This window comes from Leptodactylus fuscus, chromosome 2, assembly GCF_031893055.1.
Source record: "Leptodactylus fuscus isolate aLepFus1 chromosome 2, aLepFus1.hap2, whole genome shotgun sequence".
In the NCBI taxonomy this organism is placed as follows: Eukaryota; Metazoa; Chordata; class Amphibia; order Anura; family Leptodactylidae; genus Leptodactylus; species Leptodactylus fuscus.
In genome coordinates, this window is record NC_134266.1 from 83,107,285 (window position 1) to 83,251,463 (window position 144,179).

The 144,179-nt window shown below is 42.8% G+C and overlaps 1 protein-coding gene and 1 non-coding gene across 2 annotated transcripts; one reads left to right on the forward strand and one right to left on the reverse strand.

Moving 5' to 3' along the window:
• Positions 1-29,333: 29,333 nt before the first annotated feature.
• Positions 29,334-84,715, forward strand: LRIG2 (leucine rich repeats and immunoglobulin like domains 2). Its single transcript, XM_075264070.1, has 19 exons — positions 29,334-29,651; positions 44,383-44,454; positions 46,001-46,075; positions 46,446-46,580; positions 50,639-50,782; positions 51,934-52,077; positions 53,041-53,184; positions 54,415-54,558; positions 59,641-59,721; positions 61,245-61,316; positions 65,627-65,695; positions 66,035-66,198; positions 68,126-68,446; positions 69,793-70,074; positions 71,702-72,151; positions 74,962-75,111; positions 77,970-78,119; positions 80,002-80,250; positions 82,732-84,715. Exons 1-19 carry the CDS (start codon positions 29,476-29,478, stop codon positions 82,953-82,955), a joined length of 3,246 nt encoding a protein of 1,081 aa, XP_075120171.1. The 5' UTR covers positions 29,334-29,475; the 3' UTR covers positions 82,956-84,715.
• Positions 84,716-136,869: 52,154 nt separating this feature from the next.
• TRNAV-AAC (transfer RNA valine (anticodon AAC)) lies at positions 136,870-136,942 on the reverse strand. The gene has a single exon. It is a non-coding gene; the product is annotated as a tRNA-Val (tRNA).
• Between the last annotated feature and the right edge of the window lie 7,237 nt (positions 136,943-144,179).

Below are 144,179 nucleotides of genomic sequence, written 5' to 3' on the forward strand. Positions count from 1 at the left end.
TACAAGAGCTGTTGTGGTTGTCTTCTCCTTCCTATCCTAGCCTGTCCCTGCCTACCCAGAATCTAAGCCCTAGCTAGCTGGACGGAAACCTCCGTCCTCGGTGAATTGCAAGCTCAGAATGACGCGAACCTGGGCGGCGCTGTTCTTTTAAATTAGAGGTCACATGTTTTCGGCAGCCAATGGGTTTTGCCTACTTTTCTCAACGTCACCGGTGTCGTAGTTCCTGTCCCACCTACCCTGCGCTGTTATTGGAGCAAAAAAGGCGCCAGGGAAGGTGGGAGGGGAATCGAGTAATGGCGCACTTTACCACGCGGTGTTCGATTCGATTCGAACATGCCGAACAGCCTAATATCCGATCGAACATGAGTTCGATAGAACACTGTTCGCTCATCTCTACTGATGAGTCGTCATCATCATCAGCAGCCTTCCCTGTGCTTTATATGGCAATAACTTTAAAACGCTTTAAGTTACACGTGATTTTGAGATTGTTTTTTCATGACACATTGTACTTCATATAACTGGTAAACACTAATCAATATTTTATATTTATTTATAAGAAAAATAAGTTTGATGGAAATTTGGGAAAAAAATTGCAATTTTCAAAATTTGAAAAGCTCTGGCTTTCAAAAAGATAGTCATACCAACCAAATAAATTAATAAATATTATCTACCGGAGGATTATCTGACGGAGGTTATAAAGGCCTATATATTAAAAAAAAACATAAATCACACAATTTTTTTTTAAAACAGAACCCCTCAAATAATTCAAAACAGCATTTGGGATGTTTATTAACCCTTTAAGCATTTCACAGGAATTAAAACAATATGGAGGTGAAATTTAGACATTTAATTTTTTTTCACTAATATATTCATTTAGCACTAAAATTAACACATTCGCAAAGGGTTAAAGGAGAAAATGCAGCTCACAGTTTGTTGTGCAATTTCTCCTTAGCACAGAAATACCCCAAATGTGAGTGTAAACTGATGTTTGGGCAAACAGTAGTGCACAGAAGGGAAGAAGCAACACTGGGTGTTTTCAGTGCCATGTCTCATTTGCAAAGCTCCTAGAGTACCAATACAATGGAAACTCCCCAAAAGTTACCCAATTTTGGAAACTACACCCCTCACAGAACTCATCATTGGATACAGTGAGCATTTTGACCCTATAGCCATTCTACAGATTTTACTAACCTTGGGATGTGCAAGTTAAAAATTACTGAAACATTACTTTCACAAAGGGTTGAAGGAGAAAAAGCCCCCCCCCAGCTTGTTAAACAATTGCTCATGAATACGGCAATACCCCATATGTGTTCGTAATCCACTGTATGGGTAAATAGCAGGACTTGGAGTGGAAAAAGCGCTATTTGGGTTTTGGAGGGCAGATTTTGCTGGAATAATTTTCAGGTGCCATGTTGCATTTGCAGAGCCCCTAGAATATGAATACAGTGGAAACCCCTGAAAAGTTTCTCCATTTTGGAAACTACACCCCTCACAGAATATATCAAGGGGTATAGTAAGCATTTTGACCCTACAGCTGTTTTTAACAATAAAATGTCAATTTGGCCCCAAATTTTTCATTTTCACAAGAGGATAAAGGAGAAAAAGCTCCTAAAGTTTATTACACAATTTTTCCTGAACGCAGAAATGCCCAATGCATGGTCATTAACTGTTGCATGTGTACATGGCAGGGCTCAGAATGGAGAGTGCACTAATTGATTTTTGGAAGGCAGATTTTGCTGGAATAGTTTTCAGGTGCCATGTCCTATTTGCAGAGCCACTAAAGTACCAATACAATGGAAACCCCTCAAAAGTGATCCTATTTTGGAAACATATAGAATTTATCGAAGGGTATGGTGTGTGTTTTGACCCTACAGCTGTTTCACAGATTCTATTAGTTTAACTTTTTTCCAATAAACTGTCCAATTAGCACCATATTTTTAATTTTTACAAGAGATTGAAGAAGAAAAAGCACATTACAGTTTGTTGTTACACAATTTCTTCTGAACATAGAAATGCCCCATATGTGGTTGAAATCTGCTGTATGGGAACATGGTCGGGCTCAGAGTGGAAAGTGCTATACGACTTTTGGAGGTCATATTTTTCTGGAATAGTTTTCTGGTGCCATGTCGCATTTACAGAGCCCTTAAAGTACAAATACAATGGAAACCCCTCAAAAGTAGACACCACTGTAAAAACTATATTCCTCAAGGAATTTTTCAAGGGGTATTCTCACTTTGAGCCTAAGAGTGCTCACCAGAAATTAATATACAAAGTGAAAATTGACCTTTATTTTAAAAGAAATATGCAATTTTGGTGCCCAATACATTGTACCCACTTTGTGTCATCAGAGTCACAAAACTATTAAGTGGGCTATCCCAGGGACAAAAAAAGTTATATTTGTGGGTATAAACTGCTGCTTGGACACAAAGTAGAGCTCAGAAGAGAAGGAGAAGTGCACTTTTTAGCTTTTGGAATATAGATTTAGAGAGATTTTCTGGACGCCATGTTTTTTTTTGCAGCACCTTAGAGGTGCCAGTAAATTGGCATTCCCTAAGAAGTGACCACATTTTGTAAGGACAATTTTGACATGATGTCCAAAAAACAACTTAATCTGCAATCTAAAAGCACATAGCGCTCCTTCATATCTGCGACCTGCTGTTTGCCCAAGCGGCAGTTTATGCCCACATGTATGACACTGGTGTACCTAGGATAACTTACTTAATGTCATATGTAGGTATAAACGGCTGTTTGGGCACAGCCAGGCACAAAAGAGAATTAGCTCGACCATGGAAGAAATCGATACAGCTCTGTGTACCTCTCATGGCTTCTCCCCATGCGTCCGTCTCCAGGAAAATAGTTACAAGTTACTAACGAGATGGTACCACACACCGGAATGGTTACACATATGGAAGCTCTCGTCAACTGACAGATGTTGGAGATGTTTGTCAGGCCCTGGCTCCTACTTGCATTTGTGGTGGTCTTGCCCTATTGTATCTCCTTTCTGGAATGCCGTTCAAACGCAGATCAGAGCCATGAGCTACCCCTTCTTCACCTTGACTCCTGAAATGATTTTCCTACATAAACCCTCGCAGTCCTACAATCCCTCTAAAGACAAATTGATAACTCACCTTATTGCTGCTGCTAAGTCTCTCATCCCTCTTTTATGGATGCAAACTGTTTCTCCGTCTTTGTCACTCTGGAAGGAGAAAGTTCACCAAATCAACCGCTTTGAAGAACTGATTAGCTGGTCCTCCCGCACTCATGATACATACCTGAAAGTTTGGACCCCTTGGTTAGTTTACAAATTCTGACTCGGTCATCTTCCCCCACTTCTCTCTTTCTTTCTCTCTTTTCTGCTTGCCTAATCTACTCCTTTCTTAGCTCTTTTTCTTGTTTTCTTTCTCCCCGCTGTTTCTCCCCTCTACCTCTCCCTCCTTCTTGTCTCCTGTCCTACCCTAGATACCATACATATTTTGTGACTGTTATATCTTGCATTAGCCGACCCTGTTTATGCATTGTTATGGTTCAATATGTTGGATGTATGCTCTGTTTGACTTGCTGTTCCCAGTTTTCCTTTCTGTACCCCTTGTTCCCCTATATTTTGAAAATAAAATTTTGATTCAAAAAAAAAAAAAAAAAAAAAAAAAAAGAGAATTAGCTCTATTTTGTTTTTTTTTGGAGCACAGTTTGGTTTTGGGACGTCATGCCACTTTTGCAGAGCCCCTGAATTGCCAGTGGAATCAGCAGACTTGTGACCCCACTGTGGAAACTACATCCCTAAAGGGATTTATCAAGTGGGGTAGCAAGCATTTTTAAGCCTTTAGCATTGTATTCATTTAATTTCCAGAAATGAATGCGCAGCTGATAACGAGAAGTAAATTTTGCAATTTTTCCCGAGATATGCCATTTCAGTGCCTGGTATGTTGAACCTAGCATGTGTCAGCAGAGACACAAATTCCAAAGACTGGTAAGCAGGTATCCCGGACATTACAGCATTTGGAGCTTTCGTTTCTGATACAAGCCGGGCACAATAGATTATGCACTGAAATGACGTATTTCTGGAAAAAGTTCATTTTTTTCCTATCACTGTGTATTCATTTCTGGAAAATAAATTAATTCAACACTTAAGGGTTAAAAATGCTCACTGTACTCTGCAGTAATACCTTCAGGGGTATAGTTTCGAAAATGGGGTCACATGTCAGGAAATTCCACTTTATTGGCATTTTAGGTTTCTGCAACTGTGTCATGATGTCCAAAAACCAAACTGTCTAAATCTGTGCTCCAAAAACCAATATAGCGCTCTTTCACTTCTGTGCTCCGCCGTGCCCAAAGAGCAGTTTATACTAGATATGACATTAAGTACGTTATCCTGGGTACACCAGTGTCATACGTGTGGTATCAAATCAAATCAAACAGGCTTTATTGGCATGTCCAAATAGATATTTGGCATTGCCAAAGCTAGTAAAGTGGGGGGGGGGAGTTGGAGTCAGGAGGGGGGAGTGGTGGGTATGGGGGGTGGAGTGGGTGGTTTGGGGTATGACAGTCAGTGGAGTCTCATCTTCCTTTTAGTTGGTGACCACTATATGGGGAGGTGGGGTGGGTGGTTTGGTGTATAACAGTCCGTGGGGTCTCATCTTACTCTTGTTTGGTGGCAGCTGGACACGTATTGGGCAGCGATCTCCACAGTGGCCTCTTCTTCTCCCAGTAGGATGTAGAGTTTCCTCTTCTCGTCTGCAGATATGAAGTCTGGGATGTGGGCAGAGAGTCTTTGGAAGTAGACGGCCCTCACAGCTGAGTATTTGGTGCAGTGTAGCAGGAAGTGGGTCTCGTCTTCTAGGGCCCCCTGGTCACAGTGCTGGCACAGTCTGTTCTCCCGTGGCTTGTACGTCTGCCTGTGCCGCCCCATCTCCATGTTGTGGGCGCTCAGTGTATACCAGCTCAGGGTCTGTCTGTGTTTGGGGTGGCGTATTCTCTCCAGGTAGGTGGCCATGGTGTAGTCTCTTTGCAATGACTGGTACACAGTGAGTTTCTTGGAGTTATTTATTGCTCTTCTCCATTCATCAATGTATGGCTCTTTGTCTCTTTCAATTACTCCTTTTATTTGAGCCTTGTTCAGGGCATGTTGGGGGTTTTGGCTTGGCAGATGGCTGATGCTTGGTTGGGGGGTATCAGTTTTTCTCGGGGCTCTGTGGCTCAGCCAGGCTTGGTGGTGGTAAGAGCCAGGACTGCTGCCCTGTATATGAGTCCAGAATGATAGCGCCCTCTTCTGCATGGTGAGCCATAAGGGGAGTCTGCCTAGCTCTGCCCGGCATCCCATGTTAGAGGTGCTGCGGTGGACATGGAGGAGGTACTTGCAGAACTCCAGGTTGAAGGTCTCTGTTGGGCTGGAATCCCACTTTGACTAGTCTGGGTAGGTGGCTGGGCCCCAGACCTCGCTGCCATAGAGAAGGATCGGAGCGATGACTGCGGGTATAAACTGCAGTTTGAGCACACAGCAGGGCACAGTTGTGAAGGAGCACTATGTAACATTTGGAGCGCAAATTTAGATGTTTGGTATTTGGACGTCATGTCATCTCTGCAGAGCCTCTTAAGGTACCAGAAAAGTGGAATCCCATAAAGATTGACTCCATTTTGAAAACTGCACCCCTCAAAGAATTTACCAAGGGGTGTATTGAGCATTAGCATCCCAGGAGTGAATGCACAGCGGATGGTGAAGAGTGAATATGTGTGGAGTACATTGGGAACATCAAATTCCCTACTATATCCCCAATAGCTCCTGTAATCCATGGGGTCACTCTGGGGGTCACTTCTGGTGTCTTTTCCCTTGTACGCTCTAAATCTCTGGAGTCCCCTGATATACGCTCGCACAGCTTATACATTCCCTTCCTGCCGCAGCCAGTTGTGTTCTAATGATTTGGTGATTTGGAGGATTTTTGTCTTAATATTCCTTGATGCTGTATTTTTTTAAATTCTTTTGGTGATGTAGCCACATGAGATCTTGTTGTTTGCGGGATAAGATGTATTTTGTAATTACATCATTTTGGGTGCCTATAACTTATAGAATACATTTATTAACTCTTTCTAAGACTTTTACTTATATGCCATGCAGCGTACAGTACAAGTAACATGTGACCTTTATTCTCTGGGTCGGTAGTGTAGCGCCCCACAGAGTGGGTCACTACAAATGTCATCTTATGTGATCTATACTGTGTACTGTGAAGGTATAGTGAGATCCAGTCAACCTGTTAGCATACACAAAGTTCCACAGCCATTATCTCTTTAAGAAAAGGGGTGGAGCTACAGACTGGAAGAGGGTCTCTCTCTTTTTCAGTTCCAGTTCAGAGGGTGCAGGAGTGTGTAGGAGAGAGGAGCAGGTGTGTTGAGGTGCAGGGTATGCTGCAGCCTCATGGTGTGATAGCACAGGAGGCCGGAGACCTGCAGAGGTGAGATGAGACCTCACAGGCACGGAGCTGCAGTTATAGGACCATCAATTCCTAACTAGTGTGAGAAACACTAAGAACATTGAGAGACTCACTGGATCGAGGCCTAGTGATTGCGAGATTCCTGGAGGCTCAGTAACATACAGAGTTGGGGTGAGTGTCTGCATCCAGCATCCCAAAGAACTCGCGTTACCTGCTGTCCAGAAGGGGGATCTACCCAGTTGTAATTAACCTCTGAGCTCCTGGAACCCAGGACCAGAGGAAATCTATTAGAGAGTTTGAGCAGCAGTGGAAGGCTGAATCATACTGGTGGTAAAAGGGAAGACTGGCATCTCACTATACTGGAGCAAGGTGAATCCTCCTGTAACATCTGTTATCTCCTGCTGACTACAGAAGTAAACTGTAAGTGTTTGGTTAACCCCTGTCTGGACTGTATTCTTTCATCGATCCTCTGTTACTCCTCCTGGAAATCATCCCTTCCTCACCTATATCATCTGGGACCTGCCCTGGTTGGGGAGGGTATAACATCTGGCACTGCATCACCACCTATTCCCAGAGGCCCTATCTACAGTGCCCGGCTTCACCTCAAGCCGAAACCCCAACTGGCGTCACGACAAACTTTTATTTTTCGTTATTTTTCTTTAATCCATTTTTACTTAAAACTCCCCTTTTTCAAGGCGCTGCCGCCCCCGGTGTCGGGCCTGCTCGCACCGTGAATCCACATAGGCCAAGCCGGGGCGACTCACCTTTTTGGCGTCACGAACAGGATAGCGAAAGTGCGCAAAACTTTTATTTTTGTTGAAAAAGACTTGCATTTTTCAAAATTTGTCCTGCTTTCCAAAATAGCCACCAGCAGCAGTTGCATGATTCAAGTTACACTGAGCCGCAGGGTTGGTGTCTTTTTCTTGCAAGCCACACTGAGTGCAGAACATGTGACATGCCTGTGCAAGGAGCAGTGAAAGATACAGATTGCATCATCCTCAATTGCAGTCTACCCCTGACAACTGTAGGAGTCTCTGTAGCAGCCGGACCAGCATCCCCTGCAGTGATAAGTGATCCATCCATCCGTCCCTCCGGATCAACGCCTTACAGTATCAAGTCCGGTGAGTGTGGCCTTGCTGGGGTTAACAAGGGGGGGTGATGTATCAAGCAATTGGATCCTCATCTCCAGGCCCCTCTGATTCCCCCATAGACTCTAACCGTAGTCATAACCAAGTAACTATGGCACCTATATTACCGCTAACAATGCCGTACATTCCAGGTGCATCCTGGCTGCCCCAGTATACAGGCGAGTCCCATAGCCTCAGAGACTTTAAAGAAAAGCTGAGTAGCCTGTTTGACCTATACCCTATGACAGAGGAGCAAAAGGTTGGAATATTAATAAGTCAACTTGGTGGTGCAGCACAAAGGGAAGTTAAATCCTGGCCATTGAATGATAAAAGATCTGTAAAGGACATTTTTACCAAACTCAGGATCACCTTTGACACCCGCACCACATCAGAGATAAAGATGCGGTTTTTCAGCTGTAAGCAAAAACCGCAGGACACTGTGAGAGATTTTGCCCTTAATCTGCAAGAAGCCTTGTGGGTTATTAAACAAGTAGATCCAGATAGTATTCAGGATGAGGACAGGATGCTAAAAGAACAGTTTGTAGAAGGCCTATTGTCAGAATCCGGTAAGGTCCAACTGCGCATGATGGCCCTGCAGAATCCTGATATGAGCTTTATTGAATTCAAGGACAGATCCATCCGTACCCTGAGGGAACCTGTCTATCCATGCGGACAGACGGAGGAGCAACAAGTTGCTCTCCACAGGCAAACACCTGTGAGCCCTGCAAATGCTGCACCTTTTCCATCTACTGTACAGTGTGCACAGATCCAATCTGATGATGCTGCAGAGCTGCGGTTACAAATGACTGAGCTAACTAAACATGTAGCTGCATTAACCAAAACTGTTCAAGATCTCCAAGTTTCGTCTCCAGCAAAGATCCAGCTTGCTTCCAGCCCAGAGGATCTACCTTGGAGACGTTCAAGAAGAACATTGTTTCCTCAACAGCGACTGACGCGCAACGGCAGGAGGACCACTGACAAGTTTGACCCCTCTGGCCGACCCATCTGCAGACGGTGTGATAAGGTTGGTCATGTTGAGAGAGAGTGTCCTTTAAATGGGCAACTCCTGGAGTAGAGGACCAACCTTCAGGAGTAAGACGATTTGGTCCAACTAGCTGGAAAAGCAGGTATGTAGGTGGACGTCCTATAATTCCAGTTACAATTGATGGTGTCCCTTTCACAGCGCTACTGGACACTGGTTCACAGGTAACCACTATTCCTCAGACTTTGTTTCGCAGGTACTGGACTGATGCTGATATTACCCAGCATCCAAATGGGGACTTAGTACTAATTGCTAGTAATGGACAGCCCCTGTCCCAGGTGGGATATAAAGAGGTCACCCTGAGAGTAGGTGGCACGGATCTTAAATCCCAAGGTCTAATAATTGTTGATGTGGATGAAGGGGAATTTGCTAATGTGTTAACATTGGGGACTAATGTGTTGGAGAATTGTCTAGATGAGGTAATTGCCATCTTACAGGACGCATTGAGATCTACCCCCTACCAAGAAAGATATGCTCTGAATAAGGAGATTAAAGCCCTTGTCCAGCGTCAACAAGTGGAGTTAGCAGGTGGAGAGATTGGCAGTGTGAGGGTAAGTGACCCCAATTCCATCATGCTTCCCCCCAGGAGTGAAATCATTGTCTGGTGCAGAGCAGCAATAGGCATCAAAGGGCAAGACTACCAGGCCCTGATGGAACCTGTCTATTCTGACTGTAGACCCACTGTTATGATAGCTAGAGGGATAGTTAATGTGAAGAAGGGCAGAGTACCAGTGCGCATATTGAACTGTGGGGAGGAGGAGGCTTGCTTACCCAGGTATGCCACAGTAGCTAAACTGTTCACTGTCAGTAACAATGACATCCAGCCAACAGAGCCCTTGACTTCCTCTGATCAGACAGATGTTAATGATTCCCCAAAACAGTTAGAGGACTGGTGTCAAGCAATACACATTGGCACTGACAGCACTCCTCAATACCAAAGGAATGGGGTTGTGCGGTTAGCACAAGAGTATGCAAGGGTATTCAGTAAGACTCCCTTGGACTTTGGGCAGGTGAAGGTAATACAACATACCATCCCCACAGGAGACCATCCACCAATTAAAGAAAGGTATAGGCCCATTCCACCCGCACATTATCCGTGTACTAAGGACATGAAGAGTGCTGGGGTAATCAGGGAAAGCCATAGCCCCTGGGCAGCACCCTTAGTGTTAGTTCGCAAGAAAGATGGGACAATGCGCATGTGTGTGGATTATAGAAAAATTAATAATATCACGCACAAGGATGCTTACCCTTTGCCGCGCATAGAGGAGTCACTAGCAGCGCTCAGGACGGCTAAGTACTTTTCTACCCTGGACCTAACCAGCGGGTATTGGCAGGTTCCTGTAGCAGAGGCTGATAAGGAGAAGACTGCCTTTACGACTCCCATGGGTCTTTACGAATTTAATGTCATGCCCTTCGGCCTATGCAATGCGCCAGGAACCTTTCAAAGGCTGATGGAGTGCTGCCTAGGACACAAGAATTTTGAGACAGTCTTATTGTACCTAGACGATGTGATTGTTTATTCCGGAACATATGAGGATCACTTGCAACACCTGGCTGAAGTCTTTGAGGCCTTGTCCAACTTTGGCCTGAAGGTCAAGCCTTCCAAATGCCACCTCCTGAAACCAAAGGTACAGTACCTAGGACATGTGGTCAGTGCAGAAGGAGTTGCCCCAGACCCAGACAAGGTGACTGTGATCAAGGACTGGAAAGCCCCAACTACCATCAGAGAGATCCGCCAATTTCTAGGGTTAGTTGGCTACTACAGACGATTTATCAAGGACTTCACTACCCTAGCAGCCCCCTTGCAGGATCTCCTTGTCGGCCAATCCAACAAGTCTAAAGGCAAGAGCCCCCTAGTGGAGTGGAACCCCCAATCGGAAGACTCTTTCCAGAAGCTAAAGCAAGCCCTCACTGGAGAAGACATCCTAGCCTATCCTGACTACAGTCAGCCCTTCATACTGTACACAGATGCAAGCAACAATGGACTTGGAGCTGTCCTCTCTCAAGAACAGCAAGGCAAAGAGAAAGTCATTGCTTATGCAAGTAGGAAGCTTCGTCCTTCTGAGAGGAATCCAGTCAACTATAGCTCCTTCAAGTTGGAACTTCTAGCAATAGTATGGGCAGTGACAGAGAGGTTCAAGCATTACCTGGCTTCTTCAAGATTCACAATCTACACCGATAACAATCCCTTGACACACCTGGACACTGCTAAGCTTGGAGCTCTGGAGCAGAGATGGCTTGCCCGCCTATCCAATTTTGAATTTGTCATCAAGTACCGAGCTGGCAAGAAGAACCTGAATGCAGATGCCTTGTCCCGCATGCCCAACCCTCCTGATCCAGAGGAATCTGATGACTTAGAGGAGGTAGAAATGCCAGCCTTCTACAACAATCGAATGGTCCATAACTCTGGCTGTATGACTGGAAGAAGTCTAGCAACTCAAGAGATCTCCCTGAATCCATTACCTCATCATGGCTGGGCCGAAACACAAGAGAGTGATCCAGCTGTGCACCTTGTCAAAGAACTTCTTGGAGTAGAAAACACCTCTTTACCTGTGGATGCACCACCAGAAGCTCAACAGCTCTGGAAAGAGAGGAAGAAGCTCTTTGTTTTTGAAGGGAAGTTGGTTCGAAGAGCTATCAATCCAAGAACCCATGAACTACTTTGGCAGATCGTAGTACCCCAAAAGGACATACCTATGGTGTTAGGAGCTTATCACAACCAAGCAGGACACTTCGGGTGGAAAAAACTAGAAGTGGTGATCCGAGACCGTTTCTTCTGGACGGGTATGAGAAAATCCATTGAGCAGTGGTGCAGAGAATGTGGTACGTGCAATCTCAGGAGAAAAGACACTACTACTCAAAAGGCCCCCCTGCAACCTATCCAGACAAAGCAACCCTTGGAGATAGTGGCCTTAGACCACGTGCAGCTGACTCCCAGTAGATCGGGATACACCTATGCCCTTACCATTGTGGATCATTACTCCCGCTTCCTGGTCGTTGTTCCAGTTAAAGATCAGACTGCAAAAACAGCTGCAAAAGCATTCCAAGAGCATTTCTGTCGGCCCCATGGTTATCCTGACCAAGTCTTGACTGACAGAGGTCCAGCATTTGAAGCGGAGGTATTCAAAGAGTTCTGCTTCCTCTATGGATGTAAGAAGATCAGAACAACCCCATACCACCCTCAAGGGAACGGACTTTGTGAGAAAATGAATCACCTGGTCATCAGTTTGTTGCAGACCTTGCCTTTGGAAGAGAGAAACCAATGGCCTGAAAAATTGCCTGACTTAATTGAAATGTACAACCATGTCCCGACTAGCTCCACAGGGTATTCTCCAGCATACCTAATGCGTGCCAGACCAGGTAAACTTCCTATTGACTTGGAGATGGGAGTCCTAAATCCTGAGGAAGTGCCCAACTCACCTCATCTTGATTGGATTGCTGAAAGACAGTTGCAGTATACAAAGGTTCAGCAGTGTGTAGAGCAAAGCCTTGACCAAGCTAGGCAAAGACAAGAGAAAAGCTACAACCAACATGCCCCAGCTTCCCCTTTACCAGTTGGTGAGCAAGTATTGAAAAGAAAGAGAAGGCACCACAAACTAGATGATCAATGGGAATCTGAACCCTATACTGTCCAACCATCTAATAGCGATAACAGCAAAGTATGTAAGATTTCCAAAGATGGCGGAAAGACTTGTATAACTGTATCCAGAGACAATCTGAAACTATGTCCGTCTCAATTACGTGAGGAAGCAGGAAGCAAAGTGGAAGAAAATCCTCAACAATCAGGAAAATCTGAGACAGAAGTTCAGACCATACTTGGGCCGTTTCCTAGTTCTTGGCCGCAAATTGAAGGTGCTTTAGTAGTACCAGTAATGCTGTTCCCACAAACATCCTCTCAGGAGATAACGGATTCTCAAGAACAGCCAATCCCAGTTCCTGATGATGTACCAGCGCAAATTCCAGTAAGCCCGATTCCTAGTGAAAGTATGTCTACCGTTTCCCTGGTGACTCCAGTAAGTAGGAAAAGACTGCCAGGAATCCCATTTTTGCGTAGATCTCAGCGCAATACACAGGGACAACTCCCCATACGTTACAGGGACAATAAGTAGAGGCATACTAACCCAATATGTTTACAGATAGTTGTGTTGTATTTGTATATGTTCAATTCAGTTTATGCAACGTTAAAGGTTTAATTTAAGTGCTGGCTCCCTAACGGATTGCACTAATAGGTGAGTCAGAAATATGAACTGTGCATTAATACTTACTCTCCTGAGCATGGCATTACCAAGAGAGAATGGACTAAAGGAACTGTGCCAGTGTTTAACATGTTTAGTTTTTCAGGGTTCCTGCCACAATAACTTTCTTGTGGTACTGAAACTTTTAAAACTTCCATTTGCCTACCAACCTCTTCAAGTGCATGGAATGCAATTTATGCAGGTGCACCAACGCTCCCGGGGGTTGGGGGATGTTTCAAATATGGCGGCCTGTCGGATAGGAGCCATCAAAACAGCCTGTGCAGTGAAGAATTTTGAATGTTCCAAAATACTCCGCAGCTGCACTCGGAGTTAAGGAGGTGGACTAAGCGGTTTGGGGCTGTAATCCGCAAGGAAAGCAACCGTGAATGTTGCTGGGTTGTAAGGAATACACAACCAGAGACTGTTACAGAAATTGTGTTTCCTTGAACATTTTTGTGACAGTTTAAAATGGTCTTAAATAAGTTGCACTTTTCTCCTTAGGGAATTTACTTACATATGAAGTTTACACTTGTATGTAATGTTCTTCAAACACTATGGTGTTCATGTTACCGTCTACCAACCCTCTTCTTAGTTCATCGGAAGGGTAGCCCGAGACGTGCTACTTTTAACAAGGGGGGAATGTAGCGCCCCACAGAGTGGGTCACTACAAATGTCATCTTATGTGATCTGCACTGTGTACTGTGAAGGTATAGTGAGATCCAGTCAACCTGTTAGCATACACAAAGTTCCACAGCCATTATCTCTTTAAGAAAAGGGGTGGAGCTACAGACTGGAAGAGGGTCTCTCTCTTTTTCAGTTCCAGTTCAGAGGGTGCAGGAGTGTGCAAGAGAGAGGAGCAGGTGTGTTGAGGTGCAGGGTATGCTGCAGCCTCATGGTGTGATAGCACAGGAGGCCGGAGACCTGCAGAGGTGAGATGAGACCTCACAGGCACGGGGCTGCAGTTATAGGACCATCAATTCCTAACTAGTGTGAGAAACACTAAGAACATTGAGAGACTCACTGGATCGAGGCCTAGTGATTGCAAGATTCCTGGAGGCTCAGTAACATACAGAGTTGGGGTGAGTGTCTGCATCCAGCATCCCAAAGAACTCGCGTTACCTGCTGTCCAGAAGGGGGATCTACCCAGTTGTAATTAACCTCTGAGCTCCTGGAACCCAGGACCAGAGGAAATCTATTAGAGAGTTTGAGCAGCAGTGGAAGGCTGAATCATACTGGTGGTAAAAGGGAAGACTGGCATCTCACTATACTGGAGCAAGGTGAATCCTCCTGTAACATCTGTTATCTCCTGCTGACTACAGAAGTAAACTGTAAGTGTTTGGTTAACCCCTGTCTGGACTGTATTCTTTCATCGATCCTCTGTTACTCCTCCTGGAAATCATCCCTTCCTCACCTATATCATCTGGCCCTGGGACCTGCCCTGGTTGGGGAGGGTATAACATCTGGCACTGCATCACCACCTATTCCCAGAGGCCCTATCTACAGTGCCCGGCTTCACCTCAAGCCGAAACCCCAACTGGCGTCACGACAAACTTTTATTTTTCTTTATTTTTCTTTAATCCATTTTTGCTTAAAACTCCCCTTTTTCAAGGCGCTGCCGCCCCCGGTGTCGGGCCTGCTCGCACCGTGAATCTACATAGGCCGAGCCGGGGCGACTCAGTAGGATTATGGTGATACCTCATTTATATTTTTTTGTTACTAATTCTGCAGAACAAAAACCCATTTGGGGACATGAATCAATTATTTTTGCATCGTCTACATCTTCTGAGATATGCAACATTTTTATTTTTCTGTTTACAGAGTTGGTTGAGGGCTTGTGTTTTGAGGGACAACCTGTGCTTTTCCTTGGTACTGTTTTGGGGTATGTATGCATGTATGACTTTTTGATCGCTTTGTATAGTATTTTTTTGTTATGTAAAATGGGCAAAAATAATTATTTCCATTTTTTTCCCAATATTCACCATGCAGGTTAAATATTGTTTCAGCTTTATTGTACAAGTTGTTACGGATGCGCTAATACCAAATATGTATTGTTTTCATTAATTTTTTTGTTTTTTTATATAATTAATTTTATGTAGGAAAATGGCATTTTTGGGGCATTATAACAATATAATCTTTTTTTACACACTTTATTTTTTTTAACTTTTTTTTTTACATTGTTTTATGTCCTATAAGGACACTTGAACCAGTGATGCTCTGATCACTGGTTCAGTACTATAGACTGCATGTATTACAGTCTATATAGGAAGTCAACCTATGCAGACTTCCTCCATCGCAGGCAGGATAAACGAGGTACTTGGGGGCTACTAGCAACCTGGAGATACTGGCCAGACCCCAGGCTGCATTTTATAGATATTGGTACCCCCAATATCGCAACGGGGAGTGCCTCAGGGGTCATGTAGGAAGTCAGCCTATGCAGATGCATAAGCTGACTTCTTACATTGCAGGCAGGATCAACCAGGTATGTGAGAGCTTCATGCAGCCTAGGGCCACTGGCCAGACCCCATGCTGTAAATTATAGATGCCAGCACCCCCCAATCCCGCTGTGGGGGTTGCGGGGGTGGAGGGAGGTAACCTGGTGGAACCCTTTGGATGCAGCAGTCATGCTGGACTGCAGCATTCAAGGTATTAAACCCTCCGATTGTAGCTCAGCTACTACCGGGGGTTATGGAGAAGGGTGTTAGCTGTCAGTTACAGCTAACACCCACTCCCGATGCCACCCACTGCATTTAGAGTCACTGACAAACCCTTGAGATTCCGCAGTCACTATTGGCCACAGCATCTGCTTCTGAGCCCACTCAATCACCATCACGTACATGCACGTGGGGACGTGGTAACTAACCACACTCTCCCACGTACATGTAAATGCGTGAAGGGGTTAAAAGGTCATGTAAGAAACTAGCAAGCAGATTCTATCAGTGCTTGCTGTACAGCGGTAAAACTCATTTCTGTACCGAAGAGGGAACCTTTTTTCCTCTTAAATTAGTGGATGCCACTTTGTAATACTTATAGGCCTGGATATAAGAAAGCCATTAGAGATATTTCTCTAATATTTATCATTGATGTATTAAAAGTAAAGCTGTTTCATAAATAAAATAGCATTTTATAAATCAAGTTTTTTATGTCTCTAAGAAGTTTGGTGATTTTTTAATGAGAAGTTTTTCTTGTCAATATTTGTATTTAACCCCTTCCCAAAATCTACAATAATAGTACAGTGGCACTCAGAATGCAGAGAGCTGCAGAGAAGCTGCCTTTTCAGAGCCATGTGTGTAAGTAGAAGGTGAAACAGCAAAATCAAAAACTCTGATTAACAGGAAGGAATTCATGCAGTTTTAACTCTTTTTTTTTGATTTTGAGCCCCATATAGAGCTCACAATGTACATTTTTCCCTATCAGTATGTCTTTGGAATATGGGATGGAAATCCATGCAAACACGGGGAGAATATACAAATAAAGGGCATAAAGCTGTGTGCAAGGGCCACTAGGGGAAATAATACTGTGTGCAGGGGCCACTATGGGGCATAATACTGTGTTCAGGAGACACTAGGGGAAATAATACTGTGTGCAGGGGCCACTATGGGGCATAATACTGTGTGCAAGGGCCACTAGGGGAAATAATACTGTGTGCAGGGGCCACTAGGGGAAATAATACTGTGTGCAGGGGCCACTATGGGGCATAATACTGTGTGCAAGGGCCACTAGGGGAAATAATACTGTGTGCAGGGGCCACTATGGGTTATAATAGTGCGTGCAGGAATGCAGGGGGGTTGGTCGGTCGGGGTCTTCAGCGTCGGTCAGGGGGGGGGGGGCATGTCAAATGTTCTCCACAGGGCCCTTCCATTCCTAGACATGCCACTGGTCATGCTACATACAGTTCATGGTCATGTGATATACAGTTCATGCTCATATGATATACAGTTCACGGTCATGTGATTTACAGTTTATGGTCATGTAATATATAGTTTATGGACACATGATATACAGTTTATGGTCATCTGATGGAATCACAGGTGCACAATTCATTACTAATACCTGGAAAAAGGTTAGGAATTGATATACAAAGTACAGTGGAAAACTGCACAACTTTTCATTACCCAAACAATAACTTTGCTGAGACTGGACAATGCCTTTAAGTACTAGTATCTCATAAAATATTTATGATATTGTATTTCTTTAATTTTTACAAACGGTCTATAGAACAACACATTTATTGATTTCCATCATAACATTATCCAGAAATATACAATCAAAAAATCAGATAAAAATAAAAGAAAATGTTTATTATAAGCTGCAGTAAAGCAATAAAAACTAAAAGGGTGCTATGTGATAAGAAAAAAAGCTTCTGTTTTCCCAGAATCGGCATCACTCTTGTCTAACAGATGTGCCTGGTATTGCAGCTCCGCCCATGAGTCTGAATTACAATACCAGATGTGGCCTATAGCATTGGTGTTTTTAATTATTTTTTGTATCATAGTTAATATGCAAGTTAAGCTGCAGTCAATAAACTATTATTTTTAAAGTTCAGTAAGCCTTCAATCTTAAGAGGATAAGTCCACACAAAACCATTTACTCCCAACACGTTCTTTAAGAAGCAAAGTACTTTTTGGTTGGTAAAATAGAATCTAGAATCATGGATTATTCTCCTATGCTTGTCAGTGCAGTATATCCATATACCACATAGCTCTTATCTCTTCTCCCAAATGTATCACTAAAACCTGCTTATCGTTAGCTGCTGTGAATTGGAAATCTAAAATTAATGAGCTCCATATTCCTGACATGAGTCCCCATGGATTGCCGTCCATCTGGAGCTTACATTGCTTGTGTTCTTTTTTGCTTCCTCGTAAAACCAAAGCATGCTGCAGGATCAGTATGTATCTTGATAGCTTTGCTGTTGGTTCTGTCTTGGATTAGATGAGGATCCTCTCGCTTGTAAACAGAGTAATCTTTACCGTTTGACCTACTTTGAAAGCAATTTAATTCCAATGTGTGTTAAAGCAAATTTGTTTGCTGCTTTCTTTCAGAAAGATAGGATCAAGATTTTCAACTCTATTTCTATACGTTATATAGACCAGTGATTGTTCAATTGATAACTAGAATAACTTCTTGCCAAGAAACCTCTTATAAAGCTTGGAGTCCTTGTAACTTAAAGAAACAACTCAACTAAATGTTGGGGGTTTTTTTTGTCTTTTACATTCTGCAATTCTTTTCTGTATATTGCTCTCATACCCCCATAGTTCACCCTGTCCTCTGCTTTACTCAAACACCATTTGGTTATTAGATTTCTTTCTCTGTGTATTGCGATCACTTCTGATGGACATGACCAGCTAGAGATATTACCATCTTTGACTGCTGGGGGACAGAATTATTATCCTCTCTAAAACATATAAGAGACTATTAGTATACAGTCAAAACAACGTGGCAGGAATCTGTCTAATCATCAGCAGTAACTATAATGGTAGTTTGTATACCCTCATGTGAAAATCCTGCAATGGATAGTCTGGGAGGTTTCATCATACAGAAAGTTTTGGTGTGACTTTGGAAAAAAAACAGAAAGGCATGTCAACTCCAGCTGTTCACAATGAGGGTACATAAACCAATGGATGAGAAGAATTTTTAGATGATTTTTTAGATACTAAATAATATCCACTGAATTATTCAATGGGGTATAGCTACATAATAATAAAAATAAACAGTGAAAACAGTGAAGTGTTCTTCTCAGATAGAGGTTGGGTTGATCTTCCTCAGCCTGATTCACCTTGGTCAGGACTGCACCAGTCCATAGGTGCTGGCATCGGTTTGTACTACAAACCTACGGGCAAAATCTAGGGCTTGGAGAACAGGTAAACTGGCTAAGACGGTTTTTAATGCATCAAAGGACTCCTGACATTGAGCTGTCCCAGAAACAATTTGGGGAAGCTTCTCCTTGGTCAGTTTGGTTAAGGGTTTAGCAAGTATGCTGTAATTAGGCATAAACTTTCTGTAATAGCCAGCTGTACCTTAGAAACAACCTCATCTGCTTCTTAGTTTTTGAGGTGGCCCAGGTGGCAATGCTTCCACCTTTCCTAGTTCCAGTCTTAGCACTTCACTCTCCACACAGTTCCCTAGGTAATGCACTTTTGACTAAACTATCTGCCAAGTTCCTGGTTTAACCCCAAAAGACTGAAACAATTTTAGTTTTTGCGTTTTTTCCTCCCTTCCAAGAGATACAATTTTTTTTGGCTTATTGTTTGTACTTTATAATGTCACCATGCAATATCCTTTACAATGTACTGGGAAACTGGAAAAAAATTCTGAATGAGGTGGAATTGGAAAAATAAATAAACATTTACAGAACTGATGTAATGACAAGTCTGGGAGCCTTCAATAGCCTTCCAATGATGTTCCAGAAGGTGCCAATTGGCTAAAGATGGTGGCACCTAAGGTGCCTGCAGACTTTAGATGCTGCGGTTACATTTAACCATGGCATCTAAAGTATTAACAGTGGCAGGTGCTGTCTGTATTATACAGTTCAGATCCTGAGCCTTCTCCATACATCCCCATGCGACCAATGATGTAAAGGTACATCATTAGTTGTTAAGTAGAGATGAGCGAGTACTGTTCGGATCAGCCGATCCGAACAGCATGCTCGCATAGAAATGAATGGACGTCGCCGGCACGCGGGGGGTTAAGCGGCAAAACGGAAATACCAGGTGCATCCATTCATTTCTATGGAGCGGCTGATCCAAACAGTACTCGCTCATCTCTATTAAGGAGTTGATAGTTAAGCCTGCTTCTTTGAGCCTCTCCAACACTTGCAACAGGTGAACAGGGTGGTCTTAACAGGTTTTGCTAAAAATGGAAGATGCCGTCAAACTCCTCTAGTAGTTGCTTGACTAATCATCGGAAAGTGGCAGGGGCATTTTTTTTTTCATACCAAATGGCATAAGTAGGAACTCATAAAGCCCAAATGGCATTATAAAGGCAGATCTTTCCTGGGCTTTCCTGGTCATAGGGATTTGCCAGTATCCCCTGCTCAAATCCATAATGGTCAGGTATGATGCATTAGCTCACTGTTCTAGAAGCTCATCTGTCCTCAGCATCAGATTAACATCAATGTTTGCAACAGAATTAAATGTTTTCTTATAATTGGGTCAGAACCATATAGTTTTAGAACATGTATTACAGAGGAAGCCCATGTGCCCTGGGATTTTTGTTTTACTCCCAGATTGAACATCTTTTATATTTGCTCCTTTATAATGGATTTTACTTCTGTGCTAACCCTGTATGCAGCTTGCCTGATGGGGCCCATATCAATATGGTGAGTAGCGAAACAAGTCATCCCTGGCTTCCCTGTGAAAGTACCTGCAGAGGTCTGGAGCAACGCAACAAGCTTGGACTTCCAGCTGTTGGCTAGGTTAGGGTGAAATGGTATTGTTTCAAAGGACGCAATACTGTGGGCTTCAGCCACTAAGTCTGCTAGAGGCTCAGGTTCCCCCTCCTCAGGTGTACTGCAGACATCCTCAACACTTGTTTCAATGTCTCATTAAAACACTCACATAGCCTATTAGTCTGTGGGTGGTAGAGAGTGGTGACCAGGTGCTGCACATGTATATTTTTGTAGAGAATTTGCATCAGGTTAGACATCAACTGAGTCATGAGACATGAGAAAATATAGTCAGCAGGGCAACTGCAACCTTATCGGCACATGCAGAGGATGATGCTACTGCTTCTGGGTATCGAGTAGCACAGCCAACCACAGCAAGAATAAAATATTTTCCTGAACTGTTCGGCATTGCAAGTGGTCCTGTTACATGCACAGCCATTTGCTGGAATGGCTCATCAATTATGGGGGAGGAATTAAGGGGGCCTTATGGATGTTTCCAGCCTTCATGACTTTTGGACAAACCGTGCAGGATCATTTTCCAATATTTTGCAATAAAAGTCAGACACGCTTTAGTTTTATGCTCTACCAGATGTCCTGATAGAGGATTGTCATGAGTGACTTTCAGCATGTGTTCCCTGTACTGATAGGGAACGACTAGTCTCCTCTCACAATCCTAGGGTTGTTGAGTTTCAGTGGAAATAGTCTCTTGGTACTGCCTGCCCTTGTCTCAATATACCCTCCCTCCTTGGCAGAATCAACAGATTTGTCTGCAAGGCACCTCAGCTTCTCCAGGCTGGGATAGACGGGGATAGTGTCAGATACTCTCACTTCCCTTACTCGTCTCCCTGCTCCACAGTCCAGATACAGGTTTGCTCCAGTGTGTTAGAGGTCAGCCGTAACCCTGCTGACCCAGAGGTAAAGTAGGTGGAAAAGCACAATGGTCGACTAGCAGAGGGAAGGGTTTTCCCCACTGGCTTAACTCCTTTCCAGCTTGGTGACTACTGTAATGATGTCCCACCCTTGAATTCTGGCATTCTGCTGGCAGCGTAGGAGTCTGCAATCTGTGCAGCATGGTATGCTGTTGTATGTTCTCAGTCACACACAAACTGGTGAAAATCCAGAGGACAAACAGGTAGGAATCGGTCTTTGATCATACGTAGAGATGAGCGAACAGTGAAATATTCGATATTCGTTTTAAGTAGAGCCTCAATATTCGACTACTCCATCAAATATAGAATCCCATTATAGTCTATGGGGAAAAATGCTCATTTCAGGGGAAACCACTATTTGACTAAAGGAGAGTCACCAAGTCCACAAGGAGGAGCGTGTTTAGGAGGAGCGATGTGCAGTTAAAGCGCACGGACCCCATTATAGTCTATGGGGTCCGTGCGCTTTAACTGCACAGCGCTTGCAGTTGCGCTGATAAAAAGTAAGCTCCCTCATAACCGCAAGCTGCCAGCTCTCCCGACTAGCAAAGATGAGCAAATCAACGCTGGTTCTGCAGCAGGCTTATCCTTGCTAGTCGGGAGAGCTGGCAGCTTGCTGTTACGAGGGAGCTGACTTTTTTGTCATAGGAATGCATTGACCGAGGTTGAGGCCAGTGTACAGCATTCGGCCAATCAACGCTGGTTCTGCCGGAGGCTCTTCTGTGAGGAGGCAGAGTCTAAGATCGGACCACAATGGAGACTGCTGTGGTCCGATCTTAGACTCCGCCTCCTCACAGACGAGCCTTCGGCAGAACCAGCGTTGATTGGCCGAATGCTGTACACTGGTCAATCAACGCTGGTCAATTCATTCCTATGAGAAAAAGTCATCTCCCTCATAACAGCAAGCTGTCATCTCTCCCGACTAGCAAGGACCAGCCTGTTGCAGAACCATCGTTGATTTTCCGAATGCTATACACTGTATAGCATTTGGCCAATCAACCCTGGTTCTGAATCCAAATATTTACTGCGAATAGCTAGTAGTATTAGATCGAGTAGGAATATTTCGAATACCGTAGTATTCGATCAAATACCTACTCGATCAATTACTACTCGCTCATCTCTAATCATAAGATCCTCAAGGCCCTTGAAGTTGGTAACAGAAAGTCCTCTGAGCCATTGTCAGAAGGTAGACTGCAAGTTGCTGACAACATTCTGCATAGCTGTTTGTTTATATATCCTGGACAACCCCTTTAAGTATATAGTTTAATATTGGCACTTAATGCTCTATTAATAAAATTACCCTACTACTTGCCACTAATTTGTCATGTACAGGCCGTCCTAGCATGTGACAAAGGTGCGGCTATTAGCAGTCATCTCACTCAATCTTGTACTCACCCTTCACTCAGGCTGTAAATTGAGCATAAATCACACCCCAACAAAGTTCATGCACCCCAAATACACACTGCCACCACCATTGACTTGAAAGGCTCAGTGGAAACTGCACTAACATATATATATGTGTCTTTCCAATAGTCAGGCACAGTGTTCAAAGGTGTCAGCAGTGGTTCAACAACACATCTTCATTCTGTAAAGATGAATGCACTTTCTTTGCCTTGTAGAGCAGTGTTTCTGCTGACCTCTGAATTTAACTCAGGGTCACAACACCCCCTTCTCTCTGCATGCCTGACAAAAATGTTATCAAACATTAAAAATGAACATTTGGTCCTGCACAACAGGAAAAAGCATCTCACCTCTTCTCCCTCCCCTTTGTATACACACATACCACTAAGGTAGATTGTCTGATAACATAAACAAAACATTCATTAAAGATCTATTATAGATGAGCAAACAGCGTTCGATCGAGTACATGTTCGATCGGACATCACGCTGTTCGCAATGTTCAATTCGATACGAACACCGCGTTGAAAATGCACTTAAAGTTCGATTCCCCTGGGACAGTAACTATGACAGCGGAGGCATTGAACAAACTAGGAGAAAGCCATTGGCTGCCGAGGACATGTGACCTCAGATTCAAACGAACAGGCGGCATAATCTCCGATTCATTTGTGCTTGCACTTAGTTAGAGACAGATATCTGCTGAGGGCTAGATAGGTTTTAGATTCTGCTAGGCAGGAATAGCAAAGAAGAAGAACCACAACAGCTCTTTTAAGAGCTACACTAAAGGGAGAAGCTGAAACAAGCTTGGCACAGTGTCTACCCACAAATGCTAAAGTGGGATTCACAGCAATTAAGCCAGGCTGTATCTGCGCAACCCAGCTTTCCACGGTGGGGATTAAGCTAAGTGGGATACACTGAAATTGTATGCCTATATACCCTATATACGCTTAATCTAGGGTTCAACAGTGTGTTTCCCCCACCCCCTGAAACTAAGGGTTATATACTGAAATTCTCAGCCCATATACACTATATATGCTTCATCCAGGTTGTCACGGTGTATACCCCCAACAAAGCAGTGGGATATACATTCTAATTCTCAGGCTATATACGCTTCATCCAGGTTGTCATGGTGTGTACCCCCCAAAAAGCAGTGGGATATACATTCTAATTCTCAGGCTATATACGCTTCATCCAGGTTGTCACGGTCTGTACCCCCCAAAAAGCAGTGGGATATACATTCTAATTCTCAGGCTATATACGCTTCATCCAGGTTGTCATGGTGTGTACCCCCCAAAACGCAGTGGGATATACATTCTAATTCTCAGGCTATATACGCTTCATCCAGATTGTCACAGTGTGTACCCCCCAAAAAGCAGTGGGATATACATTTTAATTCTCAGGTTAGATACGCTTCATCCAGATTGTCACGGTGTGTACCCACAAAAAATCAATGGGATATGCATTCTAATTCTCAGGCTATAGACGCTTCATCCAGGTTGTCACGGTGTGTACCCCCAAAAAGCAGTGGGATATACATTCTAATTCTCAGGTTATAGACGCTTCATCCAGGTTGTCACGGTTGTCACGGTGTGTACCCACCAAACCATCAAAACCATCTAAAAATGCGCAAGGCTACCGGTAAGGGATGTGGACAAGGCCGTGGGTGAAGCCGGGGGCGTGGGAGTGCTGCTGGGGAGCAAGGTCGTGGTGAAGCCACAGCGCATTCCGTGCCTACTCCTCAGGGGCAGCAAGCATTGCGCTTCTCCACAGTCCTTGGCTTGCTGGCCACATTAAGTAGGGTGCAGGGCACAAACCTAAGTAGGCCCGAGCACCAGGAACATGTGTAACAATGGCTGGCGGATAATGCTTCCACCACATTATCCACCAGCCAGTCAGCCTCTACCTCAACTCCTCCTCCTACACAACATTCTGGTCAGCCTTCCTCCCAAAATGCTCGATCTTCCCAGCAGAGTAATCCCAACTTTCCCTGTTCCCAGGAGCTGTTCACTGTCCCTCTCCCTGTCTCTCCATTTCCCGATTCCACAGAGCTACCAGACGACTTTCTGTGTCCAGATGCCCAAGCATTGGAGTCTCCTCCATCTTCTGTTGATTTTGTGGTGGTTGACCAGCAACCCACCCTCAGTGACGATGACGAGACACAATTGCCATCAGAGCAGCCTGTTGCCATGTGCGGTGTGCAGGAGGAGGAGGTGAGAGAGGAATTGGCAAAGGAGGTGGTGGAGGATGCGGACACTAACCCGACCTGGACAAGGGGGATGTCAAGCGGGAAAAGCAGTGTTGATGTTGAGGGAGGTGCAGCACCAAAGAGGGTAGCTAGAGGCAGAGGCATGTCCAGAGGCAGAGGTTAGCTGCTTCGCCGAAGCCAGGCCACACCCAGAATTGCCCAAGATTTTCCCTATCATAGCCAGCCCAGAAAAACTCCCCCATCAAAGGCACGTTCCTCGATGGTGTGGAGATTTTTCAAGGAATGCGCGGAGGACAAATATTTTGCCACAATTTGCCACTCGAAACTGAGTAGGGGCACTGAAAAGAGCAACGTTTCGACCACTTCCTTGCGCTGTCATTTGGAATCCAAGCATTGGGCTCAGTGGGAGAGAGCAAACACAGTCCGGCGTTGCCGCCACTGCCTCTCCCACTGTTGCCAGTGCTGACGTTGCAGTCCAGAGCACCAGCCTGAACACCACAACATCTGGCTCCGCCACTTTGGGGACTTCTCCGTCTTCCTCCCCTGTTCCTGTCTCAGTTCCTTCTCCTGCAACATCATGCGCCTCCTTCAAGCAACCCACCATCTCTCAGACATTTCAGCGCAGGCAAAAATACAGCACTAAACAACCACATGCGCAAGCCTTGAACGCGCACATCTCCAAACTCCTGGCCCAGGAGATGTTGGCGTTCCAGCTTGTGCAAGTGCGGCACCTCGCTATGCCGTCCCTACTTCTCCCAGTGTACTGTCCCCACCTTACACCAGCACGTGTCACTCAACATCAGGTGGGCCCTAAGTTCCGCACTTTGCACAAAGGTCCACTTGACCACCGACGCGTGGACAAGTGCATGCGGACAGGGATGCTACATTTCACTGACGGCACACTGGGTGTTTGTAGTTGAGGCTGCGACTGGGTCACAAACTGGGTCGGCGTACTTCGTCACCCTGCCTATAATTCCTGGCAGGGGCTCTGAAACAACACCCTCCTCCTCCGCCGCCGTTAAATTGACTCCAGCTACAAGCTGGAAACGTTGCAGCACTGGCGTGGGTAGACGTCAGCAGGCCGTGCTGAAGCTGATCAGCTTGGGGGACAGACAGCACACTGCCTCCGAGGTGAGGGATGCCCTCCTCGATGAGACAGCAATATGGTTTGAGCCAGTGCACTTGGGCCCAGGCATGGTCGTGTCTGATAACGGCAGGAACCTGGTAGCAGCTCTGGAGCTTGCCAGCCTCCAACATTTTCCATGCCTGGCCCACGTCTTTAACCTAGTGGTGCAACGTTTTTTTAAACACATACCCAAATGTGCATGAGCTACTGGTGAAAGTGCGGCACTTGTGCGCCCACTGTCGCAAGTCTACAGTAGCCGCTGCTAGCCTCAAAAAACTCTAGCAACGCCTACATCTGCCCGAACACCAGCTGTTGTGCAACGTCCCCACATGCTGGAACTCAACATACCATATGTTGAACAGAGTGGTTGAGCAGCAGAGACCTTTGATGGAGTACCATCTCCAAAACCCTAGGGTGCCACAAAGTCAGATCCCTCAGTTTCTCAACCATGAGTTGCCATGGATGGGAGACCTATGTGAAATCCTACGGGTGTTTGAGGAGTCCACCAAGAGGTTCAGCTGTGACGATGCACTAGTGAGCGTAACAATCCTGCTCTTGTGTGTGATGCGAGAATGCCTCATTGCCATCAGGGATAACGCAGATGACACTGAGGAGTCAGGGATAGCAGCAGAACCGTCACAGCAGGAGAGTAGTTCCACACACCTGTCCGCTTCACAGCGTTTAATGACTGAGGAGGATGAAGAAGTGGCAGATGATATGATTGTGACACAGGAGGCTACCGGGGAAGTTCAATGCGTCCCATTCTTGCAATGCGGATGGGGCAAAAGGGAGGAGGAGGAGGAGGAAATGAGAGAGTGACCTTTCCGGTGGGAGCAGCGAAGTCATGCCAAGTAACACTCTGGCACACATGGCTGACTTCATGTTGGGGTGCTTTTCAAGTGACAAGCGCGTAGTCAAAATAATGGAGAGCAACCAATACTGGATATTTGCAATCCTTGACCCCCGGTATAAAAATAACATCTCGTCTTTTATTCCGGTAGAGGGGAAGGCCAATCACATTAATGACTGCCACAAGCAAAAGCGACTAGAGGCTGTTATCTTTGCAAAAGGAGGATCTACTAAATATTAATGTCACTTTTCTGTTGAGGTGCCCATACTTTTGCATCGGTCAAATTTTGGTTTAATGCATATTGCACATTTTCTGTTAGTACAATAAACCTCATTTCAATCCTGAAATATTACTGTGTCCATCAGTTATTAGATATATCAAACAGAAATGGCTGTTGCAAACACCAAAATATTTAGAACAAAAAATTATTAAGATTAATTAGGGGTGCCCAAACTTTTTCATAGGACTGTACTTACCTTCATTCTCCTGGGAATGAGGCATCACTTCTGTCTTCTCTGCCTGCACAATAGAGCCTATTGCGCAATCACCGGCAGACAAAGAGAAGAAGCCTTAATCCCACGCATGTGAAATAGAACTCTGTTGGCTCTATTGTGCAGGCGCTGCAGAGGTCCACAAAAGGAGGGGTCGGCAGGACAGAAGACAGAACACAGGAAAGTATGATGGGATGGGGTGGGCTGAGGTAGATAGGTAGGGCTAAGGCTGGTCTTACACGACCGTAGTTTAAGTCCGCAAATGGTCCGCAATTGAGGGTTTTCAATTGCGGACCATGTGCGGACACATTATAGTCAATGCGGCCTCGTACACCACCGGATATTTTATCCGTGGTGTACCGGGCCGCAACCGAGGTCCGCACTTTTTGGAACATGTCCGCAATGGCCGCAATTCACGGCACTGCACGGACTCGCCCATAGAACTCTATGGGCGAGTGCGGAAGCTCACGGACATCTGCGAAGTGTAAGTTGATGATCAGCAACTAGTGTTGCTGATCAGCAACTTGCGGACCGCAAATGCATTATGGTCGTGTAAGACCAGCCTAATAGTCCGTGTAGGGGTTTGAGAAAAGGAGGAGGAGGGAGAGCTAAGAGAGGTCATGTAAACAAATGCTGAAGATATCAGGAGCTCCCAGGGAAACTTAGAAGTCACTCAAAACACTGATAAAAATTTTGGTGCACTTACTAACCCATTAATAGCACCAAAACACTTTTTTTTTCCGGAGAATCCCTTTAATGAGGATCTTTCATGTCCTCGTCGATGTGCAGTATTAGGCTGGGTTCACACAAGGTTTTTTGGGCTGAATTTTGTTGCGGAATCTGACAAAAAAAAAAAAAAACGCATCCTGTTGAAATGAATGGCAAATGGTCATTTCCTTTTTCCTCGAGCGGAGTGGGCCAAAGTATTGAATGAATGGACTCTGTGTACACACTGCCTATGCTCTACTGCCTGGAAAGGCATGAAGGCCACTCTTAAGCCGGAGTTCAGACGGTTGTTTTTGGGCCAGATTTTGACGCTGAATCCGATTGAAATAATGGGAGCTGGCCATTTTCTTTTTCCGTGAGTGGGAACAAATCTGATATGCCCGACAAAAGGCAACATGTCCTTTGTTCAGGCAGATTCCGCAGATGATTCAGCTGCACACATCTGCCTTGCGACACCTCTCTCCCTACTAGGTCCATTCATTTTGGCCTAATCCAGAGCAGAATGTGTATTGTATGCACTGCAACAGCATCCATTCGCAGCTAGATGTTTTTGGACCACAATCTGATGTGGCCTCAAATTCCGGTCCAAAAAAACTCACGTGTGAACTTACCCTCATGCACACCGCTAGAAAGACAACAGTGCACTGCAAGGCTAGCCTTGGGGCGTGTCATCATCACTGGGCAGTAAGCAACACCCAATCCCCACCCTCCTCCCCAACAGTATACTTTCATAGACTTGTATTATTGGGAGGGCGTGGGGGATGACGCTAAGGTGTAATTCCCACCCTTCTGACAGTGGAGCGACATCAGTACTGAAATTAATGGCACCATCGGGCCACATATCGGGGAAGCAAACTAGACGTGCACAGTTGGCTCTGTTCAATGCAAAATGGCAGAGCCGACTGAACTCGCTAACTGAATTGACGGCCGAGCAGAGACTCGGCGGGTGCTGACGCTGAGGAGAGGCGTCAACAAGGGAAGAGGCGACACTGCGTCTTCAGAAGAGCGTCTTTACTGAGTACAGGGGACAACCCCTCTGCTTTCTGAAGACTCATTTGAATAAGAAAAGCGAAAATTCTTCAAAACAGTGGCATGGAGCAGAAAAATAAAGCTAGATGAAGAATAGGCGTTCTACAGGTTATTCCCAAGTGTGTTAGTGAAAAATGGGTTTCCCAATGATAGAATCCCTAGATGGAGATAAATAAAATGGGGGATGTATACTACATGCGAATATAGAATCCAGTTTGTATAAAAGTACAGTTCTGCTAAATCCATAACTGCGCTCAGGCGCACATCCTATCGGACAACTAGATGCTTGCCCTTAACTAAAATGGCGCCCGAATCTTCTGTAACGTCGGTGACGTAAGCACGTCCAGAACGGCGTGACGGAAGGATCCCCGTCTGTGAAGCTGCAGGCGGTATTACTGGTAGACTGGGCGAAGCGTCGAATACTGGGCCCCAGCGAACCGTATACAGTTCCCGGTTCTTATCTGGGCTGACTGCGCGGTTGTGAGAGCTCCGGCTGAGGAGCCGGAAGTGGAGAAGATGCCGCGTCCTTTGTGGCTCAGCCCGGGGATTCTCCTGCTGCTGGCGGTGGCGGCCGCGGCCTCAGACGCTTCTTGCCCGGCTCCTTGTGTGTGTGAAGGGAGAATGCTGGATTGCAGCCGGAGAAGACTGGGCAGACTCCCCGCAGCGCCGCTACCTGAGGGCATCACCAGCCTGTGAGTATTGTGCTGCTGCTGTATACATGGGGCAGCTCAGCCAGGGGGATGTAAACACAGGGCTGCTGGCCGGGCAGCTATATACTGGGATATGTGCTGGGCCTGGTGTGGTATACGGGTATATGGAGATGTGTCCAGCCAAGAGATCTCCATTACTATTGCTGCAGGATCATGTAAACAATGGCTGGACGTGTAGACTGCTCTGAGGTATCTGTATAGAGCGCTGTCACTATCACTATTGATGTGCAGGATGTGACATCTCTGTGGTGACATATATATGTAATATTGTATGTACATTACTCCTGGTGCACACGTTATATACTTATCCATAGACAGAGGGCCAGAGAGTGTCTTTATGTCGTGTGTCAGGCTGGTTTCCATTATATACCTTGTATACGGAGGCCCTCCTATAGTGTACTGGGTTCTCTGTGTTATTGTGTTCTGTCTGGATATACAGAGGCCTATATTAAAGGCATTCCTCAGGAGATCCTACTGGTGTAACCTTGTAATGCTCATTGTAAGTCTGCTGGTTCCCATTTATGTTACAAGACAATGTCAGAATCTTTTTGCTGAACTCTGTTATGCTGATACTCCTGGGACTGTATCAATATATTGGGGGGGGGGTGTCCTCTGTGACTAACATCCAATCAAGGCTGTCAGTGGGAGACACCCCCGCCCCCTACTGGCCACACCCAGATGTCATTGTAGGTTAGGCTGCATGTGTCGTGCATCGGTCACTGAGATGCTGCTAACAAAGTTATAGGTAAAAAATATGCAAATCTAGTCTCCTGGATGGAATTAGGAGAACAGAGTGCACTCTGTACACCACCCTATAGAGGGCAGCATCCTTAACATCATGAACGACTCAGTTATAAAGTCTTTTAATCATAATGTGGATTTAATTTAATACTGATTTAGCAATTAAATCCACATTATGATTAAAAGACTTTATAACTGAGTCGTTCATGATGTTAAGGATGCTGCCCTCTATAGGGTGGTGTACAGAGTGCACTCTGTTCTCCTAATTCCATCCAGGAGACTAGATTTGCATATTTTTTACCCATAATCCCTAGCGGAGCAGGAATGACTTGTAAGTCTCCGTACTGCCTATGTAGGCGAACACTCTCCCTAATGTGGATGAGTGCCCCCATAACAAAGTTATAGTGTAACTAGGGCTGCATTCACATTTGCGCCAGAGTCTTGAAATGACCACCTGAAATTGTTGGATGAAAAAGTTCTGCGCGCACATCTGTCAGACTCCATAAGAGTCAGTGGGGTCCGGTGGGCTCTGTGTGTAACCTCTATTACAGTGAGCTTGGCCAACGCTAGTGTGAACCTAGCCTTACCTGAGATTTGACTGTAACAAGAAGAAAAAAAAAAGGGTTATAGATGTGACTTTCATTGAATCAAGATCCAGCCGTGTTGGATTATTTTTTTTCTCGCACTCATGTCACACTTGCATGATGTCACAGGTTATATTATTTACACTATAGAAAATCATTTTACATAGCCCTGGCTGTATTCAGACTTTCCCAGGAGGAACAGCACATTAAAGATGCCCCAAAGTAAGTTCGTACCGTATATACTCGAGTATAAGCCGAGGCCCCTAATTTTAACACAAAAAACTGGGAAAACTTATTGACTCGAGAATATTTGTGGTTTCCTATACATAAAGCATGATCGCTGTAACATGTAAAGCTGTTGGCTTTGTAAAGTGAATAAGCAACAGCTCAGATCTCTCCTGTGCTGATATTTTACTGCACCCACCGTGTGTATCTGGAGTCCAGTGAATTGTCAGTGCTGGGGACAAGTCTTTTTATTAGTAAATAACGTGTCCCAGTCTCTGCATATAAAATACTCCTGGTGGAGTTAATGTAAGCATGCAGGTATGTAATGTATTATAGGTCGCTAGTATAGAGCGCTTCCCAGGAATCTGCACGCTGTAGGTCTACAGACGATTTAGAGACCGGCCTGGTATTAAGTGTTCATCCAGTAAATTGTCAGCCTGTTAGTAATTCACACCAGAGGAAGCAAAGCCGAGGCCTGTGTCAGTATTCTGGAGACTATTCTGTATCATGGTTGTCTGTATACTGTTTTTATTCTTTTTACATGACCCCTGCCACCAAGGGATGTTTTTGTCTTTTCTTGCATAGTGTGACGTTTGGATGTCATTATCTGCTAGTCAGGGCTATATATATTGTGTGTGTGTGTCTAGTTGTTTGGCCCAAAATTATATAAAGGATATTAGGTAATATTGTGATTTCTCAGTCTCAATCTATTTCTCCCCTCTTGTCTGCAAAGCTTTCTTTTTGAAGCACCACATTTTTGTTGTGATTTATATAACAAAGTATATGGGTGCCGTAAAAGAACTCTGTTGCCAGGACAGCCCACTTGTCACTTGGTGCATTTAGTCTTATCAGTAACTTATGTGTGGCTGTTTATTGCTAACAACAGTCCTAATGGGTGTCCAAAGGGATGACGGCTCTCAGTAGGCGCCAAGGGCATTTGTCCCTTCAGTATGTCTGATCACTGTGTGTCTTCTTTTTTTATGGCATATTCCCTATCTCTATGTCTGAGTTGCATGAATGTAGAGCTGCTGTGTTACTGTCACAAAGCCATGGCTATATCTCTTCCTTGGAAGTAGAGCTGTATCAGTGTTGTCTGTCGTAGATGTCAAAGTGGGATTGGGTTCATCGGTGAGTTATTTATGCAGCTGTTATTGCTAACCAGTAATTTTTTTATAATTTTTTTTTCGTTTTTTTTTAAGACATTTATTCTTGGAAAAGTGCTAGCTATACACGATTGGGGGAGTTATTAAAGGCTTTACGCTACTTTTATTGTAAATGCACGCTATCTGTTTGCCTGATACAAATGGAGGAGGGAATGGTGGGTGAAGTGATTTTGGCCTTATGCTGTAGAAAAATCTCAGATTATGGCACATGCCATATTTTTGCTAAAATGTGCAATTTTTCACAACTTAACCCTTCTCAAAAATGTCGAGAAACAAGAATCTGGAGTCAGAGATGGTAGAGAGTGGTATACCCAAAGCAATTGCAAGCGTTGTGCAGTAAAAGCACACTGACCCCATAGACTATAATGGAGTCTGTATGCTTACCGCGCGTTGCCCGCACGAATCATGTGGACAGGAAAGTGGATTGTGAACTACTTTCCTGTCTGTGTGTTCTGAGCGGAGATCTGGACTCCCCCGGACGGAATAGCAATGCAGATGTGAACGAGCGGTAATACCTAATTTAAGCTTAACTTCACAAAGGCCACATCTTTTGAAGGTGTGGGCAGATTTATAAAAAAAATAAATGCCAAATTATTAAGGCAGTCACTTGAGTGTAATTTTGCACTCGGATGTATTGTCTTTTAAAGCGGCTGTCCAGGGAGTTATAAAGCTCACCAGTGTATTCGCTAAAGTACACCCTGCTCCCCTGGAGACCTATTCATTACTTTTTAGGAGGGCTGCGGGGTTGGCTGGAACTCTGGTATCTCAGTAGAATGGAGTAGGTCATGTGACTCAAAGTCGGAGGGGCTCCAGAGCAAATAGGAACCAGAGTTCTGGTCTGCCCCGTAGCTCTCTGCAAAAGTAAGGAATGCAGCTCTATTGGACTGGGGTAGACATAAGCAATAAATCTGAAACGGTCACTAACCTTTCAGACAACATTCATAGAGCATGTGATTCTGGACCAACGTGTTCTGCACTTTAATAGAGAGATTGACTAGAATAACCCCTCTAAAGTTCCTACCATTAGATGTCTATCTTTTGGCTAATTTGCAGTTGTCTCTTTTGTTACTAAGGAAATATGCCCCCAGATACATTAGATGAGAGAGATAGAAAGACAGTGAGGTGAGGGCGGAAGGTTTTCTATCTTCTCACAGTAAATGCAAAGGAGAGTACCAGAGTCTCTTCACAGCTTGAGGGTCCATTCACACGGAGGAAAATGGTGAGGAGTTTGGTGTGGAATTTCAGCGCTGAAAAAAAGCCTCCCATTGACTTCACTGGGTTCCATTTTCTGCGAAAAGCTTTACAGATTGTGAATAGGTCGCTTTTTTTCCTGTGCCATGAATACATGGTAGATGCTACAATGTATTGTTTACCTGCATGTATCTGCGCTATGTTTGCAGTTTAGTGTTCTTGGATCTTATATTAAGCTCACTTGGGCTTTTTATATCTTTGTTTGCTCTTGTACAGTTACTCCTGGCATGTAAACAAGCCAAACTAGTTATAATGGAGAGGGAGGTGGACTGCTTCTTATTGTACACACTTTTTTTTTTTTTTTGGTAGTTGAAGGCATATTTTTTAGGTGCTTCTATAGCGGTTAGTGTAAAAACATAAAAGATACTTGGATACACTTTTACTTTTAGTGTATTTTTAAACTTGTACTAATATGTGAACCTGAACTAATGATGGACATACAATAAAACATGTATTATTTTCCTAGATCTGTTTAGTCTAGCAGTATATTCAGTTTGACTTAGTGTCTGACTATCGGCCTTGCTCCTTCTCTACACTTCTGGAGACGCCTAGAAATCTTTCAAGTTTTCTTACACGAATCCTCAAAGTTGTCATAATGAATGAATGTTTCTTTATTTGCACAAGCCAGCTATTATTCCTCAGATTGTTTGTCTCAGTAAAGATCAATTCATTCTGAACAGGGTTTGCCTATTATTTATCCTTCAGAAAATCTTCATTTTTTTTCCTATTTTTTTTTCTCTTTGTAGGAGGCCTGCTGGCATTGTGCCATTGACTTTATTTTATAGTAGCTCATAAATGTATGGTATAATCAGATGATTGCATCTTAATTGGTGAAGGAAGAAATCTCAGAAGAAAGCTTTCTCTTACTTAGCTTTTATAGCAATCTGTTTTTATTGAGTTTTCAGAAACCGTGTGTAGAATAATAATGGTGCACATTACTAGAGACACGGAAGCGCTACTATACCAATGTACTCTGTGGTCTCTCGTGGTCCCATTGAAATAAATAGAGCAGGACAGGGGAAAAGACTCATCCATTTTTGTGATCATTAGTTAAGTAGGGATCGGTTGCTAAGATAGGAAATCCCTTTATTTGGAGTTTTAATTTGTGTTTACTTCGTGCAGGTTTTATCCTATATACAGTAGGGCTTATGGATGGATTTCTTGGGTGTCTGTTTAGTTAATTGAATTATAAAGAATGATGATTTATCTTGGGGAATGGCTAATGTCAGTATTGGAGTTGTTAGCATCAAAACGATCAGAAGGTGCATAATGTTGGATAAATTCCATTCCATAAGCTGTCTATGTCACCTAACCCCCCCCCCCCCCTTCCCGAGTAGTATTTTGGAGTACAGTCAGCTGACACCAGGGTCATACTAGTGTCAGCTCCGTTGTTTGCATCTGTCAACAAGAGAGTTGTACCACTAGAACAGCAGTAATACATGGAGCCCGCAGACACCATTGACTATAATGGGGCCTGTTGGGTAGCCGCCATTTTGAAACTGAAATTGACGATGAAAAATATCGTCCGTGCAGGACTTTTTTTCTCTGCTGATTTTCAGCGTTTTTTGCTGCAACCCAAGACTTAAGAGGCCAATCTTACACACATTCCGAACCACTTCTCAAAAGTGGAGAGAGTAATGCAAAATGCTGCAAATGATCTAAATCTCTGATCGGTGAGGGGAGGGGCGCTTCAAGAGCCTTACTGTAGACAACACTATGTAACAAGTGGTTGCTGCAGTCCCGGGATAGTGGATGGGCGCGCTTGGTACTGCAGCTTACGCTGGGTTCACACCAGCGTTCGATCTCCGTTCTCAGGTTTCCGTCTTCTGCATGCAGAAATCCGGCTGTGTGCGCCAGTGAGCATTTTATGTTCTCCGTGGCGAAACCGTTTCTTTTTTTTTTTTAAACCGGACACAGAGGTTATCTATTTTACAACCCCATTTTACTAGAGGTGTCCCCTGAAGATCAGCCGAAGGCAGATGTGATCCAGTGATGGGACCCATAGCCAGTTTTCAGTTTCCCTAGCAGCACCAAAGGGATTAGGAAGCAGTGAATGGTGCCAATGTTAAGTCAAAAGGAATTTTAGCTCAAATAATAAACCTTCCCCAGTGTGCTGGAAGGCCTGTGTGTAAGCATTTGTAGGTTGAAGTTGCTTTACTTTTATGGATATGCTTGAGCAATATGTAAATGTAGTGTGAAATGTAACCTTTCTGCACCCTGGCCACTTTGTTCTTATCCCTTCTTGCTGTATCAGATTCTCACTGGTCCTTGTGATACCCTCTAGCGTTCAGCTCATCTGGCCGGCCCTTGTATTAAGCTTGAGCTGTCTGTAAGAAGCGAATAGTGAAGCCCGATATCTCAGACCAGGTTTAGAGAGAGAAACACATTATCTTGGAGACAAAAAACCCAGTGAGGACTGTAAATCCTTCTAGATCAGTCCATTTCCATTTGGTTGTAGTTAGACGAGTGGTACTGCCAAAGGCCAGATTGTACTAGATCAGGGCCCGACATTGCTAAGCTCTGCTAAGTCAGGACAAATAATGTGGAGTTGCCTAGAATTAGAAGCAGATGTTCCCCTGCCTGTTTTTAGTGCAGTATTTAACACTGTATGGGGTATGTCTGCCTATAATACCCAACGCACGTATGTGCTGTTTATATTATTTCATAGGTTTTATAATGTAGTGATACGTACAGTATATGCAAATTTTTATATGGCGGTTTTCCAGTATGAAAAGTTCTTGAGTAGCAAAGCTACATAAAAATGAGTGGCCTTAAAGAGGACCTTTCACCATATCTGGGCACATGCAGTGTTATATACTGACAGAAAGCTGACAGTGCGCTGAATTCAGCGCACTGTCGGCTTTCCCGATCCGTGCCCGGTGTAAAGCGCTATCGGTCCCGGTACCGTAGCGCTTTACAGTCAGAAGGGCGTTTCTGACCATTAGCCAGGAACGTCCTTCTGCCTCGCGGCGCCAATCGCGCTGTGCTGTGGAGCCGGGCGGAACGCCCCCTCCCTCTCCTGATAATGCTCGTCTACGGACAAGCTGTGTGAGCAGAGGGAGGGGGGAGTTCCTCCCGGCTCCACGGCACAGCGCGATTGGCGCCGCGAGGCAGAAGGACGTTCCTGGCTAATGGTCAGAAACGCCCTTCTGACCATAGAAGAGCTACGGTACCGGGCCGTAAGCTCTTCACACCGGGCACAGATCGGGAAAGCCGACAGTGCGCTGAATTCAGCGCACTGTCAGCTTTCTGGCAGTATATAACACTGCCTGTGCCCAAAAGTGGTGAAAGGTCCTCTTTAAGTAACAGACATCATGCTGGTCTTTGTAGGAGTTTATTTAAGTGATGTTAAAGTGACAACACTTTTGTTGACAGGCTGTGTCGATTTTCTAAGATCAGCTCTGTTTTAGTGAGTACTAAGTAATAGGTGGCCAAACGTTTTTTCTTTGTAAAGCATGTTTTGGATACAAGGTCTTCATTTCTCTAATTTCGGGCGTGTTGGTTGATTTGCTAGGTCAGCGCCAGAGAGTGTTTAGTTATTGAGTTGTAGTAAGTATGTGTTATGTATGTATGTATGTGGATAGTTGTAATCCTCCTATCCTATCCTTCCTATCCTCCTACATCCTAACCTTCCTATCCTACTTCCTTCTTATCCTATCCTATCCTACTTCCTATCCCATCCTTCCTTCCTATCCTATCCTCCTACATATAATAATAATATAATATATAATAATGTTAGTGAAAGTTTGGATGTTTGTTACCCAATCGCGCAAAAATGGCTGAACGGATTTGGATGAAATTTGGCACATAGGTAGATGTGTGGCTTATTTTGGTCCTCCTAGTTAGGAAGCGTTTTTTTAGACCTTGCCGTGCTTTTTGGAGCGTTTTTTTGTAAAGCTTTTGTAAACTCCCGTAACGTGAATGGGCTGCAAAAAATGCGCGTTTTTCTCCTCCCATTCACTTCTATTGCTTTCTTCAGGCGGAAAACGCCTGAAGAAAGGTCATGTTGCTTCTTTTTTCTACTGCTTTTTTCTGCTAGCAGAAAAAAAAAAGCTAGTGGTCTACATAGACCACTATTGTAATGAGGCGGATTTTGAGGCGAAATCTGCTGTCAAAATCCGCCCCTTTGCCCCTGTGTGAACTAGCCCTTAGAAGCCTTTTGCGTGGGCACTGCTCTAGTCATACTGGTTGTGGAAGGGGGATAGAAGTAGCACTCCAGAGGTTTTTGGTCAGGAAAATTCCTGAGGTGTTTTTTTGAAGCGTTTTCCACCTGAAAAAATCAAGTCAATGGGAAGCAGAAAATCCGCCTGGCGTTTTTCCGCCTCCCATTGACTTGCATTGATTTTTTTCAGGTGGAAAACGCCAGAAGAATGGACATGTTACTGCTTTTTCCGCTAGTGGAAAATCTGCTAGTGGTTTTTTTCTGCTAGCCGGGAGGGGGGGGGGGGGGGGGGAGCAGGCTACATAGGACTGTAGGGTGAGGCAGTTTCCTGATCAAAAAACTCTGTGTGAGCTCAGCCTTAGGCCTCTTTCACAAGGGGCACAGGACCGCACATTTTGGTTCCGATTCTGATGCAAGAAGCCGCGTCAGAATAGGACCAAAATGCGAGTGTCGCGGCTTCTGTCATTTGCGGCTTACCCCTCCGGAGTAGGCTCAAATGAATAGGCCTAGTCTGGAGGGTGCTGTTGTGAGATGGATGCTGGGGCTGACTCAGCCGCGGAATCCTGCTGAAGAAAGGGCAGCTCGTTTTTTTTTTTCCGTGAGCTGGAACATACCGTTCATGGAAAAAAGGAAGCTAGTGGTCTACATAGACCTCCATTGTGAGGGGGTGGATTCAGCGTCAGAATCTGCCCCCTCTTGCCTCGTGTGAACGAGCCCTCACTATTGCGATAGGTGCGGTCCCGCCGCTGGGGCCATGTCTGTCGGACAGTTATGGCAGTCAGAAATGTGAGTACATTGACCAGTTCCACGTATTCAGTTAAAAACAACATTGCCCTCTTCAAAAAAAAGTATTAGGCAAACCCTTGAAATGCCGTTACATAGTTCAGGTTTTATTGTGAGGTTAACCATTTCTGCACTGGTATCCTTTATTCTTAACTAGCGCCCCAGGTTACTGCTTGGTGCAGAGAGTTACTTGAGGTGACAATTCTTTAATGTCTGGATTATTGAAACTAATTGTTCTGTTCCTTGCAGCAAATTGCTTGGAATTTTAGTCAATTCTTTGAACATATTTGTCCTCCCTTCCCCCAAGCGCTGAGATGAGCCCAGGCTATGTTAATAGGTTGCCACTTCACCAGTCAGACTTGTGTTGCTATAGGGTTCAAAGGCAAATGGACTCGTGCTGGAATTGCCTATTTGCTTCCTGCCCAGAACGCCTCGGAGACTGCTGAGTATTTTAATTATGGACACATACACCCTTCACAGACATCTGCTTTTAGTTAATCCATAATAAGAGGTTTTTCAGGTATCTGGGCCTGCAGAAGGTTAGGAGCGGCCAGAGTCTGCCAGAAGCTTTGCATTGTTCTTTCTGTCCAGGGTAAATTCACTCTATCATTGCCACACAATTAGTTATTGTTAACCCCATCATGGCGCTTACGTGTCGGCATAGAGCTGCTTTTGCTTCGGTTTGCAGTAGTGAGACCTGTGGCTTAGTAGGGCCCAGGGTCCTGCAATGAATGTTTTATTTGTTCCACGTGAAAAGTAGCTGGTAATTGAAAATATCATGAAAGGAGCAGCCTGGTACATTGCCTCTGGCTCTGCTGTGATATCACGTATCCTGGCTTTTTGATCATAAAGAAGACTTTTCCAGAACTCTTACCATTGCCTTGTCTCAAGTGACTTTCAGATCACGTAGCAGCCATAAGAAACCTGAAGGTCTTGTTTTCTGCTATGGCAATTGCACAGAATGAGATGATGGGTAGTTTGTTTTGAAACAGGAAATGTATTTTGTTACCTCGATTTTTGTAAAGTTTTTAGGCTAAGTTCACATGGACTGAAAAGCTAAAAGAAAGACGGGTGCAGATGGAGCTTATTCTGCGTGTAGTCATAGCGTAAATAAGTTACCGACTCTGACTTTACATTAAAATGAGATATTTTAAATGACAGTTGTATTATATAGTTATTGATATTGCAGAATTCATTAGATGGACATCATATTGTATATTTACTCTCTGAGGGAGTCTTAACGCGCCGCTCAATTTGTCCCAAATACACGTGTAAAAATACACGTGTAAAATTTAGTAAGCCATTGAGTTCAATGGTTTTTTTTTGTTTTTTTTTCGTATAACGCGCGTAATTTTGTGTTATGCGGAAAAAACCCCCATTGAACTCAATGGCTTATTAGATTTTACACGTGTATTTTTACACGTGCATTTGGGACAAATTGAGCGGCGCGTTATTCCATGTGAAGGCTCCCTTAGGAACCCAGTCCAAGGCCAAACCAAAGACTCTTGTGTAAAGGAACTACAATGGCACTCCAAAAGTGTTGGGGCCTGGGCAGGATCCTACACATATAGTCCCATTTTATTGCAGTCCAAACCACAGACTCTCTACATCCTGACTACATGGCCAGTAGTCAGTTAGAAGTAGTAAAGAGCCAGTCATTAAATTCCTAGAACAAATTATGTGTCTAATTAATTATACAATATGATATATCATTAATTAGAGATGAGCGAGTATTATTCGAAACGGCCGTTTAGAATAGAACGCACCCATAGGAATGAATGGAAGCGGCCGGCACATAGAAGGTTAAGCGGCCGGCCGCTGGCAAAGTCTGCGTGCCCTCCGCTTCCATTAATTCCTATGAGTGTGTGCTATTCGAAACTGGAGTTTGGAATAGTACTCACTCATCTCTAATCATTATATATAATTTTATGTCGAAGCAGGAGTCAATAAGGGTATGATCGCACAGTTTTTTTTAATGGAATCTACCTCAGAAAACCCTTTTTTTTTTTTCTTTTTTTTTTTTTCCCCCAGATTAAAAAAAATAAAATAAGTACAGCATGTTGTGATTTGATCTGTTGGGTCAAAAGATTGGATTGTAAACCATATTATGAATCGGGCTAGATTTTGTTGGGATTTTGGCCAAACGTTCCCACAATAGATAGATAGGCTGCAGAGCTGATGCTTAGTGTAATAACTTCTAGAATGATTATTAATGTGACCAAGCCTACACAAATAACACATTATTCCCTCAGATTGCACAATAAGTGATATTGGCCGTTACTGTATCTCCCATTCTATTATATGTCGGGCTCATGCAGACGTGACATTCTATCGACAGAAACTGGAGAGACCCCAAAGATGATGAACATGAAAAAAGGATAGAAAATGTAGTTTTGCCTAAATAAGACCTAAAAATGAAAAGATGATTAGTCTTTGATATTAATAAACCTTTTATATGTGGGGGGTAAACAAAAGGAAAAGAAAGTTGGGCTAGTCTATGATATAAGAAGTACATTTTACAATGACATTCCATAAGGTGACATTTTGCACTGGACATGTCCTAGACCACACTTGTACATAAGATCTCATTGCTGGAACACCATAGCAGAAGACCAGGGACAATTGGATCTAGGACTGGTAACTATGGCTTTTTCTGTTAATCTTGACGTCTGAAGCCGCACTTTACGGAAACACAGCGTTTTTGTTGCAAATTTTGCTGCAGTTTTTTGCGCCAAAGTCAGTAGTGGCTTCAAAAGGAATGGTAAATATAAAGGAAGCTCCTTGATGTTTCCCTTCTGATATGATATATCAGAATATAATATAAATATATAAATAAATATAATCTAAATCTACTCCTGAATTTACTCAAAAAAAAGGAGCCAAATCTGTTTTTCTGCTTGGTGGGGCCTTAGCCCTAAACTTACTTCCTGGTTTTGTGGTGATGTCACTGCACTGGTGGCCGAAACAAACAATCCTGGTGTTGCTATGGCATCTGGAAAGGATCAAGCTCACTACTCCAGCTCCTGCTCTCTATGGGATTGTCACAACCAGTCATGATGAGCGTTCCTTTCTGCGTCCCTGGTATTCTGTTTGTCATGCCACCAGTTGCTCCCATGCCCGCTACTTCTTTCTACCTTAGTATAGTGATTGTATCAGTCACTGAACTGGATGTAGAGAAAGGTGATCCAGGTATGGGAGCGATTGCACATCATGGTCAAGCGCGAAAGGAGAATGGTCCGGCCACCAGTTATATAGTAGAATGGCGGAGACAAGACAACCCTAAGACAATGCAAGTTTTCGAAAGACGTGTTGGACGGCTTGCCGGCAGTCACTTTTAAAACCCATTCATTTGAATGGGTTTTTAAAGCAAAATGCCGGTGTCCGTTTGCCGTTTTTCCGCGGGGAAACAGTTTTTTTTTTTTTTTGCAGACACAAAGTCGGACATGCGGGACTTTGTGTCCATCCAAACAACCGCTTGCAGTGCCAAATGTTGGCCTGTTTTTGGTGGCCTCGTTTTTAAAGTAGATAACGGTAGAAAACCCTTACACTAGAGTTTCTTCTGTTTCAAAAAATGATGCAGATTAAAGTTTGACCACAAGTTCTGTTTTTCATTTGCTTTTAACCATTTTGTCCATGATAGAAGTTGGAGCCATGTTTGATGTGAGTTATTTGTGTTTGCTTCATAACAGATGGCGCTGCAGTTCTCAGTGCTTTGATGTTGCATCTTCTCTCAATATGGATCAACAGTGTTAAATCCCTGTTCTTCAAACTGCATTTTAAAATTTTTGTTGTGAAATATTTCTTGGATGTAGGTCATGGGTGTGGAGGTGCGCCAAATATGCTGGTCATGTTTGTTCACGAAAAAAACAATTGTCAGTTCCTGATTGCAGTGGAGTACATAGGGGGCCTTTACAATTCTAAACACACCCGTTACATGCAGCTTTGTAGTGAATGAGATATTCACAATCCTTTTGACCAATGTGGCAAAAAACTATTGGCTTTCAGTATGTGCTTAAAGGGGCTCTATGAGCAAAATCATGCTGCTAGAGCCCCACATATGCGTGAATAGCCTTTAAAAAGGCTATTCAGGCACCGTAAATGTTATATTAAACTACCCCCCGTTTTAAAATAATACCCTAAAAAAGAATGTGCTCTACTTACCGAACGTGCACGCTGGGCGGGCATTCAGGGTGTGTCTTCATCTTCATCCCCGCCTCTTCTTCCTCCGATGTCCTCTGGCGCTCGCGAACGGACTTTGAAAAAAAAAAAAATGACCTGGGCGCATGCGCAGTAGCTTGCGGCTTCTACTACGGCTACTGCGCATGCGCCCAGGTCATTTTTTTTTTTTTTTTTATCAAAGTCCGTTCGCAAGCGCCGGAGGAGGAAGAAGAGGCGTGGATGAAGATGAAGACACACCCAGCGTGCACGTTCGGTAAGTAGAGCACATTCTTTTTTATGGTGTTATTTTAAAAGGGGGGGGGGGGGTAGTTTAATATAACATTTACGGTGCCTGAATAGCCTTTTTAAAGGCTATTCACGCATATGTGGGCTCTAGCAGCATGATTTTGCTGATAGAGCCCCTTTAAAGGGGTTTTCCGGGTAATATTTAATTTTTTTTTTTATGTTTTATAACAGCATGACAAATGCCAACCTTTGGCATATATAAGTGAAAAGTCAAAGGGGTTTTTCAGCTCTGGAAAAATAAAGTGAATAGGAGCATATTAACATAAGCAAAATGTACGTACCTCTCCACGATCCTCACAACTTTGGTCCACAAAATACCAACAGAGCCTGCTGATAAGTTTTATACCACAAATCTGCAGCAAAATCCACTATGAAAATCAGCAGCAGAAAGTGAGATAAAAATCTATACTCCAGATCAGTTTTTTTTTCTGAAAACCTTTTTAGGATGTAGATTTGTTAAAATTTTATACATCCATATAACACTATAATATAGTGCCCGTTTCCACTTGCAACTCGGCAGGGAAGATGTGCATATACCCTAAAGATGACTTTCTGTCACAGGTTTGACCCTTTATTAAGGCCTGTATTGTGCATAGAATGGCACCTTGGTTGCATTGTGGAGTGAATGACAATTCATGTTATGATGGGTTTAATATTTCATCAGGAGAAACTCTCAGCTGGGAATCGGGGGATATCACATAGATGTAGGGCTGGTTTCATGACATCATCCCTGCCGTTCTGCTTGGTGAAATATTAATGACGTCCCTTCGATTACAGCATATCAATAGGGAATGATGCGAAGGAGGATCAATCCGCTGCTCTCGGCACAATTAGCAGTGGCATTTCATTCTCCTTGCCATATAAACAAACCACATTTGCATTAGTGATGTGTGAAAGCAGGAAATGGCAGGAAGAGGGTGTTTTATTAGGTGAGTGAGAGGAAGAAGAAATCCCTGGTCACAAATGTGACTCGCATACACTGCTGCATAGAGAGTAAATGTACTGTCCATTTCCTACTGTCTTATAAGTAGTTCACCCCAACATCCCCCCCCCAAAAAAAAAAAAAAAAAAAAAAATTGTGAACATTTTTTTTTTTTTTTAGTAATGATGTAATGGTTGGAATTAACCTTAGATTTAAGTTGGGGTCTTCTGTTAGGTGAAGTTTACGCATGAGGTAACATGGCTCATGGTGACTTACATCCTACATTCAGATATAGAACCTGGTGAAAATAACATATACACATAGCTTATTATGAAGTCGTCTGAAAAGGCAGGGAGATGTGAAATCTTTTTATGTGCTACAAGTGACTGATATGCACCTTTTTGTTTTGTCTTTTTAGGGAGATCAGCCACAACTGGTTGACTTTGTCCAACAGCAGCCTGGTGCCTGAATTGTACTCTCTGCAGGAAGTGTAAGTTCAATATCCATTTATTTTTCAGCAGTACAGGTCTGGGGAAAAGTGTAACACAAGAATGTGTTCTGACAATCCAGAAAAACAGTCACTGAGGCTCTGTTTAAACTAGTGATATTGCTTCTGTATATAACAGAGCTGTGGCACTTATGTCAAGCGGACCCGAAGAACGGAATCCCAAACGCTAGTGTGAACCTTGCGTAACCTATGTGGACTAAAATAATATATGTGCAGTATTTGTAAGCTTTATACCTGCAATTTTGTTTGGACTGAACAAATTTGATCCAGAACTTCTGTTATACCCTGGCTTCTTCAGGGGTCTTTGTTACACTAATCATAGGCCCCTGTGGTTCCTGACATCATTCAGGAGACATTAAAGAGGACTTTTCATGTCCTTGGGCACATGCGGTTTTATACACTGCTAGAAAACCGACAGGGTGCTGAATTCAGCTTTCCCATTATGTGTCCCGGGGCTGGAGATGTCTGTGCTGTTATAACGGCAACAAGCTCAGCCCATTGTCAGAAGGGCGTTTCTGACAGTCTAGCTGAGGAAAGCCCCTCCTAACAGTACTCGTCCATAGCACTGTACTGTCATAGGGAACAGACAAAATGAATTGATAGAAGGATCCGCTCTACCAGGAATATTTCTTTAAAAAATAACTTTTAATCCATAATGATTAAAAAACACTCCATAGACAGGAACAAAAGTGCAAAAGTAGGAAAAAAGTGATTAAAACCGCATAGGTTTCATTGTGTCATAGGGAACCTTCCTTACCACCCAGTGATGACACTAAGCTGTGAGGAATGCCCTCCCCCCTGACTAGCCCATAGACTAGTACTGGGGGGGGGGAGGCCTTACCTGAGGACTAAGAACCACACCAGAGCCCAGGAGATGTGCATAACACTGTTTTTTTGTTTTTTTGGGGTGGGGGGTGGGGTTGTATGTTTCGTCAGCAAATACCAATGCTGTTATTTTTTGGGGGGTTTGGGGGTCCTAGACTACAATCCATTTTGCAATATGGGTGTGGCCTAAAATTACCATCATTTGTTATCTAGGTAAAAGGCCATAATCACCCAGCCCTTCATGTGAATATAAGAAACTTTGTACTATGTTTTTTAAGGATTTAGTTTCCTTCTACAATTCCCTTTTTTACATTTTAGTTTATGGAGAGGGGAGAGGGAGAAGAAGGAAGCTTGAAAACATCCACAATCACGCATTGTATGCTGCCATACACTGTACTATTATTTAATGCTACTGCAGAATTCTAAGTTGCCAATGCACATAATCGGGCAATAAACAAACTTCTTCTTCCTGTCCATAGAGTTGTGTGTGTAACCCGCGTACAGATAAGATTCTATGGAAACAAACAGGCTGAAGGAAAAACGTGGAAAAGGAGACAGATTTGTTTGAGAGATTTTCTTATTCACCTGTACTATTCATTTATGCATAGTAGATTTATAATTGGAGGTACACTTTACTGTAGAGCCTGTTTGGTACGTGTTTGCTTTTTTCGTCAAACAAATTAATATTATTGGTTTACTTTAGGAAAATGAACTACAATGAGTTAACAGCAATTCCTCACCTTGGCGAACCAACAGCTAACATCACACTTCTCTCATTGTAAGTATAACCCCTTTTTTATGCTTATACATTATAGGATTTCTAAATAGTTGAATATCTGCAGAATGCCCTCAGATCCACAACAGAGAAATCATATTCCCTTATACTTTCATTTGTTGGAGATTTTTGGTGCAGAACTTGGTGAGAAAGCCATAGCTTCAATACTCGCCCTTATGAAGCAGTCGGCTTTCTTTGTAAGATATTTTAAGTGATGGAAGAAATTTCCAGAATAGTATACAAACGGCTTGTTATAGCATGCTGTCTGTCTCTTTCTCAGTAGGTCAGTAGCTTTGTAGGAACTCATGTAAGAATGTTTGTATAATTGACTTATATTGACTTAAGTTTATGTTGTGTTTTTTTTTTCCACCAGAGTACATAATAAAATAACTGAATTGAATGGAGATTTGCTGCAGCAGTATCTTTCACTGGAAACCTTAGATTTAAGCTCCAATCTGCTTACTGAAATAAAAAGCACATTCTTCCCAAGGATTCCTCTAAAGCATTTGTAAGTGTGTTGTTTTTACATTTTTTTTTTTCTTTTATGTTCTGTTTGTCCATACTTGGGATATAGTTCTAACTAAGATTGGGCTGTACAAGCAAGAAACATGTATGCAATATTTTGAAGAAAATTTTTTCTAAGGTGACCCGTCCGTTCTGAGGGCGAAGTATAATGGAGGGATAGAAGCTGAGCTTGTTTTCAGTAGAATGAAACCCTCTGCTTTATAGCCCCATTGTATCTGAGACTGATCAGTGAGTAAACCCATGGCGGAAAGCAAAGAGGGTTCGCTGTATTGGTGTCTACGCAGGAAGGTATCGATTGGTAGAATTAGCAGGACTCTGACTGTCTCTCCTAGGAGTCCTGTCAGTCTTTTTATTTTTACTCCATATCACTTAAACCTATATAACTGTGAGCTCAGGTTCTCCCCATCTGTGATATCCTGCACTAAGGGCAGCAGAAATCGTTTAACAGGTTTGCATTACTACATGACCCAGTTTATCCAGTCTATTTCATTAACTTGGTAAATAAAAGGAAATTTACACCACAGACAGATGGCACACTGGTTAAACAGGATGTGTCATCAGAAATGATCGATTTGTTTTAATTAAGTTTTAAAACAAGTCAAACATTTTAAGACAATGGGGGCATAGTTATGAAAACTTAGTTTCCAAAGTAACCAATTGCAGCCCAACTTTTATTTCATATATTATTTCGTATAGTTTTATTTCATATGAGAGAAAAGCTGAGCTGCGTTTGGTTGCAATGGGTAGCTAAGACAGTTTCTCTTTAAAGAGGACCTTTCATGGGTTTGGAGCAGGCAGTTCTATATACTGCTTTCCCGATCTGTGCCCCGGGTAAAGAGCTATCGGTCCCGGTACCGTAGCTCTTTACAGTCAGAAGGGCGTTCCTGACGGTCTGTCAGTAACGTCCTTCTCCACAGCAGCGCCTATCGCGCTGTACAGTGTGAGCGGGGAGGAATGCCCCCTCCCCTCCTGATAATACTCGTCTATGGGCGAGCACTGTGAGCAGAGGGAGGGGGTGTTCCTCCCCGCTCACACTGTACAGCGCCATAGGCGCTGCTGTGGAGAAGGACGTTCCTGACAGACTGTCAGGAACGCCCTTCTAACTGTAAAGAGCTACGGAACCGGGACCGATAGCTCTTTAACCGGGGCACAGATCGGGAAAGCCGACAATGCTCTGAATTCCGCGCACTGTCTGCTTTCCAGCAGTATATAGAACAGCCTGTGCCCAAATCCATGAAAGGTCCTCTTTAAGTAGGACCCTTCATGTTCTCCTGCACATGCGGTTTTATACACTGCTAGAAAGCTGACAGTGCGCTGAATTCAGAGCACTGTTGTCTTTCCCATTATGTGCCCCTGGCTGGAGAGAACCGTTAGTTTTAGCACTGATCTCTGCCCACTGTCAGAAGGGCATTGACAGTCTAGCTGGGCTGTGAGGAGCAATCGTCCATAGACTTGTACTGGCATTCCTCAACGTCACTCCTGTGCGGGAAGGAATGTCCCCTCTGATCATACAGGGCTTATGGACAAGTACCGTCAGGAACGCCCTTCTGACGTTGGGCAGAGATTGATGCCGAAACTAACGGCACCGATATCTCCAGCCCTGGGGCACATAATGGCAAAGCCAACAGTGCGCTGAATTCAGCGCACTATCTGCTTTCTAGCGGTATATAAAATCACATGTGCATGAGGATATGAAAGGTCCTCTTTAAGACCAATTTTATATATCTGTGCCAAAATTAATTTTCCAGGTCAATATCTATATTTTAATAATATCCTAAAATCCACCAGTTTTAATTCTGTCCATTTAGCCTAATAGGCTGGCTCTTGTTCTGTAGGGGATTAACTTTATTCACTGACAGGCTACACATCTCAGTATGAGGCAGAAAGCCTAATATTACAGCATCCCCTTACTTCCCCTGCTGACGACATATGAATGGATATACTGAAAATATAGGTAAAAGAGCTTGAATGATTTTTCCAACAAGGAAATACAAGCGATGCTTAGTGGTGTGCTGACAGAGGGAAGGGAAAGGAAAAGCAAATAGAAGTTTGTTTTTATATGAAAAAACAAGACCTAGTGATCATCTCAGCTTGTTCTACCAGTGCAGTAAAGTAGATGCTTGAGCAGAAATAGAAAATAATCTCTTTCAAATCTCGGCATGGGTTAAATATTTTGTCTGAAGAATAGATTTTGAAGAACACTAAACGCACAAACCTGACCATCATTGCCAGGTCTGTATACCTATAGCTGTTATTCTAGGCCTTGCTGCTAACTGTAGTACTAAAGGCCTGCAGAAAGCTTTAGTGTGCTATGTGTGATCATCCAGCCACAAAACTGTCAGCACATAAATCTGGGCTGGGGCCTCATCCAGGTTGTGATTCCTCCTGTGAGCAGGACGGAAGGAAGACCAGAGGAAAGATTTCCATCTCGCAGCATCAGTAAACTACAAGTTACTTAGAACTCGGTGCCCAGCTGGTTTCCGTAAAGTTTTGCTTATGATGTGTATGTGCGTTTAACAAAAAAAGGAAAGAGTTGAGCAAACTTGGTTTCTTCTTTTCCCTAGAGTAGCCATTCCAATGTAATAGGTGCTTGTTTATCCCACCTCGTGGCAAGGCGACATATATAAACATTTTGGAAAGTTCATGTGTCTCTTCAGAAGGGTCATCATTTTAGTTTTTGATAATAGAGGAACACATGTTCCTCATCTCCCTTATTGCCATGCTCAATTTACTAAAGAAGATTGACATGATGATTCTTTTCCTATAGAAGACATAACAAGGATGTCACACCCTTAGAAAGTATGGGCCTACTCTAAGTGAAGACCTTCATGATAGTCTCTTTACTTCTAATCTCCCTTTTCTCCTAAACAAAGCCTTTCTGTGTCAGTGAAGCACGAGGGGAGTCTCTCTGTAGTATGTGTCTGACCTCATCTGTCAACTAGTTGAGGTCCTGGCAGTGTTTTATTGCTTGTTAAATATGACAAGCAATGTCTTAAAAAAAAAAAAGATTGTTGTCTTTTGATATATGTAAAATATATCAAAATATATCAAAAGACAATAATGTTGGTGGTTGCAGTAAATAAGCTCGGCCTCTTCTTCTTCCTCCGCATCAGCCGTGACAAAGAAAGATGCTGGCTAAAGGGGGGTTCACATCTTCGCCCCGGTCTCCGCTTTCAGTTTCCATCTTCTGCCGACAGGAGGCGTAAACCCGGCAGACCGTGTCCGCCCGTTTTATGGTCTCTGCAGCAAAACCTTTTTTTTTTTTTTAACCGGGTTTTTTTGGTCAGGATTTTGAGGCCGTATCCGCCTCAAAGTCTTGACCAAAAAGACGACTCCCATCGAAATCAATGGGGGCCGGTCAGTTCTTTTTTCCAGGAGCCGTGTGTTTCCGACTCCTGGAAAAAGAAGTGACATGCTCATTCTTTCAGGCGGATTTTCCTCGCGACATTTACCTGAAGACAATCCCTCCCGACTAGGCCCTGCATCCAGTCGCAGCTACCCGTATTTTGGTCCAGAACCTGAGGCGGCCTCCGCCTCTAGTTCCGGACCAAAAAACCCCGTTTGAACTTACCCATAAACGCTCACGGGCGGACACTTTGCAAACCCATTCAAATTAATCGCTTTGAAAAAATGACTGCCGGTTTCCGTCTCCTGTCCAGTTTCTTTGGCAGAAGACGGAAACTGAAAGCGAAAACTGGGGCGCAGGTGTGAACCCACCCTTAGCTGTTGTGCTAAACCGTACAGCCAGACCCTTTCAATACATCATAAGTCAATGTGAGAACTAAGCTGGTAGTATGGGAAGACATTCTGGCACAAAGTATACCATCTAGTGCAGTCTTTATCCTTGACAACTCCTGTAAAGATGTATTCCTAACTTGGATATTTATGCCATATCCTAGAGAATCGTGAGCACAACTACCTGATTGGTGGGGCAGAATAAATGAAGAGGGTGATGTAAATGTTTAAGGTGCAAATACTCTAGTAATGTTATTGAGTCCTTTTCTAGACCAGCTTTAAACGTTCACTTTTTCTCTTTTCTAGGAATCTGAGCAACAATAGAGTTACAACTCTGGAAGTTGGTTCATTTGATAACTTAGCTGGATCATTAACTGTATTGAAGCTGAACAGGAACAAGATCAGTGTGATTCAGCCGAAAAGTCTGAAACTGCCAATACTGCAACACCTGTAAGTGCACAGGCTTCAGCTGTTTTATGTTTGGAGGGCTTTGGCTCACCTCCCATAGTGATCAGTCATTTGGGAGACTGTCAGGCCTAATGAACAGTGGTAGGACATACAGTTCTTGCATAGGAAGAAAAGCCCTGGCCTGCAGCTCTCTGTGCTAATGACTTCATATTTTACATTGATATCAACTTATTGCAAATCATTTACAGCATGTAAGTGTGTGCAACTGCACCAGGGTAGTGTAAACAGGCAAAAGCAACCCACTGAAGAGGCAAAGGCAGTCTGTTATGGCCTGTGCTTTATTCCCTGCTACCTTATAAGTATTTATATAATGCAGTAATGCTTTCTGTATTAAAGTCCTGAACTCCTGTTATTTGGTTACCAGGAAGATACAAGAGTTTTTGGATTTAAGGAGCTGTCTACAAATTATTGCAAAGTTGCCAAAAGTCTCTTATGACCCTTTAAGGGCTAGTTCACACGTGGGCAAAGGGGAGGTTTTTGACAGCGGAATTCGCTTCAAAAACCTCTCCTTTAACATGGTGGTCTATGTAGACCACTAGCTTTTTTTTTCCTCCTAGCGTTTTCTGCCTGAAGAAGCGACATGACCTTTCTTCAGGCGGAAAACGCCTGAAGAATTGCATAGAAGTGAATGGGAGGCGAAAACCGCGCGGTAAAAAACCGCGCGTTTTTTTGCACACAAAACCGCGCGTTTTTTTGCAAAAAAACTCGCGGTTTTCGCCTGCAGTTTCTATAGCACATATAGGAAAAAAAAAACCTAGCGAAAACCGCTAGCGAAAACCACGTCAAAAACCTCGTCAAAAACCGCGTGGAATGCAAAAAACAGCGTCAAAAAAACTCCTCGAGGTTTTTTACCTCGCACAAATAAGCTAGGCGGTTTTCACGTGTGAACTGACCCTAAAAAAAAAAAAAAAAAAAAAAAATGTTAGGAAAGTAAAAATTATTTAAAAATGACCATGGATCTGAAGTGGTTAATCTATAGGTAGTATTTGTGGCTAGCTTGGGGTATTGGGGTATAGTGTGTCCTGTATTTACCTGGCTGTTATTATAGTTGGTTGGGGGGTGTCATAGTTTGCATGATATGATTTCCAGTTAATGCTTTGTCATGTGTTCTCCCCCTTATTTTAACTTGACAGTGAACTGAGACGTAATCGAATTCAAATTGTAGAGAGTCTGACTTTTCAAGGACTGGACTCTCTTAAATCGCTAAAAATGCAAAGAAATGGAATCAGCAGACTAATGGATGGTGCTTTTTTTGGGTTGGACAATATGGAACAGCTGTAAGTCATTCGTTTTCCTTAGATTTTAGCATGCAATAGCAAATGGAGAAATTTTTTCTAAGCTAAATCGTTGACCCTGGCCTACATAATTCTAAACACAAAATAAATGTGTTTTTTTTTTTTTTTTTGTCTGTTGTATAAGTGCTAGTTCACATGGGGCAAAATGGTCAGGATTTTGACGCAGAATCTGCGTCAAAATCCTGCTAAAAAAAAACACCTCCCATTGAAATCAATGGGAGCTGGTCATTTCCTTTTTCTCCGAGCAGTTTCTTCCCGCTCGCGGAAAAAAGAAGCGAGCCGCCGTTTCTTCAGGCGGATTCCGCGGTTGATTTAGCCGCGGCGTCCGCCTCACGACACCACCCTCTGGACTAGGCCTAATCCGGAGCTTAAAGCCACAATGGAATGTGTTCACACAGAACCCCGTATGAACCAGCCTTAAGCGGACACAATAATGAATTTTACAGTTTCTGATAAAATATTTAATTAAAGCTCAGCCAGCATCACCGGAAAATGAGAGAATGTGCCTGGGGCGGTCAGATGACCGTAAATATACATTTTTGATAAAATAGCTAGAAGTTAGATGGGGAAGGGTGTTTAATGTTAGTGTCTTTTTATCCTGGACAATCCCTTTAACTTCTATGGAACTGACACAAATCCAAGGCATGTGAAGACAGAGCATGCATACCAGCACTCTGGGATACTTTTAAGACCCTTATTCTCCTCATCCCAGTGATCAGACCTATCCATACAAGGCTGGTTGGCCTATAACTCTATTATATTAATTGATGCATTGTTCGCTAATATACTTTTATCTCGCTATTCTACATTGTTCATAGTAGAATTGGGATCAGAATTCCAGTTGACCTTTTGCTACATCAGCAGATTGAATGCAGTAAATATGGTTATCTACAACCTATTCTGTCCTTTGTTTAACATTAACTGTTCTGATTTTCTCCCATACAGTGAGTTAGAATACAATAATGTCACAGACATTAACAAAGGCTGGCTGTATGGACTGCGATCCCTACAGCAGCTTTACATGAGTCAAAATGCAGTCAACAGGATCAGCCCAGATGCGTGGGAGTTCTGCCAGAATCTCTTGGATCTGTAAGTGTTCAAGTGCATTCCTCTCTATATGTGTTATTTGTGAGCTATTATGCAAGATTCGTACTAGCTCTGGTATTTTTCTTTACTGCATCTGGGTACCATCCATGCTTACCCATAAGAAAAGCTTAGATTTTTATTATTCCACTGGGTAATTGTTGGGAATTGACCTCTCCATATCATGTGGTCAAGCATTTATTTTAAAGGGGTGGTTCCATCCCTCTTTGTATGGAGATTTGATATGGAGAAGTGAAATATAAGGGGATGATTATAGCCATTGCAACGTTTTTTTTTTTGTTGCAGATTTTCTGCAGTTTATTGAGCCAAGTCAGCAGTGGCTTGAAATGCAGTGAGAAATATAAATATAATATAATACTTCTCCTTTCTGTTAAATATACTCCTGACTGGGGGCAACACAGTGGCTCTGTTCTCTCCGTGCTTGCGTGGATTTCCTCCCATTTTACAAAGACATATTGATAGGCCAAAAAACACACACACTCCTGACTGGCTAAAAAATAAATACAGCAAAATCTGCAACAAAAAAACGTGTGGGGCCTTAAACTTAAAGATATATTTATATACCTATATCATGTCTCTCTATATATACACACTCATTGATTTAAAAAAAAAAAAAAAAAAATTCCTAGATTTATTGCCATTTTAGTATTTATGGGACCAATTGGGATGCCAGCTTTGGCAACCAATGAGTGCATACGATCTACAGGCCCAGCTATGGGAAAATGTGTATGATAAACCTGCAACCTGTATTCCCAGCCGTATCTCATCTTTTATCTAGGCTAGAGGCAACACAGGGTATAAAGGCCTCCTTTTATTATAGAGATAGATAGATAGATAGATAGATAGATAGATAGATAGATAGATAGATAGATATGAGAAAGAGATAAGATTTCTACATATAGTTCTAGCATCATAATATGATGCACATGAGTACACAATTTTCCTTTTTTTCTGCAGTGTTCTGCTTTTTAATCTTATTTTCTTCTAATATTAAGGGACATATTCCAATCATAACACTTTTGGGGATTAGGAAATTGCATTTTGTGTAAAGTGTCTACAAATGGAGACTTCCTTTTAAATAGGAAATGTATGTGTGTAAATACCCTGTATTGCTGTTTACTGTTGTAAAGGGCCAAATCAGAAATGTGCCAGTATTATTTCAGCTTGTTCCTGCTATCTCATGGTTTGTCTCTTTTTCCCTTCTCCTTTCCCCAGAGACTTGTCATACAATCAGCTGAACCGTTTGGATGAGTTTGCATTTGTTGGACTTGGCTCGCTGGAAAAATTAAACCTAGGGGATAACAGAATAAATCATATTGCTGAAGGTGTATTTAAGGGACTTGCAAACCTTGTGACATTGTAAGTGGAATTTTTTTTTGCCCATTGCATTAGCTACAGTTAAGAATGTATTTACTGTTATGAGTCAAGAGGTTTTCTAGAGTAGAATATTAGTAAATTATTAGGCGGTAGGGTTCTATTAATGTTCTTATCTTTGTGCACTATTTTCCGTTTTCAGTTTTAGACTATAATAATTTTACCTTTACTATATTAAACCTATCTTCCCCAATATTGTTTCCCATACTCTTCACTACTGTAGGCAACAGAACTGGCCCCCATTCTTCAGTATCGTTTACACCTCTTCTAATCCTTCCCAGGAGTCACAGCTTCCTGTATTGTGCATTGGCACCTAGTGATGAAGGACTGGTAGCAAAACCCAGTCTTAAGGGCTTTTCTACTAATTCAATTTCTGTCCAGGCCTGCGTTTTAAAAGCATCATCTTAAAAAGTAACGAAAGCAAATTACTGTATGTAGATGCATAACCTTCAAGGAAAACTGAGGGTTAGCGTTGGCAATAAACTGATGTAGCTTTGCCACGGATAATCACTATTTTTCATACATACTCAATTACTTTATGAATTTGTCAGATTTCATATCCTGTTACCTGTCTTTGTGTGTACCTGTCTTCAGTGTCATAGAATACAAGGCCCTTTCAAAAGTAATGCCACAGTCTCAAGCTTACAGTGCATTGCAATAAATATATATGCACACAAAGGTAGACTTAGACTGAGTTCACATCTGTGTTGGAGACTCCATTTGGAGTTTCTTTCACTCTGTTCATTGGAAATAGCTGAAAGAAAAAAAAATGGACCTATCAACTCATTTGTGAATGATCTTTGATTACATCATTATTTTATGTCCTCTTTATACAATGCAGAGGGTCAGTAACTTGTCTCATTCCAACTGTTATAGAACCACAACTTCCAGCATACATGTGTCCTTTGGCAGTTCTTGGAACTCAAAATTGAGAAGAGTAGGAGGTGAAATACCTCTAGTTGTTGACCCCTGATATAACTCCCCCCCCCCCCCCCCCAATAATGATAGGGCTGTCCATCCGCAGGATTTTCCTTTTAAAGCAGGTGTCACTGTCCCTCAGACCATTGGAAGGTCGAAAAATAGTTTAAATAAAACTATGAACAAATTCCTCCCCACACAGTATTAAATGCTCCTCAGAAGCACTCCCTCCCTACATGGTATTAAATGCTCCACAGCAGCCCCTCCCCACACAGTATTAAATGCTACACGGTAGCCCTCCTTCCCAACACTGTATTAAATGCTCTAAAGTAGCCCCCCCCTCCCTACACAGTATTAAATGCTCCACAGTAGCCCTCCTCCCCACACAGTATTAAATACTCCACAGTGCACTTCCCCACAATATTAAATGCTCCACAGTAGCCCCACTCCCCCACACAATATTAAATGCTCCACAGTAGCCCCACTCCCCCACACAATATTAAATGCTCCACAATAGCCCCCCCCCCACACACATAAACACACACAATTATACTTACCTAAAGTCCCATGAAGAGCCGCTTGGCGTCATCCTCCTTCAGACTTCAGGTGCTGATGACTTGCCTCATTGTGCTGGTGTAGTGTAGGCAGTGTTTGCCTGGACTGTGGCCTACACTTACAGCTGAAAGAAGGGATTGCTCACTAATGGGGAATCCTACTTTGAGGACCCCTGCTTTAAAATATAGCAGTAAATGGTCTTTATTCACTACCCAGAGCCAAAACCCTTTCATGACAGCCTATGCAGCAAGCCTGGTTCTGCCTGGTTCTTGGTCATGCCAAGAAACCAAACAATTTGTTATAAGACTACCTATGGTTTATTTATTCATATTCTATTTGCTCAGCCTGTGGTGGTTATCTTCCCAATACTTCACCCCCCTACATCCCCCTCTTTCCACTTTAGCTGAGAAAGATGGCTGAATGCATTCATATTCTGTTAACCTTTGTGCAACCTCTCTAATGCAATAATTAAATCCAGTCTCGGAGAGTTAGAGCCTCATGAAAGGGAACAAGAATACATTAATTAGGACCTTTTTTTGGCGCAAGAAGGGCGTAACGACAAATGACAGGCAGACTATGCAGTTCAGGGTCAGCCGTTGTTCACAAGCAGGAGGGCCATGGTGAATAATGAGGCTCCGATCACTGATGAGTAACCAAGCATGAAGCAAGGAACCTTCATACAAGGAAGTGGATGTTATCTATCCCCTACACACAGCATCTAGTATAGCACTCCAAAGGCTGAGAAAAATAACTACTTTGTTAAAATATATCCATTTAATACTGAAACTTGCTTAATGTGATGGGATCCTCTCCCAACTTGTGCCATCCTGTATTCTCTATTCTATTATCCAACTCCGAAAGGTGAAGAGGCACAAAACCTTCAGAAAAATAAAAAACTTGCAACCACTGGAAGTCTTCAGGGTTTACTGTGTACTTCTGAAACAAAAAAAATGTTTATAGAAATCCTGAAGAGACCTCATGGGTTACATTCAGGGTCTTTTTTTGGCTGTAAAATAGCTGAAGAGGTAGGACTTTTATCTCCACCAGATCCAGTTCTTTGCATCCTTCAATAGGGGCCATTCCATTTATTCTATTGCAGATGGATTTTTTTTTTCTCGAACCCCCCCACCTTTCCTGAGCAATCGTCACTGTTTCAGCACAATAGATTAGGCTGTCAAACGGCTGATAAACTGTGACCGCCCACCTGACACTGTAATTAGCATGATTGTTCAGGAACAGTGGAGGACAGAGAAAGAAAATCCAGTTATGTCAAAATGTTTGGAGGGGAACCCATTGAAGGATGAACAGAGTTGGGAAAGGGTCTTCTTCATTACTCTGTTCTGTAGCAGATTAAACTGCGGGGGGAGGAGGTCTCCTGTTGTAGCCAGTTGTCTTACAATCAGGCACAGGATACTGAGGAGGAGGGAAGGAGATGGCTTAAGCAGGTTTCCCCATCTCCCTGTTTTGGGGGTGTGTGATCTTAATAAATATTAACTTTAGGGTCTATCGTTTCTATTGGGAAATACTTTGTCACCACCACCTAAAATCCCCTTGTTTGCCATCGGTCTGCAAGCTGCAGGTTTTTTTTTAGTGCTGGTAATTTATATGTAGGCAGCCCTATTATCTTTATGGCAGTCTTAAGTAGTATGTCAGCATGTGGCCCTAAAGAGTGTTTCCACCTAAAAGCATCAAATTTTCTGTTTTAGTGTTTATGCTTCGGTTGGCTTGTCTACATTTTACAGTAGGTTGGTAAAACAGAACCCATTGACCCTACTTAAAGGGAACATGATGCCATAGGCATGCAGGAAGAACTAAATAGATATATAAATAGCCTTTAAGGTTGGTGCTAGCCACTGGGTTTAACAAAAAAACCAAAACCTTCACCAAAGACCAAATGGAAATAAGTGAAGAAGCAGCACTCCAAATAAACAATCCAGCTGAGTATTTTTGCCCATGAAGGCAGTGAGGGGTGTTGGGACACAGGGACCCTCCCGCTATGGGATGTGTGTTTAAGGTAATATGGATTGATGTGGTGCTATGTCAGGCTGGTTTGTGATGAGGTCATTAATTAATCATGTACTTTATATATATTTTATGTTATGTACTTTATTTTCTCTCTGCACTTTACACTTGTGTATGAATTGCAGTCAAGTTGGCTTGCATAATTTATTAGTACTTCACATGACACATGGATTTTCTCACTTTTATTACTTAATATAATTGCACTTTCATTGTTGCTCTATTTATATGTGGATGTTGTTGGCACTCATTGCTTGAAAATGCCTTAATGGAGATGGTGAAATGTCGCTGTGAACTATGGGAGGGGGATAGAGAGAGGGAATCCAACTGTGCTAGAATCTGTTGAGCAGCACCTATTGAATGACGCAGAGAGTTGGATGTGGTGAAATGTCACCTTTATAATAATCTATTTGTCCTGTTGTAGGTGAAGTTAAGGGGGAGGGCAGCTCCCTTTGTGGCCAGTTGTCTTACAGTCAGGCACAGGATACTGAGGGGTGGAGGACATGGTTGAACTCCTGACGCACGCACACACACACATATATAATTTTAACAGTGAGAGAGAGAATATCAAAAATAAAATCCAGAAAATCACATTATATAAATTTTATACATTTTATTTGCGTTTTGCATAGAGAAAAAAAGTATTTGATCCCTCTGGCAAACAAGACTTAATACTTGGTGGCAAAACCCTTTTTGGCAAGCACTGCAGTCAGACATTATTATTATTATTATTATTATTATTATTATTATTATTATTATTATTATTATTATTATTATTATTATTATTATTATTATTTATTTATTTTTTTAAATGAAAGGTTGATGATGTTTGTGCACATGTCAGGAGGAATTTTGGTCCGCTCCTCATGGTAACCTGGAGCTTCAGCTCCCTCCATGAGTTTTCTATGGGATTAAAGTCCAGAGACTGTCTAGGCCACTCCATGACCTTAATGTGCTGCTTTTTGAGCCACTCCTTTGTTGTCTTGGCTGTATGTTTTGGGTCATTGTCCTGCTGGAAGACCCAGCCACGACCCACTTTTAATGTCCTGGTTTAGGGAAGGGTGCTTTACACTCAGGATTTTATGGTACGTGGCTCCATCCAATCTCCCATTGATGCATTGGTGAAATAGTCCTGCACCCTTAGCAAAGAAATACCCTCAAAACATAATGTTTCCACCTCCATGCTTGACAGTGGGGACGGTGTTCTTTGGGTCATAGGCAGCATTTCTCTTCCTCCAAACACGGCGAGTTGAGTTAATGTCAAAGAGCTCAATTTTTGTCTCATCTGACCACAGCACCTTCTCCAAATCACTCTCAGAATCATCCACATTGGTCAGATGAGACAAAAATTGAGCTCATGTTTTTTCACTTTCCCCAGTAATACATTTTAAGAGTGTATAAAATAGTGTATAAAGCTGTTCTATTTTATTCAGAAGAATCCTAGGGAAAAACTGAGTGCTATGAAATATCTCACAATGCCAGTGTGACTAAAGCCGTAGATGATTTTATTTGGTGTATATACTTAAAAAATTTGCGAGCCTTTGCTGGTATTGATTAAATATCTGCTCAATATAGGGACCTGCGGAACAATGAAATCTCCTGGGCTATAGAAGATTCCACTGAAGCGTTTGCTGGTCTTTCCAAGCTACATGTACTGTAAGTAGCAAATACCCCATGAGGCAGTTATATTTGTTATGTCAGTCGTAATCCTGTACTACACTGAAGTAAAAAAAAAAAGTAAAATGTACTAAATTTATTAAGAGGTGTATCTTGTGCTTGTCCACTTGCCAGAAAAACAAATCTATGCCTGTTATGTGCATGTATGCATAATTTACCACAATATCTGGGGTAAATTCTGTTAAATTATTTGGGCCAAACACTTGATAAATTGCTTCAAAAGTCTTTTTGCAGAGAGCACCTGATGCTGGGTTCACACTAGCGTTTGGCACTCCGTATTAGGTTTCTGTCTTCTGCCAGCAGAAGACGGAAACCTGTCTTGCCAAGTCCGGCCGTAAGTGCTGGTGAGCGTTTGAGCTCTCCGCGGGGAAATCGTTTTTTTTTTAAACCGGACACAGAGTACTGCATGTCCAACTCTGTGTCCGGTTAAAAAATAAACTGTTTTGCCACGGAGAGCATAAAACACTCACCGGCACTCACAGCCGGACACTTTTCAAACCCATTCAAATTAATGGGTTTGAAAAATGACTGCAGGTTTCCGTCTCCTGCCATGTTTTTTGCAGGAAACGGAAACCTGCGGAACGGAGTCCTGGGTGCAGATGTGAATGAACCCTTAAGGTGAACATTATGAGGCATTCAGGAATTATAGAACACTGGCAGGATGCTGGGGAAGATGATAGAAAAAATAAAAATCTTACTCTTCTGTCCCCCGACGCTGCTTGGAACTGCAGTGGAAGTCCTCACCACACGTGACCTCAGTGGTCACAGGAAAAGTCCTTTCCTATGACCGCTGACACCACCGATTGGCCTCAGCAGTCAAGTGCGGTGAGAACTTCCGTCAGAACAAGCCCCCGAGTCTTGAACGAACAGCATCAAGAAAAGGTAAATGTAGGTTTTTTTTTTTCCCTTCACTTTCCCCGGTCTCTTGCCAGAGATCTGTAAATCCTGCACAACCCCTTTAATGAGACTGACCGAGTGTGTCTGTCTGTCTACCTACAGCTTTCGTAGGGACACAGCCGACTTTGCTTTTAGCATTAGATAACTGGTCAATCCCGTGAAACCTGTCTGCTCGTCTACTTAAACTTAATGCACATGGCCGGTTTGAGTGAGTTAAATTTGTTTAATGACTGACGGTTCTTTTCCTACTTCCCATTGGGGCCTCCTATTCTCCATACCAAAGGGATGAACACGTGGGAAGTGCTATTTCTCTATATTATGCCCTCGCCTACATGCAACCTTTTGGATGCAGCCTGCATACTAAGGTGGTGGATAAATGAGTGCCTTCAGTTTTATCTTGTTTTTACATATTAAATGTAGACTAGTATCTTGTTAAGAATCTCGCCGTTCTCCCAGTGCAACTTCATTACGAAACATAAATTGGAATATTAAATGAGGACTTCACTAATTTGATGGCTTAAGTACTGTAAGTTCCTTTGGTCAATGCATTATAGAGTAGTACATTTAGAAGAGAAACTAATTTCACTTTTTCACTCTGTCTGCAGTGTTTTGCAAGGAAACAAGATTAAATCCATCACAAAAAAAGCATTTACTGGCCTGGATATGCTGCACCACCTGTAAGTATGTTTAGTAGCCTAGTGTCTAACCGAAAAAAAGGAAAAAAAATCTATGTTGTTACCACCCTATGAAGAAGTTAGGCTCGGGCTTGCTTCACATCTGTGTTGGGCTAGGTTCACATATGCCATTTTTTTGTGTGCAAATATGACCTAGTTTGTAAGTCCCTGCACTGGGCCTCCAATGCAGATGTGAACATAGCCTAAAATCTCCTTTTATTTTTCTACATACAGGCTTGTTATGGGTTGTATACTTGGTCATAGGTCTATACCAGTTTTGTCTTTATTGTTAATGAACGTTTTTGCCTTAATCTGCGCCATCAGAACACGTATCAGACTTGCTTCCACAATATTTCCAGGCATCCCAGTACTGTTTCAGTCAGATTTTAGTCTTATTAGCTGGGTAACAAAAAGAATGATTTCTAGTGTGTGTCATATTGTGTTATCATACCATGATTTGGAAGTAACTTGTAGGTGGTTATTATGTTTGGCAGCTTAAGCGGAGTTCTCCTAGGATTTGTATTAGGGCAACATTTTTCTTTATAACTCTTAATGGAAAGCAGATGGAAATGATAAAAATTTCCCATTTTATTTGGCAAGAAATGGAGCACCAGTGCTATTATCTTGTGTATTAGACCTCGGCATGTTCAACGATGCAATAAATCAAGGAGTGCTCATACTAGTGGAAGATACTATAAATTAATGTGAAACACTATGAAATACACCAGGGTCACCTTCATCAAAAGCTTTTCACTGAACTTGTCCACATCATTTGGATGAGAACATACAGAGCAAGAGCTCATATAAATTCCATGTAGATCTCACCTTGAGTAAAGGCCAAATCCCACTGTTGTCGAGGTAAAATTGGACCGGTTTATAAGAGAACTAAGCAGCACCTCTTTAAATGCTTAGGCTACTCAATGGGGGAAATTTCTCAGGCCTTCTTACTTACTAGTGTAAAAAAAGGCCTGAAATAGAGTTTAGTGCAGGCGCACAGTCCTGTGAGAGATGCCCCAGATTTATGCTGAAGTGTGTCATATATATGGGCAGGTGCACATCCTCCAGTGATACAGGAATTATCGTGGCCAACATGCTGTTGAATCACCTCCAGTGTCATAAAAAAAAAAAAAAATACATGTAAGCATATACCTACATGGAAGCACATTCCTCTAATTAGAGGAATGTACTTCCATTTCCTCTTATAAGCCCTCTCCTTATTGCTAAACTATAAAAATAGGAAAAACCGCTCCACCTAGTAATAATGAAAGGTTGCACGGACACTTACTCCAGACTGCAGTGGAGTTACTAAGGTGCAACAATGTGAAAATGTATCCAGCAAACCAAAAATTAAAATATAACTTCATTTATAAAAAATGAAAAGACACTCTTACATTGTGCGTCCAGGATACAAGAGCATAGTCCAAAGCTTACGCGTTTTGGAACTCCTTTTGTTGTCCCTTACTCAATGTAAGAGTGTCTTTTTATTTTTTATAAGTTTACTGCTCAATCCTGTGTTCACTATCTGTGAAGGAATGGGAGAGGAGTAAAGGTATGTTCACGTGGCGAACACCAAATTCTACGTGTGATCTTTCCGCACCGCTAGCTGCGACGGGATGCCGATGCAGTGCACTGGCATCCCGTCGCAGCATTCCGCTCCTGATTAGGCCCAAATGAATGGGCCTAATCAGGAGGGAGTTTCACGCCGCGGCTGTCTCAGCCATGGAATCTGTAGGAAGAAGGGGCATCTCGCTTCTTTTTCCTGCTAGTGGAAACAAAAAACACTAGCGGAAAAAAAAAAGCGAGCAGCTCCCTTTGAAGTCAATGGGAGCCTTTTTGCAGGCGGATTCCATGTCAAAATCCGCCTGCAAAAAACTCTGTGGGAACTAGCCCTGAGGGAGATGCAGAAAGAAACATGCACCCTGGAGCAGATCACAGTAAGATTTTCACTTCTATATTGCTCAGTACTGCTAAAATTGGATGAAAACTATTGCTGTGTGCATGAGGCCTAACTGGTATCTCACTCAGCTCCTCTCCCTTCTAACATAACCTGATTTGGTCTATGATTTCTAGTCCATCTTTACTGATGACATGGCTGAGAAAAGGCTGATAGAGATTCATTTTCCTCTGTGATATTACGCATTTTCTTATATTCACCTGAACTATTACTTAGAAAGAAGGTGAAGCTACAGGCTGAGACCCCGTATTGCGGAAACGCAGCTCTTTTTTGTTGCAGATTTTGCTGCTTTTTTTTTGTTTTGTTTTTTTTGTGCTAAGGTGAATGGAAGGGGGAATGTACGTGTGCGTCTCTCCATTCACTCGTATAGGCGTTTTAGAAAATGGCAAATAAATATATTGGATTTCCAAGAATAGTCAGACATAAGTAAATGGATGGAGCTCTGCACCTATATGAGGCAGGGGTCCTGGCTCTTGATCCTAGAGGTGGGACCTGCATCTTTAACGCTGTAGATAGTTCATAAATGTCTGAGATTTGCAAAATTTTACATAATAGACCCCCTTTAATGGGGTCGGTTTAGTTCCACAGCCAGCCTGACGATTCCCCTACAGTGGACACTGCAAGGAGAAATGTAATCAGATAAATGGCCCATCCACGTGATAATACAGGAAAAGCCTGAATCTGGCTAATAGAGAGGGGAACAAGACAGCTCCTTTTTTGCACCTTTTTTTGCTTTGTGTAAAAAGTAGATTACCGTATTTTTCGGACTATAAGACGCACCGGACCATAAGACGCACTAAGGTTTTAGAGGAGGAAAATAGGGGAAAAAAAAAAATTTAAGGAAAAAAAATTGGTGAAATATTTAATAACCTAATAATATAATATTTCACCAATGTAAATAGAACCGGGGGCTTTCGGACACAGGGATACCAAATGTGTATGTGTTTCACAGTAATGTTTTTGTTTTATATGTATTCTAGGGATATGGGGGTGATTTGAACATATCTATCTATCTATCTATCTATCTATCTATCTATCCGTCTGTCTGTCTGGGTCTGTCTTTCTGTCTATCTATATCTAATCTATCTCATCCATGGATGGAAAGAGACACCCTGCAGTGAAGCTATGCAAGAAGAGAAAAAGGGGCGGGCCAGACGGGTGAAGGAGGTGTGGTTTTCTAAGCAAACTTGAAAACACACCTCTTTCACCTGTCTGGCTCGTCCCTCCTTCACTGCCTCTCACATCTTGCTCCGGCAATGAAGCCACACAGGCAGGGAAGTAGGGGCGGGCCAGACGGGTGAAGGAGGCGTGGTTTCAAGCTTGCCGAGAAAACCACGCCTCCTCCTCCCGTTTGGCCCGCCCCTCCTTCCCTGTCTGTGTGGCTTCATTGCCAGAGCCAGATCTGAGAGGCAGTGAAGGAGGGGCGGGCCAGACGGGAGAAGGAGGCGTGGTTTTCTCGGCAAGCTTGAAACCACGCTTCCTTCACCTGTCTGGCCCGCCCTTACTTCCCTGCCTCTCATATCTCGCTCCTGCAAAGACGCGACACAGACAGGGAAGGAGGGGCAGAGCAGGCAGGCACCGTGCTATTCTCCTTTTGATTCACACAGACGCTGCACACGCTGCATTCGGACTATAAGACGCACACACATTTTCCTCCCATATTGGGAGGAAAAAAAGTGCGTCTTATAGTCCGAAAAATACGGTAAGTTAAACAGTTTGTCCAGGCCAAAATTCTATGTTTTAAATAGGCCAGGTGAGATGGAAAAAAAAAAAAAAAATCCATATTCTCCTTTCCCTGGCGGTCCGGTCCTGCCTTTTCATTATTGTATTCCAAAGGAAGTCCCCGCCACACTGGATTGCTGAGGTCAGTTGGTGGCCTCAGCAAAGGATACGTGACATTCTGGGGTCACTTCCTGATGTCGCTGACTGGCCAATCAACAGCTTCAGCAGAAGGGATCTGACATGTCACAGTTGGCGAGGAGTTTCACTTTCAGAAGACACCGGAGCAGAAGAAGGATCAGACCGCAGTGGGGGGACACTGGTGCACAAGGGTAATGGTGACTGTGCTGGTTGTTTTTTTTTTGTTTTGTTTTGGTTTTTTTTACACCCCCCTGGCCTATTATAAAAATATTCCTTTGTCCAGACACACTTATTAAGAAGCATATAGTAGCTATTGCTATGAATCCTTAGCTTGGTAGCAGAGGTCACCTTTCCATTTGCTCCTGAAGTGATGCCATATCCGACAGTAATATTCTCTTATGCTTTTCTGTACGAAAGATACATAATTAATGGCACCATCTCGACTTAATAAACCCAGATATGGATTTTCTATTTGACATTTGCTCATTTCTCTTCACAGTGACTTGAGCAATAATGGGGTTATGTCTTTGCAAGATGACGCCTTTGCTCATATTAAACTCCAGGAGTTGTAAGTATTACAGGTCATATTACTTGATATGTTTTTTTTTTTTTTTTTTTTTTTTTTTGTGCTTTGCTTTTATCATTTGCATGCACTACATATCCTCCAATATTAGGTATTACATTTCCTGTTTAAAGCTGCGTATAACCATCTGCTTCAGGGAATCTTTTGTCCTGTTGTGTTTTCTGAACATTTCGGCCCAGGCTTTACAAGCTTGAGTTTACTTAAAGCAATTTGGTGTGTTTTTTTTCTTTTTGATGGTTGTCTTGTTGTACACAAGATGACAGTGACAAAATAACCTGTCATATTTTACCCTGTCTGGTAACCTACTGTGTAAATCTTTTACAGAATTCTAAACACAAGCAATCTCCTGTGTGACTGTCAGCTAAAGTGGTTTCCCCCGTGGCTAGTTGACAACAGTTTGCAGAATTCGGTAAACGTGAGCTGTGCACATCCTGATTGGCTGGCCGGGCGTTCTCTGCTCAGCGTGGATTCTGCAGATTTTATCTGTGGTTTGTATCTAACTTCTATCATTGCTGAATTTCTATGGACTAAGGGATATCTTTACCATGTCAGTTTACATTTGTTGGATCAACTTTAGACATTTTCCAGCAACGGTGAAGTTTGTCTCTGTATCATTGTATTTACATGCACCTGTTAAACACAATCTTTGGGGTAGTGAAAGATTTCAGCATTGAGCAGTAGTTTTGTACAGAGCTTTAAAATTGATTTTTCGTATAGAGTGAATTTTACACACAGCTGTCTGAGGATAGTAATAGTAAATAGTATATATAGTAGACTTAAGCTAGGTTCACATCTGCGTTCGGTTTTCCATTCGGAGGTCTCCTTGGGGAACTCCCAAACGGATCCTAATCCGCATAAAAAAAGCCGTTGTCTTAAGAAACTGCGGATCCCATAAACTATAATGGGGTCTATGTGGTTTCCGCGTGAAAATTGCAGAGAGAAAAGTACTGCTTGCGGAGAGGGGAACGGAATCCCCGAACACAGATGTGAACCAAGCCTTACATTGATCTGGCAGTGCTTTTCCAACAATATTAGAAAAAGAAAATATAATCATTGTCTTATGATAGTAGTGTTTTTATTGCTTTAATATTTATCCCTGTTTGCATTAATTTCAGTAATTCGTTAAAGAGATTATCCCAGCTCAAGGATTCTATCTATACTGGTAGCTTATGCAAATTGAAGATTTTTCCTAAATCTATTGCTTTAGAAAATCTGCTTTGATCTCTTGCTAAGTCACCTTATTCCTCCCAGTGTTTACACAGCGTTGCTATAACCACGGACGTATAGGACAAGTGACATCACTTACTCACTGCTCTTGTCAGCAGAACAATCATTCAGCTAATTTCAGTTTGCTGATAAAGCCCAGTCTGTTATCTCTCTATGTAAACACACAGATAACATTGAGGCCACTCTGTACAAGCATCTGCATATTATCTGACCTGCATAATTGTTCTCTGGTGTGTTCAGCAAGAAGGAGGAGAAGAGAAATACAGGAAATGAGATGCAGACACTGCAGGCAAAGCTTATAAAGCTTATTAAGATTCTGTTATTGTTCTTTCTTGTCGCGACAAACCAGCAGACAGGATTTGTTTTTTGCAGTCTTGTATTTTGATACATTATAGACTGTTCTGGACTCTCCAATAGGAAAAACTTCAGACATTCTGTGGCCCCGCTTTCTGCCCTCTCAAACACTGCTCTTAAAGGGGATTGTTGCATCACAAGGATCCTATCTATACTGCTAGTTTATGTGGATTTAAGACTTTTCCTAAATACATTGCTTTATCAAAACTGCTTTGTTTGGCAGCTATCTTAATTTATTCACTTTGTTGTTTACACTGCGTTTCCATGACCATGGCCTGGTGATGAGCTTATCTCCCTTGTCCAGAAGTGACCTAGCTACCTGCTCTCAGGGGGGGAGGCTGAGTCTGTATTTCTGAGCTGTTTATGTCTCTGCCACAGACAAGTAACGGAGCTCCTGCTCTCAGATAGGGGAGGGGGGAGGTGAGTGCTCTGGCATTTCTGAGCTATTTATCTTTGGCTCTTCCTCTTATCAGTTGGTTTAATTGAATTTGGCTGATAAGGGCTGAGCTAGGGAGTCCACTACCTCTGTATGTAAACACAGACATAAACAGAGTTTATTGCAATCAAATCCAGCTCTGCTACATCAGTTTACTGACTGCAAACATACTGCTATGAAACAGAGCAAGTGAAACCCCGCCCACCAATGTCCTGAGAAAACCAGGAAGTGAAGAGAGCAGACAGCATGCAGGTTTCTGAACAAGCCAGTTGGTAATACCCCTTTAAGCTGACATCATGACAACCAGCATCCCTGAGCCAGAGTATCCTCTGTATGTTAAAGCTGTTTTTCTGTATGAAGTACTGTAATTTAATTTATTTATTTATTTTTTTATTTAGATAATTATCCAAAGCCACAAATTAAAGTGCACCCAGAAACAACAGTGGCACTTAGAGGAATGAATGTAACTCTCACGTGTGCGGCAGTCAGTAGCAGTGACACTCCCATGTCTACAGCGTGGCGAAAAGACAGTGAAATATTGTATGACGCAAAGGTGGAAACCTTTGCCAGATACCAGAAACATGGGGCTGAGCTAGTGGAGTATACAACTGTTCTACATCTCTTCAATGTGAATTTTACAGATGAAGGAAAATACCAGTGTGTCATCACCAACCACTTTGGCTCCAATTATTCCAGTAAAGCAAAACTTACAGTTAATGGTAAGTGCTGTGTTTTATTTATTGTTAGAGATGAGCAAGTACTATTCGAAACTCCCGTTTCGAATAGCACGTACCCATAGGAATGAATGGATGCAGGGAGTCAAGCGGGCGGTCGCCGGCAAAGTTTGTGTGCCGGCCGCTTCCATTCATTCCTATGGGTGGGTGCTATTCACTCATCTCTATTTATTGTACAAAAAACTAGGAAGGAATACACATTGCAATGAACAATATATATGTGGGATACTCCTGAACATGAACATTATTTTTAAGGAGTTTGTTCTGGAATTGGCTGAAAATGTTGAACCTTTAGGGCTCGTTCACACAAGAGGTTTTTTGGCAGTGGATTTTGAAGCGGAATCTGCCTCAAAATCTGCTGCCAAAAATGGTTCCCATTGACTTCAATGGGAGCCGCTCACTTCTTTTTTTTTTTCCGCTAGCTAGTAGCGGAAAAAAGAAGCGATATGCCCCTTCATTCTGCGGCGCAAGACTCCCTTCCGATTAGTCCCATTCATTCGGGCCTAATCCGGAGCGGAATGCTGTGACGGGACATCGGTGCACTGCATCAGCATTCCGCCAAGGCTTGCTGCGCGGTATGTTCACATGTGGAATCCATTTTCCGCCATGTGAACATACCCTTAGGTTTAAATTTCTATTTTATTTTTTTTATTTTTTATTATTTTCCTCCTCTAAAACCAAGCTGCATCTTATTAGATGCATTATAATTAAAGTGAAACATAAAGTGTAAAAATACAGTGTAACCACTTCTGTAGATTTGGAGAACATCGGCTTTAATGTCTTTTCCGAATGAGACGTTTGGCACTGAGGCATCAATTCTGCTTAGGGAGTACTGTTCTTACTGTTTTGGCAGGATGGGTGATATCGTATCAGTGGGAGGTTCTACTCCCACTGCAAGGAATGGTGCAGGCAGGAGGTGGTAGAGGTGTAAGCGGCAAGATTATTGCTCCTGGGCATCGAACCTACACCTGTGCACCAACAAACTCAATTGCATAAGGCTTCAAAGTAGTTTCTCTCCAAATCTACAACAGTGAAATACATAAGTTATATGATTCATCACTATAAAGTGCACTGTAAACCTCTCAAGCCATTAAGTTGCAACCAAATTCACTCCATAGTAATCATATGATGGTGATTATGAAACCAAGCTACTGTTGCCAAAGTCTGGCCAACAACCTAGCTAATGCCTGAAATTTAGTTATCAGATATGCTGAGTAATAGCCTTCTGCTGGTGCACATAGTGTTAGAGTTCGCTTAGAATGAAAGCATATAGTTACTACTCTTCTCTTCATTCACTCTAATGCGGCATTCGTTTTATGTTCTTTATGCAGAAATGCCCTCATTTCTTAAAACTCCAATGGACTTGACAATCCGCACTGGCGCCATGGCACGGTTAGAGTGTGCAGCAGAAGGTCACCCACTACCACAAATTGCATGGCAGAAAGATGGTGGAACAGATTTTCCTGCAGCTCGCGAGCGCCGCATGCATGTCATGCCAGAAGATGAGGTCCTCTTCATTGTCAATGTCAAAATTGAAGATATGGGACTTTATAGCTGTACAGCACAAAATGCTGCTGGCAGTATATCTACCAATGTCACCCTGACCGTATTAGGTAAAACCTCTTTTATTCTGTATTACTAATAGACAGGGCTCAGTCATTTTGGTTTCAATAATTGACATATTACCTGACAATAGAATACAATGAATATCTACCATTTTTGTAACTAATGTTTTAATGTTTTTGTGATGTATCTTATCAAAGAGAAGTTTTTTCTCCATTCATCAGGCATCCCCTTTTTCAGACAAACTATTCAAATTACTTTTCCAGCCCGTTCAGTGAAAACGGGCTAGCAGTGATGTTACTGTCACGTACAGTATGGTTATTTCTGCTTGGGTCAGTGGCGCTGATCTTTAAGCAGGCAGCAACAGGAAAGTGTTTTCATCCTCCTGTAAGTCCCTGCTACCTGCACACAGTAATGAACTCCGTCTCTATCACAGGTTATTGGAGTGTGGCATGGAGGTCAGTGTCACACTGCCAGGTATAGTGGTGTTGGATGTGGCAGGTGTTGTTTGTGTCCTGGAAATTAGCGGTTTATTACCCCTCATTGCTGCTATCATCATTGATGGAACTATAGCATTCTGAAGGACATTAGAATTAGTGTATTGTGTCATCAATGTCTGATTCGGACTTTAAAAAACAGTTTACAGATATGAAAAAAACCTAAAATATATAAAACCGTCCTTAAAACCCCCCAAAAAACCTAAAATACATACACACATGCACACACACCAAAAAAAAAATAAAATTTTTTTTATATATATATATATATATATATATATATATATATATATATATATAATATATACACAAAAATATTCATACACTATATGTTTTTTGTAGCTGATCATCATCTGGTGTTGAACCAACATCTACTCTTGGGCAACCCTTTTAAACTCTGATTTAATGGCCCCAAGTAAAATTCCTTTTACCTTGTTTAGCCAAAAGCCGCATAATATTGACATTAAGATTGAAAATATTACTTCAATAATGTGAGGTTGTGATTTCAGTTATTTAGATTTAATTCAGTCTGCCAGCTACAATTCACAGTGTATGTAAATGAAAAAATTAAATCCATGGCAATAATTTATGCCTGATGCATTTATTGCAAAATTATGGTATTTTTATTGTGAACTGAATGGTTGTTTTAGGGGATATTCACATAATGGAATTTGCCACAAAGTTGTGGCAGATTTCACCCCCCGAATCTTGGCCAGATTCCTCCTGGAATACGTCTCCCATTGTTTTCAATGGAAGGCAGAGATTACGGCATGGCGCGGAAAAAAGAAGCGTCCTGCTGTGGATTCTGTGACTGATCCAGCCGTGGCCTCAGACTTGCCACTGGTTATGCCCAGATGAATGGGCCTAATGGGCAGTGGAAAGCCTCGATCCAGTACCCTGCATCAGCATCCGGTCACGGTCAATGGCTGGCGGAAAGTGAAGAGAAAGTATTCTTCTATTTCTGCCATGTGAACATAGCCTTAAGTGTAGCTTCTGTAGTATTTTTTTATGACCATAAGGGTTGGTTCACAGTAGTGTTGGATTCAGTCTCCCATTCCGCTAAAAACAAGTGGAGAGAAAAGTCCTGCATGTGAACCCAAACAACGGAAAACCATACGCTAGTGTGAACCAAGTGCAAAGCTGCAAATTTCTGATGTGTGTTTTCTGTTCTTTCTTTCAGAAACTCCCTCTTTTATAAGACCCCTGGAAGACAGAACAGTTACTCGTGGGGAAACTGCTGTATTACAGTGTATAGCAGGAGGAAGCCCAGCTCCTCGCCTGAACTGGACCAAGGATGATGGGCCGCTGATGGTGACGGAGCGGCACTTTTTTGCTGCTGCAAACCAGCTTCTCATCATTGTTGATACAGGCCCGGAGGATGCAGGCAAATACACATGCAGCATGTCTAACACTCTTGGAACAGAGCGGGGTCACATCAACCTATATGTCTTGACTTCACCTAACTGTGATTCATCCCAAACCATCATTGGCTATGAAGAAGATGGGTGGACTACCGTTGGCATTGTCATAATTGTGGTTGTCTGCTGTGTGGTGGGGACATCACTGGTTTGGGTGATTGTGATATACCATATGAGAAGAAAAAACGAGGATTACAGCATAACTAATACTGGTAAGTGTTCACTGGTATCATGTCTACATTCTGTCTACTGATTCCTGGAAGTACAATTTGAATAGAGAGTGCAGTCCTGTCTGTAGGCAGATGTATAGATTTATGGGAACGGATCTGGTGTAAGGAGTCCAGTGGGCGGTCCTACTCATGACACCCTTACAGCAGACACTGTCTTTATAATGTACATTCATAAAGGGAGTGACTAAGTCTTTTCCCACAATACTATACATCAAACTGATCATCTCCTCCTCCTCAGTAACATGCCTGTAGATTAGACTGTATATTCTTTGGGACAGGTTCCCTTTAAAAAAATAATGGAAATGGAAAAGGACAAAACAACAAGTTTGACCTTCGTCTCTCAGGCTGCTGTTCCCCTATAAATTATGCAAAAAAAAAAAAAAGAAAGCAAAGCAAATGGTGATGAATTGAATTGAACAGATAACCGCAAAGCATTCTGCCAGCAAGACTTGGGAATACTCAAAAACATTATCTTGAAAAGCAAAATCCAGATATTCACAATTTTTCATGTTCTGTCTAGTACGTTCGGTTGATAGCTGCAGCCATGCACAAGCAATCTCCCCGGGGCCGGTCTCCTAGGTCGTGGGGTTGGAATGGGTACACAGGTTTTATTGTTTGCTAAAAATAGATATTGCTGAATTATTCTATCCATAAACAGATGTTTCAAGCTTCACATCTAAAAGCTATCACAATAGAAAGTCTTTTCAGCTAACTACTTGATGAAGAGAATTTTACTAGACCTCTTCATAAACTTTTAATTTTGGAGCCTGTTACATCTTTTTAGCATAGTTTTAAGCATGTTTTTCTTGGGCAATATTGCTATTTTTCTATGTTCTCGTGGCAGCCGGTTTTTTTTGTGAAGGCAACAAGTAGAATCTGAGGCGAAGCTGGAGACTTTGGGTTGAGAGAGTGCAAAGGAAGTTTAAAGAGATCCTATCATTGGATACCCTTTTTTCCTGACAAACACGTAGGAATAGCCTTAAGAAAAGCTATTCTTCTCCTTCCTTTTCATGTCTTCTCCGCGCCGCCATTCGGTAGAAATACGGGCCTTTTTTGGTATGCAAATGAGCTCTCTCACAGCATTGGGGCTGTCCAGCTCCCCCCTCCCCCCCATCTTCTTCTGGAATGCCCTTTCCCTGTATCGTCTTCCGTCCTGGGTTTCTATCTTCTAGGCCTCAGGCATAGCCGAATGCGCATACCCGGGCCACAAGAAAATGGATAATTACACCAGCTTACTGTGTAAGTGGCCATTTTCTTGTGGCCCGGGCATGTGCAGTCGACTCTGCCCAAGACCTAGAAGATAGAAACCCAGGACGGAAGACGACACAGGGAGAGGGCATTCCAGAAGAAGATTGAGGAGGCTCTGGAGAGTTCTCTCGAAACATTGGGGACGCCATAGTGCTGTTTGAGCACTGAGGACCGCCCTCAATGCTGCGAGAGAACTAATTTGCATACAGAAGAAAACACGGATTTCTGCCGAACGTTGGCACGGAGAAGACTTCTAAATGTAGGAGACGAATAGCCTTTCTTAAGGCTATTCCTATGTCTTAGTCAGAAAAATGGGTATCCAATGATAGGATCCCTTTAAAGGGAACCTGTCCTTAGGTTTGAGTCCCTAAACCAACAGATGTTCTTATGTTGCTGTGGTTTATTGCCCCAAATATTGTGGTCCCAGCCGTACACCAGGACACAATTGTGCACATAGCCTAAAAAGACAAGAACCACTTAGGTATAGTACAGGAGCCACAAGAGCAAAACACAAACAAAAAAAAAGTTTACTACAGATTTTTTTTTTTAGTTTTTACCAACAACTTAAAAGGGGTTTTCTGGCTCCAAAATGATTTTCTAGACTGATAACCTATCTTGTGAATCGATCATTAGTATTAAAAAATCGTGTTGAGGCTGGAAAGCCCCTTCTAAGCCTGGTGCCAAATCCTAATAATGCTATGACCTCCCTGATGCCACTGGAGTACAATAGTATTGGCAGAAGCTAAGGAGCTACGTGTAGAAGGCTTTACAGAAGCCACATGTTGCGGAGCGTTGTTTTTTTTTTTTTTTTTTTATATTAAATGTACATTGTGAGCCCCGTATAGAGATCACAATGTACATTTTTTTCCTATCTGTATGTCTTTGGACAGTAGAATGGGAGGAAATCCACACAAACACGGGGAGAACATACAAACTCCTCACAGATGTTGTTCCTGGCGAGATTCGAACCCAGAACTCAAGCGCTGCAAGGCTGCAGTGCAAAACCGCTGAGTCACCGTGTTGCCCCTGCAGAGCGTTTGATTTAACAATTTATGCATGTTTTTGCGTTTTGGGTTGACATCCTGGAGCCCTCACAGATAGATCTGTAAACAATAGGAAGCCCGATGTCCAATTTCAGTAGGGTCACCATCAGAAGTTTATGGGTGTTCCTCAGCTCCCCCATTATGGCAGCTGTTAGGGGTGGGGAGCATCAGGCACTATGGATTTCAACATATTTAATCCTTTATTTCCACTGGAGATAACTTGCTCCTAGCGGAGATTGTCAACAGCTTATTCCTTTTTCCCAGCACTGAAAACACATGCACGCTTACCCAAGTATACATGTGTATGAGGGAGTTGGTAAGGAAAGCTGCTCAAACATATAAAGTGTTTGGGTGTTTGAAGAGGAATAATGCATGTGTTTATCTGCCATAGGTTATTATATACACAGTCATACATATATGTGTATCTAGCGGTTCATATAAATGTAATCTAGCCAGGATTATAGGGTGTTTGCTTTTTAACACTGTCTATGGTCTCTGCAGAGGACATGAATCTACCTGCTGACATCCCCAGCTACCTGTCTTCCCAAGGAACGCTGTCCGAGCCCCCAGAAGGATATAGTAACTCCGAGGCCGGCAGCCACCAGCAGCTCATGCCTCCTGCCAGTGGCTGTGTTCATAAGGGGACAGATGGTAAGTACTTGACATCCAGAAAACTGCTCGTATAACGTTGCGAAACTAAATGTGTTTGCTTTGGTTTGTCAGGCTAAATGTATGTGAAGCATGATTTCTGGTGCAGACCTTTTGCATTGATTTGGGATTGGGAAACTGCTGTTACTATTTATGCAGGAAAAATATGGAAATTTGAGTAGGTGAAAAGCAATTAATCTAACTTCTCCTTAATACTGAGACTTCAGCATCCTCCTGTGTCCTCCTTAAGATAAGGTCACACAGGTCAGTTGCAGGATGTCCACAAAAATATATGGTTTTCTCCATTGCTTTCAGCTGTGACTCCAGAGAAGTTTACCCGGGCTTTTGAAAACTGCAGCTGTAGATCCAGCAATTGAAATGTGGCGAGTTCTAAGGCCTCGTTCACACGGGGCTAGTAACCACATATTTTGGTCCTGATTTTGATGCGGGAAGCCTCGTTAGAATATGACCAAAATGTGCCTGCTCCGACAGTTGCGGCTTCCCACTCCGGAGTAGGCCCAAATGAATGGGCCTAGTCCGGAGGGAGGTGTCGCGAGGCGGACGCCAGGGCTGAATCAGCCGCAGAATCCACCTGAAAAAGGGCGGCTCGCTTCTTTTTTCCATGAGCCGGAACATACCGCTCACATAAAAAAGGAAGCTAGCGATCTGCATAGACCTCTATTGTGAGGGGGCGGATTGGATTCGGCATCAAAATCCACCCCCTCTTGCCCCTTGTGAACAAGCCCTAAACCTGTAGTTACTGTACTGTAGTTTAGCCTTCTGTGTTTCCACCCAGGGCTGTGGAGTTGGAGTTGTCCTGGAGTTAGAGAAAGGTATAAAATAGATATATAGTTTGTTGCAGTTACTTTCATAGGATTTCAGTCACCGGCATCTTTGTGCAGTAGAGGGTATTTGCTACTTTTGTTTTACAATGACACTCAAAGGAGGTACAAGGAGTAGGTGTTGGATTCAGTGGTTTGACCTACCTATTCCTCAGCCATGATTCTGTTGCAGTTAAGCCCCTTCAAACTCTTCCCGTGTGTCTCCTCCAGTTTTCTGGGATTTGGAAAAAGGGCATTTTTCCCCAACTCCCCCCATCCCCACTCGCAGAGACTGCATCAGTCTTATTCATGGGTTATGTATAATGTTACAAATGTATCTCATGAATATAATTGTAACTGAGCTACAGTACCCCAATACAGTCCACAAAGAATTTATTTTCTGCATCCAGGATAAGCTGATTAACTCTTTACTGATGACTGGTCCATGTGTGACTATGATGGCTGTATTAGACGACCATGGCAGCCAGCCATTTATGGAGGAGTCTGAGTTGGTTTGTCCCCTGCATAATGAAAAAGAGAAGGCAGACGGTAAAGCCCTAGCATGGGATGATACTTTTACTCAGGTCCTTGAAATGTGTATGGATAGTTTTACTCTATCTACCAAGATATACACTCACCGGCCACTTTATTAGGTACACCATGCTAGTAACGGGTTGGACCCCCTTTTGCCTTCAGAACTGCCTCAATTCTTCGTGGCATAGATTCAACAGGGTGCTGGAAGCATTCCTCAGAGATTTTGGTCCATATTGACATGATGGCATCACACAGTTGCCGCAGATTTGTTGGCTGCACATCCATGATGCGAATCTCCCATTCCACCACATCCCAAAGATGCTCTATTGGATTGAGATCTGGTGACTGTGGAGGCCATTGGAGTACAGTGAACTCATTGTCATGTTCAAGAAACCAGTCTGAGATGATTCCAGCTTTATGACATGGCACATTATCCTGCTGAAAGTAGCCATCAGATGTTGGGTACATTGTGGTCATAAAGGGATGGACATGGTCAGCAACAATACTCAGGTAGGCTTTGGCGTTGCAACGATGCTCAATTGGTACCAAGGGGCCCAAAGAGTGCCAAGAGAATATTCCCCACACCATGACACCACCACCACCAGCCTGAACCGTTGATACAAGGCAGGATGGATCCATGCTTTCATGTTGTTGACGCCAAATTCTGACCCTACCATCCGAATGTCGCAGCAGAAATCGAGACTCATCAGACCAGGCAACGTTTTTCCAATCTTCAATTGTCCAATTTCGATGAGCTTGTGCAAATTGTAGCCTCAGTTTCCTGTTCTTAGCTGAAAGGAGTGGCACCCGGTGTGGTCTTCTGCTGCTGTAGCCCATCTGCCTCAAAGTTCGACGTACTGTGCGTTCAGAGATGCTCTTCTGGCTACCTTGGTTGTAACGGGTGGCTATTTGAGTCACTGTTGTCTTTCTATCAGCTCAAACCAGTCTGGCCATTCTCCTCTGACCTCTGGCATCAACAACGCATTTCCGCCCACAGAACTGCCGCTCACTGGATGTTTTTTCTTTTTCGGACCATTCTCTGTAAACCCTAGAGATGGTTGTGCGTGAAAATCCCAGTAGATCAGCAGTTTCTGAAATACTCAGACCAGCCCTTCTGGCACCAACAACCATGCCACATTCAAAGGCACTCAAATCATCTTTCTTCCCCATACTGATGCTCGGTTTGAACTGCAGGAGATTGTCTTGACCATGTCTACATGCCTAAATGCACTGAGTTGCCGCCATGTGATTGGCTGATTAGAAATTAAGTGTTAACGAGCAGTTGGACAGGTGTACCTAATAAAGTGGCCGGTGAGTGTATGTTCTTTATACACATCTGGAAAAGATTTTATTTATGCAGAGCAAATCTTAACAACATAATGCATGTGTCTGATTTTTGTAAAATGTCTTTCCAGTGTAATAAATAGGTCAGATATCATTTTATTTACTAACTTGTATGTTCTATTGTCTTAAAGTTGCACTAATATAAATATATTTTTACTTAAGGATTATATGTGGACACTGGTAGCGAGGCAGATACAGAAATCCTAAACTCCCAATATGCCCCTAATCTCCAGAATGGTAGAATCCAGCAGTTATATAGCCGCAGTAATGGAGGGCATCCAGTAGATAGAAGGGACAGTCTTCCCGTTCCAGGTAAGAAAAGTGATATTCAAAATATTTTTTTAGTAATCTATCTAATATCCTCTTAGAATTGCTGATATTTTAAGGCATTTTCTTGGGAACCACATTTATCACCTAAATGTCTGATCATCTGTCCTGTGCAAGCACGAACACTACGTTCACTTCTGTGGGACTGACAGAGCATTGTACTTGCTTGTCGTCTTCACGTCCACAGAAACGTATGGAGTGGTGGTCACAAGTCTGTTTCTGTTGTATTCACACAGGCAATAATAAAGAGTTTCAGCGCTCTTATAAATTGTGCAAAAAAATAGAAAAAAATCAGGGCACTCACCAGCCAGTAGTAAAATTCACCAAACTTTAATAATCTTCCATAAAAATAGGCCCCTGGGGAAGCCTGATGAAGTGCATTTAGCACGAAACGGTCGTCGCTTCATTTCTTCTACATTCCATCTACCCTACCCCCGTCTGTAAATGCTGTTCAAGTGCCTATTTTTATGGAAGATTATTAAAGTTTGGTGAATTTTACTACTGGCTGGTGAGTGCCCTGATTTTTTTCTATTTTTTTGCACTATATTGGACTATTTGTTTAACAGTGAGCACCACCTGAATGCCAGATCATCTAGTTTGAGATCCAGTGATTTGGTGTATGTTCACACTCACAGAACGGTGCCGCTGCTTTTGAACTTTTTTGCATTTTATTGCTCTTATAAATTGCTTTAAACACTTCAAATATTTATTTCATCCACATATATGTGAGATATTATGAAATACTTACCTCTGCTCCATACTTCCTGCTCATGCCTCTTTCTACACTCCTCATCCAATGACTGAAAGTCCAATTGTGGGACTGAAACCTTTCATAATATGATTATATATGAAATAAATATTTGTTTAAAGCAATTTATATGAGTGCTGGAACACTTTATTCTTATCTATACCCATGTGAGATCCATTTCTGTGCACTGTTATCCTTCTAAGACCAAGTGACATATCATTAATACTTAATCATTATTTACACAGGTAGCCTGGGAATCCCTATTGTGGTGACTGTTGACTATTCCAGCAATTGGACTCTTAGGGCTCGTTCACACAGGGCAAGAGGGAGCAGATTTTGACGCGGAATCAGCCTCTAAATCTGCCCCTCACAATAGAGTTCTGTAGACTGCTATCATTCATTTTTTCTGCTAGCGCTGTTCTTTGGCTAGCGGAAAAATAGAAGTGACAAGACCTTTCTTCAGGCGGATTCCGCCTCAGGAAATCAATACAAGTCATTCAGAGGCGGAAAAACCGCTAGCTTTTTTTTGGCGTGGTTTTTGGCAAATATAAGTGAGGCGATTTTGAGCGTGTTCAATAGAAAGGGTAACCATAAAGGGAGCAAATGTACTGCTAAATCCACTCGACCTTTGCTCAAAAAACACAGCCAGTCTACAACAAGAAAGCACAGCTTTTTGCCCACGTTTGGCCTCAATCTAGAGATGTTTTATTCAACTAGCTGTTTTAATGGTATATAGTTGTCTTTTGTCCTTTGAAGTTGGTTTCTGGCGTCTACTATCCAATGTGGGGATATATTGTACATAATGATGTCACGATGATTTTTCATTACTATGTATAAAATGGTTCCACTGTCATGTGATGAGACGTCATTATAGACAAAGTCATAGCCTCAGACAGTTAGTCATGTGGACACAAAAAGGCAGACAGCAGGTAGATAAAGCAGAAATTCACAGGTATGTGTATAAGCTGAGCTTTCATGTCCAGCAAAAATTGAAAACTTGACTTTGCCCTGAAATCTGTATGTGTGATATTGCTAGCAGTCTTGTTCAGCTGTATCTGCTGTATAATCCAGGAGTCTATTTCTTGACAAGGCCGTGATAAGAGTTTTTTGATGTTTCAGGTGCCGGTCAGCTTATGATCTGTTCGGATTGTTATGATAATGCCAATATCTACTCGAGGACTAGAGAGTTCTGTCCCTATACATACATTACAGAGGAGGACCCAGTGGACCACACGTTGTCCAACTTCATAGGCCCGATTCCAAAGGATCCATTTCCACATCATTCACATGACATGACCACATCTGCTGCTGATATGTCTGCATTCCTCACTGGCTACGACAGAAAGGACTGTGCAAAACCCAGCTGTGGTAAGCAACGCTATTCACATCTGGCCTTGTAAATATCATCATTTCATTTTTTCGGAGCATATCCTATTACTATATCCTTCTATTTTATATTAATATGAAGGCTATAGCTATGTATCCTGAATTGCTCTGTGTCTCAAAAGGACCATTACTCCTAAAGTACACGCAGATGAAAATGAGGAGGTTTCTTAGATAAAATAAATCATTCTTGTCAACATGGTATGATTAAATGCTGTTGCAGATTGGCTTGGATTGGACAAATCTTAAAAAAAAACAAAAAGAAAAAAAAAACTTGTCCTGTCATTTACACCCACTTCATGTGGTCATATGAGTTGTGGTAAAAGGATGCAGGTGGTTATGTACCCTCAACCATGTAGACAGCGAATAACTTTAAATGTCCATAATAAACCTTGAAAGAAAACCTCCATATTGCCTCCTGTACATAAAGGGACGCATGGAAAGCGTACTCAGCTGTGCTACAGTGCTGCCTAAGCATCTGGCCATTTAGATTATAGGGGTGTTCTTATGTCAGTGTGTGAGCAGCTTCTGTGTTACCAAGGGCTGAATGAATGTTGCTGAAATGTGCCGAAGTTCGATCAACCTGATCCCGCGTCTCGGCTCTGCTACATCGCTGCATATGCGTAGGATACCCAGCTGTATGTACATGTTTGCATGTGGAGAGCCTACAGAGGTGTGTTACAGCGCTGCGTATTCTCTGCTACATCGGGCAATTGTGATTTACAGGGGTTGGGTTATGTGACTGAGCAGCTTCTGTGTTACAAAGGACTGAACGGATGTTGCTGAAATGTGCCATAGTTCTCTCCCTCCCCCATCAGAGGCAGGGCAACACATTCCCTGTCGTACTCACTGAAACTCTACACCCGATATACTCCTCTTGCCCGCACACATCCTGCATGTTCTGTAGTCTCCTGATCTTCCATGGGACTCCATTTTCTTTCAGCTTTCATACTGTCCAGCTTCATCCTACATAGCTCCACCCACAAAATAGTGTATAGCTCCGCCCACTGTCTAGCATGATCCTATCCTAGAAAGGCTGAAGAACCTGTGATGATGTGTGAACCTAAATTCCTTCACTGTGGTCGTGTAATGACATCATTTACCGGGATGAAAAGTAGCCTATGTTTTAATCGAGGTACCTATCTATGTATGTGGCAAATTTCATGCAAATTCGTACAGCTGATTTTAAGTGATTGAGGAACAAACATCCAAACTCACAAACATCCAAACCCACAGGATATTATTTTTTACCTGCTAATTGTAGAATTTTATTCTATTTTTCATTAATGAGTATGGGGCTGCCATCTAATCTGAGCTTCTCTTCAGCTCCATGAACAGCAGTCTCATGGCCATAGGCAGCAATAGCCTCATTGAGATGTATGGGAGGGGAATAGATAAGCTTTGACTTCATCTGTTGTCAGTAGTGGAGGCAATGATGGGGGTTAGGTGGTGGCATCTACAGAGGTGATCTGTATCTGTCTCATCTGCAATGAGGTGACTGCCCCAAAGACAACTTCTATAGAGCTGACAAGTGTCATTCTATGTAGCTTAGTGGCCAGAGTGACATATATAGGATTTAGTACTTTATTTCCTTTTTTAATATAGTGACTTTAAAAAAAAAAATAAAAAAAAAAACAACAACTTTGGATTCTGAAAAAAATTACATAATATCATTTACATAAAAACTTGGATAAAAATGAGATTTCTGGTGATGCATACCATTTAGAGGTTATCGCATCTCAACAAACCCTGGTCCAGCAATCACAGGGTCATCATGGGTCCTGCTTCTGGCAATCTATTGCTACCAGCTCTGTGTTTTCCCTACATCAGCTTTGGGTGTAAGGGCTCGTTCACATCTGTGCCCGGGGTCTCCGCTTTCAGGTTTCTGTTTCCTGCCCGAAACTGGGCAGGAGATGGAAACCTGACGGAATTTTTCAAAGCCATTCAAATGAATGAAAAGTGTCCGGCTGGTGAGCATTTTGTGCTGTGTGCAGCGAAACCGTTTTTTTCTAACCGGACACAAAAGTCAGACATGCAGGACTTTATGACCGGTTTAAAAAACACGGGAGAGCTGAAAACGCTCACCAGAAGATGGAAACCTCAGAACGGAGACCGGACGCTGGTGTGAACCCAGTGTAACAGTCTAACAGCGCAAGAGACACTTTTTCAGGTTAGCTACCTTGGTTGTTGATAATCCATGCATGTGAATAGGGTTTTCAACATTCATGTGCAATAAAAAAAAAATGTCCACATAATAAAGCCAAGCGTAAGCCCCATGAAATAACAAGAGGGCTGATCTGTGTGGGGCTCTGGAGCACTTCCAACTGCACATCCCTGGAAGGAGCCAATGTTCAGCCTAAATATGTGTCTGATTTTAATAACCACCTTGAAATGTGTGAACCATTGCCACTTCTGATCTGTGCTTGTATCCACCGCTTTACTAAGGTCATGTGTTTGTGCTTTCAGATTCATTTCCTGGTCCTTCTTGGAGTATAAAGAAAGATGACAACCTCCCAGCAATGCATCCTCACTTCTGCCACCATCCTGGATCAAGCCTACTCCGAAATGAAACGGCCTCTTCAGCCAAGGCAGAAGAGCACCCTGTTCCCAGACCTTTCACACGGTCATGTGACCAGGACTACGACTTGGGCAGGACTCTTAATATTGGTGATTACAAGGAGACAACTTAATGAGACCAAAGGAGTCTGCAAGTCAGCTGACTTTGAATTGACTACCTCAGAATTGAATCAATGGCCAAAAAGTGCTACAATGGGTTTGTTTACAAACACCTGACATGGACCAATGCAGAAATCCTCTGCGTCAGACTGCAGTGTGATCTACGCTATGTAGCTTGGACCGGTCCTTATTTGAGCACTTCTACGACTTTCAGCAGAATGTGTTGACTGACATAAACTTCAGAGGAAGAGGATGGTTATGTGGCATCCACCCAACCTCTGTTTTCCAAATTCTGCTGTTAGTATTGCAGGTGGATACATTTATGATGTTTGCAAATGTTTTGTGACTGCGCATAGATGCAAGCATGTACCTGTACACCATTACCGAATAGTCAGACTATACATACGGTACCGTTCCAAATATGTATATGTACTGTGAGAATCATAAATGCCTTAGAAAGATACATCTGTGAATGTAAAGCAGAAAGTAAGTGAATAGTCCCCTACAGCTAATACAGATGTGTCCTTCCTGACCTTTTCTATAGTTCGGTTCAAGACGATCACCCTTTTTCTTAAATATTGTGATGAGATTTCTATCCTGTATGTGTCCGTGTTGGCAACCAGTGGTTGGATCGTGTATTGCAGCCTTTTGATAGTTTTGCCAGAATGTCGCAATCTTGTATTGTCTTGGTTTCATGAAATCTTAAAATACTTAATAAGGCAATGGTGGACACATCTGTATTCAGAGCACCAATGGAAACTCGTTGGACAGTCCAAAGCAGCCAGTCGCCCATCGCTTTTATTTTCTAATTCCTATCAATTGTGAAACTGACAGAATAGTTGCATGCAGCGCCCCCTATGTAGAGAATGGAATCAGTGCATTACTCTGTAGCTATGTGACCAGGGATTGCATTTCTCACCAGTACTGCTGCTGCTAAACATGGCCAGTCAGGGGAATAATACCGTCTTTTCGTTGGCAAGAAAGCATACATACTGACATTTCACTACCTTAAGGAATACGTGACCATCCAAGAATACAAGCTTTAGTACTGTGCCCCTGCAGAGCAAATATACATTATTAATGTGTCAAAGTAGAGGATTTCTTTGTAAAGGAATGTACCATATTTTATTTTTTTCCTCAGCCAGTTTCTTTCACTCCTGGTCGGCGATGCCAAGCTTGTTGTTTCTCCAAGTCGTATTTTTAATGTTTGTCACTATGATACTAGGATACATATCAATGTCGCTGGTTTTTATTGATTCTGTATATGATATGCCATCTTTTCTCTAATATTTAGGAACTTTTCCACTCACTTCATTGTACAGAATTCTAGTCACCCTGTCCTCCTGCTAGTCATGTTTATTAAGAGGACAGGGTGACTAGGCCGTAGCTGCTTCCGCCCCTGTGACTACTTACAATAATTTGCATAGGAATTTTTAGGCTTTCTAACATTTCTAATTTCACATTATTGTAACAGAAAGGTTAGAGGGCACCAATGGAAATGTCATTACTTCATCCTGCATATAATGGGGCGGTTTATGGTGGGAAAACTAGCCAACAGGTTCACTTTAGTATACTCTAAATGGGGGACAATTTTTCCATGTGGATTTCTTACCTTGCCAATGATTTACATCTATATTAGTAAGCCAAATCAAGGAATAGGTTGAAAACTAAGAACAGGTGGACATCTTCCCATCATATCTTATATGTGTAGTCTCCGCTCTTAGAGTTTATATGTTTGTTTTTATAGATAATGATGCAAAATTCTGGTGTGTGAATAAGGGGGCATTCACACGGAGTAACACCGGGCGTGTATCACAGCCATACACGCCGGCGTTACGGCAGACTGCCGAACACTTCCCATTCACTTCAATGGGAGTGCTCGTAAACGCCGCTGTTACGAGCTCTCCCATTGAAGTAAATGGGAAGTGTTCGGCAGTCTGCCGTAACGCCAGCGTGTACGGCTGTGATACATGCCCGGCGTTACTCCGTGTGAATGCCCCCTAAGACGAATTGTAAATTTTCCTTATTCGTTCTGGTGTCACATGGGTGCAGTCATATGTTTACAGAGGAAATGGCCTTTATAAGCTTCTTTAGTTGTGCATGGGGATCCTCTTTCGGTTCTATACCAGTTAATGGAATGTCCTTGCTGACATTTACTCCATTTATTTAATGCACTTTGTATAATTGCACAAGCAGTCTACTTTCTTGTCTGTGCTGCTTTACCATAGATCCCTGTAATTCTACAAAATTTGCTACCAATCACCAAGCAAGTCTGTTAGGTCTAATGAAATATATATATATATAGTGTGTGTGTATATATATATATATATATATATATATATATATATATATATATATATATAGCCTAGCTGTCCACAATAAGGCATACTGTATGCCGCTCCCTACTTTCCGTATGCTTGATGTACCCCACATATTTCTGTATTTTTATGCATGTTTATGTTCTGTACTTGCACAACACCTTTATTCTGTATAGTTTTAACTAGATGTTTATAATGATTCTGCCATTCATGGTTTACGTGGTTAATGTATATTTGTATCTCATATACACTGCGAGATCCTTATGTAACCTATCCTTTCATTTATGGGACTGTTTGCCGATATTCATTAGTTACATTTGCACCTTTTAAGTTAAAGTGAAAAGGACACACTACCAACTAAGGCGTTATACCGTATAGGGGTTCTGTTATCTTGGTTACAGACTACAAACAGACAGACCCCGTGTGTAGGCAATGTTTTACCTTCGTCTGCTTTACATTGTACTTACTGTCTATCTTATAGCAAGGACTTGGGTCAATTGGAAGGTTTGGTAACACTACTCCGTTATCTGGCTGCATACACACTGTACTTTACCTGTGGAAACACATAACTGCATAGGAGCTGTATACACACAACAGCAGCATTTCTTTATAAGAACAAGTCTATTTTACAAAGTTGTTCTTTTCTCTAATTTACAGCATTTAATGGTGGTAAAATTGCAACTGGCCTTTACTATTCATGTACCATGCACACGCCTGTAGTGTACAGACTAGAGATGAGCGAGTACTGTTCGGATCAGCCGATCCGAACAGCACGCTCGCATAGAAATTAATGGACGTAGCCGGCACGCGGGGGGTTAAGACGCCGGCCGCCGTCAAAGCGGAAGTACCAGGTGCATCCATTCATTTCTATGGAGCGTGCTGTTCGGATCAGGTGATCCGAACAGTACTCGCTCATCTCTAGTACAGACTCTATGAACTCATACACACGGCCGGACAGATCAGTCATCAGAATGTAGATATCATCATCAAAATATGCAGCCTATTCCTGTCTGTATACAAGTGTTTTTTTTCAGATTCATGAATGTGGGTAACCTACTGATGCAATGTGGACCTGTTTTATTGTTTTGCAGATTATGGGTCCCCTTTTTGCAGACAGTAGAAACCGCTATGGTCATGTGCATGTAGCTTATCATGGTCTCTATCTTGGTACTTTATACCTTTAGCAATTTAGATGAGGTCACAGGTGAAGTTGATCCAAAGTTTTTTTTTTTGTTTTTTTTTCCATAAAAGCCAAGTTCCAGACACAGAGTTTTAATGTCTATTGGGTTTAAATGTATTATAGGAATCTTGTCAGTTTGAACATGATGTACAAATTGCAGACAAATGAAGCAGGAGGAGCTGGGAGGATTAATATATTGTTTTATTGGGGAAATAAAAGTATAGCTACCATCTGCGAGGAGTTTGTATGTTCTCCCCGTGTTTGCGTGGATTTCCATCCCATATTCCAAAAAAGACATACTGATAGGGGGAAAAAATGTACATTGTGAGCTCTGTGTGGGGCTCACAATCTACATTAAATAAAAATAAAAAAAAAAGTGTAACTTTATTGAAATCTCAGTTCATTCTAGGCTAAGGGGGCATTCACACAATGTAATGCGGTGCTGATTCTGGCACAATAACTCGTGTAAGAATCAGCGCTGCAAAACAGAATCTCATTGACTTCAATGGGTTCCGTTTAGCGCGCGTAACACATCGAAGTCACTGGGATTCTGTTTTGCAGCGCTGATTCTTACGTGAGTTATCGGGCCACAATCAGCGCCGTGTTACATCATGTCAATGCCCCCTTAGGAGTCCAGTGGGCATGCTCATTCATGGTTTGCTATGTAGGAATCTTTGTATATATATATTTCCCCTATCCACCTAGCTCATTCTGTTCTTTACCCTTTTGCAGTAAGGCACTAGTTTCAGAAATATCTCCGTGTTTATTTCAACGCTACAGTGATTTTTTTTCTTCTTAGTGCACTAAAGTTCCACTCCTTGTTGAATAACTTCAAAGATGACAACCAAAGATTATAAGCTTCAGTGCTTATTGTTACATATGTAAATATAGTTGCGATAAGATATTTTTGTACACATTGCACATACCCGTTTGTCGGATCATTGTATTTTTTTTTAATTTTTTATTATTTTAATATGCCAAAACACTTCTATTATTATGTTAATGGGGCAGAGCGTTAACCTACTATGAAATGCCATTTTCTGAAAGCATCCTCAATGCAGATCTGTGTGGGTGAACTGTAGATAGAAATTTATTCCAATCTTACTGCCTCAACACTAAGCTTTGAAACAGCCCTTTAATGGTTAATCTCCCATGAAATGAATACACATAAATTGTTTAGAGATGGCAAAGGACAAAGGCTCTTTTATGGCCTCAGCAGAATGTAGGGAATGGTGATGAATAGCAGAGATGAGTTTGTAGCCACTTGCCCTGATGCCTTTTATATTGTACCTTTCTTTGGATGAGGTGGCTGAGGTAATATGTGCTGCTACAATGAATTTCGATGGCTTCTGGCAGAAGTGGAACTATTTTATGACTAGCTCAGTGTGTTGCGTGATATCTGCAAATGTAAGCTATGACCTTCAAAATGAGCAGTTTTCTAGGCATCTACCATAAAACTGTAGCCTGCTTTCAAGATGGAATTTAATATATGCTATACTTGCAAAAAGTTGGACTGTAACGTCTACCAAAAATACAGTGAATAGCAAAAGGTGAGCGCTTGGAAGCTTTTGAGTAGTACAGTCATTGTCATCTCTCTACACTCCATGTGCCTGATATTCTTCCTATGCATTAGATTCTGCCTACTGTCTTTAGTGCTTTATAACCAGATTCTAGTAGCATACGTGACAATCTGATAACATTGTAATGTCCTTTTATAATGTGACAATCTGTTCTAGGTTTCGATTGCTATTATGCTTTATCAAAAAATGTTGGTAATGTATGTCTTATTTTGGATATAATAAATACATTGTAAAAACATTGGATTCTTTGCAACATTGTAACTCTTGGCAAAAACATAAGTTTTTAGTTTAAATGGAGTCTATCCCATCCCCAAACAATATTCAACTGCCACCACCATGTTACAGTCATAAACACAATACCTTTGTTATGGAGGTCACTTTTGTAGACTTGGAGAAAAAAAATAAACTGTGAAGACATGCATTTGAGACAGTTGGTGCACTGGGGGCGGTCCTTCAGCCTTGGGGGCGGTCCTTCAGCCCTGGGAGCTGCTGAAGTATGGGTGATGTCATGGCAGTGGGATGATCAGCGATCACTGCAGGGATGGGAGGAGTCTCAGTTGAAGAGCAGTGCTCCAGGGAGCTAATGGCCCACCCCCAAGTGTACCAAGTTTTTTTTTGGTTTTTTTTTAAACAATGTTTTATTGAATTTTTAAAATAACAATGAACATATATATCGTTGAAAACAAGTGTGGCATTACAGACACAGATAAAACATTCAAAAGTTCTTGTAAATAACTGCAGATTTAGCAATGAAGACATAACGTGAAATGGAACGTGGGGATGGGAAGGGAACCAAGTTGTTTTTTTGATGTAACATGGTGCTCTGTAACACAGTAACATTGAATATGTTTGGAGGAAATGGTAGACTTGCTCTAAAGCACATCTAAGCTTTCAGACAACTCCGATTTTCTGCCAGCATGAATAAATATTGTAATTTTTTTTATGTAACTTTTTAATGTATTTAGGCTCCTCTCCATCAAATTCTTTATCCTGCTTGTCACTTGGAGTGTGTATGGGCAGACACATTTATAATGTATGTATGGGGAGGGGGTTTGTCGCTCATCTTTCATATGACATCAAGATGGCAGTTCTACCTGTGTTATATCCATAGACCTTGCCAGTCGGGATTGGGATATTTTTATGTAGATGCCTTTGCTCCCAATCCTATTATTTAATGTGACATATGCTGCCAGAAACTCCATAGTTGTTAGAATGTTTTGGGTATGCTTTAAAGTCACACCTATGTACCACATAGTATGGTTTAATACATTTTACTTGTCATCATTCTGAACATCCTTCATTATCATTTACTAACTAATCCATAGCAAAAACCAAAGCTGGCCACAAGCAACTTAGCAGGTAAATGCTAGCGTATGTAGCTTGTATCAGCACCTGTCACTCATGGCCAAACCTGACCTGGCAGAGGAGAGTGGGGGATGTCTAGAAGGCCATCATGCAGAGAAGTAAAACTTGTAAGGAAAAGTTGCATTACATGTGTATGGCCAAATAGACACCCCTACTCTCCTCTGCCAAATCATAGTATGCCATGACTAGCTGAGAGGTGTTGGTGTGAGCCACATGAGTAGCTTTTCCTTGCTAGCTTGCTTGTGCCCACCTCTGGTTTTTACTATGGACAGGTCAGTGACTATGTCTAAGTTGCTGCACTAGACACAGCACATGGGCAGGTACAGCATGGTCTTTCAAAGAATGTAAACATGTTTTTCTAATCCTTTAACCGCTTGATACATTGTATACACTCCTAGCCCAAAATGTTTTAAACTGTAGTATATTTTGATGTTTGATATGTAATAAACATAATGAAGTGAAAAAAAAAAAAGTTAAACCTCTTTGTATATTTATGTACTAGAATCTCAAATGTTTTGTGCTAGGTGTGTAGATGCATCTCACCATATTTAGTTAGGTCATTGCCTCCATTTTACATCACTGACCTTCCCTTTTACATCACTGACCTTCCCTTTTACATCACTGACCTTCCCTTTTACATCACTGACCTTCCCTTTTACATCAGACCTTCCCTTTTACATCACTGACCTTCTCTTTTACATCACTGACCTTCCCTTTTACATCACTGACCTTCCCTTTTACATCACTGACCTTCCCTTTTACATCACTGACCTTCCCTTTTACATCACTGACCTTCCCTTTTACATCACTGACCTTCCCTTTTACATCACTGACCTTCCCTTTTACATCACTGACCTTTCCTTTTAAAAAAAAAAATTTTGTGATCTGAGACACATGGCATAGATACTGTAACATCTACAGATGGTTGTCGTGCATAGCCACCATAATAACCAGTCTGTCTCAGGATACTTGGGTCTTCAGCACAGGAAAACATTAGTTTCTGAAGGTGAAGGATTGGTAGAATGGAAAGCATTGTTCTCTATCATATAAATCCGATTTTGTAAAGGTACACTATGTTTAGGTGCAGAATTCTTGAAACATTTTAACCATTTCAGTTGATATATTTGGTATGGGCTGTCTGTAAAGGCTGAGTCTTCTCTATGAACACTTCCATTCCCATGTTTGGGATATTGATCCCCATTTGCTGCTTCTCTATAGGCTTGTGGCACAGATCATCAGTCATGCATGTCGTTTTTAACAGTGATGGGGTTAACAGGAGAAAACTATATTCTTGTAACTCAATGATTGGAAGCTAATGTTCTGGTACTGTTATATATTCACACAATATAATCTGTTCGAAAACATCTTGTGCGTGTCTAGTTTTCTTTGAATAATTTAAGACCCTGTACTGAAGCCTTTGGGTGGTGGTAGCAAAATCTCTTTTAATGCCAAGTGCATTCAGTGTACGAGTACATGGAGATAGAATAACACATAAATTTTACATTGCACTTGGCAAAAGTAGCTCATTATCTCTTGAAAACTCTCCTCCTAGTATTCTGTTGGGAGATGTGACCGTTTCTCTCCTTATCTGGCAGAGATGCCATGCTGGTGTTTTTGTCCACACTTGGGCCTAATGGGAAACCGGTATTCATTGTATAGCACTACATTTTAAAGAATGATAGAAACCACAAAATGTATATTGAAGAGATACTATAAACTAGAGCTGCCATGATACCAGAATTTGGACTGTCATATTGATGGTTCATGTAGTATCACAACTCTCCATATATAATACTATGTGATGTACCATACACAGTCCATTTACATTGTGACCACCTGTCAAAATCCAGAATAACCACCTTTAGCAGACAGATCGCTGCGAGACGTGCAGGAAGAGAGGGGATGTTGTGATGATCACTGGGATGTTGAGCCATGCCAACTCCAGTGCCGTGTCTGATCTGTGTCCCAGTACCGTAGATCTTTACAGTCAGAAGGGCATTTCCTGACAGTCAGTCAGGTACGTCCTTCTTCAATGCAGCGCCTATTACGCTGTACATTGTGAGCAGGGTGGAACGCCCCCTCCCCTCCTGATAATACTCGTCTATGGACGAGCACTGTGAGCAGAGGGAGGGGGCGTTCCTCCTCGCTCACACTGTACAGCACGATAGGCGCTGCTTTGAAGAAGGACGTACCTGACTGACTGTCAGGAACGCCCTTCTGACTGTAAAGATCTACAGTACCGGGACCAAAAGCTCTTTATCCAGGACACAGATTGGGAAAGCCGAATTCAGTGCACCTTCGGTTTTCCAGCAGTATATAGAACTGCCTGTGCCCCGCACCATGAAAGGTCCTCTTTAATCCTAATTTACTATAGGTAAGTTCCATTCACATGGCTGTGGTCAATCCATAAAATACACCTGCACATCATGAATGGAACAGTTTTGTGACTAGGTCCTGAGTCTTTGTATAAATACCTGCTTGGGACTGTCAATAATTGTATGTGGAGCACACGTCCCGCACTCTTAATGGTGGTCTTCACACGCTGCCTGTGCCCCTAGCGACATTCCCTACCCTCCTATAATTTATAGCAAGTCCCTCCTCAAGCACTAGTAGCAATGGAGAAAGGAAGTTGGAACGTTCCTCCTTTAATGTAGCCTATGCTGCTCTAATAGCAAATGGCGGTTCAATAGAGAACATGGTGGGCGCTGGGCATCATGTGCTGTGCCGGAGCTGGAGGTTCAGTACAGTTGAAATTGTAAGAGCTGTAGCAGGTCCCACCACCTATAGTAAACAGGACAGCAGACAGTATAATCCATGACAATAGTACTGAGATGCCTGCACCTGATTTTTAAATTCTTCAGAAATTCCTATATCTGTACCTTTCTAATTTTTTGTCTATTCAGACTTATTTTACTTTCACCTAGAGTTATACATCGGATGTATTCCCCAACGCATACGTATGATGAAAGGCGTAACAGCCCAGCATATAGCAAAAGGAAACTCATTTGCTCATGCTGGGTGCCTGGTGTCCTATGAATATATCCATACATAGAATGCAGTAAGAAAATGAGACCTGGACAGAACCTAAAAAAATTTGAAATTGGAAAAAAAAAAATAGCAAAAGTTATCTATAACCTGTCGGCGAAAAAAACACCATCTACATCATGTTAGAATAGTTCTTGATGGCAAGCTCTTCTACATTCCTGAGTGCGCCACATACTTAACTGGAGATAGATAATAAGTAGGGTTGAGCGATCGTGTTCGGAAAAAATCGGATTCCGATCGGCGATCGAGAAAATTTCGCGATCGGAATTCCGAACACGATCTTTTTAGGTGGGATCGAGATCGGTAGTATTTCCCACAATGCTTTGCTTAGCCTTCACACTGAGTATATAGTGTATACTCAGTGTGAAGGCTCGGCTGCGGTTCCATAGGAATGAATGGAAGCAGCCGGCACACAGCCTTTATCCCCCTGCGCGCCGGCTGCCTCCATTCATTCTAATGTGAGGCTAAACTAACATGACCTCTCTAGTAGCTACTTACCTCCAGAGATGGCAGCTTCGTTGTTCTTCTTCGCCTCGCTGCAGCTCCACGCTGCTCTTCTTGCCTCACTGCCCCGCCTCTCAGGTTAGTGTTTAAAGAGCTAGGAAGGCAGGGCTTGTGGCTTAGGAGAGTGTGGGCGTCATACTGTGACGTCTCCCCTCCCAGTACCCGCCCACACTCTCCTAATCCACCCACACTCTCCTAACCTGGCAGGGAGGGGGCAGCGAGGCGAGAAGAGCAGCGTGGAGCGGCAGCGAGGTGAAGAAGAAGAAGGAGAAGCAGCGGAGCAGCCATCTCTGGAGGTAAGTGGACACCAGGGGGGACTAAGTAGCCAGAGGATTAAAAAAAAATCCTCTGGCTACTTAGTGATTCACTACACAGCGTGGATTCTAACAATTAAAGCGTTCAATTGTTAGATTCCATGTTGTATAGTGAATAGGATTGCTTTTAAAATCTGATCTCCGATTAATAAAAAAATCCCATTGACTTGCATTGGGATCGAGATCGGGTTCGAATGAAAAATGATCGGAAATCGGATTTTAAAATTGATCCTGAAAAGTCAAGATCGTCTCAACCCTAATAATATTACCAAAAAGCCATCTTTTTCCTCTGAAATGTCTCCTCTCTTGTCCTTGGCAGTGTCTGGTATTGCAGTTCAGTTAAAAAGTAGAATTTCCAGAACATCTTCCTACTGCTATTGGAGAGCACATTTGCCATACGTGCAAGGAATACTTATGGCGACTATGTCCGACATATTCATAGATTGTTACAACTAAGCACAGGTATACATTATGAAATATAACGCGTTTCATGTATCACCAAGGCAAGGTTCATATACAATATGAACAAAACCTTAACAAGGTTTTGAAGAGAAGTGATTCAAATTTGTATGCTTTTCTGTATCCCATTGCTGAAATGAATGGTAACAGTAATTTTTCAAGTATTTATCACCTGTTGATGGGGGGGGGGGGCGGAGGTTGGGGTTTGGGGTGCAATAGGTGCTGGGAAGGGGGAGGGTGGCGTTTTGGTTGTCTGTCTGCCCCTTCCCTGAGCTTGAAGACTGGCTTTCCCTCTAGGGTATCTGCAGTGCTCTTATTCTGTCGGGAAGGGGTTAATAGGAGCACTGCAGATACCCTATATTCAGCCAGACTGAATTCCGGGTGTGTGGGGGCGGGGGGAACAGTCCGCAAGCTCAAGGAAGGGGCAGACAGACAACCAAAACTCCCCTTCCCCAGCACCCATCCATCTACTGGACCCAACTCCGGCCATTTTAATTTTTGAAATTTTCCAGTAGCTGCTGCATTCTCCCCCCCCCCCCCCCTCGGCTTATACTCGAGTCAATAAGTTTTCCCAGTTATTTGTGGTAGAATTAGGGGGGGTCGGCTTATACTCGAGTATATATGGTAATTTATATGAGTGTGGCTGAGCAACAAACATCCCATAACCTGAGGACAGCTGTGGCACTGTGTTTGGTAAAAAGTCCTTTAGACCTGTGTTTCTGACCAGAAAGACTCCTGTTGTTTGCCTGCAATATGTCGCTAGGAATAATTCAACAGTTTCTAGTACATCCTTGTTACACACTAGAGCAAGAAGTAAATGCCACATTTTTAGCCTTCAATATAACTGATACTCTGACCCAGAGGAAATAAAATGAAATTTAATGTGCACTAGACTTGCTATCCTGGAATTAAAATGAACACTTGTATAAAGAAGCTTCGCTGCGACGGCTTTGAAAGAAACGGCGGCCACAGTTTGGAACACTGAATATTTAATATTCTCATTTACCCAGTAGTATTTAAATATTTAAATTACAGGCTTGCGCGAGCGAGATGAATTATCTTTGTTTCCCTTGGAGAAATACAGAAACAGATGCATCCTTACAATTGCCTTATACATTCGTCCTGTTTTCCAATCCCCCATTGTCCTACTAATTCTTAACTAATCTTCCTATGGTTAAGTGAGCAGTGCCAGTGTACAAGAGCTGTTCTTTTATTCCTTTTATATAAGTAGGACAGCGTGCATTCTGAAGTTTGCTAAATGGCTTTGATTATATGTCGTATATTATAATCAAGGCTGCAACATCAACTAAAATAACATTATGTCGTTTTACTTATTACTGTTATTTATTTCTGGAGCAACGCGCAATGTAACTGAGAACATGTCATTCTAGAGGTTATTTTATTAGTATAGTCATCATTTCTATACATGAAAGCGTTCCAAGGGTAATGATATCCTGTATATTATTACTACTTTGCATAGGACTTTTTTCATATAAGGACCAATGTCAGGGCTAAAACGGAAGTGACATTGTTTAAGCTGCGTATACACATTAGATTTTTGTCAGTAGGTTCCATAGATTTTGGAAGCACTGATCAGACATACTGTATAATGTGTATGGGGGTGTTCTATATTTTTCTTGTTGGTAAATGTTGGAGAAAAAAAAGTTACATTTCAGCCAACCCAATACTTATGTACACAGGGAGGAAGAGCTACTACCATAGGTATCTGTCAGCGGCTTACTTTCCTCTCCCCATTCAGCCAACTGTCTAGTCTATATGGCAAATTTACTTAAGTAGTCACCGTGGGCGGACAGCAGCTTCAGCCTAGTCGTACTGTCCCCTTACGAATCATGTGTTCTGGACACAATCTCCTTCGGAAACCAGGGAGCAAGAGGATGTGAAGGAGTTATAAGTCATGGCTAGAAAACGTGAGGGAGGGACAGTGTGACTAATCTGAAGTTGCTCCCGCCCCTCTGACTATTTAGGTTAATTTGCATATGACGTTTTATGCTTTTTATAACTTCTCTTTGCCGCAACAGAAAGATCACAGAAGGGACCAATGGAACGGAAAGTAATTCTTCCTCCACAGGCCAGTTTATCATGAAAAAAAAACATCAGACAGGTGACCTTTAAGCCTTGCTCTCACCATAGATTTTGGCCTCTTTCTCCAGTAGAGAACTTTGAAGAATCCTTCTTCAGTAGAAAGGTTACATGAAAAAGTGTTTTAAGTTTCACTGTAGAATGGAAGATTATGAATGATAATCTGTTTTCCCTTAGCCCAAACAGCAGCACAACTGGGTTATTTCTGCCCCTGTGACCTGTTAGGACAGGTGGAACTTTTAATTAACTAACAGCTTTAACCCCCTATAAGAGGCCAACAGACCTCCTCACCCCTGTGTTAGTACCAAAGTATGATTTACAAACAGAATTTTACAATAGATACGACTGGGAGGGAGATTTGTGCTGCTGTTTGGGCTAAGGGAAAACAGATTATTATTCATAATCTTCCATTCCCCCTACGCCCAACCAGCAGCACAACTGGGGATTTAGCAAGTATAGCTTTACCCTAGGGTGGGTGATCCCGGCAGACCGATGTTAATACAGAATGTCCAAATGCTGTGGAATCCGCCGGACGCCAGTCCAGCCTGTAGTACCTGGCGAAGGTCAGCTGCGAACTCCAGGAGGCAGCGGCACATATCTGTTCCATGGGAAGGCCAGGAGGAAATGAAGGGGCGGGGTAGGCCAAGACCCCGCCCACCCACGGCAGTAGCCGTGAAATTGCCCCCAAACTTGCCCCACAGGGCTTCAGGGCAAGCAGGCAGTTTAACATCCTCTCTCCGTGTTTAAAAAACGATAGAGGGAGAGAGGGACATAAAAGAAAACTAATAATACCGCGGCAAGCGCCGGCCAGGCCCGGCGCGCATGTGCGGCAACCCCGGAGAGGAAGTTCCACCGTACGGGGAACATGGCCGCGAGCCGAAGCTTCCGCTCCGACCGCCGGGGAACAAAGGTTCCTACCCGCCCGGATCCCTGCGGAGGGCCGGCAAAGCACGCGCCGGCCTCTCAGACCGGCAGGGAAGCAAGGCAGGCAATCACCAAAAAGATGAAAAGAAATCTAGGAAGTATGGGGGAGAGGGACCCCCTCAAAGAGGACGATACACCTCTCCCCCCCTCCACCTGGCCTGTCCTGCACAGGACAGAAAAAAACACAGGGGGGAGGAGGTCTGTCGGCCTCTTATAGGGGGTTAAAGCTGTTAGTTAATTAAAAGTTCCACCTGTCCTAACAGGTCACAGGGGCAGAAATACCCCAGTTGTGCTGCTGGTTGTGTATAGGGGGAATAACCAAATAACATTAAGCACATCTAGATTTTCATTAAAATAAGCAAACTGCAAAAATCTGCAAAGACTGTCCAGGAGTTGGCAGATGTTTTAGTCCGGGTCTGGGAGGAGATCCCCAAGGAAACCATCCGCAATCTCATCAGGAGCATGCCCAGGCGTTGTAGAGAGGTCATACAGGCACGTGGAGGCCACACACACTACTGAGCCTCATTTTGACATTTTAAGGACATTACATCAAAGTTGGATCAGTCTGTAGTGTGTTTTTCCACTTTAATGTTGGGGGTGACTCCAAATCCAGGCCTCCATTGGTTAATAAATTTGATTTCCATTGATGATTTTTGTGTAATTTTGTTGTCATCGCATTCAACTTTGTACAGAACAAAGTATTCAATAAGAATATTTCATTCATTTAGATCTAGGATGTGTTATTTGAGTGTTCCCTTTATTTATTTTTTTAACAGGATCCTATCAGTCAGACACAATTTTTTCTAGATACCACGTCGGAATAGCCTTAAGAAAGTCTATTCGACTCCTACCTTTTGTCGTCTTCTCCGTGCCACCTTTCGCCTACAATCCATTTTTTTCTCGGTATGCAAATTAGCTCTCTTGCAGCACTGGGGGCAGGCCCCAACACTCAAACAGCACTGGGGGCGTCCCCAATGCTGCGAGAGAACTCTCTCCAGCGCTTGCCCAAGACCCGAAGCCTAGAAGTTAGAAGACACCACCGGAAGAAGAGGCTGAAGAGGATGCTGCTGACGAAGATGGAGGCGGGGCTGGAGAGAGTTCTCTCGCCGCAATGGAGACACCCCCAGTGCTGTTTGAGCGCTGGGGCCCGCTCCCAGTGCTGCGAGAGAGCTAATTTGCATACCGAGAAAAAATGGGATTGTGGCGAACGGCGGCGCGGAGAAGACGACGAAAGGTAGAAGACGAATAGCCTTTCTTAAGACTATTCCGACGTGGTACCTAGAAAAAATTGTGTCTGAGTGATAGAATCCCTTTAAGCAGTGTAGATATATATAAATACATATATTTTATTTTATTTTAAGTATGCATTAATAAGATGTCAACATAGTCTAGAAACACATTAAAAGTATATATCAATAATTTTACAAACACTATGACCTATACGTGAATGAAAAAACAAACAATATAGCATCTAGTATCTCAATCAATCCATCGTCGTATCACATATTGATATAGCCAAAATGAATTAAATAAAACATGCATAAGATATACAGTTGTTCAAACCGCGAGGATTAACATTTTGTAGTAGAAAGGTCTAGCAAGCCTTGCGTTATAATTTACAATTAAAATCACCTCCCCCAGGGGTCGGATTGGACCAGTTCTATAATTTGAAATTTAATCTGGGAAGTATCTCCCCCATGTTGGTCCAATGTATGTCAAAAATAAGTAGGGTCTGTTCTTGGCGGCCAATGTTATTAATATGGTCCCTTATCCTCCTGTAGAACTACCTGATGGTTTTACCAGCACATTGAATTTCGCAGGGGCATGTCATGACAGTGCCGCACCTCCCATGAGGCGACCTGAATCAACCGCTTCAGGCGGCACTATGCCAGAGCCCCGGGGAGGGCTGCATTTTTGCTGACCTAAGCCAATCCAGGACAAGCTGTCCTGGACTGGCTTAGGGTCACCGTCACTGAGTGGTGGATTGGGGAGGCCGCTGTAGCAGCGCTGCTCCAGCGGCCGCCCCTCACGCTCAGGCAGAGAGCACGTCCTCTCCCTGCCTGCTCTCTGCCTGCTAAAGACGCTTGCTCCACTCAGCCCCACCCCCTCTGTGTGGCCCTGCCCTGCCCCCTTCTGCTCGGCCCCTCCGCCTCCTCCTTCGGGGCAGGGGGGGGGGGGCGGCTTTCTGACGTCTGCCTCAGGCGGCAGAAACAAATGGTTCACCCCTGTCTCAGTATCATAATGATGAACCCACGTTTCATCTCCGGTAACAAATCAGTCAAAAATAAGCCGCAGATTTTCTCCACAGAGCTCCAGAAACTCCTTACAACACTCAACTCACACTTGTTTCTGAGCATTTACGGCACCCATCATGCACTGACCTTTGACAGATTAAGATGGTCATGAAGGATAGTGTGAATGGTACCCACGGATAGCTTAGTTATTTCTGCTAACATTTTGACCTTTATACGGGCATCTTCAAGTGCAAGTTTCTCAACAAATTTTATGATTTCCTCAGTAGTGGCAGCAACCGGCCCGCTGGCACGGGGGTCATCTTCAATGCTTTCTCTACTCCGTTTAAACTCACTTGACCACTTTTGAAAGGTGGATAATGAAGGAGCAGAATCTTGATATACAGCCACCATCTCTTGGTGGATGATTTTTGGGGGGGTTTCCTTGTTTTGTAAGGAATTTTATCACAGCGTGATACTTGATTTTTGCAATATTGTTGCTTGAGTCATTCTGGTTGTCTTTCTCCAAGGATATCTCGAAATGATGGTAATGAATAAAAAATTAGTATTTATACCTTCAGGGAGTGTCATTTGACATTAAGATAATTTAAAAACCTTCATCATTACTAAATCGCTCTGATACCGAGAATACATTGAACTCCCCTCGTAATACCTTTTTGAAGTGTGTTTCACCTGACTGTTGGAGAGAGGTGTGTTTATATGCAAGTGAGGTTTCTGCTTAGCCTGGCAAGTTATTGGTGGTGGCAGCATGTATTTGGGGTGTGAACTGTGTATGCAGGAAAGAACAGCATTCAGGAGATGAGAGTTCCTTGTGTGTCTTAACCCCTTCCCGACATCCGCTGCTTTAAGCAGTAGACAACCGGCTCTAAATCGGAGGCATTAACCCCTCCGGTGCCACAGTCAACGGCGCCGGAGGCGCCATTTTCCCGGCGGCGCATGGCCCATTTTGCCGGTGATCGCCGGCTCCTGGAGCATGCTCCAGGGCCGACGTCACGTTGACATGACAGCCGGGAGCCTTTACAAGGCTCCCCGGCCGGTCTGCAATCTCTCTTTTGCAGGCTGGTCTATGCACCCTGCAAAAGAAAGGATGATTTTTTGCAATGCATTAGCATTGTAATGCATTGCATTAGTGATCAGACCCCCTGGGGTTCAACACCCCTAGGGGGTCTAATAAATGCAAAAAACAAAAAGTAAAAAAAAAATATAAAAAAATATAAAAAGTATTAAAAATTCAAATCACCCCCCTTTCCCTAGAACACACATAAAAGTAGTTAAAAACTGTGAAACACATACATGTTAGGTATCCCAGTGTCCGAAATCGCCCGCTGTACAAATCTATAAAAATATATTTCCTGTATGGTAAACGCCGTAGCGGGAAAAATAGTCAAAAGTGCCAAACAACCGTTTTTTCACTGTTTTGATTCTAATAAAAAGTGATCAAAGCAATAGCATTTCCCGAAAATGGTAGAATTAAAAAGTACACCCGGACCCGCAAAAAAAGACACCCTATGCATCCTCGTACACGGACGTATAAAAAGTTACGGCTGTCGGAATATGGCGACTTTTAGAAAAAAAATTTTTTAACACAGTTTTGGATTTTTTTTAAGGGGTCAAAATGTAAATAAAACCCTATAAATTTGGTATCCCTGGAAGTGTACCGAAACACAGAATACAGGGGACATGTCATTTTGGCTGCACAGTGAAAGCCGTAAAACTAAAGCCGGTAAGAAAGTCGCAGAAATGCATTTTTTCTTCAAATCCACCCCATTCTGAATTTTTTTCCTGCTTCCCAGTACATTATATAGAATAATTAATGGTGGCATCATGAAGAAAAACTTGTCCCGCAAAAATTACAATCTCATATGGCTCTGGGAGCGGAGAAATAAAAAAGTTATGGGGTTTAGAAGGAGGGGAGTCAAAAACGAAAAACGAAAATCAAAAAATGCCATCGGCAGAAAAGGGTTAACTGTTATTAAATAATCGTCCTTTATTTTCATGTAGTGACATTGACCCCCTATAATCCATTTGGCAACCAGGGAAGGTTAAATTAATAGGAAATAATTTTTTCCTAATATTGCTTACCTAAACGAGGGAAGTGTTTTATAGTCAAATTTGTCTTTTTGTCCAGAAAATATGGTAAGTCATATAATGGACATAAATAGTGCTGTAGTCTTACTTCTCTTGTACACACACTGTAGCTTATTCTGAAGAGTCACCTGAAATAACAGAACACTCGACATACCAATACAGCTTTGTGTGAACAGAACCGCAGTGTATTTGTCATCAGATTTTCTATCATTTGGTCCTAGAACTGTTTGTAATATCACTTATAGTTGTATATAACTCCTATTACATTATATTGGGATCACATGCCTTAAAACTCCTTTATGTTTACCACAGTTTTGCACAGTTTTTATCCATGTATTAATTGGAAACTGTCACATCTAAAATGCAGTCTCAACTGCGGGCTTCATCTTCAAATATATAATTATATACACACTCTCTGTGGGCTTATTGGTCCTGTGGTCGGAGTGACTAGATGTCTGACAACTAGGGTTGAGCCGATCTTGAGATTTCAGGATCGTTTTTAAAATCCAATCATTTTCCATCTGAACCCATTCCCGATCCCATTTCCGATCCTAATGCAAGTCAATGTGATTTTTTAATGATCGAAGATTGAATTTTAAAAATGATCTTATTCACTACAGAGCATGGAGTCCAAAAATTGAAGGCTTCAATTTTTGGACTCCACACTGTGTACTGATTAAAAAATCCCCCGGCTACTTAGTCCCCACCACTTACCTACACAGAAGCACTGCGCTCCCCGTTGTTCTCACTCCTTTTCTCTCTACTTCACATGCCTGCAGAGTGCCGTGCACGCCTCCCCCTCCCAGGCTAGTGTTACTGATGCTGGGAGTAGGTGGGGCTTGTTGTGGCTTAGGAGAGTGTGGACGCGTATAGGGCGGGGAGATGTGAGTGCATCACTCACGTCTCTCCTCCCAGTACCGGCCCACACTCTCCTAAGCCACAAGCCCCGCCTTCTCCCAGCATCTGTAACATTAGCCTGGGAGGCAGGGGCATGCACGTCGCTCTGCAGGCATGTGAAGTAGAGAGAAGAGGAGCGAGAACAACAGGGAGCGGCAGCGCTTCTTTGCAGGTAAGTCGAGCGATCGGGATCGGAGTTCCGTTCCCGATCTTTTTTTAGGCAGGACTGGAACCCGATCGCGATCGTGAAATTTACTCGATTGCCGATCGGGATCCAATCTTTTCTGATCCCAATCGCTCAATCCTACTGACAACCTTCCCTATAAAAGTGCGCGTACAGTGATAAGTAGGACCGACCACTAAAAGCAAGAATATAATTGACATATTGTACTGAATCCGTTCACACAACTATATACCTGCTCCGCTCCCTCTGCTCTATACCATGCTGCCCATAGATCAGACTGCATGTTCAATGTGACAGGTTCCCTTTAAGTACATTTATTTATTTTTTTCTTAGATATTTGTTTACAGGAAAAACAAAAATGAGAATGGGAACTAGTGGGAAGAACCTCAAAGGATTACTCATAGATGTTTTCAGACTGCCAACACATGTACTGTCAGCTACAGAAAGTATTTGTCCAGAGGCAGAATATAAAAACATTGACAGCTGGGCTTTAAGTATCAGGCCATTCACAGCATGTTAAGCCTCTGCAGACAAATGGCACTCACTACTGAAGATATTATGGAACTAATAAATCTCAGTCCAAATTACCTTATTAAATAAAAAATATAAAATATGCATGCCACCTTAAGCCCATTGTATATGGAGTGCATATATATAATTCAGATGGATAGGGACCTGCAGATAAACAGCATATGTGGCTATAAAAAGCACTATAAAATACTCCAGCTTATATCTATGCCTATGATGAGTCAGTACTCTATCGCAGATTTCGAAGGTCGGTTGAACTCTGTCTTTAATGGCTCTGACTACACCAACCAAGCATTACTCTGGGCCAAGCTCTGAACTGCCCAAGGACATAGAATGTAAGCTCTTGTGAGCAAGGTCCACACTCCTATTGTTTGATATGTTTATTTCATTGTCACGTCTCATATTGTCTGTTCATGTGTCCTCTGATTTGTAAAGTGCTACGGAATATGTTGGCGCTACATTAAGTCTATTATTATTATTATTGACAGCATAGTTGGATCCCCCTTCTTGAGTGTACTCGAGTCTCGGTTAACAAATACACCTACATGTACACAACATATTCACTCCAATATTCTTAGAAAACAACAGGTTTGACTCTGGAATTACACTGCATGGCCTGAATGTAAGACTGGCAACAATGGAGGTCTGGATGGAAAATCTAAAGACACAATATAACCTTTTTACATAAGAGGCTTTATACCTGATGCGAATATAAGGTGTCACAATGTAGTATGCAAAGACTGTATGACGAGCAACACCAAAAGTGATGCCACTTGTCACCTGGAACCAATGGGTACTAGGTTTCACCCATTTAGAGAATTACTGCACCACTCTCTTTCCAGTAAGTTCCAGACTAAGGAAGAGTAGAAGAATCAGCAAACAAATACACAATTAAAGTGACAGTATAATATCATGCAATACAGTGTCATCAGCATATTCAGAAAAATAGACACTATTATGTGCACAATAACAAGCATCACACAAGTACATATACAAAACAGTTACACAGGCTGTCCTTGGGTTACAGGCTAAACCAGTCGACCACCGAAAGACAATTTTGGAAGGCAATGGCTTTCCACTTTACGAGATATTCCAGACGCAAAAAAAATTACACCCTGTCCACAGAAGAGGGGGTTACTTGCTGATTCGTGGGTGTCCAGCTGATAGGACCACCACTGGTCTCGAGAACTGTGATGTTATGCACCCAAATTTGAACAGAGCCTCAGGTCAGAAATGTGTCCCAACAGTGCATTCATTTCTGGTTTCTGTTTCAATAGTTGTTTTTTTTTTCAGGAAAAGAAAAAGAACTTAGGCTAGGTTCACACCTGTGTTTGGGCTTCCGTTTGGGGGGTCCATTTGGGGACCTCCTGACTGGAAATCTAATCCGCTTAGAAAAGTGAGTATCCGCGGACCCCATAGACTATAATTAGAGATGAGCGAGTAGTATTCGATCGAGTAGGTATTCGATCGAATACTACGGTATTCGAAATACTCGTACTCGATCGAGTACCACTCACTATTCGAATGCTATACAGTCGGCCAATCAACGCTGGTTCTTCTCCTACCTTTAGAAGTCAAATTGAACTTACCAAGTCCACGAGTGAGGGTTGGGCTGGATTCTCCTAGAAGTTTTCTCCGTGCAGCGTCCCCGCGGCGTCTTCTGGGTCTGGATTCACTCTGCCAGGCATCGGGCCTGGGAAGAGCCGACTGCGGATGCCTGCGCTACAAGAAAATGGCCGCTTTGACTTTAAGCAGCCATTTTCTTGTAGTGTGGGCATGCTGTAAGACACCGCGGGGACGCTGCACGGAGAAGACTTCTAGGAGAATCCAGCCCAACCCTCACTCGTGGACTTGGTAAGTTCAATTTGATCGAACGTTGCCTACCCCTGAAACGAGCATTTTCCCCCCATAGACTATAATAGGATTCGATATTCGATTCGAGTAGTCGAATATTGAGGGGCTGCTCAAAACGAATATTGAGTATTTAACTACTTGCTCATCTCTAACTATAATGGGGTCCGCCTGGTTTCCACCTAAAAAGGATGAAAAACGTCTAGAGAAAAGCGTTTCAAGAACTGAGAGGGGGAGGGAAAGGATCATCAGAGTTGTAGGAGTTACTTGTGAGTGAGAGATTGACAGCGTCACGAAATGGAAGAGAGGATGCAAATATGGATGATTTCCAGCAATACCAGTTATCTATGTTGGTTAAATGGCATGTATATATTCAGAATAATAATTTTTTGTAAATTTCCCTATAATAGTTGAGAGGGTAGAGATATGGTTTGTTTTCCAGTTAAATGATAGGGCTGACAGTGTGGACCAAATAATATGGGATAATACTGTTTTTGTAGCATTTCAGGACATTATCTAACTCCAGATCAAAGCGACTGAATTAGCGGGCATTCCCAAAAGATATGTATAATAGTACCCATATATTCACAGCCAGTTAGGTTTTGGACACTTTTATAGGGTGTGTAATACCATCTATATAGAATCTTATAATAGAGTTCCTGGTGGTGTTTTAACCAGGTCTCTTCCTCGAAAGTAATATTAATTTCTTTATGCCACTATACAATATGTGTATGATGAGCGAGTGCAGAGTAGAAGGTGCTTACACCCAGTAAGAATTTAATATGGTCATTTAAGAATAGTGAGACCTTTAATGAGAGAATCGGTGGTAGAAATGGGATATTCCTAAAAGTAGAACAGATCTGGAGAAAAGTACAGAATTTATGATTCTCAACATTATAATTGTGTGTGATATCTGAAAAGCAAAGGATTAATCCATTACACTATAGGTCATTAACGTATAGAAATTACATTCAGTGTGAACCTTTAAGATCTGGTGTGATTTTTTTCCAGAATCTCTAGTGGAAATTTTTCTAATTTAGTAGGGTTTGAGCTGAACCTGGCGGGTTTTGATTCATTTTTGTTGTATTCATTTCAATGGGACTGTAGTGCTGTACTTCAGCTATTTCACTGGTCCCCTTTGAAATAAAAGAAACAGCATAGACTTGCATTTCCAATCTACCACTTAATTCAAACCTGAGAGTAAAACACCCCAGTTCTTGTGATCTGTGGGGATCCCAGGGGTTGGACCCCCTACTATCAGTAATTTTCCAGCAATGGGCAAACTTGTTCAGAGCAAACCACATTTGGCACACATTTTGCAAAGGTTTCGGCTGCTAATGAAACTGAAAATTTAGGGATTTGTTTCAGTCGAACCAGTAATAATGGCCACTACCATATGAAGCATGAGGAAGAAAATAGAAATAAAGAGGAGGAATATAACATGATCTGTAACTCCAGAGGGCTGATACAATCAAGATCTGGCAACCTCTCACCCAATCATGTGGTGGGTACAGAGGCCACAGTGATGCTGTCATAGGAACTATATCAAATCATACACAGGGAGAGGAGCCATTTTGTGAAATGCTCTAGTAGTGCCAGTACAAAGACATTGGGAACAACAACAAACATTGCTTTACTATAGCTAAATTAAGGAGAGGAGCAAAGAATACATTGGTTTAATTCATTTAGACCAGTGATTCCCAAAGTGGTCCAGGTGGACCCCCAGAGAACTCAGCCGTGATGCAAATTTCCATAGTTAGATCTAATCTTCACATTTTTTGACGAGTTTTGGAAATATGCTTGAAATGTAGCAGCAGGGGGTCCACCGAAACCAGTAAAATTTGGAAAGTGGTCTACGAGAAAAAAAAAGTTTGGGAACCTCTGATTTAGACAGAGAGAGATACAAAAGAACCATAAGAGTCAGAGGGAGGAGCGCTGCACTGTACTGTCCATTCTCTGTGTATTTGTACATACAGTCTAACTGGCCAGTCGCCATTTGGTTGCTAAATAACTTTTTGGTACTCCATGGTATCAGTGGAGCGCACTCTGCTTTTTCTTACATACTAGTGCATCTCAATAAATTAGATTATCATCAAAAAGTTATATTTTTTAAGAAATTCAATTGAAAAGGTGAAACTCATATATTATATTGAGTCATTACAAACAGAGAGAATTTTTTGTTTGTGTTAATGTTGATGATTGTGGCTTACAGCCAAGGAAAACCCAAAAGTCATTATCTCAGAAAGTTAGAATAATATAACCCATAATAGCTGCAAAGGCTTCCTAAGCAATGGCCCCTTAGTCTGGTTCAGTAGGCGACACAATCATGGGGAAGACTGCTGACTTGACAGATGTCCATAAGGCAGTAATTAAAAGAAAAAAATATAACAGGCCATGAATATGCAATCCATAAAAAGGGTTAAATGTTTTTCGGTTCTAGTCGTGGACCGTTATCAGACCGGGATTGACACTAATGGTAACAATAGGGTAGGAAGCAAAGCAAAAATAAGAATAATAAGTGTATAGAAAACACCTTGTCAAGTGCATCGACGCCAGTTTACACACTTGACAAGGTGTTTTTTATACACTTGTTATTCCTATTGATGCTTTGCTTCCTACTTCCTGCACTATTGTTACCATTACTGGCAATCCGGGTCAGATGAAGATCCACCACTAGGACCGAAAGACGTTTAACCCTTTTTATGGATTGCATATTCTTGGCTTAAAGAAATCCTATCATACAAACCCTTTTTTTTTGTGAGTAACACGTCGGAATAGCCTGAAGAAAGGCTATTCTTCTCCTACCTTTCGTTGTCTTCTCCGTGCCGCTGTTCCGTAGGAATCCTGGTTCTTGTCGGTATGCAAATGAGTTCTTTTGCAGCACTGGGGGCGAGCCCCAGCACTCAAACAGCACTGGGGGCGTCCCCAATGCTGCGAGATAACTCTCTCCAGCGCCGCCTCCATCTTCGTCAGCAGCGTCCTCTTCTTCTGGCGGTGGTTTGTAACTTCTAGGCCTTGGGCAGAGCAGACTGCGCATGCCCACAGGTCACGAGAAAATATCCGCTTACAATACTGTGCAAGTCCGAGGCCTAGAAGTTACAAACCACCGCCAGAAGAAGAGGATGAAGAGGATGCTGCTGGCGAAGATTGAGGCGGCGCTGGAGAGAGTTCTCTCACAGCATTGGAGACGCCCCCACTGCTGTTTGAGCACTTGGGCCCAACCCCAGTGCTGCGAGAGAACTCATTTGCATACTGACAAGAACCGGGATTCCTATGGAACGGTGGCGCAGAGAAAACAATGAAAGGTAGGAGAACAATAGCCTTTCTTAAAAGGGGTTGTATGATAGGATCCCTTTAAAGGGATTCTACCATTAAACTACTTTTTTTTCTAATTACCACGCCGAAATCGCCTTAAGAAAGGCTATTCGTCTCCTACCTTTAGACGTGGTCTCTGCCACGTCGTTCCGTAGAAATACCGGTTTTAACCGGTATGCAAATGAGCTCTCCGCAGCAATGAGGGCGGGCCCCAGCGCTGAAAGGCCGATGAGCGCATCCCCATTGCTGCCCGAGAGCTCTTTCCTGCGCCACCTCCTCCTTCTGCAGCAACTCCGCCTCTTCTGGCTTCTCTTGCTCTTGTAGTTCAATATAGGAGCATAGAGAGGACACCCCAAAATGGCCGCCAGCCGGCTCCTGTATTGAACTGCAAGAGTGGCTACCCAAAAATGGCCGCCAGCCGACGGCCATTTTTGGGTAGCCGCTCTTGCAGTTCAATACAGGAGCCGGCAGGCGGCCATTTTGGGGTAGCCGCTCTTGCAGTTCAATACAGGAGCTGGCCGGCGGCCATTTTGGGGTGGCCTCTCTATGCTCCTGTATCGAACTACAAGAGCAAGAGAAGCCAGAAGAGGCGGAGTTGCTGCAGAAGAAGGAGGCGGCGCAGGAAAGAGCTCTCGGCAGCAATGGGGACACGCTCATCGGTGTTACAGTGCTGGGGCCCGCCCTCATTGCTGTGGAGAGCTCATTTGCATACCGGTTAAAAGCGGTATTTCTATGGAACGGCCACATCTAAAGGTAGGAGACAAATAGCCTTTCTTAAGACTTTGCTGACGTGGTAATTAGAAAAAAAAAGTAGTTTAATGGTAGAATCCCTTTAAATAAAAGTGGGATTCACTTTTTGCACAAATCCTTGAGTGCCTGATATATTTTTTCTTGTACTGTATTTTGGTGTGAAACCCTGTCAGCGCAACTTTTTTTTTACAATATTCAGATGGCAGTCATTGACACACTCCACAAGGAGGGTAAGTCACAAAAGGTCATTGCTAAAGAAGCTGGCTGTTCACAGAATATATCAAAGTATATTAATGGTAATTTGAGTGGAAGGAAAAAGTGTGGTAGAAACAGGTGCACAAGAAACCCTTCTGATTTAACTGAGGCATCAAAAGGGTTAATGTCAGCAATCAATGCAGTAACTTATCGCAGATATTGTCACTGGGTATCTGCTGTATAGATCAGCTTCCTGAGACACAGCCATATTTAAACACTTGACCTCTGCAGTAATAGTACAGGGAATGTTGGGTAGGAGTCAGTATTCCTTTTTTTGAAAAAACGTTTTATTACGTTATATAACGTTTTATTAATAAAAACTTGACACATTTTATTTTTTTTATTTGGAATTGAATGTGTCATATTTCCATTGCATTTATGCAAATAAAAGTTATTGTAATGATTGTAAAAGTTCATTTGCTTTTTTAAACTCAATGCCATTTATGAACACTACTGCGTATGCTTGAATAGTTTCTTTTTTTATTAAAATATTAGCACAAACAATATGACTATAGACATCTTAAGGTCTTAACTTCTCCAAATTATTACATATTATATAGGCACAGGTCTGATAGACAGCAGTTATTATTGCACATGTAGCTATATTGTTCCAGAAACTATTTCCATTATTAACTATATTACCTGTCAACTATGAACATGATATCCCTGCAAAACCACAGCAAACTTGCAGCAAATTTTAGTTTATTTCTAAGTGAAATTCAAGGATAATACGGAAAAAAATTGAAAAAAGCCAAAGCTTATCTAGAAGTAGCAACTATCCTGACATATACATTGTATGTGTACAACAAATATAGCGTAGTCAGAGCGAAATACTGTCAGTTGGCTACGAATAGGCCCTAAATAAAGCAGTTGTGTCCTTCAATAGCATTATTACATCTTACCTCTAGATGGCAGTTGAAGACTAAACACCATCACTTCTCATGTCAAATTCAAGACATGTTCTCACATAAAATGTCTTCAGAACAATGTCAAGAAACCGTGGAGACCAGGGCAGTGCAGCATGCAGAAAAACATGATATGTAAAAGGTTTCTTAGTCACAAAGCTGCACAGAGCTTTGATCAGTCTGATAGTGACGGCAAGGAAGAATATTTTATAGCTATTTATCACAATATTTTGTGTTGGTGAACTGTATGCTGTCATAGAAAGTACACTGCTCTCTATTTCTCTGGTTTTGTCAGGGCCTATAAATAATATTGTGATCCTCACACATTATACAAACAGAATAAACATGGATTTCAATTAGAGATGGACAAGCCAATTCATTTCAAATATTCCCAAATTGTTCCCTTTTGGAAAAAACAAACAATTGGGGAATCGTCTTGGATGAACCTAAATGGCAACTGCGACATGCATTACGGTAAATTATCATGGCATAATAGGAGGAGGCCCAGGGGAGGTCACAAACATTAAAACATTAAAATTAAAATTACCTCAATTATTTTGGGCCTCCTTGCGGTATCCAGTGCCCTCCTGGTGACATCATGCTCCTGGGATCACCGCTGTGGCCCAATCACAAGCCTCAGCGGCTACTTTGGTGCATGGAGAAAATGTCAGATAGGGTGATGGAAAGAGAGTATATATTTTTTATATATTTAGTTTTTTAAACACTTTCCCTGTGCCTCCACCCATTGTATAGGGGGTTCACTTCTGGTTCATACCAAACTTGTTTGACCTGAAACAAATCAGGGACCCAACCCTTGTGACCATGAAACAAATCGAATCTTTGGAGCTTTGCCCATCTCTAATTTCAACATGTAATTTTTTTTTTTCCAAAAAGTAAACTAAAGGTACTATTGTACATTAACATAAGCAACCAGTGGTACTGCAAGTGCATAGCTGATGTGGACAACCAGGGCAAGCTACATTCATGTATTAAGATAAAGAGCAACGGCAGTGAATCTTCCCATGATAAAAGAACAGCCTAGCTATCTCTGGGTACTGCCTGCAGTTTATCACAAATTGCAGCACTGTACATGGACTTGCGACTTAAAACAATAAAAGAAGGATGCTATTCTAAGGCCTTGTTCACATCTGCGTCGATAATCTGTTCGGGGGAGTCGCATAGGGACCCCCCGAACGGACTACCGAACGCATTGGCAAGCGGTGTGCAGTGAAAGCAGTGAAAGCACACGGAGCCCATAGACTGTAAAGGGGTCTGTGTGCTTTCCACACTGTCTCTGCACGAGTCATGTGGACAGGAAAGTAGATCGTGACCTACTTTTCTGTCTGCATGTTCCATGCGGAGACCTTGTGGAAAGCACATGGACCCCATTATAGTGTGTGCTTTCACTGCACACCGCTTGCCAATGTGTTCGGTAGTCCGTTTGGGGGTGTTCCCAGGCAGACTCCCCCGAATGGATTACTGATTAGAATAGCATCCTTCTTTTATTGTGGTACTTGGTCTAACCATTGTTTCAAGTCGCAGAAATATGCCTGAATTCATGATGTTAAATAGTTGAAAATGCTCCAATGTGCATTTCGCCACGCATTGTCTTCGTCTGTTATTAGCAGACCCCAGAATATCATGAGCAGAGGTCAAGGGGAGGTGAGAAAACATAAAAACCAGTATTATGCCGATGCATAATGACACTGCCGCAACCCACATTGGTGATGTCCTTGTAGGGTACCCAAAACAGCAGGGAGTTGTGACGGAGCCTAAGACAAGTATATACTACTGGTTTTTATGTTTAACATTTCCCCTTAAGTTTATTGCCGCTGATCATTATACTCTGGTGACTGAAAAGACTTCAGAGGATAATATTAGTTCATGGGTGCTAAACCCCCAAAATTTTGGGTTCTGATGAACCTGAAATTTTTGCAATATTTGTAATAAACACCGTTGAGGCCTGAATGGGACATAATACTTTGTGGAGGGGCCGCTGTGGGACATTATACTATATGGAGGCTGCTATGGAACATTATACTATTATTATTTTTTTTTGTAATGTAGATTGTGAGCCTCATATAGGGCACACAATGTACATTTTTCCCTATCAGTATGTCTTTGTAGAATGGGAGGAAATTCACACAAACACAGGGAGAACATACAAACTCCTTGCAGATGTTGTCTGAAGCCTGCTAGGATTAACATCAGATCCCAAAGAGGTGAGTAACACTGTTTATTATGTTCCCTCTCCTCCTGTGGGGCTCCGAGAATTATACTCGAGGGTCTGAAAAGAACCCAGAGTATAATAATAGCAGTAGTCGGATCGCGGCCTGGGCACCCTCCACGACCTATAGTAAAAGGGGAAGCGGGGAAGGCAGTGAGCAGGCCTGGGCAGGTAGGTAAATAGGCCACTACCTGCTGGGGATACTTTGGCAGGTAACGGCCTATTATAAAACGAACAAAAAAAAGTATCTTTACTTACCGACTTCGCCGCTGCTCCCGCTGCCTCTGCCTCTTCACTGCACCCATAAATGAGACGTCTGTGTCTCAGCGCAGGCAGCGTGATGATGCCGCCTGCACTGAGATGTAGAGGTCTAAACCAGCGCAGGAGAAGGCCGCTTGGGTTGTTTTCAGAGTGACCTTCTCCTGCGCTAGTTTAGGTGAAAAAAAAAATTGCTGTGGCTGTTACCCCCTCCAGAGTGCCGCCTGAGGCTGATGCCTCACCTCACCTCATTAGGTGGCGCTGGTCCCCAAGCGGACTCCCTGAGCATAATACTGATACAGAATACAGATGTGAACCAGGCCTTAGTCAGTTTGCACCACCACCTGTCCTGCCAGAGGTAGGACAGAAAAAAAAACAACAAAATCTGCAATAAGAAAGAAGTGTGGGCTCCCTTAGCCTTATTGCGTATTCACACACCAGTGAAAAACGGCTGCATGCATATGTTTTTGTAGTGGCCATCACATGGTCATTTTAATAACAGTGGCAGTGCACTGAGCTTTTCACATGTCTGTCAAAATGGACATAGGGCCATATGAGTAAAACCATGACATTTGCTGCAAGTGAATAAGTCACTTTCATAGTACTTATTCACATGATGTTAGATCCATGAAAAACTGTACTGTCATGTGAATATAGCCATAAATATATATATATATAAAAAAAACCTCAAGTTAAACTTTCCTACATCTGTACTATATGGCGGTGTTGTCTCTACATGATACAGATGACATACTTATATCTGTATTTAGACCTGTGGGTAATGTCATTCTGGAATGTTTGAGTTGATAAATCACAGCTTATACATGAACTGATTTATGAGGCCTCCAGAATTAAACTTTGCTATTATTTCACCCTCGTGCTTCACACCTCCTTGGCTAAGAGCGATCACAGTTAACCTCACCCTTTATGGAATTCATTGCACTTTACAAGCAATATTAATGGTTGATGCAAAGATGCATGTAAGTGGAGGTGAGCGTATTATGCTTATATCCTCAGTGACAAACTCTCCTGAGTTGCAGGGAGAAAAGTCATTGCATCTGTCGCATAAAAATAATTTTATTCATGTTTTTTATACTTTAGTCTAAAAGTGTGTACATGAAGAGTGACACTATTTCTGACAATGATATGATTTGATAGAGTCTCCTCTGCAGGCTCCAAATCTCAGTTGCCCCAGATCTAGTGGGTAGAGACTAGCTGATCATGTGTCTCAAGCAGTGTGTGTTAAAATAATAACAGCCAGATAAGTGGAGAAAAAAGCATTTTTCTGTGAGGTTTGAATGTAATACAACGGTTGTTATATTGACTTGTACTATTGATTTATCCAAAATTTGTTTAAAATGTAGTGACCATTCCAGGCTAAAAATCATAACTAAGGAAAAGGATTCATCGGCTTCTGATTGCAATTTAAAGGTTATCAAATGAATTAATCTACATATTGAATTAAACAGGCCCTGTGCTTTCAACAGAATTTGCATAAATGAATAGTACAGGCAATTATAAGAAACTGCAATATCAGAGAGACATGCCTCTTTCTGCTGCTATAAGGCTGCTTCTCTGCTGCCTTCTGCTCTGCTAACTCACTAAATCGCTGCTTTATTAATCCTGAGATGGACGGCAGATCTCATGACTCAAGTCTATGGAAAGGAGAGGAAGGAGTAATAAGCAGAAAGTGCAGGAGATAAAAAAGGGAAGACAGATTAATGTTTGAGCTGAACAGAAACTTTCTGTCCTATCCATTGCACTTTACTCACATCAATACATGTCAGTGCTTCTCTATATATGTCCTGCATTATCTTGTAGCTGTTTGTGAGTTTGAGACACAGTCATATAGCTGATCGTGCAGTTCCAACCTCCAGTTTGGTGAGAACAACAAATTTCAGATCCAGTATTCAGAGGGGGAAAATGCTAAAAACTGCAGAATATATGTCATATAATGACCAGAAATAGCTACTTCTCATGTATAACCTATCCTACAAAGTCACCTGAACTGCCAGGTATTTGGCAAATACATCACAATACACGTCTTGTATTGTCTGCCCAAGGCTTAGGCTAGGTTCACATCTCTGTTGTTCGGGTCCACCGGGGAACCTGAACGACAGAGAGCTAGACTGCTAAAGCAGAAGTTACACGCATACACTACCAGACCCCAATGAAGACCGTGGTGCCTTACTGGTAGATGACAGCCAAACACTGCAATAAAAATCAGGGATGCGAATGGTCTGCAAAAGCTGTTGATGTTCATATGCACAGTGGATTTCAGTTTTGTGAGTAATAGAGGTGGCTATAGTGATCACCCTCTCCAAAGTGTTTGGCAGATGACAGATATTCCAAGGTAATTGTAGTTGCACTGAACTGATAAAACACTAGCACTAATACATGAATGTCTAGAAGGATTATGTTATTGAACACTAGTATTGCCTACATGTGCTTCTATTACAAGCATTATAGGAGAAAATTGCAGGTTTAGAGGGAATATTTATCCCAACATGTTAACACGATCGATCTGTGTCTACCCCAAGGGCTCTGCAGCAACCCTTTTATTTGCCATCGCTAAGAATCCTGCTAGACATAGATTTTCTGACCTGTAAATGATACCCAATGAATCAGGTAATAGCACAGAATTATGTAGGGAATGTGTTAGAGTGTGATCTATGGTCTAAGTCATCATCTGTTTACAGCTGGTTTACTGCATATGATGCATAGTGGTTTCATCTGACCTAACAGGACAGATAAGGATATTATACAAGTCTTCCCAGACAGATGTTATGTTACAGCAGCTCACCTGACTAAATCTACTTGTGAAATCATAGCTGCTGATCTTACAGATAGATATTTCTAATGTCATAGCTGCTGCGGTGTTTTACAGTCACTGCAAAGTGGATGAGATTCTAGTGAATCCCATCCACATATTGCAGAAAAATACATTGCTGTGATTTCCAAAACGGTTGTGGTTATGGAAATCGCATCAGGTCAATTATACCTACGGAAACATCGGTGGTTTTCCCTATAGGTAGAATTGAAGCAGAGGAAACCTGATGCATTGCCGCTGCAGCTTTTCCTGTGACACTTTTTTGCTGCAGGACATTATTATTATTATTTATTTGTTATGCTTACTTATATAGCGCCATCATATTCCACAGCACTTTACAGATATTGACAGTCACTGTCCCATATAGGGCTCACAATCTACATTCCCTATCAGTATGTCTTTGTGTGTGTGGGAGGAAACTGGAGTACCCGGAGGAAACCCACGGAGAACATACAAACTCCTTGCAGATGTTGTTCTTGGCAGGATTTGAACCCAGGACTCCAGCGCTGCAATGCTAACCACTGAGCCACCGTGATGCCCACTACAAACAGCCTAAGCCTAAAGATGTATTTAACTTGCCAATTAACATGTTAAACACACCGTTGAAATAACCTTAATGTGACTTTGGGATCTTCCTGTGAAAAGCGCTGCAGGAAAATCCGCAATGCATTTTCTTCACCATTTTTCCCACAGCGTTTTTTTGCTTCTAACCACTATGTGAGGCCTTAGTCTTAAAGAGACATTCCAGTAATAACTGCAGAATCAGTGGAATTCTGAATGCTGAGACTCACAGTGATAATGAGAAAAAAAAGAGACAAAAGACCCCCATTTAAATAGAGTGGTGGTAATGTACTAAAAATAGGTTAAGCACATAGCTTGGCTTTCTCTGACAGTCTCAATGAACTGAAAAGATTGGCAGGCCCAGGCCAAAGTTGTAGATGGAGAATAGGAGGGGTCCTAGGATGGAGCCTTGGGGGACACCTACAGAGAGAGGGCGAGGTGAGGAGGTGGTGTGTGAGTGAGATACGATGAATGTGCGGTCGGTGAGGTATGAGGAGATCCAAGAAAGGGCCAAGTCTGAGATACCAAGGGATGAGAGAATTTCTAACAAAAGGGAGTGGTCAACTGTGTCAAAGGCAGAGGAAAGGTCAAGGAGGAGGACAGAGTAATGGTGCTTGGCTTTGGCAGTTAGGTCATTAGTGACTTTGGTTAGGGCAGCTTCTGTGGAGTGACGGGGTCTGAAGCCTGACTGAAGTCTGACAAAGAGCAGGTTGGACGAGAGATAGGAGGATAGTTCGGATTGGACGTGCTGCTCAAGCAGTTTTGAGGCGTACGGGAGCAGTGAGATGGATCGATAGCTGGTTGGATAGGATGGGTCAAGGGCCGGTTTATTAAGTACTAGAGGGAGGACCAGGCTTCGCACGGGTATATTCATACCTCCCAACTTTTGAAGAACCGAAAGAGGGACAAAATGTGCGGTGCGCGTAGCGCGCCGTGGCAAATTTAGCCCCACCCACTTTTGTGTTGACTCCGCCCACTTGTTAATTTTTCATGTGCCCGCACACAGTATAATCCTCCTACAGTCACCCGTAAATTATATGTCCCCCCTCTATCTCTCCCCCAGTCCCTCTTCCATCTCTGCCCCCAGATTCATGTCCCCTCCATCTCTGCCCCCAGATTCATGTCCCTCCATCTCTGCCTCCAGATTCATGTCCCCCATCTCTGCCCCCAGATTCATGTCCCTCCATCTCTGCCCCCAGATTCATGTCCCTCCATCTCTGCCCCCAGATTCATGTCCCTCCATCTCTGCCCCCAGATTCATGTCCCCCATCTCTGCCCCCAGATTCATGTCCCACATCTCTGCCCCCAGATTCATGTCCCACATCTCTGCCCCCAGATTCATGTCCCTCCATCTCTGCCCCCAGATTCATGTCCCTCCATCTCTGCCCCCAGATTCATGTCCCTCTTCCATCTCTGCCCCCAGATTAATGTCCCTCTTCCGTCTCTGCCCCCAGATTCATGTCCCACATCTCTGCCCCCAGATTCATGTCCCACATCTCTGCCCCCAGATTCATGTCCCACATCTCTGCCCCCAGATTCATGTCCCTCCATCTCTGCCCCCAGATTCATGTCCCTCCATCTCTGCCCCCAAATTCATATCCCCACATCTCTGCCCCCAGATTCATGTCCTCTCCATCTCTGCCCCCAGATTCATGTTCCTCCATCTCTGCCCCCAGATTCATGTCCACTCCATCTCTGCCCCCAAATTCATGTCCTCTCCATCTCTGCCCCCAGATTCATGTCCCCCATCTCTGCCCCCAGATTCATGTCCCCCCATCTCTGCCCTCAGATTCATGTCCTCTCCATCTCTGCCCCCAGATTCATGTCCCCCATCTCTGCCCCAATGTCATGCCGTCCTCTCCTTCATCTGCCCCCAGATTCACGTTCCACCTCCACATTAAACTTACCTTCTCCTCCGCTCCCTCGCTGACACATGCGGCTGAAGGAAGGAGCTGACACAGGTCAGCTCCTCGCTTCGCCGCTGCCCGCCTCTCTCCCTGACACACGCGGCTGAAGCTGCTAGCGTGCTCGCTTCGCCGCTGCGTCTCTCTCTCTCGCTGACACATGCGGCTGAAGCGAGGAGCTGACCTGTGTCAGCTCCTCGCTTTGCTGCTGCCGCCGGCTCCTGGCGTGTACATCGCGTCTACAAGCCCGGAGCCGGCGGCAGCAGCGAAGCGAGGAGCTGACACAGGTCAGCTCCTCGCTTCAGCCGCATGTGTCAGCGAGAGAGAGACGCAGCGGCGAAGCGAGCAGCTTCAGCCGCGTGTGTCAGGGAGAGAGGCGGGCAGCGGCGAAGCGAGGAGCTGACCTGTGTCAGCTCCTTCCTTCAGCTGCATGTGTGTTCAACTCAGATCTGCGTCCTCTGGACGCAGATCTGAGTTGAAATCGGGACATACCTCCCTCCAACCGGGACCGCGGGACATGTCACCCAAATCGGGACTGTCCCGCGGAAATCGGGACGGTTGGGAGGTATGGGTATATTACATTTTATGTTTGTGTAGTGGCCCCAAAAGAAATGTCCAATTTTGCACTGGTGTATTTTGTATGTGGTTTGTATGTATGTCCATGAGCGTCATGTGATTATGTGTATCTCATTTTGGATATCAGTGAAAAACCTGTGATCATTTGTTATGGATACCTGGAGTAAAGCTGTATCTAATCCTTCCCTGTGTAGTACTGTGTTTAGACGCAAGTATCTAATCCTTGTTGGTGTGGTACTGTGTGCAGATGCACATATCTAATCCTCCGACGTGTGGTACTGTGTGCAGATGTGTGTATCTAATCCTCCCCCGTGTGGCATTGTGTGAAGAGGCACGTATCTAATCCTCCGGTAAATGAAACTGTGTGCAGACGTGCATATCTAATCTTACGGAATGTGGTACTATGTGCAGACGCGTGTATCTAATCCTCTGGCGTGTGGTACTGTGTGCAGACAGGTGTATCTAATCCTCTGGCGTGAGGTACTGTGTGCAAATGCATGTATCTAATCCTCCTCCGTGTGGTACTGTGTGCTGAGACGCGTATCTAATTATCTGGCATGTGGTACTGTGTGCAGAGGCATGTATCTAATCCTCCAAAGTGTGGTACTGTGTTCAGACGCATGTATCTAATCCTCCCCTGTGTGGTATTGTGTGAAGAGGCGTGTATCTAATCCTACGGCATGTGGAACTGTGTGTAGACGCACGTATCTAATCCTACAGCATGTGGTACTGTATGCAGACACGTGTATCTAATCCTATGGCGTGTACAACTGTGTGAAGATGTGCGTATCTAATCGTCTGACATGTGGAACTGTAAGCAGACGCGCGTATCTAATCCTACGGCATGTGGTACTGTGTGCAGACGTGCTTATCTAATCCTCTGGTGTGTGGAACTGTGTGCAGATGCGCGTATCTAATCCTCCCCTGTGTGGTATTGTGTGAGGAGACGTGTATCTAATCCTACGGCGAGTGGAACTGTGTGTAGACGCGCGTATCTAATCCTACGGCATGTGGTACTGTGTATTGAGACGCGTATCTAATTCTCTGGCTTGTGGTACTGTGTGCAGAGGCTTGTATCTAAACCTCCAAAGTGTGGTACTGTACACGTATCTAATCCTTCCCTGTGTGGTATTGTGTGAAGAGTCGCATATCTAATCCTACGGCATGTGGAACTGTGTGCAGATGCGTGTATCTAATTCTTCCCTGTGTGGTACTGTGTGCTGATGCACGTATCTAATTCTCTGGCTTGTGGTACTGTGTGCAGAGGCATCTATCTAATCCTCCAAAGTGTGGTACTGTATGCAGACACACGTATCTAATCCTCCCCTGTGTGGTACTGTGTGAAGAGGTGCGTATCTAATCCTACGGCATGTGGAACTGTGTGTAGATGCGCGTATCTAATCCTACAGCATGCGGTACTGTGTGCAGACACGTGTATCTAATCCTCTCTGTGTGGTACTGTGTGCTGAGACGCGTATATAATTCTCTGGCTTGTGGTACTGTGTGCAGAGGCATGTATCTAATCCTCCAAAGTGTGGTACTGTATGCAAACACATGTATCTAATCCTCCCCTGTGTGGTATTGTGTGAAGAGGCATATATCTAATCCTACGGCATGTGGTACTGTGTGCAGACGAGTGTATCTAATCCTCTGGCGTGTGGTACTGTGTGCAGATGCGCGTATCTAATCCTCTGGCATGTGGTACTGTGTGCAGATGCGCGTATCTAATCCTCCCCGTGTGGTACTGTGTGCAGTTGCACATATCTAATCCTCTAGCATGTGGTACAGTGTGCAGATGCGCGTATTTAATCCTCCCCCATGTGGTACTGTGTGCTGAGACGTGTATGTAATTCTCTGGCTTGTGGTACTGTGTGCAGAGGCATGTATCTAATCCTCCAAAGTGTGGTACTGTGTGCAGACACACGTATCTAATCCTCCCCTGTATGGTATTGTGTGAAGAGGCGCGTATCTAATCCTACGGCATGTGGAACTGTGTGTAGATGCACGTATCTAATCCTACGGCATGTGGTACTGTGTGCAGACACATGTATCCAATCCCCCGGCGTGTGGTACTTTGTGCAGACGCATGTATCTAATCCTTCGGCATGTGGAACTGTGTGCAGAAGCGCGTATTTAATCCTCTGGTTTGTGGGACTGTGTGCAGACCCGTGTATCTAATCCTTTGGCGTGTGATACTGTGTGCTGATCTGTGTATCTAATCCTCTGATGCGTGTATCTCAGTTTGGATATCAGTGTTGGGTTGTGTATGTGGAGTGACCGTGTGTATTGCAGTTGGAATATGAGTGAAAGACTTGCAGGTTTGTATTGGCTAAGGAAAGGGGGGCATTGTGTTTGGAATGCTGTATCTCAGCAACGGTACGTCCGAGTGAGTTGGAGTCTCGTCTTAAACCTTCCCGGATACCTGAAGTATCTCTGTGCCAAATTTGGTGAAGATCGGTCCAGTCGTTTGGTTCGCATTAGAGCACAGACAGACAGACAGACAGAAATTCATTTTTATAATATAGGGAGATAGGTGTGACTGGGACGTGTTTGAAGGTGGAAGGGAAGCATCCAATGGTTAGGCATAGGTTGAAGAAATGGGTTAGGGCTGGAGTGATGAATTCAGTGAGTTTGGGGATGAGATGTGACTGGATTGGGTCAAGCGCGCAGGAGGTGAGGAGGGATTTGGAGATTAGGATGTAGAGCTTTTCTTCAGTGATGGTGGAGAACCAGGTTAAGGATGAGGAGCACCGAGTAGTTGTGTAGAGGGGTTGCCGGGGGAATATGGGGTGAGACTGTCTCTGATGGGATCCATTTTACTTTTGAAATAAGAGTAAGAGCTGAGATAATCAATGTCGGAGGGGCAGCGTGGGATGGAGAAGGAAGTTGAAGGTAGTGAATAGCTGTTTGGGTTTGCGGAATAGGGTAGATATGAGTGTGGTTAATTAGACCTGCTTTGTAGAGGTGAGTGCGTTCTTGAATGTGAGTACTGCCTCTTTATATCTGAGGAAGCCCTTCTGCGAGTTTGTATTGCATATTACATCGGCATACTTTAACCTTTTGTGGATGCAGGAGATAATAACCCCCTCAAAATACCCCTTTTCCCATATACAATATACATTTTAAAAAATAAAATAATAATAATATTACAATATTATATAACAATATATACTTGGTATTGCTTTGTCCATAACAACTTGGAGAATAAAACTAAAACCTTAGTTGAACATGATTAAAAAAAAGAAAAACAATGTACAAATTTTTTGCCATTGCCTCACAAAATGTGGATTAAAAGGTGATCAAAAAGTCATATACTGTATAGTCCAGAATGGTACCAATAAAAAGTACATCTTGTCTCAAAAATGAGCCCTCAACCAGCTCTGTCAACAGATAAAAAATGATACAACTCTCAGAAGATGGTGATGCAAAAATAATTATTCAGCAAAATTAGTAACGCATAAAAACACGATATAGATTGGGGATTGTTGTAATCATACAGACCCATAGAATAAAGGTAACATGTTATTTATTCTGTATGGAGAACAGTAAAAATTTAAGATGTTACAAAGTAATGCCACAGTTTGTTTTTTCTATCCCCCACTCAGAAAGGGTTAATAAAATTTAATCAATACATTATATGCACCCCAAAATGGTGCCATTAAAAAAATGCATGTCATCCTGCAAAAAACAAGACAATGGCTAACTCAGCAGAAAAAAAAAATATATATATAGCTTGCAAAATGCAAGAACAAAAAACAAACATTGCCACATGTTCAGGGCAAAATTGGCTGTGACGGGAAGGGAAACGTTTAACTGTGTGAGCATATATCAGGACACATCCCAGGTTTAGATATTACAAGGTAAAAAACACCAGAATTGACAGAAGTGAGTCATAGGGCCCACTGCAAACATGGTGGCGAATTTGTAACTAACATATTCACTTTTCGCCATCTGCTGTGCGTTCAGATTTGGAAAAGTAATACCTCTTGATAAATATTTTGAGAGAAGCAGTATTTAAAAGGGGGTCACGATATGGGAGATTTCACTTACTGGTACCGCATGGGCCCTGCAAATATGACATGGCATCCATAAATTATACATCTGACGCTAGGTTCACACTAGCGTTCGATATCCGTTCTCTGCTTTCCGTCTTCTGCAAGCTGTCAGAGCGGGTCCAGCCGTGAGCGGCGGTGAGCATTTTATGCTCTCCACTGCGAAACCAGTTTTTTAAAAATCGGACATAGAGTACTGCATGTCTGACTCTGTGTCCGATTTAAAAAAACAGTTTTGCGGCGGAGAGCATAAAACGCTCACCGCCTCTCACGGTCGGACATCTTTCAAACCCATTCAAATGAATGGGCTTGAAACATGCCGGCAGGTTTCCATCTCCTGCTTCTGTTTTGTGCAGGAAACGGAAACCTGCAGAACGGAGAGCGGGCGCAGATGTGAATGAACCCTGAATCAGAGCGCCCTAAGCCAAACAGCGTTTCTACTGTTCTGCTGTGCCCAAATAGCAGTTTATGCCCAGATATATGACTCTGTTGTACCCAGGATATCCCCCCAGGATTTTATTTGTGGTTTTCTACCCAGGATACCCCAATTAATATCATATGTGGGTATAAACTGCTGTTTAGGCACACAGCATGGCATTTGTCAATGGTCTCTTAATGAAGCTCCTTATGTCCTGTGGCCTGCTGTGTGCCGCAATTTTCATCCACATATGGGGCATTTCCATACTTGAGAGAAATGACATATTAAATTGTGCGGTGCATTTGCTCCTTTCACCTCTTGTGAAAATGAAAAATTTAGGATTTTTAACATTTGACGTTTAATTGGAATAAAAAAAGTAACTTTTCATTTTAATTTCCCAATGTTAATAAGAACTATGTGGGCCCAATATTTTCACTGTAACTTTTGATAAATTCTGTGTTGGGTGTAGTTTTCAAATTGGGGTCACTTTTTTTTTTTTTTTTTTTTTTTTTTGGGGGGGGGGGGGTAGTGGTACTTTAGGGTTTCTGCAAATGCAACATGGTACCCTAAAACTAAGGTAAAATTTTCCCTACAAAAACCAAATAGAGCTTTTTCCGTTCACACCATATACCCATGACCAGAAATAAGGTTCTGCAAGTGGCACATGGTATGTGTGGACAGGACATCTCTCTATTCATTCCTATGAGAGTCACTTTGAGTCAATGTGTGTGTTGGAACGTCTGATCACTGGTCACATGATAAAAAAATTACATGGTTTGGAGTTCTTTATTTGCAGATTTACAATATGGACATTTATTATCTTTCCGACCTACACCAGACATGTTGTTACACAATGAGGGTTTACTCCTGCCATTTACCAGTATTGGAAAACCTGTGTTTGCAAGTAAAGTTCCACTTGCTTCTATATATGTGTCTGGGTTACTGTTGCTGCTGATTCAAGACTACATCATGTCTTGTAGGACAAAACTGGTATATATGACATTTTTCAGTTATGCACCAATATGAGTAACCTACTTGATCTCTTTACTTCTTACACACATTGTGGATCACTGCCTGGGGGATTGACCATAACTCCTCAGTAATATAATGTATGTATATCTATATGTGCACCATACAGGGATTAATGTGAGTTATAAATGTGACCTTCTCATTGACAAAGGCACAAGCAGCATAATGACATGCATAAAATCCGAGCTCCTCTGGCAGCAAATATTCTCTGTTCTTCACACATACTGACCTCTACAGTCAGCTGTTCAGCTGTTAATGCTCATTAACTCAATGACAAAACCCTGCCCAGACATTATGAGTTACCTAAAAGCAAATATTGCACATAACAATAAATAGCACATAAATATCATTACCTCTGGCAGGCAAAGATGTCTAGCTATTTACAAAGCGATACACAAGCCTTCCACCACTTCCCTGGCATTGAGAGTCTGTAATGTAACGTAGGTGGAACACTTTGAATAAGACTGATTCCATCTAATAACAAAATGCCATTTTGCTCTTTCTAATCCAAGCCTGTGTTTAATAACCGCAGTACGGCCCTATTAAATCCACTGGGTATCTCATTTTCAGCCCAATAAGTTACCATTGATTTGCTCCGTGGAGCTGCATTCGTTGATTAAACTGTAAATTTATATTGATGAAAGTTTAGTGGATGGAGAGGAGCAATCTTGCCTATCGCTTCCTCCAATGCCACAATATTGTGTATGCGTTTATAATATGAAGGCGAATATTACATATGATTAACTATTCACACTGCTAAGTTTTCAATACATATGCCTCCACATCCAGCCAAAAAAATTACAGAATTTAGTATTTTTTCTGGCCTAATATATGTTTATAGTGAAACTCTAGTATTCTTGCTTCCATTATGGGCCTATTCCCCCAATAATAAGCCTTAGCTTTGTAGTTTACCAGAGAACACAGATCCTTAAATGCATTCCTTCACCCCAGATAACACACTGGCTATTGCTTTCCACATACTCTTTATACTAAACTCAGTTATGCAACAGTGTGCAGTAGACGTCTGAACCCCTCCAAGTGGTGGCTGCTTCTCTATGTAGTAGATGTGGACTTCTGCATCAAGAAGTGGGGTCTCTGACTTCTATACTGTACAATTAATCACCTTCAAAAAAGGAATAGATGCCTTTTTAGAGAAAATAGCATTGATAGTTATGGAAATGTATAGAATGTCATATTGTACCCTGGTTGAACTTGGACATATTTATTTTTTTAACCATGCTAACTATATAACTATTGTGAGAAGGTGACAGGCAGGGTGCTGGAATCTCACTATCTCTCCCCAGGTTTTTAACTTATGTGCGGTCCAGTGCGGGTCTTGAGTAGACCTCAGCTCCAGGTGTGAGTCCTTGGCTTATTACTGGGCCAGAAAAGGCTGCAGAGCCTGCACTCCAATGCAGATCCTTGGAGTGAAAGGAGGTGTGTGGGTCTATCCTGTAACCCTGAGTCTGGTGAGACAAAGTTGTACTTGTTTTGTTCATGTGACTGGAAGTAAGCGACACGTATAGTTAGGTTAACCTACTGTTTAGTTAGTTGCTCAGACGAGCAGGTATTCATTTTGTTTTTTGCCGAAGTTAAGGCTGTATTTTGTTTTATTTATTTTGTACCTGAAGTCAAGATTTATTTATTTTCCTGTTTTTTTTTTTTTGTTTTTTTTTTAAATAAATAAACCAGTTTGCTGCATTTTGTTTCCCTGTCTTGACTGTTTGGGTCCGCACTACTGCTTCTACCGAGCTAACCTCCCCACACTATGTAACAATAAGTTTAGCCTAGAACAACATGATAAGTGGTGAATATTGTGTATGTGGAGCAAGGTGGCACTACCAAAAGAATGCAATAGTCTGGATAGGGGTGAAAAAATTACTTTGTTAGGGTGGTGCTCAAAGTGAAGCAAAGTCCAAAAAGTATATGAATAATTAGAAAAAAACTTGGCACTCACCCTATACGTAACAAATTCAAGCTTTATTGAAGAAGTCCAGGTAAAAACACATACAATGGGAGGAGGCACGCTGTCGCTCTTCCTCTGAGCATACCTCCTCCCATTGTATGTGTTTTTACCTGGACTTCTTCAATAAAGCTTGAATCTTTTACATATAGGGTGAGTGCCAAGTTTTTTTCTATTTATTCATATACTAAGTGGTGAATATTATTGACCATGATTTAGACACAGCATTCAAAGACAGACACTAGTAGTATGTTTTTTTAACACAGTGAAATATGAATTTTAATTCCATATTATTTATTTTCTAATGTTTTTGAGAATGTTCCCCAACCATCAGTTGTCACCAAAATGACACTAAAAACGTCACCAATATCAGGTCAGAGAGGGTCCAACAATCGGCATCCCATGTATAAGAACTGTATGGTAGCCAGGACGTGAAGACAAGAAAAGTGTCTAACATGCCTGGTGAGAAATGCCAAATTTATTATACTTCTGATGTGCTTATGTTCTTATGGAGTCATTTATTTTAAAAGTTTTGCGGCCACAACTAGCACTTTATTTATACTAATACAGCTTATATAATAGACATACTAAGATGTATCTTTAAGTATTGCCTTATCCTTAGTTCACTTTTCCCAAGTGTCAGGTTTAAATTAAATTATTGTTACAAACAGTAACAGGGCCACTAATTTTTATTAACACTTTTCTCAATAAACCTTTCCTGTTGTGGAGTATCCAGCTCCAAAGAGGTGTGAATTGTACTTGGCTTTGTAAGAATACATCCCTATAAATATCGTACATACTTAAACAAGCAATTATCTGCTCAGTCGACCAGGATGTATCATTTCTCCGAGGTGCTTACTGACGTAAATAAGCATCTGATATGAAATAGCACACATGGAGCGCTATATATAAATTACAGGCAGTGATTTGCGCACACACCTTGTGAAGCGAATCAGCATTAGAAACCTTTGCCGTCTATTGATTTTCGGCACAGCATATATCTCATTATGACAGAGCCCAAATGCTTTCATAACTCTGATTTATATTCCATGTCTATACACATGCCTCTCCTCTGGCTGCTTAACCCTTATCGCTCAGAGAACAGCATGTGGGGATGGTAGTTCTACAGGTGATTTTATTTGCAAAGGAAACTATTGTTTGCTTTTGGTTATTACAATAGAATAAAATAAAAACAAAAACATTGTGGAGACATAACCGGAATTACTCGAGGCTAGACATGTCCTGAGACTGCTCTGCTCTACTGCTTTATTGGACTTTATCTTACATTTTCTGCCATAGTCCATATTGAATTACTTCTCCACTAGAGATGAGCAAACAGTAAAATGTTTGAGATTCGATATTCGTTTCGAGTAGTCCCTCAATATTCGACTACTCGAATCGAATATCGAACCCCATTATAGTCTATGAGGGCAAAATGCTCGTTTCAGGGGTAGGCAATGTTCGATCAAATTACACTTACCAAGTCCACGAGTGAGGGTCGGGCTGGATCCTCCGTGCAGTCTTCTCCTTGCAGCGTCCCCGTGGCATCTTCTGGCTCTGAATTCACTCTGCCAGGCATCGGGCCTGGGCAGAGCCGACTGGGCATGTCCACACTACAAGCGGACATGCACAGTCAGCTCTGCCCAGACCCGTTGCCTGGCAGAGTGAATTCAGAGCCGGAAGACGCCGCGGGGAAGCTGCACAGAGAAGACTTCTAAAGGTAGGAGAAGAACCAGCGTTGATTGGCCGACTGTATGCTGGTTCTGCATCGAACTTTTCCATTCGAATAGCGAGTGGTACTCGATCAAGTACGAGTATTTCGAATACCGTAATATTCGATCGAATACTTACTCAATCGAGTACTACTCGCTCATCTCTATTTTCCACCTGTCTTCTAAATGTGCTAAGCTATTCTCTCTGAATGGAGCTATTTATGGTAGTGGTGGAAATGTTTTATGAACCATTGTGAACCTTGGGCTTCCTATGTACTATTGCCACTCACTGCTGGCTGATAAAACAACCAATGGGTTACCACCAGGCCAGGTTTCTAATACAGCATGTAGGAGACTTTCTCTCTTACATCCAGGGCTCAGTAACATTGTGAACATGTGTATTTGCACTGGAGTACAATCCAACACTCTCCTGCGCTGATGCTATCTCCTTTGGCAATGGTGGGCCTGCCTCATTGTTGGGGTTCTTATCGTCTTCAGCTCCTATTTTTAGGAGCTAGCTGGGACTTGTGCTTAAAGAGGACCTTTCACCATCTGGGGCACATGCGGTTTAATACACCGCTAGAAAGCCTATCGGCTTTCCCGTTCTGTGCCCCCAGTGAAGAGCTATCAGTGCCGGTACCATAGCTCTTCACTTCAGTCAGTCATGAATTCCCTTCCTCACAGTAACATCTATTGCACTTTACTGTGAGTGGGGGCGTTGCTTACTGCCCAGTGATGACACTGAGCGTCTATGGATGAATACTATCAGGAGGGGAGGGAGGCGTTCCTCACCGCTCTCACAGTACAGCGCAATAGACGCTACTGTGAGGAAGGGTGTTCTCGACTGACTGTCCAAAACGCCCTTCTGACAGTGAAGAGCTACAGTACCAATAGCTCTTTACCGGCGGCACAGAACCTGAAAGCCGATGAATTCAGCGAACTGTCAGCTTTCTAGCGGTGTATTAAACTTCATGTGGCCCAAATGGTGAAACGTCCTCTTTAACCCCTTCCCGACATCGTCAGTAATAGTACGGCGCAGCCGGGAAGGGCTTCCCGCAAACCGCCGTACTATTACTGCGGCTGCATGGTGCGCACACAGAACCTGTGTGCGCACCATGCGCTGCGGGTGTCAGCCATAATACACGGCTGACTATGCCCTGTAACACCCGCGGTCGGAACCAGGTCCGATCGCGGGTGTTAACCCCTGAGATGCCGGCGGTCAACATGACCTCCGGCATCTCCGGGGTTTCGTTTTTCTATGATGCCGATCGGCACCCCCCGCGCCGGTTTCGGGGGGTGCCGGTGTTCGTAGGGGGCAGCCCAGGGTCTGATCAGTGACCCCGGGTCTGCCCCATCACTTACCCCCTCCACGCACCTGCTTGATCCTGCCGTAAAGGAAGCTGTCAGCCTGTGCGTCCACACAGGCTGACAGCTTCCTGTGTTCTGCAATACACGTGTAACACATTTTGCAAATACATATAGTGAAGCAGTGATCAGCCGATCACTGCTTCAATCCCCCATGGGGACAGAAAAAAAAAGTGATAAAGTAAAAATAAAAAAGTTTAAATACCGTATTTTACGGACTATAAGGCGCACTGGACTATAAGCCGCATTGCCCATGAGCGCCTTATAGTCCGTCTCGGTTCATATATAAGGCGCACCGGACTATAAGCCGCAGTCCGGTGCGCATTATATCTTATTGAAAGCGGCGGCAGGCAGACTTTGCCAGCAGCCGCTTAACCCCCCGCGTGCCAGCCGCTTCTATTGGAAGCGCTCGGCAGGCGAGGAGGGGCTCTATCAGCAAAATCATGCTGATAGAGCCCAACCGTAAACGTTAGGTTAAACTACCCCCCCCCCCCGTTTTAAAATAAAAGCCTGAAACAGAATGTGAAACTTACCGAGCGGTGTAGGGTGGGCGGGCATTCAGGCCTCCTCTTCCTCCGATGTTCCGTCCTCCTCCGGCGCTCGCAAGCTGATAATGGCCAGGGCACATGCGCAGTAGAAGCATTATGATATTGCGCATGCGCCCCGGCCATTATCAGCGAGCGCCGGAGGAGAAGGACGGAACATCGGAGGCAGAGGAGGCCTGAATGCCCGCCCGCCCGCCCTGCACCGCTGGGTAAGTTTCACGTTCTGTATCAGGCCGGCGTGACAGCAGGGCTGCCGGACACTTCCTATTCATTTCTATGGGAGCCGACATGCGAGCGCTCCCCATAGAAATGAATGGACTGCTTTTTTCCATTCATTTCTATAGGGAGCGCTCGCATGCCGGCTCCCATAGAAATGAATGGGAAGTGTCTGTCCATTCATTTCTATGGGGAGCGCTCGCATGCCTGCTCCCATAGAAATGAATAGGAAGTGCCCGGCAGCCCTGCTGTAACGCCGGCGTGTACGGCTGTGATACACGCCGGCGTTCGGTAGTGTGAATGCACCCTTACGGTGCCTTTTATGTATGTATGGAAGCGGCACGCAGTCTTTGCCGCCGCTTCCATCCATATATAAGCCGCACCGGACTATAAGCCGCACTTACGATTTCTGAGGAAATCGTAGGTTTTTATGTGCGGCTTATAGTCCGGAAAATACGGTAAGTTTAAAATAAATTAGAAATATATAAAGCCCCAAAAATCCCTTTTTCCCCATATAAAATGTTTTACTATGTAAAATAAAGAAAAATAGAAAAAAACATTACATATTTGGTATCGCCGCGTCCGTAATAACATGAACAATCAAATTAAAACATTATTTAACCCAAACGGCGTAAAAAAAAAGTAGAAAAACGCACAAAATAATGATTATTCACCACCTTTCCCTTACAAAATGTTCAATAAAAAGTAATCAAATGGTCAAATGAAAACCAAAATGGTACCAATAAAAAGCAGAGGTCATCCCGCAAAAAATAAGCCCTCAACCAGCTCTGTCTACCGAAAAATAAAAATGCTACGCCTTTCAGAAGATGGCGATGCAAAAATAATTGATTTTTTTCCCTAAATTTAATTTTATTCTGCAGAATAGCAACACATTAAAAAGTCATATAAATGAGGTATCGCCGTAACCGTACCAACCCGCAGAATAAAGGTAACATGTTACTTATGCTGTACTCTGCACGGGGGAAAAAATAAATGCTAGAAAGCAATGCCAGAATTGATGTTTCCTTTTACATCCCACCCAGAAAGAGTTAATAAAATGTAGTCAATAAGTTACAGGCGCCCCAAAATGGTGGCATTGAGAAGTACATCTAATACTGCAAACACCAAGCCCTCATATGGCCACATTGCCAGAAAATAAGAATAAAAATCTACCTTGTACAATGTGAAGACAAAAACCCCAAAAGTCGCCAAATCATTAGAACGTAAGTGGATGCGACTAGAAGGAAATGTATAATTGGTGCGAGCATTTTCAGGGGGCCCCCTATATTTAGAGCTTATGAGAGATAATACACCAGCGCTGATCCCCCATAATGCCCCTCTTCCCCGTCCGTGTCATAGGAGCTGGTGGGAAAATAGAATGGGATTTGGTGTACCCAATTTACTCCGCACAGCTTACACATTCACTTCGGGGTTACTAATGCTCACTACATCACTTGATAAATTCTTTGAGGGGTGCGGTTTTCAAAATGGGGTCACTTTCTAGAGGTTTCCACTGTTTTGACACCTCAAGGGCTTTGTAAATGCGACATGGTTCCTGAAACTGATCACAGCCAGATCTGCCCTCTAAAAGCTCCTTGGTGCGTCTTCCCTTCTGCGTCTCGCTGTGCATCCATATATTAGTTTACACCCACAAGTGGGGTACTATGGTAGTCGGGAGAACTTGCATAACAAATTGTGCAATGCATTTTCTCCTTTAACCCCTTGTGAATGTGCAAATTTTAGGGCTAAACGAAAATATTAGTGAAATAAAATCAAATTTGAAAATTTCACCTCCAATTTGTATTAATTCCTGCTAAGCACTTATAGGGTTAAAATAATAGGTATATGTTGTTTTGGCTTATTTAAGGGGTGCAGTTTTGAAAATGGGGTGATTTATGGGGGGATTTAATACAAGGGTCTTTCAAAACCCCTTCATAACTGGATTAGTCCCTTAAAAAATGGGTTTTGGAAATTTCTTGAAAATTTTGAATATTGTTGTTTCACTTGTAAATCTTCTAATGTCCGTAAAAAATAAAAGGGTGACTATAGTTTTATGCCGACATAAAGCAGAGATCTGGGACATGAGATTTATGATATAATTTTGGCGGTCTGACTATCTGTATGCAATGCACATCATTTCAAACTTTATAAAATGCATATTTTTCTAAATTTCCACCAAATTTCCTATTTTTTCATAACTAAACACAAAACATATCTACCAAAATTTACCACTAACATGAAGTACAATGTGTTACGAAAAAACATTCCCAAAATCACTTTGGTAAGTTAAAGCGTTCCAAAGTTATTGCCACATAAAGTGACACATGTCAGTTTTGAAAAATCGAGCTTGGTCAGGAAGTCAAAAAGTGCCATCGGCGGGAAGGGGTTAAAAACTCAATGAATTGTAATAGGTGGGATTCACACCAGTGCTCTGTTTCTGTTGGAGGATTCTGTCCACCATTCTACTTGAAAAATGCAGAGAGAAAAGTGCTGCAAGCAGGATTTTTATCTCTGCATTTTTTGGGAGGAAACTGGGTGGAAACCCAGCGGACCTCAGTATAGTCTAACTCTATGGGGTTTCTGCAGGTAACCGATTTTTAAACAGGTTGGATTTCTGTCTTTCCGTCTGTTCAAGTGGACACGAAGAACAGAAACCCGAATGCAGGTGTGAGCCTAGTATCACTTTTCATGAGGAAATAAAACTATTTTTTGCCAGGTTGCCTTCTTCATTGCCATGTTAGTGTTTTTATTTATGTCTTTAGCAAGACTTTATTTGATACATATCTAATACATAACTCCCCCATCCAAATTTCTCTTCCTCTCATGAGATTTTAAAAATTTGAAGATCTATTCCCATAAAATGGATGATGAGGGCTTACCAAATATCCTAAAATGTTGTAATAGTTACATAAATACTCATTTAAAATGGTGGAAACCCATCACTGTTTTTCCTGCAGCGCTTTTCACAGAAGGTCTGCTGAGGTTTCCTATGCAGACTTTCTACTTCAATTATACCTATAGGGCATAATTGATATGCTGTGATTTCCAAGACTACATAGTTTTTGAAAATCACAGCCTGTCTGCTGTGCGTATTTTCCTGCAATGTGTGGATAAGATACGCTAGAATCTACTTTGCGGGGACTGTAAAACGCAGCGTTTTATTTTACCTTGAGTCCTGGATTCAAGGGGTTTCCTAGGCGAAAAGGTTTTTTTGTCTTCAAAAATGACAAGCTTGGCATCTGAATTTACCTACCTTCATCTATCCCTTGCAGGTTCCATGCCAATGCTGCAAGGGTAACCATTACTCTTTATCTCCTGGTCCTACTCCATACGCAGGAAACACCACCAGAGAAATACAGACCCAGGCAATGTCAGAACAGGACCATCATTGGTGAGGGCGAGTGTCACTCTTCTTTAATTTCTGACATACTGATCATTACTTAGGCATACCTGTTTTATTTTCTCATCTTTTCAGAGGCAGTTGCCAAGTGTGTACATGTAAAGTTTATTGAAATGACAATGCATATTTAAATATATTCGTTTTCTTCCAGAGAACCCCTTCTAGGGTAAGGCCGTATATTGCAGAAAAAGCAGATTACAGGTTTTGTGGAGTTTTTTCTTTAAAGCTAAAAGTCAAGGATGGCTTCAGAAAAAAATGAGAAATATAATTTATGTACAGTAGCCTACGGAAAGCCCTAAGAGTTAATACCTGGCTGGTTGGAAGGGTAATTGCTGTAGCTGATGTTGAAGTATTAACTTTCCAACCATTTGAATCAAGGAGCTACGATATATATTCCAGAAAAGTTGTTCTTGATAATATATTTCATGAACTTGGATGATCTGTTCTTATATCGTATGCATTATAACTGCACTCAATACACTGTGTTCCAATAAGTACTTGGACACCTGCGGTAGAATAGAAAAACAACATTTCTTCATATTGAATAGTGCCTGGTGAAACTCCTGGTGTATGTGAGCCATTGGTTGGGTGCGGTTTCTCTGGCCACCACTCGTCTGTCTCTATCTCCCAGTTTCGGGGGTCTGACGACTCAGGGCACATTGCGACAGTCACCATTTACCTTCCACTTCATAATCACATAGGCCACTTTTGAGTAATTCAGTTTGCTTGCTATGTTCCTAAAGGATCGACCAATCGTGTAACAATTGTATAAGATGATAAAGAGCATGAGAAAAACAAAATACAAGACTCCTCTAACCACCATGTGTCACAGTACTGGTGACCTTCTAAGTGATAGAGTGGCTATTAGGCATAGGCAGCCGAACGTGGGTAGAACTTCACTCTCTTCCCAATAGTTTTGTCTTTGGCAAATCCTTGTAGAGAGGGATATACAGTCATACACTTGCTCAATACAATACTGGCATCATGTGGGAAATGATTTGTTATTAGAACTTTTATATAATCGTTTGGAAATAATAATACCGAAAACTTTTCACCCTCTATGATATCCATTTCTTCCATTATCCTGTCTTCTCAGTGCACTTTAATTAGTTGACTGCGCCTTTTTGTGTGTGTGCCATACTACCATTCATTGGTTACTGCCGTACACTGAAATGTGATTTTCCTTGGCTCTATTTACACCCACACAATTTGCTTTTGTTAAAAAATTGCATTGATATAAAGTATTCTATGTTCACAGTGAGTACATCAAAAGCCCAGAGCATGGCTAACACATTTAGATGAAGAAACAGAAGTGTGATTTATCCAAGCTGCAAGAACCTCTCTGGGATCTAATGTCTGAATTCAAGACAAAGTATCTTTATCCATAAGAGTACAACTAAATTATCTGGGCCTTGCTTTAAGAACTTGGCAGTTCAGTCTGATTGCTGATGTACTGAACGGGATTTCAATTTAACACTTATCACTTTTTTATCAATCTGTCAATTTACTGGATGCATTATTAAAGCGACGCTCCTGCAGCTGCTTGTTCCTATATTCCTTGCTATTATGTTATGACAGAGGATCAGGCAAGTATGACACAAAAATGAAAAAATATTACCACCACTTTAGACCATTCCTTTCCCATCTGATCAAATATTTTTCTATATTTGAGAAATATGGCAGTAACCATCTTGTTCCATGTTAGTTTGTATGTTATATGGCCTAGACCCAACTTAGACTTTCATTTGGAATAACACATCAACCTACAAAAAATTCACAAAAGGGTGACAAGACAAGACAGAACATGCTATGAGACAGTGCAAATTTATTCTGTGTAATAAGGACACCATCATCTGAAATGTAATAAATTCCGGATGGGAACAACATTTAGATATAATTGTAACTATATTGAAACAGTTACTTCAAGATGGGGGGGGGAGGCTGTGAATGACCCAGTCTACTGTCTAAATACTGATCCCTCCAATGCAATCCAAAGTAATGTGCCCTGGATACACATGTATGAACACTGTCGGCACAATGACCCAGCAGAAGACAATGCTAGCCATCGTAAGAAAAAAGATGTGTGTGTGTGTGTGGATTTTTGTTTGTCGCATACTTTATTGCATTTCTTAGAGCCAAAGCCAAGAATGGCTACATAAGGAATGCACAGTTATCCCCTATGGATAGGGGATAAGTGGGCATAATGAAATGTTATAACCAGACATAGCGAGTCAGTATCAGATATAATGAGTATATAGATTTAAGCAAAGGGTCACAGATTATGAAAAAAACATTATAAAACGTAACTTTTACTAAATAAACAAATAAAGAGGAATCCAGAATCACATAGTTGGATGTATCCAGTGCTCCAATAATGGTGCACAAGAAGCAAACCGTGCTCATAAAAAAGAAACGGTCTTACTCAGTTATTTCGGGAAGTAGTGGGAAAAACTTAAGGGACTTGATTGTAGGGGTACAGTGAAATGTCCCTTCTCTATCACCTATACCCCACAAAATAACTTCTGTCCTAACATGAACTGTCTCGCATGCTCTCCCTGTATAATTCAAAACACTCTGTAACCCAATGCGTTTCATGCCCTGCCAATTAAGGGATGACAATCTTCAGGGGACTAGTGGATTGCAATCTCAGTGGATATAAACAGAGGATCCTGATATAATACTCAAACTACAGTTTTTAGGTGAGCAGTTAAGAGCAGGTCCATAGACACAGGGCTCAACCCTTTGTGCAAGGGAACTCTGTTGCCAATGATGGTCCCGTTACCTGAACCGCCGCTAACAAGTAAGACTGTTCCTTTTTATGAGCACAGTTTGTTTATTGTGCACCACTATTTGAACACTGGATACATCCAAATATATGATTGTGGATTCCTCTTTTAGGCTTACTATGGAGGGAGCAGACATTAACTAACCACACTATGATACTACCCAATTTCTTGTGGGGAGACTAGTTGCAGAAATACATGTATTTACAGGTAAATGTCAAATTCTACTGCAACCACAGGACACTTCTAGAAGCCAACATTTGTTAAACTTGGTGAAAGATCATAGACCCTGATGGAGCCTTGGGCCCTGGGTGGCTGCTCCCAAAAGGCCATATTCTAAATTGCTACTGTAAAATACATGTGGCTGTAGTACAATTCCGGAACAACTCTAAACCTGGCTACAAGCATTAGATGTATTTTGGAAGAACGTGTTGATATTGGGATGACAAGCTGAGTGTATAATGTTTATGTGGCCATCCCAACTCTTTCCAGATGTTAGGAAGCATAAGGTTCTGTTTTCAGGGAGATAAACTACTGTCATTGTGGTCAACAGTGACTTTCTCCTCCTTTTCAGGGAGGTCAAATACGAGACCCTATGTCCTGCTTCTATAAGAGAAACATTGATGGAAAATACAGAAAGTACCATGGTTGTATTTTTTCAATCCCACAAAGACTGCTCATCCCTCAGGTCCTAATCCTATCAGATAGGAATACTAAGTAACTTGATAACTCAGAGATGTTACCTGTCCTCCTGGATTTCTGACACAGACTTGCTTAAGCATCTTTTATTCCTAGGGAAGAAAGTCGCGCAATGGTCTAGAATGAACCAAGTAAAATATTCTAAATGTCTAATACCAAATCTATCAACTATGGCAGTTTCTACTGTGAGTCCCCTGAAAATCAGATGTTTAGACCTCGGGGAAAGTTGTCTAGCACACGTATTGTACAAGATTGTCACTGCTTGGGTTTTTATTTATTCTTTTAATTTTTTTTTAATGTAGATTGTGAGCCCCATATAGAGCTCACAATGTACATTTTTCTCTATCAGTATGTCTTTTTGGAATATCGGATGGAAATCCATGCAAACACGGGGAGAACATACAAACTTCTTGCAGATGATTTTTTGCCCTTGGCAGGATTTGAACACCAGGACCCAGTGCTGCAAGGCTGCAGTGCTAACTATTGAGCCACCGTGTGGCCTCCCTACTTGGTTTGTTTTTTTTTTTTCTTTTTTGGCTATGACTGACTAAATACCAAAGCAAAAGAAAAAAAACATGTTTCTGCCCGGTTTCAAACCGGGGACCTTTCGCGTGTTAGGCGAACGTGATAACCACTACACTACAGAAACTCCCATGTGTGAAAGATTGGAGACTCCCACTGATCTGGAAATTTTTTCCCTTCTCCTATGACTTAGTGGCTTATTAGTTTAGATGGGACTACCCCTTTAATATAGAGAACACGTGTCAATTTAAAGGAGTATATTTTAAGATGACACTAATTTCTGAAAAATATTTCATGTTATTTTTATTTTATGATGGATCCACATTCTGAGAATATTATAGGCCCTGCAGGGGGCATCACCAACATATTGAGAGTCAGACATGACACAAAGGTAAGTCTCCATGGGTGGTCACCACCAGGGGCAGAGGTCATTCAGCTAAGGCAGGGGTAGGGAACCTTCGGCTTTCCAACTGCTATGAAACTACAACTCCCAGCATCCTCCATTCACTTCCATGGGAGTTCCAGGAATAGCAGAGCAAGTATCAGGCTGGGAGTTGTAGTTTTGCAACAGCTGGAGAGTCGAAGGTTCTCTACTAGAGATGAGCGAGTACTTTTCGAAACTGCCATTTCGAATAGCACGCTCCCATAGCAATGTCTAGCAAACCTTCAGTTGTATAAATGTAAGCTCCGCTAGGTCATTGCATGACCTGGTCATTGCATATGAAGTGTGGAATTTAAGTGCACAGACTAGAATTAGGCCAGAATTGGACCAGAAGGGAACAGAAGGTAACAATCACCAACTACTACGTACTACTAACTTATTTAACAGAAATGCTTCTCACTTTAATCACTGTTGTTCTCCCAATCCTTGTAAAAACCACTTTTCCACCTCAAACCAGCCTTGTCAGTAACAAAATCCTCATCCCTCCCTCTCTCCTACCCCACCATATAACTTTCTCTGCACAGCTCCTTACAAACCTGCAAATTCCGCCCCAGACACATACACCCCCCCCCCCCCCCGCACCCTCTCCTACCTACACCTGCTGTCCCTCTCCCTGCTCCTCCTTACTTCCTGTGACATATCTCCTAATCCTGGACCTCCCTACTTGGGTTTTTATGACTAAACAAGGAGGTAAATATCTGCAGAAAATGCAGTGTAGAGTTGAATTTAGTGTAAGTACTTAAAAGACTGGAAACCCCTAAATCTCCCAAATTAAGGGGATCATAAAAATGTGTTCTGACAGATTTAGCTACATTTTAATTACATCAATATTGTCCTTGTCAAGGAAATGATGAGTATATTACAGGCATAAACCAGTTTACTCAAACAATATAAAACATTTACAGCCATTGTTAGTTGTTAGTCTTTGCACACGTCCAAGTCAGATTCTTTATGTGCCCTCCGCCTATCATTTCCATTCATATGTGTATTTCATTGGACTATGTCCAGCTTTGTATTGGCCTTGTTTTTACGAAGACTTGCCAATAATTCCATATTCTGACCAAGGATTTTTAAAAGGCACAATAACAATGTCTTCCGTCAACTCTATATCCCCCATTATGTGTAATAAAAGAAAAATCCTTTCCTATCCTTGCCTCTGCAGTTTATTGTCACATGAGCTAATGTCTAAAGGTTATATACTTATTTGTATTCAGCACAAGGAAACATTTAGACTTATCGATTTTGAATATCATTTGTCATTTATAATATCAGACCTTTATTCGAATCGTGTTTTAGTGGACAACATTTTGGCCTCGTATAACTGATAAGCGAAATATAATACACATTTCAAGGTCAACAACAATTATGTTTAAACAGAGTTATAGACAGATGATTTTATACAATACTGAAAAGATACTATAGAAATCATTTAATCTCATTTTCAGATACTGTGTGAAGAGGCAACAACTATTTACTTATAATTATTTATAATGATTTATATGTCCCTCGAATATACAGTTTACAGTGGAAAATTTTTTCCTCCAGTTAGCTGACAATTCACATTAGCCATCACAGTGATTCTGAAACAAATAACAGAAACTCAGTGAGTAAACTATGTGGGCGTAGTGCAATTACACATATATATAATGGTCACTAACTTTTCATACAATGTTTGCTAAATAAAAGGTTTTTCTCATCGAAGCACGTTATCCTCCATCCATAGGAGGGTCTACTTAAGTATATTTAGTACTCAGCAGTCACTATTACAGCAGTACTTTATATATTACCCAACTTTTCTGAGACATTGAAAGGCAAATCTGATATGACAGAGTTACACAAGGAGTAAGGCGTGAGGTGCATTTTCGTAGATTTGGTTTCTGCCATTGCTATTACAGTATAACATGGCATGTTAGCCAGCTTTCACAGGACCCTGAAACTCACATCTGGCAAGTTATTAAGCAACTATGGAGTTAGGAGCAAGATTTATGTAGGTCTATTTAGTACTATTGTCTTCAAGATCTGGACGAACCAGGAGGATCTTTCAATAATGGTTGAGAATAGATTTGATTTCCTTATCCCTAACATCAGAAGTACCGATAATCCTAAGAGTCTGCTGCTCATTAGCCTTAACCTTGGGAACCAACAAAGTAGATATGTTAATGGAATTAATTAGAGATGAGCGAGTAGTGAAATATTCAATATTCATTGCAAGTAGCCCCTCAGTATTCGACTATTTGACCGAATATTGACTCCCATTATAGTCTATGGGGAAAAAATGTTTGTTTTAGGAGAAACCCAAATTCGACTAAGGAGAGTCACCAAGACCACAATGACACCCCAAGAAATGATGCCAACACCTCTGGAATGCAACTGGGACAGCAGGGGAAGCATGCCTGGATGCATCTAACATGCCCAAGTCCTAGTATTACCCTACTATCACAACCTATCAACTAGACACTTTGCAAACTCAATATAACCTCTATGGAAAGTGGAAAAATACTTGGAAACCTTCTTTCCTCTACTTTAATATGGACAGAAATACAAATTTAAACCTAAAGAAACATTAGCATGCGCTCATCACAATCCCTGACTTGATAGCTGCATTAAGTAGGGTACAGGGTACAACGCAGACCAGGCCCGAGCACCAGGAACAGGTGTTACAATGGCTAGTGGATAATGCTTCCAGCTGCTTTTCCACCAGCCAGTCAGCCACTACCTCCAGCCGTGTTCATACCCAAGAGTCTGCCCCTCCTTTCTCCCAACATGCCAAATCTTCCCAGCAGAGACATTCCACCTTTGCCCCCTCCCAGGAGCTGTTTTTGGGTCCTTTTCCACTCCTTGACTCTGTTCAACCACTTCACGAATCCAAGGAGCTAACAAGTGATTATGAAGATAATCTTGTTTCCCTTAGTCCTAACAGCGGCACAATGTGGGGTATTTCTGCCCCTGTGTGCTGGTAGGACAGGCGGATTTTTAATTAGCCAATCAAAAAGCGTGGCTGGCCCTATAAGAGGGCACAAGAACCTCCCCTCTGCGTGTCAATACAAAAGTACCTCCATATTTATACACAGTTTTATACATAAGATATGATTCCCAGGGTGGGAAATCTTGTGCCGCTGTTAGGACTAAGGGAAACAAGATTATCTTCATAATCACTTGTTCCCTGTCGTCCGTACCAGCGGCACAATGTGGGGATATAGCAAGTAGGCCCCAAGATGGGTGGGATTATTCCATGACTGAGCTTAAAATGGTCTGGGCAAAGGCAGAGGAATCTGCCACCCGGTCCTTCAGACGGTAATGCCGAATGAAGGTGGACTCAGATGCCCAGGAAGCAGCTGCACATATTTGATCTAAAGACAACGCACTCCTCTCAGCTCGAGAGGTGGACACTGCCCTGGTTGAGTGGGCATGAAGAAAAGATGGGGCCGGCAGCCCTTGGGCGGTATAGGCGACCTTTATAGTCTCGGAAACCCAGCGGGATATCGTAGCTTTGGCGGCTTTGGCGCCCTTGTTTTTCCCCGTATAGCTAATTAGCAGGTTTTCGGCCTGCCTAAAAGGGCGAGTGCGCTGCAGGTAAATTTGCAGGCATCTGACTACATCCAGCTTGTGCCATCTTTCCTCTTCAGGTGAAGAGGGGGAAGGACAAAATACTGAAAGGGAAATTGTTTGGTTCCTATTAACAGCGGATGGTATCTTGGGACGAAACCCTGGGAGGAACCTAAGCTGCACATGGTCCGAAAAGAAAATAGTATATGGCTCTTCAGCAGATAAGGCCTGTAGCTCACTAACTCTTTTGGCAGTTGTAACTGCCAATAGCAGTGCCATTTTGCCGGTCAGTAACTTAAGGGAGACATCCTCCAGGGGTTCGAATGGTTGGTCACAAAGAGCGTTCAGGACCGGAATAAGGTCCCATTGGTGGGTGTTCACCACCGGTCTCAGCCTAGTTGCTCCTTTAATAAAGGTGCTCACTAAAGGATCCTGAGACAAACGCCTCCCCAGATAGGCGGACAGGGCCGCTACGTGTACCTTGAGTGTGGCCGCAGCAAGACCTCTGTCTAGTCCGTCTTGAAGGAAGTCCAGGATCGCCTCCGTCGGGGGATCAGTGGAGTCCACTTGATGCTGCAGACACCAGGCATTAAAGATGTTACCAATTCGACGGTAATTCCTGTTAGTCGAATCCGCTCTGGCGCTGGATAGGGTCTTCAAGACGGCTTGTGACAGTCCTCTATTCCTCAATAGGGACTGGTCAACCTCCAGGCTGTCAGGTTGAGTCTCCTCAGATCCTGGCATCTCAGCTCTCCTTGGGTTACCAGGTCTGGGAGAGGGGGAAGCCTCCAATATATGCCCTGACTCATTTGTATGAGCTGAGCAAACCAAGCCCTTTTTGGCCAGAACGGGATTATGGCTATTCCCGAGGCTTGGTCCTGTCTTATTTTGATCAATACCTTCGGTATGATTGGAATTGGAGGGAATATGTAAAACAGCCTGAACCTCCATGGGATGGACAGGGCATCCACTGCCAAGGGATTGTCCTCCTGGTATAGAGAGCAGAAGGTCCCTACCTTGGCATTGAGTCGGGTAGCCATAAGATCGACCTCCGGGAGACCCCATCTCTGGACGATCTGTTGGAATACGTCTGGATTGAGAGACCATTCTCCTGATACGGTAATACCCCGACTCAGATGATCCGCTACTATGTTCAGGGAGCCCTTTATGTGAACAGCGGATAACTGGACCAGATTCTTCTCTGCCCAGGTGAATATGAGATTCGTCTCTCTCAGTAAGGTTGGTGACCTGGTGCCCCCTTGTTTGTTTATGTAGACTACCACCGTCATGTTGTCTGACCTGATCTTGACAGACTTGCCTTTCAATTCCGGGGCAAAGTGTACTAGGGCCAGGTACACTGCTCTGAGTTCCTTGAGATTGGATGACCCCAGCTCCGGACATCTCCATCGTCCTTGTACAGTCTTGTCCTGGCAATGGGCTCCCCATCCCCACTGGGATGCATCTGTTGTCAACAGGGTCCACAATGTCGGGACCGTGGACCTTCCGTCTTTCAGGTGTATCCACCATCTGAGGGAAAGACGGGTAGCGGGAGAAAAGCAGATCTTCTTGTGCAGTCCCCGTGGAGACCTGTTCCAGGTTCTCAACACTTCCATCTGCAGGGGACGCAAATGCCATAAAGCCCAAGGGACTGCTCTGGCCGAGGATGACATTAGGCCGAGGACTCTCATGGCGGTGCGAATAGTTACCCGCCGGGTGTGTAATAGAAAACGTGCACTGGCCTGGATCCTTTCCTTCCTTGGGCTGGAGAGGAAGATCTGCATCGTTTCTGAATCCACTATGAACCCGAGGAACTTCCTCCGTGTGGAAGGAACGATTTCGGACTTCTCCCAGTTGATGATCCATCCTAACTCTTGTAGGAAACTGATGGCAAGGTTGAGCTGCTGGGGGAGAGCAGCAGGTGACTGAGCTTTTAGTAGCCAGTCGTCTAGGTAAGGAACGATGAAGAGACCCTGCAATCTGAGGGCCGCGGCGACCGGAGCGATCACCTTGGTAAATACCAGGGGGGCGGATGTGATGCCGAATGGCAGAGCTGTGAATTGAAAGTGCTCCCTGTGGCCGGCCATAGAAACGGCAATCCTGAGGCATTTCCTGTGGGAGTGAGCAATAGAGACATGAAGGTAGGCGTCCTTCAGGTCGAGGGTGACCATCACATCTCCTGGCTGGAGAAAAGCAGTCACGGAATCCACGGTTTCCATACGAAATGACCTCTTCCTGATAAAGCGATTGAGGTACCTCAGGTCTATTATCATTCTCCAGCCCCCGGTGACTTTGGGGACCAGAAAGACGGGGAGTAAACTCCCCGACCGAGGTCTGAGGCTGGGACCTTCTCTAGGGCGCCTTTCACAACATACTCGGCGACCGAGGCCTCTAGACTGGCCTGTTGAGAAGGTGGAAGGGTTCTGGTGGCAACGAACCGATCTGGAGGTGGAAGCTGAAAATTGATAAGATACCCGTGCTGTATAATTCTTAACACCCATGGATCTTGAATATGGGTGACCCATGCTCTGAAGAAAGCGGAAAGACGTCCTCCCACAGGAAGGGGGGCCACAGGGAGCTGCCCCGCGTCAAAACTCCGGCTTCCTCTTAGTGTCTTCCCTGGAAGCACCTCGTCCAGTTCCCCTAGGGCGATATCTGGAACGCCTTTGCTGAGCCGGGCGTCTATAGTTGGAGGCCGAACCTCTGCCTCTAGAGGGGGCACGTCTGCCCCTGGAAGCTTGAGGTAAGGACTTCCCCTTACCTTCTGCTAATCCCTCCATGATGGTATCCAAGCCTCGGCCAAACACTCTTCCTGGCTCAAAGGGGAGAGCACAGAGAGCAGCCTTGGATGCGAAGTCTGCACGCCAAGGCTTTAGCCACAGGGGTCTACGGGCCGCAGTAGACAACGCCATCGATTTGGCTGAAATTTTTAATTGATGGCGGGAAGACTCCGCCAAAAAATCTGCAGCCCTATGAACATTCTTCATGGAAGCCAAGATGTCATCCCTGTCCACGCCGGAATCAATATCCCGCTCCAAGGTAGCTAGGCGGCTACGTAGAAAATCGCCCACAGTGGTAGAGGCTATGGCTACTGAAGCTTGGGCAGAGGAAGCAGAGTAAACCTTCTTCAATGTGGCGTCAGCCCTACGATCCAGAGGATCCTGAAGATTTGATCCATCTTCAAGGGGCACCAGGGTTCTACGAGACAACTTCGCCACGGCTAGATCCACCTTCGGGGGAGGCCCCCAGGAATCCCATTGAGCCAAATCCATAGGGAACAAGGTCTTAAAGATCCTGGAAAGGGAGTGTCCCTTCTCTGGCTGTTTCCACTGCTGCCCCATAAGGTCGGTCAGCGTGGCGTCCGCATGGAAGGCAATAT

Excerpts from the sequence above, each read along its gene's own strand:
- LRIG2 (XM_075264070.1), top strand. The coding sequence starts at position 29,476 with ATGCCGCGTCCTTTGTGGCTCAGCCCGGGGATTCTCCTGCTGCTGGCG. Across the intron at positions 50,783-51,933 it reads CTGCCAATACTGCAACACCT|TGAACTGAGACGTAATCGAA; the intron begins GTAAGTGCACAG and ends TTAACTTGACAG. Across the intron at positions 72,152-74,961 it reads TTACAGCATAACTAATACTG|AGGACATGAATCTACCTGCT; the intron begins GTAAGTGTTCAC and ends TGGTCTCTGCAG.